The sequence below is a fragment of the Hirundo rustica genome, chromosome 3 (assembly GCF_015227805.2).
Source record: "Hirundo rustica isolate bHirRus1 chromosome 3, bHirRus1.pri.v3, whole genome shotgun sequence".
Lineage (NCBI taxonomy): Eukaryota > Metazoa > Chordata > Aves > Passeriformes > Hirundinidae > Hirundo > Hirundo rustica.
Window position 1 is genome coordinate 29592485 of NC_053452.1, and position 141541 is coordinate 29734025.

At 45.7% G+C, this 141541-nt stretch overlaps 3 protein-coding genes and 1 long non-coding RNA gene across 9 annotated transcripts; 3 read left to right on the plus strand and 1 right to left on the minus strand.

Annotated features, from left to right (window-relative positions):
• The first annotated feature begins 1469 nt into the window (after positions 1–1469).
• LOC120751090 (uncharacterized) lies at positions 1470–61601 on the plus strand. 4 transcript variants are annotated; one of them, XM_040060438.1, is made up of 6 exons: positions 1470–1623; positions 1741–2049; positions 20747–20822; positions 22081–22571; positions 44950–45003; positions 59209–61601. In XM_040060438.1, the coding sequence occupies exons 2-6, from the start codon at positions 1945–1947 to the stop codon at positions 59335–59337; spliced, it is 855 nt and encodes a 284-aa protein (XP_039916372.1). In that variant the 5' UTR covers positions 1470–1623; positions 1741–1944; the 3' UTR covers positions 59338–61601. The 4 variants fall into 4 exon arrangements, with proteins under 4 accessions (XP_039916372.1, XP_039916373.1, XP_039916375.1 ...); XM_040060439.1 differs by having other exon boundaries at positions 44953–45003; XM_040060441.1 differs by lacking the exon at positions 44950–45003.
• A 28615-nt stretch (positions 61602–90216) lies between these two features.
• Positions 90217–95126, plus strand: LOC120749854 (uncharacterized). The gene is made up of 2 exons (XR_005699796.1): positions 90217–90289; positions 93755–95126. It is a non-coding gene; the product is annotated as an uncharacterized LOC120749854 (long non-coding RNA).
• Positions 95127–95405: 279 nt separating this feature from the next.
• SLC4A1AP (solute carrier family 4 member 1 adaptor protein) lies at positions 95406–111759 on the minus strand. The gene is made up of 14 exons (XM_040057532.2): positions 111220–111759; positions 110328–110511; positions 109530–109652; positions 108628–108688; positions 107627–107766; positions 107341–107501; positions 106729–106798; positions 102870–103059; positions 101940–102051; positions 101101–101353; positions 100256–100330; positions 99184–99254; positions 97005–97077; positions 95406–95835 (listed from the first exon to the last, which is right to left on the minus strand). Exons 1-14 carry the CDS (start codon positions 111751–111753, stop codon positions 95786–95788), a joined length of 2097 nt encoding a protein of 698 aa, XP_039913466.1. The 5' UTR covers positions 111754–111759; the 3' UTR covers positions 95406–95785.
• On the plus strand, positions 111378–130479 carry SUPT7L (SPT7 like, STAGA complex subunit gamma). 3 transcript variants are annotated; one of them, XM_040057731.2, is made up of 5 exons: positions 111378–111396; positions 112266–112927; positions 120409–120733; positions 122174–122411; positions 125275–130479. In XM_040057731.2, the coding sequence occupies exons 2-5, from the start codon at positions 112515–112517 to the stop codon at positions 125535–125537; spliced, it is 1239 nt and encodes a 412-aa protein (XP_039913665.1). In that variant the 5' UTR covers positions 111378–111396; positions 112266–112514; the 3' UTR covers positions 125538–130479. The 3 variants fall into 3 exon arrangements, with proteins under 3 accessions (XP_039913665.1, XP_039913662.1, XP_039913663.1); XM_040057728.1 differs by lacking the exon at positions 111378–111396 and adding an exon at positions 111996–112042; XM_040057729.1 differs by lacking the exon at positions 111378–111396 and having other exon boundaries at positions 112114–112927.
• The last annotated feature ends 11062 nt before the right edge of the window (positions 130480–141541 follow it).

Consider the following 141541-nt stretch of genomic DNA (forward strand, 5'->3'; position numbering starts at 1 on the left):
TAAGGAATTAATAATGTCTTGGGGAATTTCACTTTTTTTAAAAAAAAAAAAAAAAAAAAAAAAAAGGAAAAAATTATAAGAGAGTCTCAGTTGTTGGACTTTGGGATGCACATTGGTTATTGGTTAGGTCCCAGGAATCATTCTTATCAAGCATTGAATATATTATTGTGTATCTCTATGGAGGATTTCTGGTTTCAGTTGACATTTTACTCCCTCCTGTTGGATGCAGGATGCCAGACTGGTAATCTGCTCATGTGCACTATTCCCCATTTTTTTTTTTTAATTCATGCAATGAGAAAAGCAGAAGTACCTGTAGCGATAGGTGGTGGCTTAGAGTCATAACGTTGGATTGTAATTTCAATTTGTTGTGAACCGGGGGAAAAATAGGTGAAAACAAGTCCACGGTGTGAATGCAGAGCTCACCGAACAGGTATGCTTTGACAGCTGAGACAGTTTCCTACTGCAGACATCTTCTAAGAAGGCGCTATCTGAAAAGCAAAAAAATTGTTTTCTGGCTCAGACTCTGTGCTTGTTGTACTCCTTCAGGAAAAAATACTTTGCTAAGTGGAGCTGAACCGAGGCCCTTTCCCCTGCAGCAAAAATGTGCTCTCTCTTTTCCACAGTCAGCACTTTAGGAGTGCTCTTTCCTTATCTTGTTACAGGCTTGCTGGTTGAGAACTGGGAACTAGTTAACCAGCCGGCGCTCCAATGGGGTTTGTACACAAGCAGAGAGACCTCTGCAACGCTCCCTAGCTTGTCCCGGGAGGAAGGCTGGGACGAAAGGCTCTGCTGGCCCCAAGGGACTGGTAATGGGCAAAAGGGACCTTTCGCCTAGACACGGGGAGTTAGTTCATCGCTGGCACGGCGTTGGCAATGGGTGAAAGCCCTTTGTTGATACTGCTGGTAAACGTGTCGGCGGCTTCCTGTGGGTTCAAAGTGGCCGGGAGCCTATCAGTCAGTCCCTGATAACTTTCCTGACTGTTTTGCCAGGGAGGTGCTGGAGGACCGGCCGTGGAAATGGGGCACCTTCCTTGTGCCCGAGGATAGCTGGTGCAGCAGGAGCTGGTGCTGGCCCGGCCCCGCGCCTGCGTTTCTGCGGGGAAAGGCTGTGACGAGCTTCCCTGCTGCTGCAGGCTCCATCCAAGCTCCCTGGGTGCCTCCCTATGGACTTCGAGCCCTCCCTATGGATCTGTGCTCTCAGTCGGAGGAAAGCACAGACAGGTCACGGCATCCCGTTTTGGGATCCCCGGACTGAGAGGGCTGCGAGCAGCTCCAGCAGATCCCGCCCAGCTCGGGGACTCTCGGAACGCCGGCGGCCGGGAAGGGCCGGTGACCCTTTAAGCCGAGTCCCCGCCCCGTCCCGCCCCGTCCCGCCCCGTCGGGCCAATGTGCGCCGCGGCTGCCGCGCTCTCGGCACAAGTTTTCCGTGGCGGCGGTGCCGGAGGGAGCCTGGGGCGGCGGCGGCAGCAGCAGCGGGGCGCGATGCCCGATGCCCGCCCGGGGCTGAGCGGGTGGGAGCGCTGCCATGAGCGGAGCCCGGCGCCTCGCCCAGGGAGCTCCGCTGTCCCGCAGTGAGCGCTCTGCGCCGAGTGTCTCTTGTCCCCTGCAGCACGCTGCCAGCTGGTACCTCCCTCCCTTCTGAAGCGTAACTGGGGAGGGGGTGGAAGGCAGAGGAAGTTTGGTGTTCAGGTTTTTTTGGTTTTTTTTTTTTTTTTTTTTTCTTTTTTTTTTCCCCTGTAGGCTTTGGAGAGGGATTCCCTTTGCCTGCCAGCGCGGAGGGCTGTAGGACAGGCTGCGCTGGCGGAGGGCAGGGGGCACAGCTGGGAGCGGCTGTGCGGAGCCGTGCCCCGCCGCCGTGTACCTGGGGTGCTGGATGCGAGCTCCGCGCAGCTCCGCCGAGCGTAGCGGCAGCGGCGCGGCAGATGCAGATGCGTGCGTGTGTGTATGCTTAACCCTTTCTTGGCTCCTCGGATTTGTACCATGCTGAAGATCCTCACCAAAAAGCTCAGGAACCAGAGTTTGAACGAAATTCAACCTTTCCAGCTAAAGGTAAGAAGAGCCGGTTTGGTATCGGTTGTTTTTGTCCCCTTCAGGTAACTACTAAGAGGGCCTTGAGTAGCTGGAAACTTACAGTGTTTATTATGCTGGGTCAGTTTCCTCTCAAGCCAGTGTGCTCAGGAGGAACTGGCCTAGGCTGTATTCCTGTTACTTAAAGCCCCGTTCCTTTGCACTCAGAATTACCCTGAGCAATTCAGATAATACAGAAAGGTGTATGAAGACAGATGTATCTGTCTGTTCTTAAGAATGTTTTCCTTTTGATGGGATTCACGTTTAACTGTGTAGGCATTTGCCTAGATACCTTGGCACGTGTGCAATCCATACCCCCCAAGCCTTTCCAGGCTAGAACCCCACTGTGCTAGGTACTGTACAAACATGATTTTCCTAAAATGCCTTTCAGGTTGTTATTTGCATTTTTCTCTTTTGGTCCTGGGGGCCAGAATCTGAGCTGAAGTTTGCAGGCTGGATCATTGCATTGACCCATGGCTTTACAGATTCTTTTTACATCGTTTTTAATGTTCAAAATAAAACTGAGGACCACGTATTCAGGATAAGAACTGTCTAAACCCTTCCTGCCAAATATAAAGAGGAATTTTTGAGCCATATACCACGAGATAAAAATGGAGCCATGACAAAATGAGAAAAAAATACAAGATCCCGATTTGGCAAAATTGTTGCCAAAGGGGGCAAATTGTGAACCAAGGGATACCCCCTGAAATCAGCAGAGTTACTCTGGATTGGCACCAGTACTGCGGGAAGTGTAGCACCTGGCCCCAAATAAAAGAAGGGATCTGGGAAAAGTAGCAGCCCTCGTTGCCTGGGTTGGGGGCTGGGGATCCGTAAACCAGACTCTAGTGGAGTCTTTTGTATGTGTTACACAGAGGCTCATTGCCGTGTGGCTGCACTTCTGCGCAGTCACTCTGGACAGGCTGATGGCAACTTTGATGAAACATCAGCGCTGTTTCTAACAAAGTTTGTTGTACTGCTTCCTCCGGGGATTGCACATTCTGTGGCTCTCAGGGGAGGCAGGGTTAGATTTTATTTTTGGAAGTAAAATAAAGGCAGTGCTTTAGGTTGTAGTGAATTGATTCAGTACAGAGTATCTGCAGAGGCAGTGTGGGTTTTTTAACGCTGTGTTTCTGGGCCTTATGGCTGCAATATCTTGCTTTAGCTTTGTTGTTTGTCTCTTGGAGCCTCAGGTTGTGAAACTGTGAGAATGTTTGGAAGGAGCTCTGAGAGGTGTATATATAGCCTTCAGGGATGCTTGGAGGCATGCAGGAAAATGTGCATGAGTGGGCATCTGCAGCCATTTTGTTCATGTTAGTGCCAAGGTTTTGTGCTGCAGACAGGTGGTCTGCATTTTTGCAGGCTCAGAGGAGAAAGTTAAGCTTGCACTGTGCCTTGCTTGCAAGGCTCACGCATAGCCCATCAGAGCTGTCTTTGCAGCCTGCGGTGGGGAGTGCTACAATGACTGGTACACATGTGTATGGGCAGAAAGCCAGACTTGCAAACTCTTGGTTTAAATCTGTTTTGTAGGCCTTTGGGGACCATGCGCAGCTGCCTGGTCTTGGTTGAGCCTTGCAGCAGCATACTAATTGCTTAATGGAGTGTGCAGTGCTCTGTCTTGCGTGTTGGACCAAAGCTCCTTGCGGGTATGGACCCTGGGTAGGTGTCACAGGGGGTGAGCAGTGAGAAAACTTCTAGTGGCTGTGCTGGCATGGACCCTGTGTCAAGGCGAAGTGTCCTGTACCATTTTCTCTACTGCCCTCATGGTGTGGGGCTGCCAGGCACCGACCAGGCTTTGGCCTTCTTGCCCTTGGTCTGTGTCTGTGCTGGTCTGTATGTATCCTGGTTTGTATGGTATATGCATTATTTAAAAGATCCAGTGTGCTGTCATTGAAACCTAGTGAAAAGTTAGGTGAGAGCACAGAATCAGGTCTGTAGCCCTGTAAGTGGAGAGTGAGCATCATGTTTGGATAGAGTAAGGACTGATCTACATTCACCACCCAAACCAAGTACTCAGAGAGAGCTTTAGTGTGCTTAGCTGTTCTTCTCCTTCATTGCCCACTCACTTTAGCACTTTATGACCTTTTTGGGAAGCTCCAAATTCAAGGAAAAGCAAGCTGCTGTTGTGCTTCTATCTTACAACTATATTGAAATTAGGTAAAGTCCCAGGATACTGTCCTTGGGCAAGTTGTCAACTCATTTTTACAAGTGTGGAAGATTTGACCAACCTTGGATCTTGGATTGGCATCCAAGCTTTGGGTATCTTTTCAGGATGAAATTTCTCCCCAGTGCAAAGGGGTTTTTTTTTTTTTATGATGTGTCCCAAATTGGTTTAGTGTGACTGCGATAGGTCCTCCTAGTCTTTCCCCACCAGGAGATGCTGAGAGGATGCCATGGCTTTCTGAGGGTGAAACCACAAAATATGCAAGCTTTGGGTGTTGATGTAATGGACATCTCTTTTTCCATTCTAAAGCTGGTCTTCAGGCAGTTGACAACTAGGGCTGCTCAGAGGGCTTTGACTCAAGAGATGTGCTGGTGTCTCTCAGAAAGTGTCCCTTTATTCCCCTTTCACCAGAAGTCACCATGGTGGGAAGGGAGGGACCGACTGACCTGATGTTGGGTTAGTCTGCTCAGCCAGCAGTTTCTGATAAGGGTGGCTGGGCTGTCAAGTGTGCTGGTTAGGGCTCAAATTTGAGTACCTTGCCTTGGAAGACAGCTGGCCTTGCTTCAAAGAATCCCAGAATGGGTAAGGTTGGAAGGGATCACAGTGGATCATCTGTTCCAGGTTCCCTGCTCAAGCAGGGTCATGCTAGAGTACATGGCACAGGATTGTGTCCAGGTAGTTCTTAAATATCTCCAGTGAAGGAGACTCCACACCCTCTCTGGGCTTGGTCACCCATACAGTAAAGAAGTTCTTCCTTGTGTTCAGGTGGAACTCCCTGTGCATCTGTTCCTGACGGTTGCCCCTTGTCCTACTGCTCGACACCACTGAGTAGAGCCTTGCTCCATCTTCTTGACACCCCCTCTTTAGGTATTTATATACATCGATGATATTCCCTCTCAGTTGTCTCTCCTGGAGGCTGACCAGTCCCAGCTCCCTCAGCCTTTCCTGGTTAGAGAGATGTTCCAGTCCCTCAATCATCTTCGTTACCCTCCACTGGACCCACTCAGGAGCTCCATGTCTCTCTTGTACTGAGGAGCCCTGAGCAGGACACAGCACTCCAGATGTGGCCTCACCAAGGCTGAGCAGAGGGGCGGGATCACCTCCCTCAGCCTGCTGGCAGTGCTCTTCCAGGACGGCACTGCCCTTCTTGGCCACAGGGCACACTGCTGGCTCTCAGACAGCTTGTTGTCCACCGGGACCCCCAGGTGGTTCCCCACAGAGCTCCCTTCCAGCACAGAGCCTGTGCTGGTCCGTGGGGTTATTCTTCCGCAGGTGCAAGGCCCTGCTCTTACTTTTGTTGAATTTCAGAGGGTTCCTCTGTGCCCATCTCTCCAGCCTGTCCTTCTGAAGAGCTCCACAACCCTCTAGGGTATCAGCCACTCCTCCCAGATTTGTGTCATCAGTGAACTTGCTGAGAAGGCATCTGCCTCTTCATTCATGTCATCGACGAGTGAGTTAATATTGGCCGCAGTATTGAACCTTGGGGGATACCAAGGTTCAGCCAGACCGTGTGCCACTGCTTATGGCCATCAGCCAGTTCTCAATCCACCTCACTGTCCACTCATCCAGTCCACACTTCCTGAGTTTGCCTATGAGGACGTTGTTGAGACAGTGTTGAAAGTCTTGCTGAAGTCAGTGTAGACAATACCAGGTAGTTGTTTCATTGTAGAAGGCAATTGTGTTTGTCAGGCATATCATTGGTAAATTCATGCTGACTGTTCCTTGTCTATCCATGCAGATAGACATAGCCTCCAGAATGAGGCATTCCATCACGTTTCTAGAGACTGAGATGAGGCAGACTGGCTGGTAGTTCCCTGACTCCTAATTCTTGCCTTTTTTTGGAGACTGGGATAACATTTGCCTTTTTCCAGTTCTTAGGCACCTCTCCTGATTGCCACGACCTTTCAAAGATGATTGTGAATGGCCAGCTATGGTATTTGCCAGCTTTCTCAGCATTTGTAGAAGCATCTTATCAGAGGCTGTGGACTGGTGGATGTCAAGGTTTCCTAGGTGTCTTTCCATTGGATACTTGTGCCCCTGTAGCAGGGACAGCACGTCTTCTCCTGAGCTCTTGTAGTTCATAGCACAACCTAGCTAAGAGCTTAGCTTAAGAGCTTCAGCTCTTCAACCTTCACGTTCTTGTGGCTACATCCAACAAAGGAAAGGGCATTGCCTGGTGCCTCAGGCTTTGGTCTACCTCTTGCTTCAATGGTCTGGTGTTATTTGCTAGAGATTAGGCCAAATTCAGGAGCCTCTTTGGCTGCTTTTGAGCCAGAAGTGGATCAGACTTTATGGGTTAGGGATCATCTTTGATAACGGCTGGTAACTGGGTCTGTTCCAGAGCAGCTGAGACAGGAGAAAGAAGTGAGATCAGGGGAGTGTCTCACATCGTAGTGAAATGCTTCAAACCAGGAAAGTGAGAGGGGCCTGTAACTGGTTTTATTTATTTATTTTTGGTATTAGTTGTTCACTGTTACAGTCTAGTATAGTTTTTTATTATTTTCTTTTGTAGTTTTAGATTTGTAGCCCTGAGAAGCACTTCCTGAACTATTAAGTCAGGCTGATCAAGGAGCTTTTAAAATGCATATCTTAGGCTTGCATGTGGATTTGTGATGGAGTTCTGGCATTGAGCCCTTAGAAGTGCTCTCTAACCAACTCTGTGAGCTTTCTGCAAATAAGGTGTCTAATTCATCCCCACAATTTGGGGTAGGGGTTTCTCATACAATTGTTTCTTCCAACTTTCTCTTTAACTCTTGGGGCCTTGCTGTTTATGTAGTGGCTAAAATGTGGGTGTCTTGTTTTCTGAGCTTTGCTTGCAAGCAAGCTCCTTCGGGCAGGGAGCATCTGGCTGGAACAAGTCTGTGCATTGCCAGTCAAACTAAGCCCTTAATTAGTGGCCCTAGGTGTTATCAGAATGAAACAGTTGGATTGTGGTGTGTTAAAAAATTAACTGGCTGAAACATGCAGCTAAAGAAAACAGAGCACTTTAAAGGCTGCGATTTCATTCCAACTTTGCTGTTGACACAAACAACTTTGGAGGTGATACAACTGATGTTCTAATCCACAAAAAGTTGTTAAATTACTTATGTACTTGGCATATTCACTTTGGTCTTGGGAAGAGATAATACAGACATGTTTGTCACTTCCTTAATGTTGATCAGTGTTAGAAAGTCATATGTGAGTGTTCTGGTGACAGAGAACTGCCTTTCTCTTCTACGTAACTTTAGCCTTATACTTGCTTAAAGGGAATTTTGTGCTGGATGCTATCAAAGCCGCTGTGCCAGTTCTCTTCATGTAACCTTGCAGTTTATATGTGTGCGTGCACAGCACTGGGGACCAGAAAGTGATCTCAGTTATCTTCTACTGGCATCTGTATGTGGAATCAGCTATGAGACCCTAGTCTGGCTGCCCAGCCCTGACAGGCAACTGGGAATCATCTTCATCCTCCCTGTATGAAGGGGATTCAGCTGGCCATGCAAAGTGAACCTCAAGCTTACAGGCAGTGACTCCTGCAGTCAGTGTCCCTGTAGCAGCTTGTTACTCTGTAGAGCTGGGAGCGTTAGGTTTTTTTTTTTTTTTTTCTCCTTAGACCAAAAAAGAGTGGAGTAGCATTGTTATTGATGCAGAGTGGGTATGCTTTCAAAGATCTACATAAGTGGTCAGGCTTGTTTTGAATGATGACAGACTGATTTCTGCCTCTCTTTGGGCGATTGCTTGTCATATGTCACAGGTCTTCAGCTTGACACAGGGGAAATTTAGCTTTGCCTGTTGTGGTCTATGCAGATTTTTCTCTTCTTCCTGGGTTTTTCAGCAGATGCCACCAAACAGGTTCATTCCTCTAGAGCTGGAGGACTCTGGTTTACGTTGAAACTTTGCTTTTCTTCCTCTTATATCAGCTGGTTACGTTAGGTACTTCTGGTTTGTTGTAATCACAGGAAAGACACAAACGCGTGAATCTAAGTGTGTAAGTACAAATTTGATTTTTGGAGTATCTATGAATATGCCTGAAGTTAGGCTTGTGGTAATTTGGACTGAAAATATGTATGTTAGTGGGCTAGAAATGCTGTGGTTGATATTTAGCTAAGGCAAAGACTATAACAGGCAATCCCAGCCACTTTAAGCCTTAGGTTTTGGAGACTTCTGCCTGAGGCATTGTAAAATAATAGGGTTGTGATTCTTTCTACTTGGCTTCAAAGGTCTGAATCTTTAAAGGTTGTCTTCTTTTCTGTGCAGACATTCAGCACCGATAATCTCGTGTAGTGACTTAATTCCAAAGAGTGGTGCTTCAGACAAGTTGTAGATACTGCAAATACAGCATGTTGGGGCATTCATTGATTTTGGGGTAGTTTGTTGAGACATTCTCTCAGCTGGTCTTTAGGACTGATAGGAAAGAAGTCCACTTCCCAAAGGCACAAAGAAATCTCTTTACTTTTCCTTGTATTTCCCAGTTCTTGATTTTTATCTGAATGAGAAACTAAATTCTGCAAAGTCAGTGCTATGTATTTAACTTTGGGTTTTCCGTGAAAACTGATTATTTTTCTTTGCTGGATAGTACAGTTCTTCACTTCCTGCCGTCGTGCATTGTTCTACGCGTTCCAAATTTGTTGCACTGTTTGGGATGCTAAATGTTTTCTTGAGCACGAAAAGAGCTCATATTTCAGGTGAAAATAGGAAGCAGAACCGAGTAATTCTTTATTTTAATTATATGGCTTTCACAAAAAAGTGGGTTCACGATTTTTTTAATAGTAAAAATCAAGGCTAGCGTCTGCTTAGGAGAGTTCTGTGGAGTGGTGGGTGGGCAGGGCACCACTCTGCTCTAATGTGTCAGCCTGGCCAGCTTCCCTGGCTGTTCCTGGAGCATGCCTGGGGTCACAGCAGTGTTGTTGGGATTCTTCAGAGTTGGAACCAAGGGCTGTATTCCCTTTTCAGTGGCAAATAACACTCCCACACACATTGTAGGCAGCGCCAACCCCTCCCACCCCCGTGCCTTTATCTGTAGCCCCGGTTCTCCTGTTGAGTGGGATTCGGGTTGCCGGGTGATCCAGCGCTTCCTAGCAACCAGCATCACAGGTATGTGCGTGCTGGGCCGTGTTCTGCCGCAGGAGCTGCTGTACGTGGCCGTGGGCAGCGCCTGCTTGTCCTCCTGCCGCCGGTGACCAGCAGTCAGCCAGCTGAGCTGTTTGTGAATAGGCACCAGCACCACCCACAAGTACTCAGCGTGAACACCCAGGCAAGGACTTAGAGAAAAGCCAATTAGCTGTGACCTTTATCCGCACTGAAAGCGTTCCCTGTGCAGCGAGCTCTGCTGTGACCCAGGCCTGAGAGTCGATGTAAAGGACATATGGCCCAGAGTGATCTGTGCAGAGGGGTCTCCGTGCCAGTCTGGGCACAGGGCTGCCCAAGCTGTGGGGATGCAGCAGGCAGGTGAAGCACAGTGCAAAGAAGGTTTCTTCTGGATCGGCATGGTCACTCCTTGGAGGTGGTTGGTTCAGGGTGTGTCTAGGCATTTCTTCCCTCCCTTGCTGTGTTCTTGCTTTTTGTGCTCATTATAACCTCCTCTCTGCCATGGGCTAGTTTGTTTGGACGCAGACCTGGCATCCATGTGTCACGCTGAATTGTTCTGTTCTTGTAGGACAGGCATTTTTAGGCTGGGGCATCTCAGGGGCAGGCTGAGGCAGAGGGAGCAGATCTTACATGGCAAGTTGGGTGGTTTTTCTTTTGGTTTCTTTTTTTTTTTTTAATCTCCTTTGTAATCACTGCAGCACACCAAATGCTCAGCCAGGTGAACTTTTGCTGTTGTCCCGTTGAGAAGCTCTAGCAGGATGGGAATTCTGCCACAATGGAGAACCCTTGTGAAGAGCTCACATGATAGTTCTGTGGTCCATCCGTAATGGCTTCATGGAGAGTGAAATACCATGGATGCTTATGGAAACTTCCTGTTAGACTTGTATATAAAAAAGTATCTTACTTGGTAGGTTTGCACCGAAGCTGCTGCATGGCTGCTGTGCAGTAATCCAAATCCTGGTTCTTTCTAGTTATTCTGTGTTAGTGCAGCAGAATGTCCCCTAAGGGTGGCAGGGGCTAAAAGCACAAAGATTCTGTGAATGCTTTACAAAGCAGCTGGCGTGGACCAGCCCCTTGTTTCTTTGTCTCCAGCCCTCTCCTCCCCAGGCACTTTTTTCCAGGCAGCTCATCATCCATGTACAGCTTGCTGCGGAGAACTTCAGTTTGCCAAGGCCTGAGCTGTGGGGCTGGGAGCAGATCAGTGTCTGTGCTTGGCTGGCATGCACCCTTGAGATGGGTGTTGTGAGCGAGGAGATGCCGTGAAACCTGGGGAGGTATCCCTAAGGCATGGTAGGCTGTAGGTTGCCTTCCTCACACAGCATGATTGGGTTGGTTGCTCTTTGTACCGAGCAAACACACCTGAGAAAAGGTCTCTGTGGCTTTGCCTGCATTCACGTCCCCATCCCAGCTCCAGCATCAGGCCATATGAGAAAAACTATGAGTTTACGGCTTGAAACACTTTCTGAGGAGGAAAAGGAAACCAATGCCTGAGTTTAGGTCTCCAGAGGAGGCTTTTATTAGTCATGTTTCCCATTTCATGGATAGGTTCACCTGAGGTTTGTTGTCTGACTTCAAGGTAGACGGTCCTTATCTAAATTTAGATTTATGAAAGGATGGGAGATGACTGGTATTTGCGAGATGTCCAAATGAGATATTTGGAGTATTCATAAATGTCCACAATGAGAATTGGTGCGCCTTGGTTTCTGATTTATCTAGGGACCAAACCATTGCTTGGTAGCTGATTAATTGATTTGTCTGGGATACAAACCTGGTTTTGAGCCAGGATTTCTAGGAGATCACACAATTTGAGTTGCTGATAGCACAAAGATCCTATCCCTTCGTGCCTATTTTATTCAGCAATCTGTCTCATCTTACTCCCTCCTAGCAGGGTCACATTGTTTCCATGATGCATGATGGTTTTTATTTAACTGATGCCCTTACTTCTTGGCATGACACAGTCTGCCAAGCTCTATATGGGCATAAGATGAGAATAAAATTTCCTTTGGTTGAATGGGGAATTTCCCATCTTAAGGAAAGGTGCCAGACAGGCAGCTAGGTTCTCCAGTTTGCTGAGAGTGTGTCTGGATGTAAGCTGGAAAAATATAAAATAATCCTTCCATATCCTGTCACCCAGTTATTCCACACAAAGCCAAGTGGTTGTTCCAGACAGTTGTCTGCAGCCAGGCTATTCTTGTGTATGATTCTCTTTTTTTAATATAATTTTTTCTTTATTCCTATGAGTTGGTTATTCCAAGGGAATAAAGTTCTATGGCCAAAGGCTATTTAAGAGGGAAGAACAGAAGTATTTGTTGTGAAGCGTATAAACTGAAATAATTTAGAGGCTTGAAAAATCAGCAGCTTCCATGTATAGATTTTTGTCCTCAGAGACCCCTTTTTGTTGTGGCTTGCACAGAACCATTCACTTCTGGGAACCCCTCAATGGTATTTTGCAGAGGGCTGCAGTGCAATGCAGCTTTTCCCATCTTGCTCCTGAACTGATACGTGGGGATGCTAATTTAGTATTTGGTGCTTGGACACTGTCTCAGCAGCACTCTGTGGAGGGGTGGGTTGGACCTGAAGGAACACTGTCACACTTAGTTCTGTGCATCCCCCTTATGATGGGACATTGCAAGTAAATGCGTGGTGCTCTGCATCCCGCTTGCACGCGTGGGGTTTAGGAGCATCCATCCCATGTTACACCTACAGTTTCCCCCAGTATCCTGTCCTCCTGTTTTAGTAACCCAGTAAGTTTCTTTTACCTAAACCTGTTCATTCTACACCACCAAATCTGTGTAGGGTATTTACATCTAGACCATCCTGTGGCAAGATATTTCACATCTTAACTACATGCTGCCAAATGATCACCTGTTATTTGTTTAGGACCTGCCTCATACTAATTTAATTTTGTGCCTTCTGTGTTGTATATTGGAGAAGAGAGTGAATATTCAAATTCTGTCTTCGTGCACTTTTTTTTAGGCCATCCCTCCATGTGTGGGATGATCTGACAACCCATTTGTCATATTTTCCCAACTAGGAACCACTTGGAATCACAAAATATTTACCAGGAAAAGATCTGGTGCAGTGAGAGACATTGCAAGTTTTATGACATGTTCCTAACTCTTACTTTGAAGGTGCCTGACCAGATGGATCAAAGACCTGGTCTGAAAGGGTTATCCTGCTGGTTTGCTCTCTGATAAAACACGGGAAGTTTGGTGTCAATGCATAGAGGTGAAACAGCTCTCATCTGCTTGCACTCAGAAGGGTTAATGTGAGACTTTGAGGGGAGGAGAAGCCTGAAATGTCTCATGTGCTCCAAATGCATTTTCCAGCCTGACTGTAAGGCATTGTTCCTTGTATTTGCAAATGTGGCTAATGTAGTTCCTTATGGCTGAGCGGAGGTGAGTGTCGAGTGAGGTCTCCCAACGCAAGCAGCTTCTCCTCAGCTAAGGAAGTATCTCAGGGCAAAGGCAGTTGCCCTCTGAGTCTTTTGAGTAGGGAATGGAAAAACTGTTACCAGATGTGTTGTTTATGCCAGCTGCTGTCAGCCGTGCTTCCCTGGTTGAGGAGACTCATGGAATGCTGAGGAGTTGCTGTAAGCTGCCTGAGAAGCTGGCCTGAGCAAAGAAACTTTTTCCCATCGCAGCAATATAGTAACTGAGCTTGGCCGGCGAGGGTGAGGTATGAGTCGGGAGGGGTGTATTTAAATCCCTGTGGCCAAGGCAGGGATGGTTGGCACTGGTGTGAGCAGTCAGCTCCCACAGTAAATGCATTACAGACAAGATCAGCTATTATAGGTGCCTCTCCAGTTCTAGATGTCCCTTGCACTGTCTTCCTCTTAATGTCTGAGAGGGCTTTCAGCCTCTGATAAATAGTGTTTCTTTTAAGCTGACTATTTGGAGCTGAGATTTAGCAGCAAATGGGCTGTAAATTACACATGGATCTAAGTCACTGTATCTTAGTGCAGTGTGGATGGGGCCCTGTAAAGAAGGCCTTTAGTCCTTTGGGGTCCTTTTTATTTTTCTGGATTGCTAAACTCTGTGCTGTCAACACTTGTGAGTAACACTGCTCCTGCCGGGTGTGAGCCAGGCGAGTGCCAGGGCTCCAAGCTGAGAGCAGTCGGGGGACCTGACCTCCTTTGCAAAGGGATCTCTGTGCATCACAACTGTGTTGCAGCTTCTCTCTGATACATGCTTTCCAACACATCTCCGCCTTTTTCTTTGTTAATTCTTATCTGAGGGGTGTTGTCTCCCCTCATAGGATGAGAAAGCTTACAGGTGAACACCAGCCTCCATGAGAATCCTTGAAACTTGGGTAGGAATTAGCCATAGCTCTCTTTATTGCAGCAGCTCAGCTATGAGTAACAGAGCTGTTGAGAAACTCATAGTGTGCTTCCATCAGGTGTAGGTGACGGCCACCTGAGGCCAGGCTGTGCTGGGTATCTGTAGGGAGCAGTGGCTGAGTGTGGGAGGAATGTAGAAATTTGTGGGACGCTTACTGGGATGCGGCAGACTTGTGAGTTTTATGTGCAGTAGAAGTGGAGTTGGAAGAGTGGATGGTTTCTGTCATTTGTAGTAAGAGCTATAAACCTTACCTAGCCTTTTAAGCTAACAGTATAAGAATAGCTTGAGAATTTTGTAAAAATTCCTGCTACCAGAAAGAGTGGTATGTATCACAGCATGGACCTGCACCATTCCCTCAGCTCCCATGCTGCTGAAACGGTCTTACTTTGGAAGACAGTGGTCTGGGAAGTCAAGAAGGAAGTGGAAGGATTAAAGACTCTCTTTCTGTGGTAACACTTTTGTTACCAGACCCCATCACCTGCTGACTGAGGGCTGTAGTGACTTTATTTTACCTGTATTTTTAACAAGTGAAATTTATAATATTCAAACCACGGCTCCAAACATGACTGCAGCTATGTTTAATCAGAGAGATTCGTGTTCTTATAGTGGCTTTGAGGATAAATAAAACTTAATGGCGTTCTCTCAGATTTGGAGCATTTTGGGTGGTAAGGAACAGAGTCTGGGTGTTTTTGCCTAGGAGACCTTTTAAAGACTAATTCTTTAATTGATAGCATTCCTTTTGTGTCTTTTGTCACAGAAATGTGATGCCTGATAAGAGGAGTGTGTGCCTCTACATGGTTGCCTATACCATTGGTAGAACTGAGTCTGTTCTAGTCTGTTTGCAAATACTTATTTCTATTTTGGGTGGTATTTAAAAGCATGGTCTTGGTTTTACTCTTGTACCGATATTTACCCAGAGTTTCTGAGAACACACCCGGGGTGGAGAGGAGTTTCAATAGGCATCAGCTGTATTCACTTCCCTGGGACTGAGGAACATGGAATATCTAGTTCTGATGCCTGTGGACTCTGGATGTTCAAGCACCATAGGTTCACTGGTGGTGTATACATACTTTACTGGATTAATAGTGAAGCATTGGAACTTGATGGGTTTCTTGTTGTTGTGTGTGGGTTTTTTTTTTTTTTTTTTTTTTTTTTTTTTTTTTTTTGTATGATTAGTTTTTATTTTGTAAACCCCCTGGTGTTTTTATCTTTAGTCTCCTCCTGCAAAAACATCTCAGCTTAGCCCTGGGAAGAGCAGGGGAAGAATTTGAAAAAGAGGTTTGCACTCTTTGACTCTCTGCAACTCTGCAAAGAGAGTTGGTGTGGGGCAGATGAGAGTGCAGTGTCAGCTGTGTTGGCCTGAACCATGTTTTGACCAGTCAAAACAATGACCCTTTTTCAGGGCTGAAGCCAGCCCCACTGTGCTTGTTTGGCTAGAGTCCTCTGGTTTACTCCACTTGGAGATGAGAATCCCCAGGATGAGGGTAGGGTATCTCTGCTTTAGTTCTAGTCAGATTTGTCCACAGGTGTAAATTCTTTCCAGAAGCTGTAGACAGTATGGTCAAAACAGACATTCGTATTTATGAAAGTGCAGGTGGATGAGGGAGAGGATTTAAAATGGTAAGAAGACCAAGCATGTGCCTCCTCACACCCATGCATCACTCATATCCTCACTGTTCTGTGTAAGCCTTGTGCCTTCTTTTCAAGATCTAGGTAACCCAGTTTAAACCCATGCTTCTGGAAATGCAGCTCAGCCATTGCTTCCAGGAATAGAATCTTAGTTTCCGTGTTCTTTGGCTAATGACTGCCACCACTTGCATCCTTAGAGTTGCCAGTCACCATGTCTGGCAGTGTATGAGGATGGTAAGCACTGAACAGAAATAATAACTGTACTGTTAAAACATTGCAGATTTGGCTATGTGGAGTGAGTCTCTGCTTCCCTCACATCTGTGAAACCACTGATAATTAATACACTCTAGGCTCATGGAGAAGATGGCATTCCTGCAACAGGAATTTTGCTGTTCTTGACACAGGTGGGGCTTAGAAAACAAGGTCCTCAGGGAGTGCAGTGTCCCACTGCCCCATCCCTGCTTTCCTTTACCCAGACAGCTGCTCTGTCAAGCAGGACCATGTTCAAGGGTTATGAGCCCTGGGTTTGAGCTGTAGCCATTTGCGAGGAAATGGGGAATAGAGTTTGAGGGTAGACCTACTGTGAAAATTAAAAAGGAACATAGTAACATTGAAAAAATACTCCAGAAAAGCTTTTCCAAACCAGAATGGTTCTTGCTTAGAGTTTAGCTGTTGAAGGACTCCAGCTCTTAGCTCCGGATATAGCCTGGGCACTCACATGTCACATCTGGATGTCTGAAGGTTGAACTGAACTTTAACTCAGCAATTTTTCTTGAGGAGAGAACCAGCCTGTTGTACTAGCATAAATTCTCCCTGTAATACTGAATATCTCTCAGAATTAGAGATCTTGGGAAGGAGTTACATGTTAATTTGAAGGTCTCTTTGACTCATTCCTTCCTTCTTCCTAATGTTCCATGGCTCAAAACTGCCTTTCAGTGTCTCATCAGCTACCTTGTTTTCCAACTCCCTCTAATTCCAAGTTTCTTATAACTGGCAAGATGGCACCTCCCTCATTCAAGATCAGGCAGTGTCCCATGGCAACTGCACCAGTTGTTGACCTGGAAAAGTAACACTAGGGAAATTTGTTGAAATGTTTTTGCTAAAGCCAAGCAATGGAACTGGAGAAGAGCCAGCAGCAGAGCCCTGTGCTGTAGGTTGCCTGTGTCTGTAGCAGCTGCTCTGTAGGCAGTGTGGCAGGGGGAAGGTGAGTGAATACTGGTTTCATTTCTCCAGTCTAAAGAAGTGGAGCTCAGTTCCCCATCACAGAGATACCTGTAGTCATTGTTGAGCTCATGTATTGCTTTATGGTTTTGTGCCAGGAACCAGGGTGTGAGACCAACTCAGCAAAGTCTCTTTCTGGGGCTCTTGGAAGGGACTTCACTTAGTTGCAGAGATTCCCTGGAGCGGTCAGCCGGAAGTGAACAAGCCTGTGTCACAAACAGCCTTAAGTGTGCAGCACAGGCAGTATTGGCCTCTGCCAGGGAAACCACCTCCTGGAGGTAAAATCCCTCCTTCCCTCCCTCCCTTGCTCCCAGAGGGAGATTGGGAATGATGCCCTCCAGCCTGTGTGCATTCTTCATTCAAGCTGGGAACAAGGAGTTGCCTGTGGTCACTGGTATCTTTGTATTGTCTCTTCCTCATACCTCCACTGAACCAAACCACGCTGTTGGTGTTTTGGGTTTTTAGGACAATGCAGTGTCCTAAAGTGAAGCTTGTTGGGAGAGTTTTATTCTGCCTTAGAAGTGAGATTTCTTATCCTTTGTAAGCTCACAGGTGATTCCTAATGTCATTGCTTTTGATTGTATGGTAGCAGGATAATTTCTCTTCTGGAAGCCAAATCAAGAGGAGCTGCACTTTAGCCTAATGGGAATTTTTTTATTGCCTGATGTATTTCAGAGCTTTAGACTTTGAAGGTGATGGGACCCTTTAGGACCTGGGCAGTTTCAGCTGCAGTTTATTACTGAGTTGACAAGCAGCAGTGTGATGAGAGACACATTTTTCTGTCTCTAGTTTTCTCTTGTATCTCCTAGTTTGTCTTTCATGTTCCCTCAAAAGTGTAAGCTTTACTTCTAAGTTTTCCTTAAATACCATCTGGTTATTTCACACCAACCCATATTTCCTTACTAGAGATGGATGAAAAATGAAATGCATGGGGAAGTTAGTTTATGTTTGTCTGGCACAGAAGGATTCCTTATCCTCACCAAAGGCATGTCAGGTGCCAGAGCTGCAGGACCCAGGTGTAACACTGAGATCCTCATCAACAGGAGGCTGCTTTGTGATGCATTTACTGAAGAAAGACTGAAGGGTGGATGGCCATCTGACCTTTGGTTTTTGGCTTCTTTTGTGCCATAGCTTGTAAACATTCACACATCTATATGAATTGAAGATCTTATTTTATTCTCTTCAATTTCGCATGTTAAGACACAGAGTGTGTTGGGTGCAGTCCTGGCAACTTTTCTAGTTGTTCCAGCTTGAGCAAGAGCTTGGACTATTGTGATACCAAGAGGTGTCTTTCAGTCTAAACAGTTCTGCAATTGATGTGCCGTGAATGAAGCCATGATCTGGTGAGACTTTTGACATGGAGATTTCAAATTTTCTGCTACAGCAGTGCCACAGTTCTGAATTTCTGAGGAAAATGGGGCTGTACTGCCTTGGACAAAAGTAAATCTGTGGCTAATATATGACAGGGACTATACAAGGGAGGCTGGAAGTCTGAAGACAGTTCTGCTGTGTTTAGTGAAATGTTTTTGAATATTTAGGAAAAGGTTACTGTTAAAGCTTGGGAAGAGTCAAGGGAGAGAATAGTTATCTCCAACTAGTCAGAGCTTTAGTCTTTGATTCCACAGATTGTTAGTTTTTGCAAAGTCTTGTTATCCAGACAGAGAATCCTTATTTTGATCTTCCATTAATCTTTGCCTGTGTGGGGTGTTGTGGCAAGGAATTTCAGCTATTGTGGCAAAAAAATTCAGCTCTGCAATATTACTGGTTAGCCTACTATGAATGATGGTTCTGTGTTGGGGGGCATGAAAGCTAGAGTCTCTTGTTTGAAAGATTTTTCTTTCAGGTGCTCTGAAGAAAGCCTCTGGCAAAGTGTTTAGCACAACTCACAGGTGCATTGGTGTTTGGTTGCCTGAGGGACTATGGAGGGCTCAGTAGAGGAGAGTTACCCATATGAGGCCAAGGGCTGGCAAAATCGCACTTGCACAGGGAAGAGTGAATATTTTGGAGGACTGTTAGACACAAAGACCTTCAAACGTCAGTCATTGACTCAAATCCATCTCCTGTCTTAAGCGTCTCAAGCCAGTGACATTGTGCAGTAGCTGTTTGACCTGCGTGTGCTAGATGTCGTTGGCTTTTTTGGGGAAGCGGTGTCACGCCATGTATTGGTGTTCCTGTTGTACAGAAACTGAATCTGCTAGGTTTCCCACGCAGAGCTGCTAAACCTCACTGAAAACCCTGCCGTGTCCAAATGAAAGGTTTTTATGTGGGAATGAGCCACAGACTAAGGTCAGTACCTCTCGAGTTAGAATGGGAGCCTTAGCCTTTGTAACAGAGACAGGACCTCTGTCTGTCCATACAGCAGCTACACAATGGCACCTCAGTGTCAGCTGTCCCCTCTGTGAACTACCATGGTACAAACAAGGTATTATACCTGCTCTGGGGACAACTGGAAGTCTGTGTTTGGCAGTGTTCCTCAGTGCCAGCTGCCTTTATTAAATGATGCATGTGTGTGAACGCATACAAGAAAACTGTAGTTGTAGAAGGAAAAACAACGTCCTGCGTTTACTTCAGGAATATCTGCAGTGGGGATAAATCTGAAATCTGACTTGCTGGATTCATCTTTTGGCAGTTGAGAATGTAGTTTAAAGACTAGCAAGGAAGGAAAATATATTTTAATTTCTCAAAGGGCAGTGTAGATATAGAAGGGCAAAAGGTAGCTTTAAAGAAGTAGGGGGAAAAAAGCGTCAACATGCTTTTGGGGGGAACAAAACACCCCAAACACAATCCTGGAGGAAGGTCACAAAATAGGTGTGTTGATTTAATAGCTGTCAAATTCAGTATCAATCAGAATTTCTCAACTATTATTGTTTCTCAGTATCAGCAAGTGTGTCTTTATAGGCACCTAGTTCAGTGTAGCCACTCTTTCGATGTCTCTGGGCAGCTGAAACACTACAAAGGCATCTCCCCTGGGTGGTGGAGGTAAAATGGGTCCAAATCAGTGTAATGGCTGCATGCTTGCATCCTCTTCCATAGAAGTCAGGCAGAGCACATCAAATGTGTAAAATGGAAACACAGCACACAATGTTTTGAAATGTATTGCCACTGGATTCTGTTGTGAGCAAGTATTTTGAGGCAGCGAAGAATGATGGCCATGTTTGTTATTCTGAATAAAAAGGTGTAAGGAATAATGAAGTTCATCTTGCTGTGATCGTGTTATTCCAGAACCCTTTCTTATAAAGGTTTCTTTTAAGTATTGCATTTTCCTTCGACTCGTTTGGTTTTGGCTGCTGCCAGAGACACATACTAAGCTGTGTAGCTCAGGTTTGATCTAATAATTTCCAGGTAGGCTCTATGCAGCTGAACAAAAGTCACTTTAGTAACAAGGCAGGTAGGTTTTCCTCTGTGTAGGAAACTCAGAAGCAGTGTGATCTGTCTGACCTATAAAAGCTTGGTTTCAGATCTCTCAGTCCTCTCAAAAGGCAGCTACCAGGTTTGTTCAGCATTAGACGTGTTTTGAGTAAGTGACTTGAAGTCCATTGGCTGACACAGAGCAAATGTTCCTGAAAAATCTTGATATTGACAAAATATGTGAATTGGTGTTACTCTTGGAGCATTCAAAGATGTTCAGTGGTACTGAAAATCATCTCCTGGAGGGGACAGCATAACAGTGTTGTCAGTGTTTCTGTGAAATCATGTTTCTTCTATTTTTGTTAAATACTTCAGGGTTGTCCTGTAGGAAGGTAAGGTGAGTCTGTTCTGTGGTGGATTGTGTGTGAACTTCAAAGGGGAAGTGTGGGTACATACACAGGATGGCTAAAGCTAACGTGCCACTTCCATTTGTGGGTGCCTTGCAAGATGAGAGTGCTGTTGACAGGATGTGTCTTTATCTCAGCAGTGGGGATTTTGGAGATTCGGTTGTCCACGTGATGTGGATGTGGTAGGCCATGATGGTTGTAGGCTACATGCCTGGGAAGTGAAAGGCAGGATATGTTCATTGTATTTGAAAAAGAGTTGGCAGTGCAGTGTGGTGGTAAGAGCAGTAGGCCGTGTGTTCTGTGTTGCTGAGAGCAGGAGGATACACTGGGAGATTGGGTTGGGAGATGAGGATGTGTATACAGGAAGGTGCCATGGCTGGGCGTGTGCGGTTAGGTGGGGTGGATGCCTGCAGGATATGAGAGGAGGAGGGTGGGGGAAGTGGCTTGGGCAGCAGCAGGGCAATGTTCAGTGTTCACAATGAAGTCTTTTCTTTCTCCTTGTCCCATAGATCTCCTATCCCCCAAGTGATGAGGACAGCGATGACTCTGAGGGAGAGAATCAGGAACTTGCTCAGATCGACAGAGGTAAAGGGATGAAGATAGAAGGATCCCGGGATACTACGGCTGAAGTCAGTTTTTCTTTTCACTTGTGCTCTTGCAAGTACCTCCTTCTAAGTCCCCAATGTACCACAATCAGATGCATTAAATCAGTCCCCTTTGAAGCATTTGGGACCTCACAGGGAGAGGCTGGTGCTATCAGATGCTGTGGTTGCATTTTTACTACCAGAAATAGACACTGCTAACCATGTGTTAAAGTCCCAGTGCTGCAGACATGGGGCAGAGATGGTCCACAACTGTGCCAGCAGGAGAGCTGGGACTAAAAATTTATCTTCTATTCCATGCTTTTGCTCTCGTGTCATCTTTGTTCTGGGTTTCTTCATCCGTGCTATTTTCAGTTTTAACCTTCAGTTTCTTTGTTCCCCTGGACTCATTACTTGATTATCTCTCTCCCTTCCTCCTAGACTGCTATTGTGCAGCCCTATTCTTGCATCTAGTGAGAGTCTTTGATAGGGAAGATACAGGTGCTCTGCTGTTGTTTTTGGACTTGATATGAAGTAGCTTAGAGCTGCAGGTGAAATCTGTAGTAAATGCTTCTCTTAAGTTATGCTAAGTTTGCTGTGAGTGTCCTGTGCCCAAGTTCAAGTGGATTCTTATGCAGGGACAGCAGAAGTTCAATTCCTGACCCAGAGGACATGTCCTGTTAGAATTCAAATCCCTGCTCCATATGCTTAGCATAAAATGAGCTCAGCAGAAGAGATAAAGCATGCCTAGCTTGTGGCTGAGGACAGGCTCTCTTGTGTGACAAGTCTTGTAATAGAGGACTTTTATTTCCAGAGACCAAATCTCATTTAGTTGAGCCGTAGAGGTGATGCTTAGAACAGCATAACTTACTTGGGTCTTCTGCCCTGAGAACTGGTCACTAGAAGTAAATTTTTTGGCCAGAGACAGGTGCCTAGCAACACATTTGTAAGCCCGTGTTTTCTACACCTTGAGGAGGTGAGGTGGGTGACAGATCTATGTCCTTTCTCTGGAAACAGGCTTCCAGGTGATGGTTTGAAAGGGGATAACGTCTAGCAGCCTGGTCCGAACAAAGGTCTGGAAACTTCCAAAGGGAAGCTTTCATCTGGGAGGTGTTTCATCTGGGGAAGGAAAGGTGGGGAAGCAGCCCCAATGTTTATTTGGGAGGAGATACAAACAACATGTCAGGAGAAAACAGGCCCATTTTATTAGGCTGTGGGAAACAGATCTGCTCTGCCACTTCTCAATCTCCTCCTCCCACTAGAGAGAAGACGGAATTGTACCCTGACTCCTCTGGCCACCAACCAGCTCCAGAACCAGGAGAACCAATGCTGCAAGGTCCGGGCCCTCTTCCACGCCAGCCTTGACCGCCACAGCTCGGAGGAGGAGCTGGAGCGCATCAACCGAGAGTTTGCCGCGGAGAAGCGGAAGTGGTCCCAGGTCAGCCGGCTCACCTGCTGCAGCGACGGCAGCAACGCGTCCTCCAGCGACGAGGAAGTGAAGAACTTGTGCTCCATGTCCTTCCGGCCTGTGGCGGAGCAGGGCGATGGCCTCCAGGCCAGCCCGAGCCCCGTGCTGTTCAGTGCCTCCCCTCCCAAGAGACTCCAGCCCCTGGTGCGCAGCCCGGCCTCCGGACCTTTAATCTTCACAAGCGTTGGGGCAGGCCTTGAGCAAGTCATGCCTTGTAAGAGACATCGGCAAGGATATGGGGATAAGGTCAGCAGGCCCAGCCTCGACCTGGAAAAAATGCAGCAGGTAAGGCAGAACTTCACGTGAGGAAAGCAGCGTTGCTCGCAAAGGAGGCGTGGTAAGCAGAGACAGAAAAGGGCTATTGTGACAAGGATCGGTAAATTCATATGGCTGCTTCCTGTGGTCGTATCTTCAGGGGCGTACCTTCAGGGTACTTCTGCTGTCTGTCTAGGATAAATTGGGGTAGGTGTAAATACCCCTCCTGAGAGGTAAAGGCACTGCTTCTTGGGTGGCTCCTGCTACAGCTGGGCTGTTCTCTTGCTACCCCATGAGGAAGGCAGAACTTGTACTGCCCAGTTCATTGCGTGGCACAGGACCAAAATTGTTGGCATTTGCTTTCATGAAGTTACCACTGCTTCCATAATCTGACTTATATTGCTTACTCCAAAAAAAATTAATTGCTTAGGATGTTTAAAAAGAGCCTTTGGCGAAAGTAGTTGTCGACTTGATGATGATAGGAATTTCCACACTTGTTGACCTCCTTGGGCCTAGATCTGTTTCTGTCTCCCAGGAGTTTTATAGCAATGTAAAAGAGTGCTTTTTACCTTCTTAACATTTTACAAACTGCTTACAGTTTGCTCTAGATGCAGTTACTCCTGATTTTGCAGGACTTTAGTTTGGCTTGGGACTGAGGTGTGGAAATGCTAGAGGTCTGCCTCACTGCTGCAGAGCCTGGAAAATGGGACAGGCTGCCCTGTGCAGTTCCCATCTGGCGCCTCTCTTTCAAAAGGCCTTGCTGTAGAGTTAGTTTCTCACATCTCTTCATTATTTGTTTTTCTATTTGCACTGGTGTGTTGTCAGCTTAAAAGGATATCTGCAGACATCTGCTGGCCCTGGTACATTGCAGTAAGTTAAAAACAATTATTTTTCAGTTCTGAATTTCCTCTCGTTAGGAAAGAATTTCACTGCCTCTGGTTGGTTTGATGTACTAGTTTTAACCTTGCTTGAAACACTTCCTTTAAAGCCTACAAGATGAACCCGCTAAAAGAAAGGACTATGTATTTATTTTCTAAGATCCCTAAAAGTGAGATTTCTATTTCCCTATTACATTATTGGTTTTTCTCAGTCCTGCTGGCAGCATGCATCCCATGAATACATAATGCAGAGACTTGTGTTTTCAGTACAGTTTTCCTCACCCCCTTTTCAACCTTCCAGCCAACTTTCTGCTCACAGAACATTCAAAAGGCCCAGTCTTGCATTTCACATCACCCAAATGTACTGATATTGACAGACTTTAATTAGTCTCACATCCTTACCAGAGAAGAAGAAGAAAGCTGCTAAGCCTGTGCCCAGCCTTCTATTTTTTGAGTGCACATGAGTAAATGGGGAAGAGTTTCTTTTGGCCCAGGTGATTTCTCTGATTTGGATCCCAGGCATAGCATCTGCCTGCTCTCCCTTGAGCTCCTTTCAGCACTATGTTTAGGAGTGTATTGATGAAGGTTAGGGGCTAATTTAAACAAGCTTTCCAAACTGTTGTTTTTTTCTGGAGAAAGCTTGTGAGAATAATTGGCTTCCTTGTCCATTTGCTCTCTGCACTTCTGGATTAATTGTGGCAAAGATTTTTGCAAGAGAAGTTGAAATCTTGAGTGGAGGTGGCAGTGTGTTTTTTAAATAACATTTTTACTGTGGATGTCATTAACATTCTATGGTTGTGGAATCCATGTTAAAAAAGAAAGGATAGTCAGCTGGTGGATTTAATTTGGAACAAAGCGTACTGAGGGCACAACATTACATGACACACACACACACACGTAAAGTGAGATGCATCCTGAATATTGTATTGGGTCATTTGCATAATTTTTATAGTTTAAATTGGTTAACTTTCAGCCAGTAACATCTCGAAGCTTTGTGATGAGTCTTTGCTTGCTACCTGTACTTATTTCTCCTATGAAAATCATGCAGGACCTCCAGTCCCCACTTACAAAATGGGACCAGGGTGTTTGTGTTTTGATCTGTTTCCATTTTCTGGCAAAACTGGCTCTTATTTACTGCCTGGGTAGTGTGTGGCATCATGTGTTTCTTAGTCAGGTAAACAATGCATATAAGGAATGTTAATATTAAACAGGCTACTCTAAGGCTTCGTCTAGGCTCTGAACTTCAAGCTATTCTTGCTTTGTGATTCTTACCCTTGCTATCATGTTCTTGCCCATGAGAATGCAGCTGAAAAGTTTATCAACTAGACATGTTTTTTGAGCAGCAGATGTGGCTTTCACTCTTATCCCTGAGCCTTACTTCCCATTCCTGCAGCTCTGTGCAGCTGACAGATGACAAAGAGTATCAGGCAAGATGAATTTGAGCCTGAAGCGAATGTGTTATGAGATAAAACACTTCGGGGGGTGTGATGTGGTATGGGTAGCTCAAGGGTGGATGAAGAGATGCCAAGTGCTTTGCATGAAATTCTGTTTATGTTGGATAGTGATGGAATGTTGGTCCAGAGAGTTGTGGAATAGAGTGGCTCTGTGTTGGGATGTTCAAGAAAATTTTGCTTCCTCCCATGGGTCAGTGGCAGGTGGTGTCCAAATGTCTCCCTATATTCCAGTGATTTGGTGCCCTTTGGTAAAAAAGAGGAGCAAATTTGGGAGACGTGAGTTGGGGGCAATCAGAGTGCTCTTAAGAAGTTAGGGAATAGCTTTCCTTTCTTGGCCTGTGAATAAATGGAAATCTCCGTCATCCCTGCCTTCCAGTTCAGCCTCCTACAGCAGGGAAGGCTGTCCCAGGAGCAGGTTTAAAAAACCCTGTTTTGGTTAGATGCCAGGCTGTGCCTTTCCAGCTTCACTGGGTACATTAATTCAGCCTTTTTGTGTTCCAGACATGAGTTTGGACTGTTGGCAGATGTATTTCCCACCTTGGCTGGTCAGCTGGCCACCCAATGTCTCCCTGCTGAGGCTGAGTGAGGATATTTCAAAGCACACTTTTCTTCACTTCTCCAAAGGACGAGGAAATTAGCTCAGAAGGCTTCTCTTCTTTCCCTTAATTGGGCAGAAATGCCCTGGCCTGTGCAGACACTCCCATTGCTGCAGTCAGTGCCCTCTCCCAGCACCCCTTGATCATGGTCCCTGCACAGACACATTGTTTCATGCAGGCCCTGCTGCCAACCAGTTGCTGTTTAATGAAGCCTGCTGCCACCCTGCATGGCTGCTGCTACTTTTTTGGCAATGCTGAGAGCCCAAGGTCAAGGAGAGCAGGGACATCCTTTGGTTCAAGGTGAAGGCATCAGGTTCACCTGAGGCATAAGGAAGTCTTACAAAGATGTTTTGGAGCTGCTGAGCTCTTTCCCGGGTACTAATTGGTCTTGGCATGTTGTGTAAACAGAGAGGAAATAAAGGATCCTCCTGTGCTATTCAGTGGAACTGCCAGGAACACCTTTGAAATGTGCTTATAGAAGCTTGTGAAGTCAGAGTGTAGCATTTGCAGAGAGAGGGATCTCTCGGAGGGAGAGCAGCTTTCGAGTGGTTCAACAAGCAGTGCAAATTCTTTGTGTGGGTAGGGGGCTGATATGGAAAACATAATTTTGAAGTACAAGGCAGAGAGTCTGGTTACATGGGTATATTTCCAGGTATGCTGCAAAGTGATTAGATAGGTTTCATTACTTGCTCAGAGCTTTCTGCTGTGGTTTGCCTGTCTGTATGAATAGACAGAATCAGAAATTCATAGAACACCTTGAGTTGGAAAGGACCCAGAAGTCTAACTCCTGGCCCTGCACAGGACAGCTCCAAGAATCATACCATGTGCTTGAGAGCATTGTCCAAATGCTTTTTGAACATCAGCAGGGTTGCTGCCATGACCACTAACCTGGGGAGCCTCTTACAGTGCCCAGCTACCCCCTGGGTGAAGAACCTTTTCTTATATCCAACCCAAACCTCCCCTGACACAGCTTCAGGCCATTTCCTTGGCTCCTGTCACTGGCCCCCACAGAGAAGAGAGCAGTGCCTGCCCCTCTGCTTCCCTTCATAAGGAAGCTCTAGACTGCAATGAAATCTTTCAGTCTCCTCTTCTTCAGGCTGACCAAGCCAAGTGATCTCAGATGCTCTTTATTTGGCTTCCCCTACAGAGTGTCAATACTATTTTCTTTTGGAGGCTTAGTGCATTCTTTGAAATGCATTGAGGTGCTAGGACGAAAAAGGCTATCAGAGAAGAGGAAAATGCTTCCTGTGCTAACACTTGGATTGTTCATTGCAGGCTCTGCACCCCCTTTGGTGGGTGACGAGTTTCGGTGCAAGACAGATGAGTGGATCTTCATCTTGACTTCACACTTGAATGGCCTGCTATATAGTGCCTAGTGAGAGTCCTGGTTTGGGCTTAGCTGGGTAATACCAAACCATCTTTCTTCTGCTGTATGTTTCAATACTGGCATTTTGGTTGGACTGAGCACTGGTGGGGTGATCAGCGCCAAAAACTTCTTTTGAGTCAATACTTGTTGCACAGAGGCTGCAAAACAGCGCTCACCGCACGTGACTGAGGACCCAGTGTGTGACCCTGGTGCACTGGGGTCGGGGCTTTGGGCTGCTAATGGCTCCAGGCTGAGATTTCCATATCCTTAGCACAGCTGGGTTTTGCCCTTGCCTGTCTCTCCAGGACTTGACAAATAACTTCCAGATAGCTTCCACGTGTGAGCTTGTGAGTACTTTTCACCTCTTGGCCTCCCATTTGAATCCAGCCCTTTTCAGTTCCTGAGAATTGTTACCATCTGTTTGCCCATCTGAGCTTCTCTCTGTGGCGAGAGGGTGCCGGCAAATCTACTGCTGGTGCTGATGGTAGTTTCAGCACAGTCTCTGCCCTGGGCCTCCCTCTCCAGAGTGACTGAGTGGAGTTCAGGGACCTGTGCTGAGCGTAATGGCTAACACCAATTCTTAAGGGGCCCAGTACCAGAACTGGTCTCTCAGGTGTGGGAAGTTGGGCCATAACAGTTCTTTGTCCATGGGCTTGTTGAAGCAACATAGTGAAGAAAGTGTTGCAGAAACTGATTGCATCAGTACAGAACGAAAAATTCTGCTTCTGGTAACCTCCTGCAATTTTGCTTTAATTTTTCACCCCCAGAAATATGCTGCAGCAGCTGTTCTTCCAGCACAGAAGTGCCTGTCTATCTCAACCCGTTCAGTGTTTGGCACTGAAATGGGCAGCAAATGAATGCTACGTGTGGCTGCTGCAAGGCAGTCCTGGCATGAGGACATTTGGGGCTGAACATGACCGATGACATTGTGTGGTCTGCCTGCCTGCAAGGATGCAGTTCCATGGTGGGAAGCTCTGGGACTCTAGACATGTGCCCTATGAGTGGGAGATGGGACATGACACAGGTTTCTTGTTCTTTGCATCTTTCTAGGAGCTAAGGAGATGTTCTCCTGTGGTTTGATCTCTGTTGTAAAGACTGGCTCAGTGCCAGCCAGCTGATGTCCAATTTGCTGACATCAGACATTGATAGTCTGACAGTGGTGGGGAGAGGGAAGGTGGGGAGAAAATGTGCTGTCTGGGAGGTGGAGAGAGATCAATAGCAGGGGAAAGCATGAGGAACTCCACCTAGCCCCAAGGAGGTGATTATGACTCTGCCAGGCAGCAGATACCTCACTCTCTGTGTCTCATAAGTGTTCCCTGGATGGTTATCTAATTCATGCAAAAACATTAGGAAGTGCCTGTGTGCAGCTGCAGCTGGATGAATCGGAATGTAGGAGAGCAGTAATCCATGTAGAACTTGGCCTAGCTGCTTCTTAGAAAGCATAATGATTTCTTCCTGAAGAGGAGGAAGAGGCAAGTAAGTTGACTGTCTTTTTCTCACTGATGGTAAAGGGTAAAGTCCATCTTGCTGCCAGCTTGTAAATGCCGAAGGCAAGGCAGGCAGGATAATCTAGTCCTATTCCTAAACTCTCAGCATCAACCAGTGTACCAGAGATTAGAGCATTCTCACAGAATGGTTGAGGTTGCAAAGGCCCTCTGGAAGTTAGACAGCCTGTATGTCAACAGCTTCATCACAAGGATCTGTGTTCTCTGTGTGTTACTGAAATACAGAATTAATTTTAGTGCAAGTCCACTCCAGTTCTGCCTTGCCCCATGGCATCTGTACATACTGTGTTCACCTTTCAGGTGTGCTGCTAGCAGACTTTCATTCTGAGCACACCCCTCTCTTTGCACCTCTTCCTCTTGTGTGAGCGCTGGCACAGAATGTGTTGTCCATTCCTTGAGCCAAATGCTTCTGTTCTTCTCTCTTTATGCTTTCCTTCCTTGTTTTGTTTCAGTGCCTTTTTTATTCTGGTTTTGTAACATGTGCAAAGGGACAACAGCTCAAGAGAGAGATGGACAAATAAGCTTCTGTCTGGATAATCTTATCGGTCTCTTTTTCCTGGGGTATGTGGCTGTGTAATGTTGCTGTCTTTTCTTGGAAGCTTGGATGCTGGTGAATATATCCATCTGGACTACCAAGGGAGTCTGTGCCAGTAGTTAGAATATATGTTGAGACATCTGAAATGTGGCTCCTTGAGATGCTGCTGTGAATCAAGAAAGAGAGCAGGAATTACTTTAGTCAGGGTCATTTGGAAAACACCAGAGAGCTTGGTTGAGCAAAAGGAAGATGAGGGAAAGAAATATGATGTGGCTGAAGTTTGAGAGGCAGTAGAGATCCGTGGAATAGGAAGGCTAAGAATGGTGGAGACAGAGTTAGAGAGAGTATTTTTGTTGTGTTAAGATTCCCAGAGGGACAGTAATAGCACCTGGCACCAGTGGCAGAAAATTAAGAGCCTGAGCTTAATGCCAAGGGCTTATCATTTAGATTGGCAGGCTTGCTGGCTGCCTTCCCAACCCTGCTGTCTTTCTTTTTTTTCCTCAAAGCTCTAAAGCCTGGTGAGACGGTATTAGACTGGAGCTGAGTCCTTGGCTGCAGTCCAAAGAGAGGAGATCAAATGGGCATATGAGCACCCCTGGCATGTGGCCTTGGGATGCGACTCAGGGAGAAGTCCTGAGTGATGCTGGTGGTGCTGTGTAGGGCTTGAACTCTTGGTCTGACTCTGAGGGTTAGGTAGGCCTGGGAGGAGCAAATCAGGAAGGAGGTGTAAAGCACTTCCACCTGAAAGCATCTGCCAGAAGCTCTGCAATGTGAATGGACAAGGCTGGGGTTTTAACCTCTAGCATTTTGCTCTCAAAGCACCACATAGAAGGATTCCTACTGAACTAATAGAAGGAAAAGCCCAGTCTCCCTTATCTATTGGCAGTGTTTTATGGTGGGCTGCCAGCTGGCCACAGGAAACATCACTCAGCAAAACTGAGATCTCCTTACTGCAGCAACAACACAGGTGGTTAAAATGTGTGATTAAATGTGGGGTGAGCAGCAGTCACAGAGTGGGTGCTGGATTGGATCCCCAAGGGTGTCCATCCTGCAACATGTCAGTGTTCTGTCTCTTGTGTGTTGACTTCTGCAGGTCCTTTTCAAGTAAGGTATTTGGAAGGATATTTTCTTTCTTGTTTTGACACAGTACTGTGCAGGAGGATAATGTTGGCATGTTGTTTCCCAGTCCCTGAGTTCAGCCCAAGCAATCTGAAGAGCCTGACAGATAAGAAGCTCTGCTGCAACCTGTGTATATTTTTCATAAACACTAGCTTGGAGATGCTGCTTGGAAGAGAAGGTCAAAACTTTCTCTACAGTGCTCTCCAGTTCTGCATTAGGGCTGGACTGTCCTCACCTCCCCCAGCCTTGATGCATCTGGACCAGAGGGGCTGCCTGGGTTGGGTCCCAGTGTGGCTGTTGAATTGGCTAGATACCTCTCCCTGCCCACTCCTCCCTCAGCATGTGGCTCATTGTGATACAAATATCTCGTCCTTGCCTGCGGGAGAAGGAGTCTGCAGTCGGTTCCACCATATGCTGTCACTGCCCAAGTTGTGTTCGGTCTGCAGATGAATGAATCTCACTTCAGGCATAATGAGTTGCATCTTTTGATTGTGGTAGCAACCTCTGAAAAGGAGAGAGCCTTAGAGTTTAGTTCTTTGGAGGGCCAGGGAAGTGGCTTGAGGAAACTGGAGAGGGTGAATGGCTATTTAGAACCAATCTGGTTATTTGTCGTATAGTCCAGAGGGCATCTGATGGTGGTGGCAGATTTCTGCTTGCTTTTCTGACCGTGTTGTATAGGTTAAGAAACTGAAATAAGCAGTAGAAATAGATTAGGTTTTGGCGTTTTTTTTCCCCCCCTCTTTGTTCCTACTTTACCACCACTAAGCACTGAATTCCCTTAGAATTCAGCAGCCACAAGATAACAGGGGCTGCTGTTGCTTGCACTTTAGATGGTTAAAGGCTTGTTCAAAGCACTGTGCAGAAGAGATGGTAGCAAGGAATGGAAAATAAGAGCTTGGTTTTCCTTAGCTTTTCCCGGGCATTGCTTAGCTCTGTCTGTGAAGCAGAACACCTTCCTTGCCCGGCATGGCTTGGCGCTGGAGTCTGAGAGGTGACATAGGTGTGCTTTGCACCCTGCCCCATGAGTGAGAAGGAAGGAGGGAAGCAGTAGTGTGAGTGTGGTAACAGCAGGAACAGGGCAGTCATGATGGTGCTGGTTAACTACTAATGCCGGGCATTTGTGCTCCAGCTCATCACCACACGTGGAGAGCAAGCCGTTTGTCCAGGGCCTGCCTGAGTCTTGAAAACGCAGCAGCCATTGCTGCTCAATAGGCAGAAGCTGGCTGAGCTTTTAAGGCCAAGCCTGTGACTATAGTAAACACTTTAGGAAATGCTGTATTTGACATAAGCTTTGGAGTGGTAGAATAGCCGGCCTGGCTGTCAACAGCACAGCTGTCCTTGGCCTGGGCTGGGGTTTAGCTCTGATTTTCTGCCTTAGCTCTGAATAACCTCTCCATTGTTGGATCACATGAGAACTGCACTGCTGGGCTCTGCTCGTGCTTTCTTTCAGCCTGTTGATGTCAATGGGAGTTTTGGGCATTGGTCCACAGCTCATCTCTCAGGAGGAGGCACTCAATAGAGGCATCTCCTTCTCATGTAGATGGAGACTGAGTTAAATCAGAGCAGATTCCCTTGTAAAACTCCCTGCCCTTTTCCAGAGCTGTGAGCCCAGATACACTTCCTGTTGAGCTGCAATTTGCTTTGAAGAAATGATGACCAATAAGAGAGACAAACCCTCCCTCTTCAAGCCAAAAAACCATGTAGCAATGCTTTTTCTAAATTAAAGATTTCAAAAATATAGGTATCCTGGGGGCCACAGGTAAACTGAAAATAAAACACAAATGAAGACATTTAAGAGAAACTCTATGAAACTTGCTAGTTTTCCTTACTGCAAACAATCTTTTTGGTTTCCTGCTGGACTTCAGCTGCTTATGCAAAGTAGTTTTCATAGGAATGAATTTGCAAAACTGAGCTTTGTCTAGAGAGTTAGGAACTTACTGTATAAGTCTGTGGTCATGTCTATACTAGAAAAAGCTGTGTTTTTACTTAAAAAACGTGCTTTAAAATCCTGGCATATGCTTGCAAGCTGTAATTTCACCTTCACATGTTTGATTGTGGAAAAAAGAGGTTGATCTGCTGTACAAAGGATAAAACCCTAAAATGCTTCACAAGTTACTTTGCAATCTTATTGTAAGCATGCTCTTTTTGACGGCATAAACAAAATATTTGGCTACCTCTGAAGGCTTTAGAAATTCCTTATGTTGCCTGTGACTTCAAAGGCTCATCAAACAATCCTGTAGGCTCTGCCATGATGAACATACTATGATTAAGAAACAAGGAACAGTTTTTAAAAAAAATCTTTTTCCAAATTTCAGACCTAGTGGATGTGTGTAATTCCTAGTATAGGCAGAAATATCTTGAAAATAGAGCTAGTCCGATGTCTGATTTTTCTCACTTCTACAAACCTGTTCCTTGTTATGTTTCAGGTGATGTGGTTTGCAGCTGGGAGAACCACCCTAGGTCAGGGAATACTCAGAGTTTGTTCAGGAAAGTTTGTTACTGCTACTGTGTACTGTATGTGCTGAAAAGGCAGGCAAACCTCGTACAAGAACATGGTGTACCTGACTGGATGATAAGACTGTATATTGATCATACTTTAAAGTGAATCTCAATTTAAGCTGCAGTGTTTTGTTCAGAGCTCTGGTGGAAACAGCACAGCGAGTTCACGGTATGTTTATTTTCATTGTAGTACTGTATTTGATGTGCTATCCAATCAAGCTCCTAAATAATTTTCAACTTAATATGATTCCTTGTCACCCTCTGAATAATGTAACCAACTCTGTTAGTTTCTAATTATTGTTAGCGGAATGAGTACAATTATGAGCACTGAAAGTGGTGCTCTTGGAAATATTTTCTAAGCAGGAAGACTTATAGAACAACTATTTTAGCGTTCTTGTCTCTTTCCTTTCATAGTACACTAATGTTCCATTCAAGCCTGACTGCTATAAAAAGTGTGAAAGGCATTTTTTCTGTGCTAGTGCATCCCGTTTGTATTTTGCTCACTCTTACTAAGGGCAGTTGTGCTGAAGAGCCTATGGACTGTCTCAAGAGTTGAGTGAAACAGTAAACCACAAGAAGCTGAAAAAAAGCCAGATTGCTGTCTCATGATAGGGCTGCTGGTAGAGTTAGAGGTAAAAAGCAGCTGTAACTACTGCTGCAACTGTGAGACTTGCCTATGTTGCTCAGTCCACCGTATAGAACTCTCTACTGAGCTGAGGCACTGGTTCATTTGTTTTCCAAATGCAAGCATCCAAATAATTCAAACACCCTCGAAACTATTCATATAAATGAGTGTAAACTTTTGCTTTTGTTATCAGCTTTTCTCCGCACAGAGGGTTCTAATGAACTTAGCCTCGAGACATTCTGGTCTTTTTAATGAGTTAATCTGAACTTTTGCCCTTCTGCAGTGTGGTGAGTGAAGGAGCCTTCTTGGTCCTAGGGCATGATGGTTTCATAAGCATGAGATGGGCCAAAATCCTGGGCTGAAAGAAGGAAACACTGATATGATTTGTGCATTAAAACTGGTGCATGTGTTATACAGACTCTGATATGGATCTTGCAAACTACTGAGTTGATGGTTTATTTCCAACTATTTGGATCGTGAATCTTGATGCAGACAATGGAGTGGCATGCTTGAGGGCAGCAGTTCTCCAACAAATACTTCATGCACAGCTCTGAGGGTTGCTGTGCTTTGCTAACAGCTGTTTAGAAGGGCAGTGATCTGCTTCTGGCTCCAATGGTGCCTCAGTGTCCTCACATAGGGGAGTTTCAAAAAGCTGGCAGGAGTAATGTGCATCCTGTGCTGGTTCCCATGGACAAGTAGAGATGCTGAAGCTCACTCAGTTCATTGGAGTGTCCAGGGAGAAACTGATTGCTGAATTGGTTGTTTTGCTTCTTGCACTGGGGATGGTTCCCTGGATCAGCTTTACACCATCTCAAGCCATGTGCATCTGTGAGGATGTGAACGAAGGGATGCAAAATGGTATCAGAATCTGCAAGTGCTGATCAGCACTGCCGAAGGGAACCGTGTGGCTGCTTGAGAGGAAGGACAGTGCACCAGGCAGGAGATACTGGCTCCTCTGAAATATTTGCAAGCTGTTCACATGGGTACAGGCCTAGGCCAGCCCTTTCAAAGGTGGTAGGTCGAACTCTGTCACAAGTTCTGAGTTTCAACACTCAAGCACCACCTGAGCAAGACCCTGTGTGCTGTGCAGCATTGTGCTGCAAGGCACGTGTGGGCAGGCCCTGCAGCATGTGGGCATGGGAGAGCAATCTCTAAGTGCAGTCATTAGTTGTGTTCTGCATAAATGGATTAGCTCCCTGGAGTAAGAGGCCTTTATCCTGTTAGCTGGCTAGCTGCTTCAGCATGTTCCTTTGTCACTGACGTGTAAGTGAGGTTCAGTGGGGAAGAAGAGCAGGGGGACAAGTGGGCCATTGCCTGGGGAATGTGGGAACGGTTGGCTTATGTCATCATTTCTCTTTGTGGTGATCGGTGTTTTACTACTCCCACTTCATGGACATCTATTAGTAGGCAAAAATGGTGTCTCAGGTTTGTTAGTCATCTGATCTCCAGTTTCTAATGTAGTATTTGTTTCTTTTCATGTGCTTGTGCAAGCAGACGAGATTTCCCGAACAGGCATAGTCATGTGAAAGGAGAATATGCTCAAATGTTTTGCAGGGCAGTGCGGACATGATACATATGTGTGTCTTGGGAGGAGGAGAGGGACTCTGTTGCCCTGTGTTCAGAGCCTAAGCAAGCCCCATGGCTTTGGACGTTTGCTTCTTTAAGACAGGCTTGTTTTGGCTTTCCAAAGCTGTTTATGTAGTCAGTCTGTATTTGGCTTTTTCAGAGTTTCCCCGCTGTCCATGAATCCAAGTTCTCATCTGAAGATGTGACCTTTTGTGTTTTCTGCTTGAAGTTCCACTTGTGAGCGCTCCCAGCAGCACCGTATGAACCCAAGGCAAGGGTTCCCACAGGCTAATGTCCTTTGCACTCAGCTGGAGAGCGTGGGAGGCAATTCAGAGCCACCTTTTGAGGTTCCTATTGTGAAGCTCCAGGTCACTGACAGATCCTTTCTTCATTTAGTGCAATGAGTATATCTCATGTTGCCCTATTTTTGAGAAGCTCCACCAAGACCAGTCCTCTGGCTAAAAATCTGATGCAAAGGTACATATTCCAAGTTCTCCTCAGAGAAACCCACTGATCTCCACTGGATATTTTCTCTGGTGGATTACACAGATTTTGTGTGTGTTTTATACCTCCTGAAAAGTTCCTTGTGTTAACTTTAGGGCAGGGTTTTGGACTAACAAACAAGCATTTAAGTCCAAGAATTTTTACTTTTAAACATAAATACTTCATATGAACATCTAAAATGTTCTAGTTGTGTCAAAACCAGGAAGAAAAGGGCTTAAAAATCTAGACTTGAAACAGTTTTGAGCTGGTTGTTTTGGCCTATTTTTTCTTTTTGCCCTCCACACACACATCTTTTCCTTTCATGTGGCAAACCTGTGTGAGCATGCAGTCTCTTCTGGAAATCTGGTGTTCCACATGCTTGGCTGTTCACTTTGTGGCTGGTGTGCATGAGGCCCTGTGGCATGCACAGAGCATTTGGAATGTCTTGTAGTGTTTTTAGTTATCCAAGGATAGTGTAAAGGCACGCATTTTTATCCCTGTGTCCTCTAGGTTTGGAGCAGCCATCTGTGGATTCTCTTTCTCTCCATATTCCTGTAATGTCACAGCTGACAAGAGTTAGTACCTTTCAGTGATTTTAGTGTTTTTCTTCTTCTTCCTCAGGGTATACAGCTGTGTGATTTTCAGAGCTCTCTCTGTATCTCCCTGCTTAAAGAGGAACTGTGTTTACTCTATTGCCTGACTTGTGTTGGTGTCTTAATATCTTCTGGGGGCACTGGGGGACAAGATTTAAACACCAAAAGGTGGAAGAGTCTGGGGCTGCTTGTTTCAAGCCCCCAGCACTGCTATGTCCCATGTGCTGCAATAGCAGTGGAGGGGAACGGGATGAAGCTGCAGGAGGCAGTGTGCCTTCTGCCATAGCTCTGTCTGAAGCAAAACTCTGTGGAGGGGGAGGGCTTTGGAGTCATGTCCAAGCCAAGGCCTCAGTAAGAAGTGAGATAAACTATAGAGACATCAGATGATATGTTAGACTAGACTGGACATTCCCTGTGGACAACTTTGGAGCCAAGGCCAGGAAGGAAGGGAGGAAGCAGTCACGTTGGCTGCCCTGAATTAAAAGCTTTGTAAGCTTTTTCTCAGGAGCTGCTACCATGCCTGCCAGCTGTGAAACTAGACCCCCCCAGTCCCCTCCTCCTTTCACAGACTCTAACGGGGAGGAGGGGCAAGCCCAACATTTGAACTTTGGTAGCTTTGGCATGGCAGATGAGTGATGGGGAATTAATGAATCCTGCCCTTTCTTTACATTTTTGTTACTCCACAGGTGTTGGAGTTTTTGGTCAGGTCTGTTTCCTGCACAAATGGATCTTTGCGTTTTTTTCCAGGCCTCAGAGGAAACTCAGTAAGGGATTTGGGGTTGGCATGGAGTGAATAGATGAAGCATCTGATGTACCCTGCAGATCAGCAGACTCAGAGTCTGCCAGACCAGCAGGGAAAGTGGCTGCTGAGCTAGAGATGCTCCACAAAGAGTGTTTACTTCTTCCATCCCCAAATTCCAATCAAAGGGCTGGTGGTAAAAGTACCAGGGCAAATACGGCCCATTTTATGTGTTCCTGAAGGGACAGGGCTCCTGTACAGGTCCAGAGTATATCTGGGAACTGTGTGCCACAAGGGAGACAGAGGAGCAGTGGAAAACCGAACTCACCTACAGACAGGCAGACAGTCTGTTTGCTTAGACCACAGCTGTGGGAGTAGGTAGCTGTGTTTATGTTAGCTGTGGCTCTAGTGTGATATGCAGGGAAAACTTCAAAAAGCAGTCTGTAATTTGAATAATTCAATCTGTTCTCTGGGCCTTGGGAATACTGGGAATTCAGATGTTCTGCCAGGTGGCAGACCTTGCTGGCCAGACTTCAGCTCACTCTCTTCTGTAGCAGGCATTGATCAGGCCCAGGAGCCTGGTGCCACTCTGCACCAGGTGATCTCTTGCCCATCACCTCTCTGGACTGTGGTGCAGCTGGGCTTTGCTTGTTTAGAGAGCAGTTACTCCTGGGACTGACTTGCTGTTCTCCTTGTTTGCATTTGCTCTAGGCTCTCACCCATTTCTCTTCAGCAGTGATAGTTGTGCCCTTCCCAGTAGTGCCCAAAACGAGGTGATTAATGATACCATGTTGGAAAGGATTTTGGTGACCGCAGGAATGATTTTGTTTTGGTTTTCATGGTCCGCTGCTTGCTGAGTGCAAGTCCTTGCAGTACATTTTTTTTTTTTTAGGGCTTTGCCTGGCTTTTTAAATTTGAATTTGTTCTCAACGATCACTTAATAATCAGCATTTCTTCTGCTGCCTTGTCCAGATGCACTAAGCTGTCAGTGTTTGCACTGTTTGGAGACTCTGGATTTTTGGCCCTTGCTGGCAGAAGTGCTGCCTGGATAACTGGGACTACCATCTTGGTAGAGATGGGAGCCCTTTATGACAATGTTAAGAGATGAAATGTGTTGATGTTTTGAAGAAACTTCAGCTGGAGTGAGGATGAACATGGCCAAAAAAGCATGAATAACTAATTCAACTGAATATTTACTAGAAATAACTTTCAAAAGAGTTCAGAGGTTTTTCAGGAGGTCCCACAGTATTGCCACAGCTAAGTGTTTGGTTGCTGGGGTTTGTTTTTGTAGGAGAGGACTCTTGTCCAAACCATTTGAGTTGGCCTGTATTTTAAAATGCTGTGAGGCTGTTAAACTTCTGATGAAGAAGTCTGGAGACTGTGACTGATGATAATTGTAATTTAAAGCTATGGCTGAACTACGGCCTTCCAGTTGCTGTGATGCTTCAGGGCCTGGGCAGGGAGGTTGTGTGTGTGTCTGCTACATGGATGTGCTGGATAGTGGCTTTGCACCCCTGGGCCCAGACAGTGGGTGATCCCCTGGCACAGGGCATCCCTGGTGGTGCAAATGCAGAGTGTCCTCAGGTGCCTGCTAGGAAAGCTTGGCCCCCTGGTTTGTCTGACAATTTAAGTCATGTGTGCCTGGGAGCCTGAGCCTGGATGGAGGCTGGAGTAAGGAGGAGCCTGTGACTTTGTTTTCTGTACGATTTTTGTGCCGCAGGGCTAAGAGGTGATGCCCATGTCCTAACTGCACTTCTCAGTGCCAAGGCATTAAAAAACCCAGTCCAAAATCAACCTACAAATTAGCTTTAATTTTTTTTTTTTTCTTGTTATTCTCCTAAGCTCGTTGGGATGGCAGACCTGGCTTTGCTCCTTGTAGAAAACTCATCACTGTGCTGGCAGAAGGACAGGAACCACGGCCCTGCTCCCATGTGGGCATGAAGCACTGTTCTCCTGAGTGGAGGATTTCTCTAAAGTAGGGGGCACTGGGCTGTGATGTTTAAGCCTGAAGGTGCACGGAGCTGTTGGATTGGGAAAACGCTGCAAGGGTCAGCCTTGCTACTGAGCTATGTCTGGGGCTGTGCTGGGGTTTCACATCTGGCCTGTGTAAGTACTGCCTTTGGGGGCAGCCGATCCCCCTCCTTTAATTCAGCCTGTGCTCTAAAAAGGACCTTGCTGGATCTCTCCGCATCATCAGGAGCGTGAGGCTGCTGCGGGTGCCTCTCCGCTCCGGTGGGTAGCAGCTGTGGGCCTCCCGCCCCTGCGGCCCCTGTGCTGTCACGGTGCCACGCCGTGGGACAGAGGTGGGACCGGTCAAGCAGAAGCCTGCAGCCACAGTGTGCTGCACAATGGCCACTTTGTGCAATACCCTGACCTCATCTGCCCACTGTGCTGCAGCTGTACCCCTGCCCTGCTCCTTAACCCTCTGCAGCTCTCCCCGCCCCAGCAGTGCTGGGCTAGAGGACAGGCTTTCATCCACAACTGGCTGCTGGGGAAAGCTGTTCCTCCTGGCCCAAACCTGTCTCTGGGGGCTGTTAGGAAAGGAGATGGGGCAGGCTCTTTGCTCTGAAATGCCTTCCCGGAGGAGGAGGGTCATAGGGTTGTGCTTCCCTGGCTGGCTCACTGTGTGTAATGGGATTGGCATCAGACTGGAGCTCACGTGTGCATTGCCTCTGCACCAGCATCTGCTTCACCTCACTGTCCCAAGATGTGTCTTACTGAGGCCCCTTCAATCCTCTGCTTAATGGACCACGCAGCTGCCTCCCTGCCTTGCTGTGAGGCAATTTTCTCTGTGCACATTGCATCACTGGGCATGGCTTTTCCCTTTTCATCAGCCCTCTGCTGTGACTTAAAGTGCAGTTTCTCCTCACAATGTACTGTTTCTTCTTTCAGTTCTTTTTTTTTTTTTTTTTTTTTTTTTTTTTTTTTTTTTTTAAACAAAGTGAGCAACATCTTCTGTCTGTTTCTCTGTTTCTGTGCTAGACATTGAAGCTTGGTCTGCTTCTTGTTCCTGGAAGACTCTGGACAACTAGGAATCTGGTTTGTAGGGTTAACAGCAACAGTTACTTTTAGAAGTAAAACAGGGGTTATGGAGCTGAGGAAGCTTTTTCTGAAAATTTGGACTGTTTAAACATTGTATGCTGTCAAGAGCCTTAAGATGTCAACGAGAAACAGAAATATCCATATCTTTAAAGTGCACTTGTCAGGTGGAGTGTCATGAGCAAAACTAAAGAAAGGCAGACTTCGGGCCTGCTTGATGTTCTTTGGAAGGTCTGATCTTTGAGTAAAATTAAAGCACAGTAACTGAATACAGATGTTTTTAAAATTTTGACATCTCTTTCATTAAGCAAGTGAAAATGCCTGCAACATCCTTAAATTGTAACAAGCTGATTGTGTGTGTGTGTATATATATACACACATACTGATGTATATAGCATTTGATGAAGTGTCATTAGATGATGAGTTATGTTGAGAAATTGAGGCTGCCTGTGCTCTCTTGCTTGAAATAGGCTAAACTGGTCTGAGAACCATTAGTAGTTAAACTGCATCCAACTCTGGATAGGCCTCTAAGTTTAAAACTGCGACCAGATAATAAAATTAAATAAATAATAGCAATTACCACCCCCCAGCCCCCATCTCCTGCAACACTGATGGACAAAAGAGTTGCTTTGTCTTGTGGAGGCAGTGAAAATGAAACTATTCTAAAACCAGAAATGTGTATATAAAAAGCAGACATAAGATGAAAAGTGATTATTAATATCTTAATGTTAAATATTTTGCACTATATGCTGGTTTAAGAGTTTGTTCCGGCTCTTAAGCATTTCAAAATTAAGTTGTGTTGCCTGTCTTTAAACTGCATTGGCGGAGTTTTGAACTGTTGCAGCAGTGTGACATAAATTGATTGATCTTGGGGATATCACTATTCCTAGAGTGATCTTGTGTTAAGAATGCCTGTATTTTGATTGTTAATATATTATTACAGTCATCTGGATGGCGTGGTTTGTATAGAATACTTCTGTGGTAGCTTTTGTGCATGAGCAAATACAAGCATTCACCATTTCCTCCTGGGTTAGTTCAGAGCTGCTCAAGTTAGTGTTGGAGGACTTGGAACACTACTGCTTAAGCAGTTGGAGGTATTTCCTGAAGCAAGGCTGGACAGGAGAGCTGTGCTCCAAGAGAAACAGGGCTGGTGGCTCATCTCTTTCCTAATGGGTGTGTTTTGATATGGCATTGATGTTCAGCAAAGCCACACGCGGGGCAGATTGGGGTTCATTACCACATTTCATTTGGTGAATATGTGACACTGTTATTTCCAGTCCCTGCAACTTTCTGTTGAATCCAGGCTCAGGACTGAGAGAGTCGCTGGGTTATGAACAGGAGGTGAGATTGGTGGGTGGGTTCATGGGCTGAACTGAATCTGCTGCTTTCTGGAGAGTTAACCCTTAAAGTGTTTCAATTCAGCTTTACTTTTAGAGTGAGGTGTAACTCTTGTGTCCTCAAAAAGGCTTTAACATTTCCTTTAGTCATGTCATTTCCTCCTTTTAGTAGAAGTCACAGTAGATAGCAAAATAAACTTCCCTTCATGCAAATAATAGCGTTCCCAAACTGTATTTTTCAGCTCTGATGTCAGCAGTTCTGTCAAAGACCAGCAGGAAAGACTTTTTAATTGAAATAGGGATACTGCCTCTTTTTCTTCCATTTCATTTTCTGCAGGTGGAAGAAAGTTTTGGAAACCATACCCTATGGTTTTATTCTCAGCTCTGCTACTAATATCCTCCGTGACCTTTGACAAACCTCTGCTCTGCTCATTGTCATAACTCCCAGAAAATAGCTTGAGGAAATAAAACTGCACTTTCACATTGGCGTAGTAGTTAGGAATGATTCCAGGGTAACTAAACTGACTGTGTCGCCTTTCCTATAGGCCGTTTCCCCTGCTTTAGGCTACTGCGAGTGATGTAGCCAAATAAATGTTATTTCAGCTCTGCCTTGTATCTGTGTAAATAGGAGTTAATGAGTTGCTGCATCTCATGGTTGGCTTGTGACGCGGAAGTCTCCAGAGGGAGGATGAGGAGAGGCTGCCGTGGAAAGTCCCTGGCTGTTGCTAGGCAGCACTGCATTTTAGCTTCCCTGTCCGAAAGTCTGCGCTCAGGTTTGGCAAGAAAAGGGAAGACTGAGGGATGGAAAACCATTCAAAGATGGCTTGACTTACTTTTTGTAAAGCTCTACTGTGGCTCTACTGTGCTGGGCACAGCAGAAAGCGTGTGGCTGCAAGTGAGGTGGAAGCAATTTGATGAAATAGAATTAACATTCGATAGCTTGCCTTCTGTGTATTCATTCTCAGCTTCAGGATCATATGGCTGGCTTGCTGGCTTGCTCTCTTTCTCTCCCTCTCCCTGTTTGGGATCTTACTATGATGTGGGATCTGGAAGCTGTAAGAGTTCAGCACAAGTGGTCTTGCTCTGCTTTCAGTCTAAGTGGAAATAAGAGAACCTAGCAGTTCCAGGGAGCTTTGTATGCTGAGGTTTCTGCTCCAGTTGAACAGCCTGTGGATGAGGGCATGTCATATTTTTATTTTTCTACTAAGTCCATCAAGAGGAATGCCAGTAACAAAGAGGAAACTCAAGAGGAACAAAAATTGTTATGTAGGGTATCTTGGTCTTGCTGCACAATGAAACCTTTGCAAACTGTAGCAGTAGTATAACTAGTGGTAAGATTCTCATATAAGTAAAGCTTATTACAACAGCAACACTAAAACAATTTGAGATACAGCTGAGCACTTGAATTTCTTATGGAAGAGTCTGGCTGGTTGTCCATCTACCTACAGTCTTCAAACCTTTCATTCACCCTTTGGTGTCATCTTGTAATTTCTGTCTCTGTTGGTCCTTCCTATATGTTTTAATATAAGGCCAGGATAGGTAAATATCTTGCTGCCTCTGCTGATTTTAGTTGGGAAATTATGTCTTTTGTTGTACCCTGATGACCTGTGGGTGTGACCATGCTAGGCATTTCATCCCACTGGACTGTAATGGAAGGTGTTGTACTTGCTCCTTGGCCAACAGAGTGCTGTTTTCCCCCTTTCAGCAGAGGATTCGGTGGTGCTGCTGAGGCAATATAGAATTTTGTGTCACAGCCTCACTTCATCCTGGGGGTTCAGCCAAGTACCACTATAAAGCTCAGCTTTACAGTAGCCTGGGGAAGCTGAGGGTCTCACCCAAAGTCAAAGCTTGTAGTCTTATGGGATTCAGCAGAGTGTGTTCTGCTCTAACAGTATTCTTCCCCTAAAGGATGGGGCTCAAAATCACGCGTCCTGTTTCTCACTTTCATTGCTCAACCCGACTTTGTCTTGCACATTGTGTCCCACCAGTGGGCTTGTGGCTTGAGCTGTCTAACCTACCCTTCCTCATCCCACCAGCCAACATTTCACAGCAGCTGGAAGAAAAACTTGGGGCGAGACCAAAACTTTGCAAGACCTCACAGCTCCTCTCTTTGCCCTTCCTTGCACCCTGGGTTTCGTCAGTCCTACCAAGTTCTTCTTCCTTCTCCCTTTTTCACTGTGTGGTTATGGGGGTCTTAAGAAAGACAGTGACCTCCAAGTAAACCCCAGCCTTACTGCAGCTGCCTTGCAGCCTGGCTGGGAGCTGAGTCCTGTGATATTTCATAGGAATTCCCAGGATTACTCGTTTAGTTGGACAGCTGTGGGCTGGGCTAGTTCAGTTCAGCAGTTCCCTTTGTCTCCTGCCTGGTTTGTGCAAAGACCTGTTGGGTCCTTTTAGGTTAGAAACCTTGGAGCTGTGCTGCCAGGTCAGACCTGGGACTAGAGCAGTCAGGCGTGGCTACTGTTGGGTCCTTTGAATAATGAGATAGCAGTGAGATTCACCTGCTGAAGGATTAACAGAAAAAGCTCAAATCCTTGCAGCACCTCTCTTCTCCCCGTGTATGCTTGGATAGTGAAATACACTGTCCTTGAGCCCCAAACTGTTTGTGTGGAAGTTTCAAAGTGGGATGTGACTGTGCCAAGTTCTGGATTTTAGATCAAAGAGGCTGATGTGCATAGAAATGCTGGGTGGATCTCTTAACTCCCTCTCCAAGTTTTGGGCAGTAATGTGGATTGGGACTGCAAAGACGTACTTACGGGATGTAGAGTGACAGAGGGCGGTAGAGGAATGGGACTTCTTCCCACCTCCCAGCAGTACTTTCTACTGGAAAAGTAATAAATACTTTCACCTAAGCACTGGCTTAAATTTTGGGGTGGCGCTTTTCCTTCTGAATTTTTTTTGGAGGTTGTTTGTATGTTTTGGATTTTTTAAGCTTTTTGAGTTTCCAAGCCTCCCTGTACTGTGTTGCTTTTATCTTGTGTTGTGCTAGAGAAAGTACAAGGATAACAAACAAAGAGAAAAAATAGAAAAGTCTCACTGTTTACCACTCTTATTGGTAAAATGGTGGAATGTCTTTCTACAGCCTTTAAGAACTTCATCTGAAAAACACTTCATTTGCTTTTTAAAAGCATATGAGTGTGGGGAGTGTTCTCCCGTACTTCACACAGCTTTCCAACTGGAGAATTGTTAAAAACAGAAGCTAGGAAAATAATTTATTTCTTCCAAAAGGTGATGGAGAAGATTCTTCCTGACCTGCCTCCCTCACCAGGTTTTTCAGTATGAAAAGTGTAGTTGAAGTATTTTTTTAAAATGAAATAACTGTTCTCTTGGAGCCTTGTGTTTCCACTTGGGAGTTGTTTTGTGACAATTTTTTAAGGGGAAAGAATGATTTTATTCACTTTCCAGCTTTCAAAACACTGTCTCAAAACTGGGATAGGACTTCGACTCACTCATTTATTTCTGTAATTTCCCAGAATAATTGCTGGTTCAGGTATATCCTGTTTGCTAAGTTGTGTAGTTCATGTTATGACAACTTTAATGACTCTTGCAATATATGGCAGAGATTTAGAATTGCAGGCAGGTGCCTTTACCTTGATTTTTTTTTTTTTTTTTAAATAAATCTAAATAAATAAGCATAATGAAATCATCTGTTAAATAATGGGAGCATCCACATTTGCATGAAATAGACCATTTTTTCCTTTGGAAAATTCACCTGCTTCAGGGCAAAGTCTAACCGCAAATTGACGGAACTTAAGAAGAAACTTCCTTTCAGGCAGTTCTATCAGCGCTATCTTTCAGTTCGATCTCTTTCCTTGTGAAATTTCTTGTTTGTATGTTCTTTCAAAACTCAGAGTATCAGCCACTGCCAGAGGACTCTGTGCAGGCTGCGTGAGACAGTCTCAAATTAAGTTGATTACTTGCTGGCCACCTTTGGTAATTCGTAATCTTTCATATCTCAACCATCCATCCATCTTGTTTTAATGAAATGTTGATCAAAAGGGACTCCTTACAATATCCCTCTTTCTGTTCTTTCATGCTATTTCTACTAATTGCTGGATTCTACTTCTCTTTCAGAAGATGCTGCTCAAGAAGAATTGTGGAGCGAAGACTAGAGTAATTAAAATTCGTGTAAGTTGTCCTTTTCTGGTGCAGTTCCTTCATCTTTCCACATATACCTAATGTGGTGGTTCTCACTGAACATCTGTGTCCAGAAGATGATTTCTGGAGACTTCCTGTGGCTTGATCAGCTTCATAACAAAAATTGCTAGTGTGAAGTATAGAATGTAGTTGCACTTTAGGTTAGGTGCTGACAAGGCTAATAATACATTGTCTTTTCCATTTTGGAGGCTGTGGTTCCAAAGCTTCCTTGGTGTAAAAGTCTCCATCCCCTGCTATGAGCTCACACAGCGTAGCTGTCTGGTAGGGTATCATTTGGATCCTTCTTGGCCAAGTGGTGTCTGGTTGGGGTGAGAGGTCTGGTAGGTCGCTGGGGAAAGGCACTGTGGCTGCATAGTGTACTGGTGTTTGCAGAACCCGATGGGATATGGGGCTGGGTGATGACCAATGAGAGCTACATTGCTTGGATGACTTTTTAGATAGGATGAAGCTGCACTGTCTTGAGCTCTCCATGCTTGACAGCCTGCATCTCCTATCAGGTGTGCTTGAGTCTTGTCCCTGCAGATTTTGTTGCCTGCACCTCAGAGTTTTGTCTTTAGCAGGGCATTCCTGGTCTCATCAGCCAACCCCTGCTTCCTTTGTGGGTACCTTGTCTTTCTCTTGGTCAGTGCTGTATGTATCCTGGGCTGAATCACAGGGAAATGTGACAAGTAGGCTGAGGGAGGTGATTCTCCCCCTCTGCTCTGCTCTGGTGAGACCCCACCTGGAGTGCTGCATCCAGCCCTGGAGTCCCTGACAGAAGAAAGACATGTAACTGTTGGAGCAAGTCCAGAGGAAGGCTGTGAAGTTGTTAAGAGGACTGGAGCACCCTCCCCACAAAGACAGGCTGAGAAAGCAGGGGTTGCTCTGCCTGGAGAAGAAAAGGAGACCTTATGTTGCCTTCCAGTACCTAAAGGGCACCATAAGGGAGCTGGAGAGGGACTTTTCATAGGGGTGTGTAGTGATAGAACAAGAGAGAACAACTTTAAGCTGAAGGATGATAGATTTAGATTAGATTTTGTGAAGAAATTCTTTACAGTGAGGGTGATGGTTGCGCTGGAACAGATTTCCCAGAGAAGCTGTGGCTGCCCTGTCCCTGGAAGAATTGTGGTCAGGTTTGATGGGGTTCTGAGCAACTAGTAGAAGATGTCCTTGTGATGGTAGAGGCATTTGAACTAGATGATCCTGAAGTTCCTTTCCAACCCAAAACACTCTAGGATTCTGTTTGTTTGTGACCTTGCATGTTGTCTCCAAGGCAGGTATACCTCAGTCCACATATCATCCATGTTTGTGATGCATAAGCAAAAACAGATTTGTTTTCACTGCAGTGTTTTTTGTAGCTTTGCAAGAGGGATGAATGACAGACCAGGGTCCTTTCAAGGTTTTTACCTTGCCCAGCAGGCAATAGGAATGATGCCTTTGTGTACCCAGAAGTGTTGCCGTTGATAAGCATGCTGTTGGATGTCCTTGCCCATCACTGCTCTGGAAATGAGTTTGGTATCTGAGAGGAGGAGGAGAATGCAGAGCTGGCTAGAGCCTTGTGTAGAGCTGGGGGTGATATTTTTCTGACTTCTCAAATGCCTTCTGTCAGGGCTCTTTAGTCCTGTCTTCCAGCAGCCCCACAGTGACCCAGTACATCTGATTGCACAATTACTCTTGATCTCTTATATGCTTTCATGTGCTTCTGCCTGGACCGTTTTAAATATTTGTCTCCTTCTGTGCCCCACGAGCTCTCCCCAGAGTGTGCCTGTCCTTCAGACCTGGAAGCTATCTAATCCTGCTGCAATGTTTTAGCACATCTTGTTTATCACCTTCCTTTATGCCTGCCCCATGCTCTTTCACTGGGATTCTTCTGGATGTCTGTCCCTGGACACCAGCTGTTTGCAGTGGTGCTTGCTGATGGTTCTCTAGTCCCTTGGGTTTCAGTGATGCCTCAGTGAGATGGTTTCCTGACACTTTAAGCTCATTATTGTGGCTTACTATTGTGCCCCTGGAGAATCTGAAAGGAGAATTATCCCTTTGCTCCTTAAGCCCATGTCAGCTTGCAGTAAAATAAAAAGCAGAAACTGAGAGCACACTTTTCTGACAGATGGCACAAAATCCACTCTTCTCTGGCCAGCCTTGCCAAGCTGGGACAGTGCCCCTCCACCTGAGGCACTTGTGGCTTCCATAATAGCATGTGATACTTCACAGCCTCTTGCTGGCCTGGCGTGGTGGCAGAGCCGTTAAGTAAAGGTGCATTTTTGCCTCCATTTTTCAAGTGATTGTGAATGTCCACTTCTGTGTACCAAGCTGAGAAATGAAGCAGCAGGTTCCTGGCAGAACTCTTTGCTGAATTGCCTCAGCTCTGGAAACAGCTGAGAGGTCAATGCTTCTGAAAGACAGTGCCGTGCTCTCATCATATAAAGGGAAACCTCAGTCCAGCCAGCAGGGCATGCTTGGCATGGTATTCCTTCTCAGTGTTGCCCAGCAGCAGAACAATAGGTAATGGGCACAAGTTGAAGTGTAAGATATTCAGGTTGCCCAGAGAAATTGTGGAATCTCTGTCCATGTAAAGAGTCATGGTGTGCCAGGATGCAGTCCTGGGCAACAGGCTTCTGCTGACGCTGCTTGGAGGAGAGGGTTTGAACTCAGCTCTCTCTAGAACTGCCTGCCAACCTCAGACCTTCTGTGATTTCTGGGTCTTGTCCAACATTCAGCAATGGAGTCAGAGCACACTAGGGACCTAAGTTCTATTGGAAGGGCTATTCTGAGGCCCTACTGAATGTGGCATTTTGCAAAGAGTGATAGCAGGAGGCAAGGTGAGGGGCTTGGCTCTGTGTTGCTGGGCGTCTGGTGGCACTGGTTCATTGTTGGACCTGTCCATTGTGGTCAGGGTAGAAGAAATGAGGACAGATCTCATGGTGAGATTTCCTTGCTGAGCTGTTACAGGAGGAACCAGGCAGCTCTCTGTGTGTCTGACAGGAAACATCACCATGTGAACCACTTTGCTTGTGTCACTGTAGCACTGATGCACAAGTGTTCCTGTTTAAGTTCAGGTAGAGTCTCTTTCTGAACTGAGATGGTCACAGATATCCAGACAGTGTACAGCTGGATGAAGATGCAGTGAGTGAACTGATCTAAGGAGCAGGAGGGTATCTAATGGCTTGGGCCAGGGATTTGAAGCAAGGATCCTTTCTTTCTCCCTTCTGTTTTCCTGCTGCTGAATAATTTCTGGGAGAAAGGATCGTGCTTATTTGATCTTGTTGAGGACAATGATGACAGTCACCTTCTAATATCATTAGTGAAGCATTTTCATCGTGTTCCTGCTGAGATCAGTGTCTCCTGTGGCTGTGAGATGATGACTGCTTTTAAAAATACCCTCCTCCTGGCTGATTCTTTGGTTGCCTTGGCATCTTGGGCCTTTGCTGGTGTGCCAGGATGCAAGGTGTTGTTTTCTCATGCATCATTATGGCTATTCCTTCCTGTCTTCTGCCAGAAGAGTCTCCCATGGGAAGGTGAGACAGAGGGACAGTGTCTTTGCCCTCTGGCATGGAAACACAGCTACAGCATTTGGAAATGTTTGCAGTCCTTGGGAGTCTTTCTTAAGCAGGTGACCTGGGCTGGGTTTTGCTGCTGTTTTAACACTAAGGTGTCACCTTGCTGTTGTTTCCCAAGGGCCAGCTCTGGTGGTGATCAGCTACAGCCTTTCCACTCACTCAGCAGTTCTTAATTGGGATGATGGGATAGTGATAGTCTAAGAACCTAGACAGATTCTGGAAGAGAGATTGATAACCTTTTCTCACAGCAGCTCAGTTTGAAATGTTTTCAGGAATAGCAGCTGTGAGAGGTGGCAGCCTACAGTGAAGAGCAAATAATGTTAAAAAGAAAAAAATTGCTTCTGTTCCTACCCAGTGAAGGAAAATGGAACAGAAGAATCATCCCCTGTGGGCAGGTGAGCAGAGATAAATCAGAGGTGACAGCATGAACTATGGATTTGTACACAAGAGGTGAATGTAGCATAGCACATGCCACTGCAAACTTAGGGGCAGGTGTTGGCCTGTATGGGTGTTGCACACGAACTGCGCAGTGTGAGCGTGCAGAGCTGGTCCCTGGTGCCCCAAAGTGTCAGCCAGTGCCAAGTCCGTAACTGGCAGTAAGGCACTGGAGAGGGGCACAGGCACGTTTTGGGTATTTTAGCATCCAGAGTGTGTTTTGCAGTGGAGGTGCTTCCTTGGCGCTGGAAGGAGGATGACTTGTGTGACTGTGTGCTCGTAGGGTCTAGCTGCCTCTGCCCTAGGCCAGGCTTGGCCAGCTCTGAATGCAGAGACCTGTCTTCCAGTGTATCTATAATACCACCAGTCTTCAGTTCTTCAGGCTGTCTTGGGATGAGGGTTAAAAGTCTGTCATTTAGTCCTGTTTTTCTTCTTCCTTGACAAACTTCTACATGCAGTCTCTGAATGGGATTAGTGGAGCTGAGCTTATCTAACAGGAGTAGGTGGCTAGAAGACACCCAAGGGCTTACAAGTTGTGTCTCAAGGGTCTTGTTGGGGCTGGCAGAAAGGAAGGAAGGATTTCAAGGCCAATCTGATAACTTGGCTGATCAGAGAGATGTTTTCTGCTATGTAGAAATAAGAATTTTAAATCGGAACATAAACCTCTTGTGCTTTTGCCTTGATCTTATCAATGTTGAGAACGCCCTCTGCTTGGACAGGGGCCAGGTCCCTTGAATGACTTCCCTGTATCTTATCTCTTACTCTGCATCCTAAAAGGCCACTGCAGAAACATGCTGGCTTTTCTTCTCCTAAAACAAGGGACCTTTTCAGCTTGGAGTTGAGCAGGAGATACACTGGCCAGAGCCTTCTGGGCAGATGCCTGAGCTATTCACAAGTGCAAGGCATACCAGGTGACAGAGCAGTATTGGTGCAAACCTCTGGTTCTAAAAAATCAGAAGGTTCAGTGTGTGTATGTATAAATATATTTTTATATATATTTTTATATATATATAAAACCACAGATGTTGCTCCTTCCATCACAGCTCCCAAGGAGCTATGCAAGCATTTAGCATTGGATGCATATAAAAAGGCAGATAAATACCATGATTGCAATTTCAGTGTGAGTTACACTGAGAAACTAGCAGAAAGTGTGACTCACCTGAAGAGACATAGGATGAGGAGAACTTTAAGCCATGGTTCTAGAGCTGTGTCCTTATTCAGACTGTATCATGAGTATAAACAGCTTGGGCATCTCAGGCAGCAGAAATCCCAAACTGCAGCTTGCTAACAGTTTCCCAAACCTTCCTGGTTGTTTCTAGTATGTGACTTAAGTGTCTAAAGCTGAACCTGATCGTAGAATCAACAATGACCTCCCTGGCCTGTCACAACCTTGGATTACTTTATGGTCATAAGGCCCTCATGGAGATTTTGGTCTCCTAGTTTCCCCAGTGGCGTCTTGTCTCCAGTTGATGGGCATGCTTCTGCTGAGCAAAATGGAGAAAGCCCTCTGCTAAGTGGGAGCATGAATATCCCTTTGGGTATTCTACACTTCTCTCAGCCCAGCCACTGAACTGCCTGATGAAGATATTTGTTCCTGGAGAACCCCAGCCCTTGTTCTGAATAATTCCTGACAAAAGGCTTGGTCCAGTTTCCTTAGTGTGGGGCAGGATCCAGTGTAGCCGGGGGGGGAATGCCTCTGTCTGTTAAAAACTACTCCAAATATCTGGCCTTTACTGTATTTCACAGCAAAGGCTAACCAGCCTTTAGCCTGCCCATAGCAGGTAGAAGTGGGACTGTCATGTCTCTCTTCTGTTTCCTTAGGGATAAGAACTTTATTGCTCCCTGCTTTTCATAAATTCCTGCCACATATGCCCTTGCACCTCTTGAACCGTGTAAGTGCCCACAGAATAGACTTTGAGGAATAACCAAGCGCTCTGTAATCCACACAGCACCATGAAAGCAGCAAGTGGCTGGTGAGTGAGGAGGCTGACTTCCTATTTTCAGCACTGTTCCTGCTTTGTGGTCTGATGTGGGTTGTGGGTCTGGTTTAAGAACAGGAGGAGGTGGGGAGTGGTAGAAACAAGGTGCAGCCCAGTTGCTTCTGGGAGAGCCTTGTGTGTCAGTGGTGGCTATGGCTGGTGGTGGCACCGTGTGGTTCAAGGGAATGGAAAGTGGCAAGGCATGTTTCACAGAGAGAGGGTCAGATTTAATGACATCTGGGTGATGGAGCGGAGAGAGGGAGACGTAGGGGATGGCACAGGGTCACAGAGAGCCACTATTTTCTGTCAGAGCTTCAAGTCCAAGATGGCTGATCAGGCACATCTACTCACTGCATCCAGGCCCACTGCAGTTGTTCCTGCACCCTTTTTGTTCGCGTGGCTGTGGGAACCTGGCACCCGTTGCCTCTCCCGCTCCCTAGAGCTGTGATCCTCTTTTCCCACACACCTCTCCCATAATACACCCACTCCTTGCGCTTGGCTTCCACAGCTGGGGTGGTTTGTCCAGAGGCAAGTGCACTATGTCAGCATGTGTTTGCAGCCTGCTCATGCCAGGCTAATTAATCCTCACTTTGCAGGTTTAATTTGTGTACCCTTCAAGTTGAAAGCAGCGTGCTGCTCTGTGCCAGCCTGCCTGGCCAGAGGGAATCTGCTTGCCCTGGCCTCATGCAAACTGGAAGCTGCGCACGCCCAAGTGCGCACCACGCGCGGGCTCTGTGGGAAGCAGGGGACCTAGGGTTCCTGGCCCCAAGGGAGGAGGACTGTGAGGCAGCTGCTGTGATCTCTCTGAGAGGAGGGTGTTCCTGCTACACAGCAAGGGCTGGGACAGGGAGGGTGGAGAGGAAGGAGAGGGTGAGGTAGTGTCACTTGTGTACAAACCAAAACCAAGGGCTCTACTCAGATGCACTTGAAGCTTTAGTGCTAGATTGTGCCTTGCCTGTGTCTGTGTGTTCGGAGCTACTCTTGTGCCTGCCTCTTCTCCTGCTCAGGCACATGCAGACCCTGTAGTTTTTGCAGGAGCTGCTGCAGGTATACAGGAAGCCCAGGCAGTTTTTTACCAGAAGGAAAAAAAGTGGGTGCAAGAGACAGCTCACTAGTAGGGAAATAGGGGCTCATTCACTTGTTCCTAAGAGATTTGTTTTGCCTTCAGAGCAGATCTGAGACCCTGGAGTGGTGAGCCCCCCAGCTTGGCCAGGGAGCAATGACAGACTGCCCCTCTGAATGACCCATCTGTCCCTTCTCTTTGTGCAGCCTCTTCCCTTCAGGTTGTCAGGCAGGCAAAATCAAAGCTTGCAGTCAGCTTTGTCAAAGACATATCTAAAGATGTGTGAGAGGGGAGAAGAAAGGCTTATCATGCTGGTGCCAGCAAGGACCCAGAGCTGAAGCTGGCTATTTCTGCTTTTGGGCAAATGACCAACAAGCATCTGCTAGGCCCTTTGAAGTACCTTCCAAAAAGGTTCAGTGTTGTCTGTCTGGTGGCACCTCTGTAAATCTGGTAGTTGCCACCTGACAACTCTGCACGCACATTTGCAAATGTTTGATTTTTTTACAATTTTTTTTTAACCTTTCTAAGAGGAACAGTGATGTGTTTGTCAACCCTTGAACTGTGCTTTGCAATGTGGGGGTATGGAAAGAAATAGGTGTTGCCTTATGTTGGTGATGGCAGACAGGTCTTTCAGTCTTTTAAGGAAGGGTGATGAAAAACATAAGAAAACAGTGCTCACTGCAAAGTTTTGAGTTCCTTGTCATAACAGCATTTGGAGATGACCTTTTTTATTTCTTGGAAGAGAAAGGGAAAGAGTTGTCATAAAATGAAGCTCTAGCATGGTCTATTTTTTAACTATTCCTTGGAATAAAGTTCTGTATGAACCTGGGAGTGGAGGACAGACTTTCAGGAGGGGAGGAATTTGCCTGTGAAAAGTTCCTCCTTGAGCTGCTCCAGGTCTGTGACTGGAATAAATTGTAGGAGGCCCTATCGGAGTTAATGAATAAGCAGTTAAATGTGAATTGTTGCTCCACTAGAGGAGCTGGTCCTGTTTGCCAGCGACTGTTTCTTGAAAACTGCCTGAAGCAAGACTGTAATTGAAAAGAAATCACCTCTCATCAGAAGGTTGAAACACCTAGAAGTTAATTAATTCATCCCAGCTGCCTGGCCATGGTGTACTGTTGTGGCTTAAACCCCACGATGAAGTTGCTAACTTGCTACCCCTGTGGGATGGGGGAGAGAATTGGGAGGGTAAATGTGAGATGGCTCGTAGGGTGAGATAAAGACAATTTAACGGAGAAAGCAAAAACTGTGCATGCAAGCAAAGCAAGGAATCAATTCACTGCTTCCCATGGGCAGGCAGATGTTCAGCCAGCTCCAGGAAAGTAGGGCTGCATTCTGGTTACTTGGGGAGGCAAAACACCAGCTTGTGCCATTATATGCCATGGTCCTCTGTCCAGTTTGGGTCAGATGTCCTGGCTGTTTCCTTCCCAGCTTCTCATAACCTTCCAATCCTTCTTGCTGTCAGGGCATGAGAAGCTGAGAAGTTCTTAACTTAGTGCAAACACTGCTTCACAGACTGATATTTTTAGTTATTGCTGTCACCGGTATTCTCATCCTAAATCTAGGCCACAGGACACACCAGCTACTAGGCAGAAAATTAATTTTATCCCAGCAGAAGCCAGGACATGTATGTATTACGCATTGGAGAAACTGAGGCAGAGATGTTGGGAAGTGGCCTGGTCAGAATCACGGTTGGAATTACAGATGTAACTGGGAGCAGGCATGCGGGTCCCCTTCCCTTGCTCACAGCTGATGGCTTCACACATCAAAGCTGAAGAGTGAAGAAGTTTGTTTTCTAACACTTAACAGGGGTGAGAGGAAGGAGGACAAAGTGGAGTTAAACCTGTAAATGTTCATCTGTGGAGCTGGATAGTCTTTACGCTTTCTGTGCCCTGCCTGAATATTGGTGCTACCTCTGCCCATTCCTGGGCAAGGCAGCTGTCTCACTAACAGGCAGCATCCCAGGCAGGCATCTGTCCTTGCCAAAACTATCCTGGGGATTTATTCCTTTCCACACAGGGTGGTGGTGGGAATCGGATGCGCCTTTACAACTTGCAATTACATGGTGCCTTTCGTCCCAAAGGACTTTAACAAGTGAGTCTGCAGACTGCAGAGGGATCATTTGCAGCATCATCCTGGAAGGCAGCATTCTTTAAAGGGAGCTCAGCAGCATTTCCCAACCACTGGAGCCCAAGAGTAGGAAAGAAGGGACTCCTGTGCTGGATTGGCCTTGAGTAGAGATGGGTTGGCAGAGTGTGCAAGCTGATCTGGTTTTGAATCCCACCAGGATACTAGAGCTCTTAAGAAAGAGGACCAAAGAGTCCTCTTAGTTTTCCATCACCCCTAGCACACCACTCCCTTCAAAGGCATTGTTGTGTTGGGTAACTGCATTCCCCACCTCCTGTGGGAATTGTCATTCCCACAGCTGAAAGCTCACTTGGACCTGTGCTCACTTTGGCTTTGTCCAAAGAGGAGAACTATGATTCTGTGGAATCATGAGACCAAAGTCATGTTACTGTCTGCATTTGGGTATTTTCCCAGACTTCATTTGAAATAAGGAACCTGTTTCTAGGAGGAATATGGCTTCATATTAATAGATCTAGCTTTACATGTTTGTCTTCTTCCTATATACACTTTCCTTCCTGAAATGTATGACTGTGTTACAGATGGGTTTATGGAACAGTTGTGCATTTTTCTGTTTTCTCAGAGCTGCTAATAGTATTGAAATCGGCATTTCTTCTGTGATGTTTAATCTTACTGGCCTTCTTTGAGGCACCTCCCTCCAGTCAGTTTAGGAGTGCTTCTTTGTTAATACACTTCATATGTCTTTCAAACCTAGCTGTTTTTTTGCCCCCCTGTATTTAAAGGTGATCATGCTTTTGGTGAGAGCAGTTCATGTTGGCAGGAGTGTACATGTAGGCACATGTACATGAGGGAAGAGGCATCCTTCACCAAGGTGGTCTATGCAAAGTTGCTTGAAACATGTGTAAGACAAGTTTACCTCCCTTAGGAGCTCATCTGACTCAAATAAGCTGTGCAGTGAGGCAGTGTGGGTATCTTAGGTGCTGGAGTTACCTTGTGTTCTGGGCAGCCGTACGAGCCAGTGATGAGCTGTGGTGCCTTTGACCATCCCCTGTGCTGATGCTGTGGAGTTCTGCCCCTGCATGGCTTGAACTACTTTACAACCAGGCAAGATTTGTATGAGTGGAGCAGCCCTTCTTGTGATTTCCAAGTCAGGAGGAGTCTGTGTGTGCACAGAGGGATGTGGACAAGCGACCAGGGAAGAGCCTGTGTTCTGAGGAGAACCTGAGGCATGTGAGGGCAGGTGAGTGTGTGCAAGTGAGCACGTGTGTTTGACAGAGTATATGTCTGAGCCTGTGTGCTCTCCTGTGGCAGCCCAGTGAGTCTGACTCGGGCCATTCTCCAGCTGTGTAAATACACTGCTTAGCAAATTGAGGGCTCTGGTTAATGATTTCCATTAGCACAGGGCCCATATTAGGCTCCGTTTTGTGAGCGGTACCCAGCTGTCCGAATGCCATTAGAGTGAAAACATGAGCCTTTAATGTCAAGTGCGTATTGTTTGTGCTCTGAGGAGCCTCTGCAAGAGCTGGCCTGGGGTTGCTCACCAGGGGCTGTCAGGCAGGTTTATGGCACGCTCCCTGGGGACCTGCTGTGGCAGCAACAACTCTGAACACCCTTCCCTAGTCAAAGCAAAGTCCCGAGCATGGTGTGCCCAAGGAGAAGGGCATGCTGGCTAGGATGCTTGCCCAGACTACAGGGAGGCAGCTAGCCCAAGCAACAGGGTGGCAGGAGCCTGTTCCCCTCTCTGGCAGCTGGCTCTATCCGTTTTGTTCTGGAAATACACCTACAGAGCTTTGCCTTGTGCTACTCATCAGAACCAGACCACCACATGCTGTGATCCCAAATGTTGTCTTGGACTAAGCCAGATCAAGCCTGGTCATCCCTAGAGCTGGATATGAGCTCCAATCTAAAAATGCTCCTCTGCAAGAGGAGAGTTGAGGGATTTGGAGATTTCTTAGCTCCAGCAAGGGCGGTACAGAGGTGCTTCCCTGTTAGTCAGGGAGCAGGTGCACGAGGATGCTGTATTGCTCAGGGTTATAAAGGAGTGCACATTGGTCAGGGTATTGCTATGGATGAGGGCAGTCAGGTTATTGCCTCTTCTGTTACTGCCTGCAGATGGGCACAGGCCCTTTCTCACTCTGCCCTTGTCTGCTGTTGAAAGCCAGGGGTCATTTTGTGGCTGCTTCAGAGGTGCCATGATGAAGAGGCTGTATTGGCTGCATTTTGAGCCTCACTTGCAGCTGCCTGACTGCCAGTGAATCTAGGCATCTTCCCATGTCTTCTCACATCCCTGACCTTCAACCTCAACCCTTGTTCTGTGCCCATCATCCTGGCAGTGTCCTGGGAAGGCTCTCTGCCCCACGCATTGGCCACAGAAGAAGACCCAGAGAGAAACCATAGCACAGCTTTCCACCCAAAGCCTGGTGAGTTTTGTAGGTGACATTTGTCTGTCCTTTGGACCTGTCTTTCCCCAGCCTCTTCATCTGCCGTCTGCCAGAAATGAACGGATTCAGCTGCCTTCCCTAATCCTGTCTGGCATTTCAAAATGGAGGGGACTGCCAGGTTCTTTGTTCCCATTCCCTCTTGGCACTGGCAGGGGACCTTCTCTGCTCTGGAGTAGGACAAATGTGCTGATTTATTCTGCCCCTTAGCTTTGAATAGGGGTTGCTATGTTACCTTCCAGCTCTGAGGCCTGCCAGAGCATACACCATATATAACCCCACAGCAGGTGGCTATTGAGTAAAGGCCCTTAAATCTGCCTCTCTTGTTTCTTATGCTGCTGGCCAAGGTGTCAGGGGGATGTAGCAGGGCATGATTTGCTGGCTGAAACTCCAGGCACAGCTGATGCCAGGCACCATGTTGGCATTTTCCATTCTCAAGTGCCCGTCTTAATTTGCAGAAGAGAGACCGACTAGGCAGGAACACGCTGCCCACACTGGCTTTTAGAGGTTTTTCCTGATGTGAAGGCTGCTGCCCCATGGGGCTGAGCTGTGACCAAGAGCCTGGAGACAAGAGGCTTCCAGATCCTGCTGCAGTTACTGCAGCACTCAGGGCCTGGTTTGGGCACTTCCTTAGCTCACTCTGATTTGCTGTGTGTGTTTGGGTCGGACAAACCATCTGAGCGGCTTTTTGGGGATATTTGTGTGTTGTTGTCTTGTAATGACAGGTTAAAACCCAGGCAGAGGAGGGGTGAAGGCATCAAAACATCACCTTGCCATGCTGTTAGGTGGTTGCAGCTATGTGATAGACCTGAATCTGAAGTGCTAAATGAACCTCTGTCTTCTGTGAAACAGTAGAGTTGGTAATTGTTCCTTAAAAGCCCAATTCTTTGAGAAGCAGTCCCACAGTGCAGGCTAAGCAAAGCAGACCATGGTTCTAGTTAGGAAAGGCCTAGAAAAAGGAGCAGGGAGTCACATAATACCGCAGCCCAGTCTGAATCACATAGAATGTTAAGAGCTCAGCCTATCAGACCAGGCTACTCAAGGCCTTATCCAGCCTCACCTTGAACGCTGCCAGGGTTGGAGAATTCACAGCCTCCCTGGGCAACCTGTTCCAGTGTCTCACCACCCTCACAGGAAAGAATTTCTTCCTAATATCTAGACTAAATTTCCCCTCTTCCAATTTGTACCCATAACTCCTTATCCTGTCACTACAGTTCTTGAAGAAGGGTCTCTCTCTGGCTTCCCTGTAGTCCCTTTCCAGATACTGGAAGGTTTCTGTGAGGTCTCAATGCTACCTTTTTTCCCTCCAGGCTGAACAGCTCCAACTTTCTCAGCCTATCTTCATCGGGGAGGTGCTCCCGTCCTCTTAACAACTTCATGTCTTCCTCTGGACTTGCTTCAACAATTTCATATCCTTCTTCTGTTTGGGACTCCACAGCTGCATACAGTACAGGTGGGGTCTCACCAAGAGCAGAGTAGAGGGGGAGAATCACTTCCTTTAACCTGCTGACCGTTCTGCTTTTGATGCAGCCCAGGATTCCACTGGCTTTCTGAGCTGTGAGTGCACAGTGCTGGCTCACGTTGAGTGTTTCGTCAACCACCACCCCCAAGTTCTTTTCTGCAGGGCTGCTTTCAATCACTTCTCTCCTCAACCTGTAGGTTTTTGGGTTTTTTCTAATCTGTATCTCATTGAGTTTTTTCCTAACCTCTGTGAAAATAGTGGTAAAACCCTTCCCAAGAATGATGGAAGTGAGATGAGTGTAGGGGACATTTGCATGAGTTTCTGAGCTGCTGAACTTCCTACATATTCCTTGGGAATGAACTCTGCAGAATCATGATTAAACACTCTCCTGGACCACAGAGCAGCAAGACCAGCATTTCTGTCCTGTCACACAGTGCAGGGAGTACATGGCTATTTCTGGCCTCCTTACTCTGGACCTGTTCTGACCATGCTCTGAACACTGGGAGCAAAAGAGGAGAGCATGATCTTTAATGGCCACGGTAGAAACCAGTCTGTAAGGCCTTGGGAGTGGGATCCTTTTCCTCCGAGCATGTCTCAACCATTCCTCATCAAAATGTAGAGTCTGGAACCAAAAACCCTGGAGAGTTTCAGCATGCCTGGGACTTTAAGAAAGAGAGTGGTTTGTAAATCTTTATTGGAGAACTGTTGAAAAATGGGGCTGAAGAATGAATTTCAAGAGATGACTTAGTTTGTCTCCATGCTCTAAAATTGTATTAGATCTTATTTCAAGGCCAAGTGAATTTAGCTCTTCCATGTGGTACCTTTTGGTAATGATGCTTTCCTGATTCCGGTACTCTAAATGCATCAGGGATATCCTGTTTCACTTAGTGGCTAGAGGTGCCATGGGCCCTAGTCATGTGGATCCTAAGGACCTCAGTCCTGGAGGAAGGGAGGTGTGTCTGCTTTTTATCTTAAGGGTAAGAGCAAGGATGTGAGCAGAGTGCTTCCAGTGCTTATGTTAGTGCCATTTGCTGCAAGTGCAAGCACGACCACCCATTCAAGGAGGTGTAAGCATTTGTACCAGAGAGGAGGATGCAAAGCTCTCAAGGCAGGAACTTCACTGTTGGCAGCTGATATGAGCACTGACTTCATTCTTCTTCTTATTCCCCTGCAGAGCATCAACGGAGGCCGCCCGCCACCCCACTTTATGTATGATCCCTCCACTTTTGCCTTCCGTTCCCTCAGCACCTTGAAGCCGCTGAGCCCGATAGCTCCAGTGGAAGAACCGTCATGTGCCTACTGAAGGAGTTGCTCCAAAAAACCTCAGGAACTATCAACCAGTGTCCTGCCTGGCAGGGAGAAGGGGAGGTGGTGATACTCAAGGGGAGGGGTGGGAGAAGAAGGGGCAATGGCACATCTTTGCAATGCAGCTGCTCTGGCAGGAGGAAGCAAATGGCTCGGTAGCAGTGCCTGTTCTCATACCACTGATGGATCCAAGCAGTGGCAGATGTAGTGAGTTTTGTCTTTCAGGGCAAAGCAAACCACTCAGGTCCACAAATGGCCAGAGCTACCCCCAAGGCAGAGTCAAACATGAGGGTGGTGGTGAATGAAGATATCCAGAAGGTGTTCAGGGGTTAGTATGACCTGCATGGCAGCAGGGATGAGTGATGAAGCTGTGAAACCAAATCCAGTCAGTTTCCCAAGGATACCTAGGTCTGCAGTGCTTTGCTATAGACCTGACACTTCTCCCTCTCAAAAGTGAGCTCAGGGTCGGAGACAGAGGCTATACAGAGCTGCTTGCAAAACAAGAAGATCCCTCTCTGAGACTGTTACAATTGCATTCACATCAAGCTCTCTTAAGTGGAAAACCCTAGGACAGGGAGGTGTGTGGAGGAGTAACTGGCTCATTTAGCTGTGCATTCCAGATTATCTACTGGCAGCTCAGTGATACTGTCCAAAAAGAGACTGAAATAGGTGAGTGAGATATCCATATGTAGATCTGGGGTTAGAATAAAATTCTAGAATTGGAAGGTCTGTGTTGAGCCATCCAGGAAAACTCAGCACCCACCTTCAGTCCTCTCAGCATCATCAAAGAGAAGAACTTGAGGGGGTGACTGTGTGCTCATGGATCTCCTCTCTGCTGAGGCAGTGTGTGTTCTGGGGTATGTAACACCTCTCCATGGTATTGTCCCACTGCATGATGATGGAGGTAACTGGTACTACCAAACTCAAACCAATTTAATTTCTCCAGCAAGCTTTCCACAGCCCTTGTTTAGGCTAGCTGTTAAATTCAGGTACACTCTTCTGGTATCAGTGGAACAATATTCCCAGATGAAGCAAGGAATGGGAAAAAGCAGTCCATTTTGTGGCTGTTGGTGGAAGAAACAGGAGGGGAGTTTGAGTGAAGGTGGGGGACATTTCCTCACAGTTCTGAGGCTGTTGGAACCATGCTAAGCCTTGCTACCACGGGTGTTTGACTGGGATCTGTCCTTGAGGCATGTGTGTGTTTTGTGCCACAAGGCAGGAGTTAATTGCTCTTGCCTCTCCTGTTGAGTCAGAGGAACAAGGCCTTTCCTCTTGCTGCACCTGGTGGAGAGAGTAAGCTCTTTGTGCAGGTATTCCCCACCATGAGCCTGTATCTGAGTGCGAGGGGAAGCAACTAGTTTAGTGTTTATCCAGATCAAGAGGAACAACTGTGAGTAATACAAAATATTTTTTTGTTTTTTAAATCTGCCTCAGTGTAGAGTCTTTGATGCTGCTCTTTGATTGAGACCAATGGTCAGTCCAGCTGCCAGTAGGAGGCTACCCAGTGAACTGGTCTGGGCCCTTCACTGACGCCCCTGGGGGAAGTCCAGAGGCTGTAGGCTTGGGGACCTGAATCCCCCACCCCACCCTCTTCTCCCTAACTCCTGTCATTCAGGCAGGCAGAGCAGCTGGGCAAGGTGGTGAGGGGACATGTGTCCTGATATTGTCCCAGCTCTGCCTGCTCTTTGGTTCCAGGCTGTTACAGCTGGGCCACCCCTTGCACCAGCACCACCTCCAAGAGGACACTTGTATTTACTGGTGAGGGACCTCTGGCAGACCCTCATGGTTCCCTGTAAGTCTCTGTTGCCAAGAGAGCGCAATTCCTCTGCTGATTCCTCCTGCCCCCTGTAGAAATTCTGCTTATCTTGTTTTGATGGCACACCTCAGCTTTTTAACTGCTGCCAGACTGAGCTGACCAGTGCAGGACAGGAAGCATTTCTCCTTTGGACCAAATCCCTGTGCTCAGGAGATGGGACAGCAATAGCCTGGTCACTATCTGAGAGGCACATTCCTTGTGCAGAGGGCTGGGGTGGCAGCCCCTGCACGGCCCTGCAGCCTCAAGCTTTGCCCAGCAAGAGCTGCCGAGGCACTGGGGCCCAGAGGTGCGTTCCTGCCAGCCAGCAGGTGGGGCAGGCTGCCTTGCCCCGGGTGGGAGCAGGGAACAGGGATGTCCTGCCCGATATCATTGCCTTTTACTACTTTTGTAACTTTTCTGTCTTTTTCAGTCAGAAGAAAAAATAATAATAATAAAAAAATTTAAAAACTCCACAATGAAATGAAGTGTAACAGCTGCTATATTCACACCTCTTGAATATAGAGTGGGTCTTGTGGGTTTGGCATCTTCTGGGTGTTTGTGGGCAGGGCTATGGGGGGGGGTGGAGTAGAGTCAGCTATGACACAGTGCAGCCAGTCCTAAGCACTCCACAATGCAAGGAGGCCGCCTCTGCAAGTGAATGGCTTTGAAAATGGAGAGCTTTTCCAAAATGAGTGGCAGGTTCTTTGTATATGCAGCTGCTCCATTTGAGGTGCGGTGTACCGGTATGGTGTGTTGTCCCGCACTGGTGCTTTGCCTTTGGAGTGAGTTGCCTATTGCTTGGGCAGGTCAAATGTAGCCTGACTGGAGCTTTCCAGCCCCGCCCAAAACAGAAGGGTGGGAACTACCCAAATAGCCTTTGGCTTGTAATTTTAACTTCAGGAAGTCTTGCATATCCGTCCTGAGATTCTCCACAGCCCTTTTGTTTACAGCCAGAGCAGTTTTCTTTCTCCATAATTTGGCTATAGTTCACTCCTTCCTCTGGATTTTGCTTTAAATACACCATCTTTGGTACTTGAAATGTGCATTCCCCACCCCTTGCTATCTACTTGAGCTAATTCCTGTCTCTCCCCACCTCTCCTAACTCTGTATCTTCACCAGCATCTCACAAGACTGTTACCTTTGTCCCCTCTTCCAAGGCCTCCTGAGAGATATTAGCATAAATTCCCCTAGCAGTCCTGCTTAGATTCATTCCCAGGAGGCCTTTTCCATTCTTCCATACAAGCTCTGATCTCCTCTAGGCTTCTTGCCATCCCTCTTATCTTGAAATCCTCCCCTCAGTCAGCTGCAGCTTGTTAATTGTCCTTGGCCAATTTTGCAAGGGTTGTACGGTGACTTGCTGGCTCCCCCGCGTCCCTGCTCTTGTATGTCCCTTTCAGAATGCTTTTCTCTGGGATGTTTCTTCCAGCACAGCCTGATCCCTCAGCACAGCCACCCTTGGGGCTCCAGGTGCCGTTCAAAACCGTGGTGGTGGCTATGACTCCACAAACCCTGATCATCTCTAGGCCTCTGCCAGGTCGAGCCTGTTGTAAGTCTATTTTGTTTATTCAGAGGGAGGTATGGACACCTAGCGCTCCGAAGCCAGGGTATAGCTGGTGAAGGGCTGGCATACACCTTGGCATTGCACAGCCAGCCCACTGGCCAGGGTGAGCTGGGGGTAGAGCTGCTGCTGCTGCCCCTGGGGCTGTTGTCTGGGTCCCCAGCATGTGTTTGGATTTGGTTTAGTCGTGCCCACCCATCATCTCTCCCTGCAAGCTGGGCCTCTGGGTTTACAACACAAGAGGGCAGTTTTTGTGGTGAAACATGGTGATAAACTGCAATGGGGCAACAACTCTGAAGCTCAAAGAAGGCAGTTTAGGGGTATTCATGAAGATCTTACAAGGTACTTTTTAGCTGTAGTTACCAATGTTACTGACAAAGGAGAATGAGGTTGTTGGCCTCCTTTGGATGCCAGACCCTGGCCTGTGGGAACGGTTTCCCAAAGCCCACTGCAGGAGATAACAGCAGAAACCGGGGAAATGAGAGCTGAGCTGTGGTTTTTGAGCCACGGTCCTTGCTGCAGCCACTGCCCCCTGTTGCTGCCCAGGCATCCATCAGTGCAGGGCTGTTCACCTCTGTGGCTTCCAAACCACCTTGTGCAAACACTTCCTCCACTGCCAGAGTGGGCAGGGATGCTGGCTGAGGTCTGAGCAAAGCACTGTGAGCGCTCTCAACTTGGCATGGGTTCCTCAGGACTTCTACTTTGCTGGAGCTCCTGGCTTCCTGCCAGGTTTGGGTCCTGGTTCAGCAGAGGAGGCTGTAACTTCTAAGCAGAGTCCCTTCTCTGCTCTGAGCCGTCTTGCTTGGAGATGTGCAGGTGTTTCCCTTCAGAGCAGAAAACACCCTGTGAAGAGAGCAGGGCTGTTGTGCTGAAGTGCAGCTCAGCTGTGTTAACCATCTGCAGGAGGGTGAATGGGGACAAGCGGCTGTTTGACGAGCTTGGCTACAGCTTCTCCACGATTTAAGCAGGACCATTTAAGCTAATGCTGTTCTCCAATTAAAGTAAATTAATTAGGTTAATGCTATGGCCTTTTAAAGATAACAGAGGAACCAGGATCACAGCAGTGGCAAAATGGATTGCTACATGTATACCCTGAGCCGTAGCGCATCCCTTTGCAGCCAGCACACGGGATCACCTCTTCTTTGTGTTGTCCAAACATTTTCTGACATATACATGTGTACATGCATGCAGGTACACATTATGCATATGTATGTGCATTTCTGTCTCACTGTGTTTCATTTGTGCAGAGATCTCTGTCCTCTGCCAGTCACCCCCGAGCAGGGTGCCCTCTGCTCACCTGGGTCAGTCTGACAGGGCTCTGTGCAAAGCCCGTTTGTGGCATGCTCACCACCTCTGTGCTGCGAAGTGCAGTGGTGCTTGAAAGACCCACCCACCACCCTGTTTCCAGCTGCATGCTGAGTGTTAGCCCATCTGCCTACCTCTGGGATTGACCAGGAAAATGGGCAGAACTGGCAATGCTGCTGGGGCCATGGTTCTCACCCCAGGCTCGATGGAGACCACTGAAACACGGCTTGGCACAGGAAAAACTGAGAAGCAGAATTTCCAGTTGGACAGAGCATCTCATTCAAACAACTTTGGGCTTTCCCTCGCTCTTCCTGAAGCTGCATAGCATGTTGTGGCAAAGTGTGGGGTGGAAGAATGCATTCAAGGGTGTGTGTCAAGTTAGGATTTAATGGGGTATGTGCTGATACATAGGTGGGTGTATAGACGCAGTGCATTTACAGTGGCATTTATGTGCCGGTGGTGTTTGTATTTATGGCATATTAGTTATAGCTTAATCAGAAGGACATATTGGAGGAGTAAAGATAAAGGGGCATGCATGTGTGGTTCTGGATAAAGGGGCATGCATGCATGTGGTTCTGGAAGGATGGATGCTGATGGATGTGCATCTGGAGCATGGGCAGAAGAGCCCGTGCAGGGGAGGGGCGTGAATGAGGCTGTGTGTTCACAGGTGTCTGCAGGCAAGGGTGCATGGAGGACATACAGATGGGTTATGTATGCCAAGGCAAGGGTGGTATTTCTCTCCTGTTTCTGCAATCTCATCTATTATGCTAATAACTGGCAGACTTTTGCAGTGCATCACACCAGTAATGACTGGAAAAGTGAAGAAAAATTTACAAATGCCTGATCTGTGCCCTTGAGGCACTTGTGAGCTTTCACCATTGAATTAAAAAGAGGCAGGCACCTGGATACCAGTGACTCAAGACAAAGTGATCTCAGTACAAATTAAGGTGATTGTATTCTGTTGCTTCTCAGACAAGAACTGCGGGGACATCAGATAAAAGTAGCAGGTGGCAGGTTCAAAGCAAACAACCACAGGCAAATCTGCACGGAGTGTGGGGTTGCACTGGGGAACCCTGTGCCACAAGATGCTGTGGCTGTTTGGTATTTACACAGCTACAGACTTGAAAAGAAAGACGAAAAAATAAAAATACTCCCTAGGAAACTACATGCACTAATGCCGCCTCTGGTTGAGGAGGTGGTGACAGAGTGGCGTTTTCTAGGGTGCGTTACTGTGTGCCATTCCCATCTCTGCCCCCTCCTCAGTGGCCAGGGTTCCTGGTGGGCCAGTAGCTCCAAACAGGCACATGTACCAACCCTGGCATGCCAGCACTGCCTTGTATGCATGTTCCCTGCCTTTACAATTGCAAGAATTTCTCCATGGGGAGGTCTCAGTGATGACTCGGCCCTCATGTGTTTGATGGTGAGGGTGGGGGCCTGCTACTGCTTGGGGAGTGCTTGAAACCTGAGCCACTCACTGATCTATCTGCATGGCTGCAAATGGGCATCCTGCAGATCCTCCCTGCCCTCAGTGTGTGGGTCCTGTGAGAACCCTGGCTCACCAGGGCTGTCTGGCATCCATCATGTCCCTTGGCCCAAGCCAGGCTGAGCCTGAATCACCCATGGTGGCTGTGTGCAGAGGTTGGTCACAAAGGCATAGCTCAGGCTCAGGTTTCTGAAGTGTGTGAGGTCCTGGGTGGCAGGCCAGTGTTTATGTGTCAGAGGAACAAACTGAGTTTGGTTTGAGCACTGCTGCAGGCTTATGATGGGTATGTTATGCATGGAATTACCTTTTGAAATTTAGGAACATGTTAGGAAAGCAAGGACAAGCATCTTCCAGTGATGGGTAGCCCTCACATGGTAAACCTCAACCCAGCAAGCCAAAGAGGATGCAGCTGAAGCAGAAAGGCTCTGCAGAAGTAACATCGGTGATGATGAGAACATTTAAGCTTGTTGGTATCGCACCATTTCCTGAGCTAGATTTCAGTGGGCTTTTTCAAGCCAAAGGCATGAGGAAACAGAAGTTGTGGATGCTTTGAGAGATCACTCTGGCTGAAGCTGCATGCCAAGCCTGGCAGGACCTGACCACGTTTTCAGTAAACGTGGGGCAGGATGTGGAGGCAGCTTCAGACACATGAGGAGCCCAAAGATCTGTTTGCTTTTGTGGCTGCTCACATCAGTGCCTGCTGTAATAACAGCTGGGTCTGTTAGGAGGTTGGCCAGAGCTGATTGCATGTTTCCATCTGACACGCTCACAGCGGAGTAGCTCCGAGGTTGGGTGAGTGGAGGAACTGAAAGTGCCGTGGGAGCTGGATGCAAAGCAGAGAGGTGAATGGAGACAACAAAGCCCCTTTGAAAGGAGCGTGGTTGCCATCTGCAATGGGAGGAAAGTTGCTTTCTCCCAAAGGGTCCCCTAGGATCAATGCCTGCCTTGCCCTGGCATGTCCTGCAGACACTCCAAGGCAGGCTGGTCAGCATCTGTCCTTGGTCTAGTGGCCTGGGAGCATGCTGGCAGGCTATGGCACGGGGTGTCACAGGCCTCTGCTCCCCACTGGGGGATAGTGGGTATTGCTGATGTGAGATCTGTCCTGATGTGCCTACAGCTCTCCTGTTTGTGCGCTCCTGCAAGTGTTTGAAGAATCTTTGCTAAGATTTTCCAAAATGGGTTGCCAAAATGTTCTACCCTGGGTGGTTTCTTTGCCAGTGGGTGACACTTGGCAATATGTTGGTCAGGGCCTTGCCCAAGGGCAGGCTGCTCAGCAAACCTGGCCTTGGCAGTGCCACCAAGCCAAACACAAACCTCAATCATATACAGCTCTTGTGAAGCCTGAAGGCCTTTTTCAGATCTTTGCCACAGAGCCTCCACAGGCCCTGTTTTGAACAGAGATGTTTCATCCTTTCTTGGCTTTAAGCAGTTCCCAAAATAAACCCTCTGCTATTTACCAGCATTGTTTTCTTTCTGGTGTTGAATGCTGATAAATAATCAGACCCATTATATTGTATTCATATCTACCATGGTAGCAAATAATTACTACAATTACTACCAAATCAAAATGCTTCTGTTTTTCCTGGTGTCATTAGCACGTCCCAAACATTTTGTTCTTGTGGTTTAAGGTGCAGTAATAACATAGTCCAAGTGCAACACCCGGATGAGCGGAGCTTCCCAGCACAGCAAGCTTCCCAGCCGTGATTGCCTCTGAGATGCTGCTAATTTTCAATCACAGTGTCAGATCCTCTTCTACCACAGGGAGAGCAACTGCTTAGCCTGTGATTTACCCAATTTATTCTGGTAATAACTGGGCTGGCTGTGTAGCCATCTGTCTGCTTTCTGTGCTCCTCCTGCCCCCACCACCACGCAGACTGAGCCGTGCCTCTGCCCTTGCGGCAGCAGAGGGAAGGCACCGCTTTGCCCAGGCCATGAAGCAGGTCCGTGTCCATCGAGTAGGGAACAAATGTTCCTCCCTCTCTCTGCTGACCTCTAGATGCCTGGGTTGCCAGCAGTGAGGCCTGCTGCAGTTATTTCCACCAGGCAGGGCAGGAAAGATCCCTTTTCAGATAGGGCAAGGTGGATTATCAAGGTTTTGGTGGCACTTCGGCCCAAGCGAGGGGAGCTATGACCAGTTTGTGAGGGGGAAACCGAGGTAGGGAGCAGCGGAGGCAAGGACCCAACACAAAGACAGGGGAAAGATACACATTAGCCTGAAACTAAGTGCACACATATGAAAACAATCGTGGTCACATGGCTCTGTCTGTGAAGAAAAGCATTGTATTGACTGGATCATTATAAAGCCTCTACTTGAATAGCAGAGGCCTCTCTGCCTTGTGGAGTGTTACTCAAACCTGCACACAGCTCCTTCAAAGCAGACGTCAGCCAGGTTACAGCCCTAGATCAACAGTCATTCAGGATCAGTATTGCTTGAAACCACTGGGTAAAATCAAATATAAATAGAGCAGAGAGCATTTGAAGCAATTAGGGTCTCGGGGGAGATTCAGTCCCCCTAATGAAGCCAAGGAAAGGGGAGATGATGCATCATGTCTGTAATGCAGCGAGGACATGCAGAAGCTGGATTACTCAGAAAACATGGAGCAGCACGCATGGTTCCTATTAAATCACCTGACCTTTCCATCTCCAGTGGTATTTCTGGGGCTTTCATTACTGCAGTGCTCTACAAAGGTAGCCTTCTGATTGCCCCTGCGAGACAGCACAATATTTGAAGTAAATAGGCTTTTACTTGTGCACACCAAAATACCGAATTTTCTGGCTATTTTTGAACCCCACTAGTAATGCACAGGAAAGATCCTCCCTTTGGAGCTGAAATGCAGAACAGAGAATGCAGAAAGAGTTTAGGTCCTTAGAGAAATTGTTGGTTGCACAAAGATTTTCAGCTGTGGCTGAAATGGAACGGGAAGCAGGTGGCAGAAGTGTCGGCACTAGCTGGCGTGCTTGAGGTAGATACTGCAGAGCGGTTAACCACCGCAATTGATCCCACGTGACTGGGATCATCTGAAGCACCAGTTAAAAGAAGAACATGTGCTATAATTTGTGGCCATGGGAATCTAATCTCTTTGGGCCTTGGCCCACAGGCAGTGCTGTCTAAACACCACGAACAAGATATTCAGAGAGGCTTCACACTTCGCATTGCTCCTTCAGTGAGCTTTGTCCATGTGCCAAAGGACGTGACAGCTGTTCTTCAGGGGAGTGGGGAGCTGGGGCTGCTGAGAGGCTTTGCCCCGTGCTGGGTTGGGCTGTAGGAACCAGGACTACAGCCCTGGTGCAGGATGAGACCTGCGAGTCCCTCTGTACTTCTCCAGCCCCACTCATGAGGGAACTCTGCCCCATCAATCTCCTACATTCCGGACCAGGACTTCAGGGTAGCTCACCCAAGGCACCTCCTGGTGCTGAGCTGGGGATGCTGCCAAGGGCTTCCTGTATGACCAAGCCTTTGTTCTGTGAGTGATGCTGCTGCTCTGTGGAGGTGAGGCTGGCTTGTTGCAGTGTGTTTGGAAATGCTCTGGACAGGAACCAGAGACTTTGGGCTTCTCATCTGGGGTCATCTGCTGTGTGGTTTCTTTCCACTGTAAGAGGCTGGGTACCATAGACTGGGTAAGTACTCCTCATCTCACCTTCCCATGGTATCTTGCAGCTGCCTGGCAAAGGTTTAGCCCTTTCCTTACAATAGCCACTCAGAAATTAATCTTCTAAGACCTGTGCAGTTTGGAACCCCCCATCAGGCTTTAGAGATGCCAGCATTGCCTCTGCCTGATGGCTGAGCTCATGGGTGGCCCGGCCTTGACAATCCTACATCAACCAGGAGAGCAACACATTTTATCCTGGTGCTGGCACTGCCAAACAATTCACTTACTGCGAAGGAGCAGTATTCATCTTCCTTGTGAGAAATGAAAAGTTTCTTGATCTCTGAATCAAATTTGTCGCTTCCCTTTGTGTCAGGTAAATAATTTTGGCTTCCTGGCCTTGTGACAGAAAGAGCAGGGATGGAAATAAACAGTGCAGCTCAAGTCATCCTTTCATGTCACAATCTTGCCTGGGCCAGGCTGTTGGGGATGTGCAGCTTTGGTGGGGACTCCCTTCATGGTGAGGTCAGAGGGAAGGCTCCATTCCTCTTTGATGCTGTGTCCAGGTGTCCCATCACAGCTGCCAGCACAGACTTGCCCCTCTATCTATGAACAGCAGAAAGACCCTGAGACCAATGTCAGGCAAATGGGGGTGTGCCTGAGCTGATGTGACCCTGAACCCAAGATGTCCCTTGAAGATGGTGGAACATGTGGAGCTGCTTTCCTGTCAGCAGATGCTCATAGGGCCTGCAGGCAACACGAGCCTCCTGCTTCTCAGGGACTTACCTGCAGCAGCCACTTTGCTGATTCTGGGGCAAATAGGGGTGGGCAGGAGGATGGCACTCGCCAGGCTGACAGGCTGCTCTTCTCATTGTGTAATTATGTCCTGAAGAGGAAAAGCAACAGCAAGGATCTGCTTGATTTATCTTTTCTTTTTTTTCCTTTGATAAGCCAAGAGAAAGTGGAAGGAGAGACCCATTTGCAGCTCAGGGGCATGCACCAAAGAAGTGCCTGCAGCCAAAAGTAGGACTGGGAGTGGCCAAGAGGAAGAGGAGGTTATTCTCCCTGTGGGTTTATAAAATCTTGGCTCACAAAACAGGAGGACAAAGTGCATGGCCAAAACAGCATCATGCTTAATGTTTGGGTCAGAGAAGCTCCAGCTGAGCCCAGGCAGCCCCTTCCACTTCCCCACCACCCCCTGAGAGGCAGCCAGCAGCCGGGGGCCAGGCCGGCACCTCACCCCCGGCACTGATGGGAAGATGAAGGAACTGTGGGAAAACCCGGCTCTGGCTGCTGCTGTCAGCCTGGCAGCAGTTGCAGTACAGAGAATATTTCTGTGCCCACGTGTCCTCCCCACCCTGCCATGGCCTGCCTCAGCTGGATGAAGGCAGCAGCAACCAGCTGTCCTGATGGTCCGGGAACGATGGATGAAGCAGCCACCCCAAGTGCCTGACTGCTGGACATGAGGGCCAGCTCCAGAGCAGCTGGTGGGAATTGCAGCTGGGTAATCTCAATACCGTGCTAACCCCATGGAGCATGGCACATGCCCGTTGCATGGGCACACAGAGCCCACCCTCTGCCCAGGCAGTGCCTGGCACTGCTCGGGCTGTCCCCAGGAGTGATAAATGCAAAGCCACCCCTCACCTTCTCCCTTGTCCGGGGCACTGTGCACCCTGCCATAAAAGCAGCCTTTCCCCATGTGCCCCTGCACCTTGCCATTTATTACACTGCAAGGGTCAAAGGTGGGCCTGGCACTTTCAGGGATTTTGGGATATGATGCTGTGTAGTCAGTGGGGTGGGCTCAGAGAACAGCAGCACTAGGGAGACTGCAAATCTCCCATGGTACAGTGGCCTATGTGTAATAAAAACCTAGCAGTCCCTTTTGATCAAAGCAAACAGAGCCCTTTGGAAAAGCCTGCCTTAAGAGGACGTGCTGTTCCCAGAGCATCCTACAGCCCCCTGATGATGCTGCAGTTGGTGTCAGTGCACACAGTTAACTGCTACAGTATTAGCAGCCCCAGAGAATACAAAACCTCAAAGAAGGCCTCAAATCTCACAGCACTGGCTTTAAAAATAGACTTAAAACTGTACAGTTTGAACTCTGGTTACTCTGGGTTTTGAAAACTTTTGGGTTTAGTTGGTATGCATTTTCAGGTACCCTTTGCATTGCAATGGCAAGGTCACAATAATTACAGCAGAGAAGGGAGTTTATTTCTTGAAGGATATTGAGATTATCAAATATTTATATTTAGAGGGAAGGGGCTTTAACAATTCTCTAGGCTCTGAGTCTGTTAAAAATTGCAACAGCCCCTGACAGGATAATAGATTAACCTCAGACCAATTTATCTCTTTGGTTACTGATCTCCTGCTCTAAATGAGCAAGTAGTGGACTTGCCTTTTCAAGGAGGTCTACTTGTTTGCAGATGTGATAGCATCATTTGCACTGGAAACATAGGCAAGGAGGAGGGGGAAAGTGAAGTTAAATCTCAATGCCCAGGAAAGCATGAAGGCAGGCTGATAAATAATCAGGTGGTGAAACAGCTACTTGGCAATAAGTGGCAGTAACTGGTGAGGCAATTGCAGTGCAGTAAAGGCCAGTAAGAAAATATGATGTCATGCATGGCTCTGCTTGGCCAAAATGTGCCACTCCCTGCAGAAAATAGCAAAGGACTAGTAAAGAAATAGTAAAGAACTAGTAAAGTAAAAGCAAAATATGTTCGTGTTTCAGCCGGAAACCAAGGCAATCATCACTACGGTGAAGTAGCAACCAAGCTTTTGGTGGGACATTTAATTTCTTCTCCCGAGGAAGACTCTGCCACACATCAGCTGGGGAGGCTGGAAGCTGGGACACAGAGTGAGCATTGGCTGCCTCTTTATGTGCTCCAGCCTCTGGGGCTGGAGCAGTCTTGGAGGGAAGCCCTGGGGGTGTGTTCCAGAGGACCCACAGCCTTGTGTGTTATGATCCTTTCTCCTCTCCCAGCTCCTCCATATCAAACTGGAAAGTGAGCCATCAGGACGTGGAAAAATATAAATATACAGGGTTTAGAGCCCCATGTAATGGTTGTGTGTGGGGAGGAACAGTGCAGCTGAAGACAGAGAAATCTCCCCAAAATCCTTGCAGGAACATCAGAAGGCCAGACTCACCATGAAAGTGAAAGCCAGGGAGCGAGGCTTGCAAGTCCCTGGTGCCGTGGTTTTGCTCCTGATTTTGCAGGTACCTATTGCTGCACAGTAATCCCTGTGCCAATGGTGTTTCTTGCTGGGCATCCTCAAAAGCAAAGCCCCTACAATTGCCAGCCTCTAGCAGTACTTCCACTCGTCCCAAATTTCTGCTGAGCGACCCATGGAAGCTGCCGTGGCTCCACCCCAGAGACGGCCACCCTTCATAGGGAAGATGGGGTCAGGTTCCATCAATACTTGTGGAACAGTTTGGGGTGAATTATAGAAACATAATGATTCCTTTGATTCTGGGGAAGATTTCCCAAACCTCCTCTCTGATGCAGTCTAACTTCAACTCCACTTCTGCCTGTCAATCAGCACCAGGCTGCTGCTGACAGTGGGGTGACAGGGCTTGCCCACCGTCGCCACTCCGGTTAAAAAAGAAAATCATACCCTTTAAAAAGAAAAATATCCAAAGAAGAAGACAAACAAAGCACACAGCAGCCCATGTTGGAGAAGCTATGAATTGCTTTTGAAGGTGCTTGTTTGCCTGCATAAGGATAGAAGTACCTACCTCTAACAATGCTGCGGAAAAAAACCACTGTCCCCCAGGTTTGGGGTGCTCTGGAGGGCAGCCACGCTGGAATTGTGATTAAGTGTTTTGGGCCATGCCTTTCACTGCAGACTGCCAGATAAATATTTACAGCTGACCACGGAGAAGCGGCGGGGGGCGGGGGGGAGGAAGGAGAGGAGAGACATCTGTAAATTCTTTGGAGCCTTGCTGAGTTTTAATTTTAATTTAGTTCTTTTTTTTTGTTGTTTTTCCATCCACACATTATTGTCTTTTTCTCTCAACCCACAGACAGCTAAAGAAAAGAGTTTTGAGAGAAAGAGGTTATTTCTAAAACCTCAGGGGACAGATCCTGCTTGCAGTGACCGTGGCATAAAATCTGGAGCTGTGATAAACCAGTGCTGCAGAGAGCAGACCACAACCTTTGGTTTACTAACTGGCATAAATCTAATGAAACATTATTGATCTCTGTGGATTTACTCTCAGCCTCATTGCCTCCTCCCTTGTTTTCTTCACAGCTCGCCTTATCCATGGGAAGTCACTGCCTCTGTGGCTGCAATATGCCAGTAAATTGCAGTGTTACACCCACTTCTCAATGGTGTAAATGATTCCCTCCGTTTGGCCTCTGTTCTCAAAAGAAAGCAATTCCCTGTGCCCAGTGGGAAAGCATCAGCCACAGCATCGGCCAGAGCATCTCCTCCCACTGCCCCCAGCCTGCCAAAGTGTCCATAGCTGAGCCCTCCAAAGAAGGGGTAACCGAGGATGACTTATATAAATGAGGGCCCTCAGCCCTGGGGGCTCTGTGCATCTTGATCTAGGAGCATATATGTCCTGCTCAGACACATATGCAGGAATCTGTAGCTGTAAAAGCCACTGCACCACCCTGTAATCCAGCCCAGATGTGCCTCTCCGTTCACTCAAGGGACCCCTCCAAGCTGAGGCAGGCAGGGATGGAAAGCATCGCTGAGGTTCCCTCACCCCAATGAAAAGTGACCCTTGCAGAGGTCCAGAGCAAGAAGGCTGGTGGGGATGATTGATTTTGGGATGGGGATTGGAGCACGAGTCAACTGCTGCTGGTCCTGATGCACCAGCCGGGAGGCTGGCGAGCTCCAGGCCTCTCTGAGAGTCAAACACGGACGTGTGCAGCGCAAACCCTGCTCTCCTTTGAGCTCTTAAAGCTTGGTGCAGAGATCGTGCAGGCAGCTGAGCCTCCAGCGATAATGTGGTGGGACTACTCACCTCCTTAAAGGCTTCACACTTGAGAAACAGAGGCCAAGTAATGAGACTCTGGGGGAGGAATTTAATGCTGATCCGTCTGGGAGAGTAGGGGAAAGAGTTTATGCTTTGTTGGGGGTCATGTTTGCAAGCGAGCTACCAGGATCTCCTCATCCCCATGTGGTAGCAGCTTGGGCTTGAGGCTTATCCCTGCTCTCATCAGTGACCTTATGAGCAGCCGAAAAAGTAGCATTCCAAAAAAACTCCTGTGATGGCTGCAAAGTCATCTGGGAAGTTACTCTTTCTGTTAGTGTCAAAAAGCTGCGTGGCCCTAAATAGAAAGTGTGGAGGCAAAGGTCTTGTCCCCAGGGCTTTGCAGTCTCAGCACAAAGAGTGCGGTTATAAAGCAAGTCACGGAGTCCAGGAAGGGAATTTATGGCTCTGGAGATGGATAAATAATACGCCAAGATCAACAGCAGTGGTAATGTTGAATTGTACCGAGTGGAGTTGCTCTGCTATTACAGGGCTGTAACAGGCTTGGAACCTCGCACTACAGTGAGCCAACTGCTGGGGAGCTGCTGCAGCAGTGAGGCCCTGGGATGGGCACCACCAGCTCCTGACAACCTGGAGAGGCTTCTTGGATGGAAGAAAGCAGTGCCGCTTTCCAGGGATATGTCCTCCCCAGCACGATCTCAGCGCTGGCGTCAGCGCTGGCTTGTGATGAAGATGAGGGTTACAGTCGCGATCTCACGCATCACCTCCCAGCAGTGACGTGACCTCATGGGGTGCTGACGTGGCTCTGACTCTTCTTTTGTCAACCATCTGGAAGCCTTTTGGGCCCCCAGATGTGATGAGAGGAGGATTGGGCTTTGTGTAGCTCTTGGAGGGTGGAAGGAGACAAAATTCCAAATTTTGGCAGTCTTTTGTGGCTCTTCTCAGCTTTCCCATCTACCTCCTTATTTCTGTTTCACTTCTCTCCTCTCATCCTGGAAAGTGAAGCCACTCCAGTGTTTACTTTCTCTGTTCCCTGCCTAAGTTGTTAAACATGTCCTAAACATACTAAACATCCCCTGCTAATGGATAAAAGAGTGGTGGAAATCCATTGGTGGATGTGTCTCAAAGGAGAGGTTGGAAAAGCATGTCAGAAGCACTGCAGAGATAGCTGATGCACTCTTGGGACTGGTGATGGACTGAACAACCTCCTGTAGTCTTTTCCAGCCCTGATTTCTGAGCTCCTCTGACCCCTAAATTCTATGCTGTACATCACATGTAGCCAGTGTTTAGTCCCGTACTTATTCTCCATGTGCACTGTCTGAAAGCAGAATGAGTTATTTGGGGGAACATCCCAGCTGCCCCCAGCCACTCCCAGGCACTCTACAACCAGCCCCTGTGCATGACCTGAGACACCAGAGACGAACTTACCCCCCCTCTCCTCGGGATTTGCTCCTGGAGTGCTGTGCTTACATGCGGCTCTCATCTCTCACATCCTCAAAGCATTGACAACAGGGCTCCTGAGGGGAGAGGAAAGCTCGTGTGTAGCCTTCACAGCAAGAAAGCAAACAGAAGACCTCAATCCTTTAAAAAGGAATCTTACATTTTAAGAAGGGTCCTCTGATTTTGGTTGGAAGTATTGCCTGAAGCTTGGCTTTGACAAGCCTCATGGTTAGAAGACCTAGTGTGAGAGGGGCCTGAGAAGCAGCTGGAGAACAAGCCCTTCTAAGATGGCTAAAAGGAGCCTGGAAAATGGCAATGGAGGGATCCACAGTGGGCAGCAGAAGATCAGCGTTTTTGCTCATCCCTTCTGCCTATGACACAGACTTGCGCCTGTGCAAGCACTGGCGCTCCCCTCTGCTTGCTGACTCAAACCAGTGAGGAGCAGCACGGTTCGCATCCGTCTCCCGCAGGGATGGAGAGCTTCCCGCTTCCCCCCGTGTCGGGCTGGCTCGCTGCAGCTTGCGCCGGGTCAGGTTTCAGGCTCTGCGCTCTGCGTGTGTGCACTCGCATGTGCTTTTAACTCACTCTGAAGCCTTTGCAGGAAATTAATTTGTGTCAAACGATTGGGTTTTGTCCTCCCTTTGGTTTCTGGAGGGCAGGTGCTGGAGGGTGCTGTTGATTCAAAATGCTGCAGCTACTGCCCTGCTCTTCTGGCCCCACAGCTGTGTGTGCCTGGTGCAGCTCTTCCCCAGAATCAGCTAAGTGAGCAGAAATCTCCTGGTGACAGATCAACCATTTTCGGCATTTTGGGCTCAGGAATGAGCCCAAAAAAGGAGTAGAAGTTGGTGTTTTGGCGTTTGAATTGGTGCTTGCACAATGGCAGGGTAGCAAGTGGCTGGATTATCCAGAAAATGAGTAGGAATGACAGGCAGCAACCTTCTGTCTGTTCCTCAGAATCTCCAACATCTCCAACACACGCATCACACAGCAAGTGCTGTAGCTAACCAGTTTGCAGTGTGGGTGACACGCCCATGGATCTCCTCAATCCTACCATGATCCTGTCAGTTCATGTAAGTCAAAGAGCTTTGATCCAGGTTGGCCCTTGGCTGAGAGTCCAAGAGAAGACTCCAGAGGCCAAGAGAGGGAAGAGAAGAGGCCAGGGTGTCTCCAGACAAGGAGCTTTTCTGGCTCAGTAGGATTGATCTCTGTAGCCTACTGTGGCAGAGCTCTGTGAGTATTGACACCTGGAGACCGAGCTGATGGAACAGAGCCTTCAATTTCTGTGACCAGGAAATATGATCCTGGGCCACGCATGCCTCTCACAGCCAGTTTTCACTCTCTTTCTTTGAGCTGTGGATTTTTAATTTTTTTTTTTTTTTTTTTTTTAATTTCTTGCCCCGAATTGCTATACTTAGAGATCTTGTTTGCTTGCTAATCTACAGCAATTTTGCTGGCCCAGGGGAGCTGTATTTGGTAATTAAGTGGATGATGCACTGGTGAGTAACGTGGAGTCCATAAATGCTCTGCATCCTTTCAGCTCGGTGGCTGTGGGAGGCCGTAGTGAACTCAGCTATACAGACACTATGAGTGGTGAAGTGATCAGTGCCTCATTATTTTTCCACTGTCAACAATTGTCTGTGAACCCCACAGGCGAAGTGTCCAGAGCAGGCTTACACAAAGGATGACAAATAGCTATTGCCCTCGCTTACTCTGCTAGTTCAGGGCTGAAGGCTGCATAGTAGGTCTCATGGACGTGACCCTGCTGAGGCTCCTGCGGGTACAAGGAAGATATCATGCAATAAAGTTCCTTTCCTCTGCTCTCACTATGCTTTAAAAATAAACAAACCCTATTGCTTATAACCACTTCCTGCCCCTACCACTGAACAATTAATTCTGCCACCGTGACCTCAAGTTCTGCTGTTTACTGGTGTTGGAGTGGTCACATCTCTGACGGTGTCCTTTTACCAAAAGAGCTTTGCTCACATGCGCATCCCTGAGTGGGTGCACGTTGCGTGTTACAGCCACCCGTGACCTCTCTCGTGTCCATCACCAGTGGTGGGGAACAACCTCCCACGGCATGGTGGGCTCAGCGGGACGTGTGAGCGCGTCGGGGCGTGCACAAGCGTGCAGTGGGGGTACCGTGCTGCAGATCAAAGGGAAGACGAATCTCTAAAATGTTTAGTTTATGAAGTGCATTGTTGTTGCACTGCCGCCCAAGGTCTTCAAAGGGCCCCAGATTTATTGTCTCAGCACAGTTCAGAGATATTTGCTGTAGATTAAAAATGGAAGAAATAGGAAGGGGGCCAGGCATGTAGATTACTGAGTAAAAATAGAAGCTCTCACATTCATTTGCTGTATGAATTTGGGTTTTGTTGCTTTCTTCCCTTGCTAATTTTTTTCTCCCCTCCCCCTTACATTTGTTCCTAAAAGCCAAGGGGTCACGTCTGTGTTTTCTTGTGTGGCCGCACGCAGTATGTCCTGACAGCTCTGCTATCTCTTAGGTAGAAACTGAGATTATCCAGGCATGGCTTTTGGAAAGGAAAACTCAGTACAGGCAAATCTGCTTCGCTTTTAGTAGTGGAGGTACCGTTTAATCTCAGCCCCTGACTGTTTCTCTTCCCACAGCTCCTCTGCTTGGAGGAAAGTCATCAACTCAACACATGACAAACAAATTAACTCTCCTTTGTGGCCGTGGATTTAGAAGAGAAGAGCAGTCATTTGGCTCCTGCTCAGCTGGTCATGTAATGCCCCCCAGACAGCCTGGGCCGTGGTGTCCAGCTTACTGGCGTGGCAAGGTTGGCATGTCCCTGGCAGGATCTGACCAGGCACCTGCTGTGATGGTGCTGTGGGCAGGCACAGAATGCACCTACACGGCCTGGGCCCATGCAGGGGCTTGTCCAGAGCTTCTGCCCTCACTTACTACTTACAGACTGACCTTCCCCACCAAACCAGTCTCCAGTCACTCCTTTCTGTTCTGTGGCTGGGGTGATGGTAGGAGGTGTCAGGGAAAAGCATGTGCTGTGAGGTGGAGAGATGAAAAGCATAAAAACACAACTTCTTTACTTGCCTGCACTGAGCTCTTCCAGTTCCAGTAGGCTGAGGGAGGTTTGTTCACACTATCATGATCTGACTTTGACATGGGATGGGGCAGGGTTGTCCACATTCACAGCATCTCTGATACTTCTCCTCACCACCTCTTATTGATTGTCTCCTGGGCTTAATGTGCTGGATATGTCCTCACTGAGGCACTGGCTGTTGCCTGTTAGGCAGAATCTCTGGGTATCAAGCATTCAGTACCGACAGAACACCGTTCTCCAAAAGCTTACACTACAGGTTGAGAAGACAGCCACAAAGGAGGGAGATACAAATCCAGAGAGAGAAAGTGCTGGAGGCTTTGGAGCTAGAGATGGTATCGAGTACCTTGTGTTTGATTTATGGTTCTGGTTCTCCAGAAAGCTTTACTCCAAATGGTAAAAATTCCCCTGTGCAACTCTCAGCCCCACCTAGCAGGCCTGGAAGAGCTAAGATTTGGGATCCTACATCCTATCACTTGGGAGGAGCATTATCTTCATGCTAAGTGTGAGCCCACACCCTAGCCGTGTGAATCTTACACCACAGCTATGAGGAGAAATACTTCAACCATCTTGTGACCCTGTTGGGAGACAGAGTCCACTGCTAATGCCTATCTCTCCGAGATTCCAGCTAGCCATCCAGTAGCTTTCAGCAAAAGAGCTGGAAGCTGTGGCCGTCTTCTGGATGCCAGGAACCCCACCAAGTTTGTTTGTGGTGTTGGGTAATATTATGAATGCTCACCCCGCATCCGTCTTGTCACCTTTTACCTCTGCATCATGCTGTCCATTGCAAAGGCTGCCATACATTAAAAAATCTCTGTCTCCAGTGAGGTTTAGGTATAGATTTTAATATAATTACAGCATGTAAACAAAATACCACTCGATTATTGAAGCCATATTCAGTGAAGCTTAGCTCCCATGCGAGAGATACATATGAATTTAATTGCTGTTAAACCTCAGCAAATGTTCTTTCAGTGAGGCACTGGTATTATTTAACACACAGATCAAAACAACTACTGAAATCTAGAGCCAATGTTGGAGATTAATCAGTGGGCTTTGGCCATTTCACTGCACAAGAGGTTATTTGTGGGACGCTTCCTGCATTTTGGCAGCTGGTAGGACGATGTCACACCCATGACATCCAGCTCCAGCCATTGCTCAGGCCCATCCAGGGGTTTCCCTTGAGCTGTCCTCCTCAGGGAGAGCAGCTGGGACATGGCTGCTCTTGACAACTGTGGCCAGGCTGTCTTTCATAGCAGCAGGATCAGCACTGGGGACAGGCTTGTGAATGCCAGCAGAGCTGGGTGCTGCTGCAGGGACAGGAGGGCAATGCCACCTTTGCCGGGGTGGCCCCTGGCTGGGCAGTGTGTCCATGACATCCCTCTCCCGAGGCTGCTCTGTCGCCTGCAGCTTGGCTGCTCCCTTCTGCTGCTGACATCTGGAGCAACAACGTACACAAAAGTCTTTACAAAGCAAAAACATACACAGAGGAACGAGATTAGGTTCTTTTGAGCCTCTTCCAGGCCCAGCCTCCCCCAGCTCCCTTTGCTATGTTTTGCTTTGTACATTGGGAGGAGAAAAGCTTGGGTAGAGAAAAAAAGGACATTTTACAGGTTAATGATGCCTAGATTTGATCCAGGTATTGCTTCCCGGATCTTTTTCAAACTCTGGTGATAATTGAAGATGTTTTGCAGAGCGCAGAGGGTGGTGGGGAAGCTTGGGACAGCTTACAGATGTGTGCTTTCCCTGGCCTTTGCAGCCTGCCAACCCGGCGATGGCTCTCTTTGGCTCATTGCATCAGGACCTCTGCAGAAGCAGCGAGCTCCCCGGGGCAGAGGTCTCGTGGCTGTGAGCACCGACAGAAGCGCTCTGGGTGGCACGGCAGCAGCAGTGGTGGCACAGAGTCCCCTGGCTGGTGAAGGAGAGCAGTGCCCCTCCCTGTCTGCCAGCGCTGCCCACCTCACCGGGAAGAGCTTCTGTCTCCTCAGAAATACCACCCACAAAAGCTGTGGTGTTGTTATTCCCATTTTACATACAGATCCTCAAAAGTGTTTAGATATCCAATTTCCTGTTAAATTGAGAACTCAGTACCTAAATGTCTACTTGGATCTAGGCGATTTGCTGATAACGTTGTAAATGGAATGTTGACCTTCCAAACTGGTTGCTGGTGGCTTTACCCAGAGACATCTGTTTCTGCCAGAGTACAGGTCCCTGCTCCCACACGAGGCAGCCAAAGATCTTGTGGCTTCTTGGTGGGACTCACCTCTGCCCCCAGCCCCGTTGGTGTTCTCCTGTGGCACCGGGAGGGCCGGAGATGCTGTGGGGATGGGCTTGTGCTCAGAGGAGATAGGACATCAAAGTCCTGGCCGCACACAGCAGGAGATACTCTGCAGCTTCTCCCCCCAGCTCCTCTGCCCCCCCTCCTCCCCCAGCAATGGGGTGCCACCCTGTTGTTTTTGGCAGCTCCCAGTGGGAATAATTACAATGTGCATGCTTTAAATTCCCTCTTTTGCAATGACAACTGGATGCAATTTCCTTCGGATTCTCACAAAGCTTGTGAAGCTCTCACATTGTTGGAAGCCATTCAGTGAGTGCTGCAATATGTTCAGAGGTGGCTGCTTCTCAGCAGGACCCCAAGTGATTCCTAGAAACCTTTCCATAGCCTGTTGTGCACCTCGGGACCCTCTCAGCAGGTGATACAGGGGAGCAGGGTCTTTCAGCTGAATGCAAGCTTGTTATTGCCACGCTGCGGAGTACCAAGATAGCCTGGCTGGAGGCACACACTCACACGAGAGAGACTGTGCAATGCAGACCTGAAGGTTTAAAGATTTCATATGTTGTTGGGATTTTGCTCAGGAAATGCCAAACCAGAACTGAAACCTGTGCTTGATGTTTGATTCTCATTCATGCTTAACATAAATATTACTCTTGCTAACCAAACATCCCCCGGAACAGCTCCATGGAGATGAGTCTTTGCAGAGGACATTATGGACAAGTTTTGGCTTTTGCCTGTGACAGCAAAGGACCAGATACAGCCCAGGTCTCTTCTGTTCTCGTTGCCCTGTGATGAAAGAGAGAGACTCACCAGAGCAGGCTGCTGAGAGAAGTGACTTTTGAGACCACATGTGTGTGCATTGAGATGGTCTGTTCGGCTGGAGGGGAAATAGTCCTTTTGATCTGGAGACGCTGAGGAAACAAAAACTACTTCCTCCAGCTAAAGGCTGGAGAACATGGAGGAAAACACTCTTCTGACAATGGGGAGTACCACATCTCTCCTTCCTACAGGACGTGCTGTGCTGAAGATGGCCAGTTTCAGGCCATCAGGCTCAGCACCAAGTCAGGCTCTGAGCAACCTGAGCTAGTTGGAGATGTCCCTGCTCGCTGCAGGGGGTGGACTGGGTGATCTTTAAAGGTCCCTGCCAACCCAAACCTTCTATGATTTGGTGCTGCTCTCAGACTTCTCCTGTTGACTTGTGGAGGCATTCATACCAACACCCCACCAAACCACTGGACCACTGAAGGACAGCCTACAGTGCCCTTCCAGAACATTCTCCAGGCAGCTCATGGAAGAGCACGATAACTTCAGAGGCCTGATGAAACCCAGCTCCTGCCTGTGTGGGCAAATTATCTGTGCAATGTTCATCAGGAGAGGAGAGGAGAGGAGAGGAGAGGAGAGGAGAGGAGAGGAGAGGAGAGGAGAGGAGAGGAGAGGAGAGGAGAGGAGAGGAGAGGAGAGGAGAGGAGAGGAGAGGAGAGGAGAGGAGAGGAGAGGAGAGGAGAGGAGAGGAGAGGAGAGGAGAGGAGAGGAGAGGAGAATGCCACTAGGACTTGAAAAAAACAAAGTCCAAGGAGGAGCAATATGTATTATGATTGGAGGGAAGGGGTAAAAGAAAGACCGTGCTTCTGTCTTTTGTAATTTGGGAGGGAGGTCTTGCACAGATAGTTTATTCCAAGTGCCTGATCTTTGCCCTGTCTGGGGAACATAGGAATTAACTCAGATATTAAGCAAATGCTATGGTCTCACTGGAAAGCAGCTTGCACTTATCCGGAGCAAATGAGACCTTGGGCAAAAGCTCATGTCAAACAGCACCTGGAGGAAACTGTGCACATTGTTCTGGATAAAGAAATGCCCTCTCAGTCTTCGAGCATGGCGGGAAAGAAGCTGCCTTGATGGCTGAGTATGGAGGAAACCAGCATAGTCCAGTGGAGCAGTGAGGACATTTTGGGAGCTCTGGTGGGCTGTGATCACCCGAGAGGGTCTGCTGTCCCGCAGTGCTTGATGAGCAGAGCTGCCCTTCCCACAGAAGTGCTGTGCAGGTACTGTTGTATTGGTGTCGCTATTTTTCCCCATTTCCTGACAGTGATAGCACCTCAGATGTCCTAAAGGCAGGGCAGCCATCTCTCTGTGGCTGCCACAGCACAGTCCTTGCCAGCCTGCAGTCCATGCAGTTCCCAGGCATCCAACAGTGCTCAGCAAATGTACAAAGTGCCATACAAACCATAACCTTCCTGCATTCGCAGTCCAGTGCGTGCAATCAAACCTGGGGAACGTAAAGGAATAATCAGGCACTCACAGCTGAGGTTCACTTTTACCTGGGCCTAAGTACAAATCACTGTGGTCACTGTGCCTTGGGATGCCTCCGGTTTATCCAGGAAAAGCTTAGCAGACCTTTGAGTAAAGCACATACAAGATGCTGGTATAACATTTTCCAGAGAAACCTGGAGAGCAAGATGGGAGCACAGTAAGCACATGGTCCTGAGGTGTTCCAGGGGCTCAGAGTCAAACTCTGCTCTGCCATTCAAGACTCAATGGGACCTGCGGACTGTCCTTTGGGGAGTTCATCAAGGCTGTGCTCCTTTCTGTGGGCACTGCAAGATTGTGTTCTCCACAGCATTGCAGGCTGATGCCCTGGGACACTGCTGAGTAGGGGCTTATGGAGCACTGGGGACAAGAGAAAAATGTCTCAACTTCAATAGATTCGATAGGAAAAAAATACCTTTCTGCACACAGGGTGGAATATGACGGTGCAGGCCACACTCTAACCCAAGAGCAGCTACAGGTTACAATGGCTTTCCAATACCTGCCCTAATTTCTTTCTGGTTTCACAGCTTACTTGTTTTAGGAAGAGGGAATTTGCCCCAAAAGAAGGGAGCCAGGGCATTTTTTTTATTTATACTTCATTTCCCTCAGTGATTGTTTATTCCTGGGGAACATCACTACCCATCCCATCATCAAAGCTTGAGGTTCTCATAGTCAACGTCCTGGCCTTGGACTGTAACCACAAAAAAATGGAGGAGTTCACTTTGCTGTGAACCTTTTGGGTGCTGGCAATATTTGGAGATGCAGTCCCATGCTGGTGGTGCCTGTGTGGTCTAATTAGCCTTTATTGCTACTCTCGCCTGCCCGCTTACTTCCATGTTAATTTATGTGTCCCAAGATGTGCCTGCTCATCTGTTCCTTATTTCCTGGGCATGAATTTATTTTCTTGCTGAGTACTGAAAGGGAAGGAGATGAAATGCATTGAAGATCTTGATTTACAACTTCAGCATTTCCCTAAATCTGTTAAGAACTGAGTTTTCATGTCCCCCTCCTCTCTACCCTCTATGATGGCAGGGAGACACCCAGCATGGCAAGCTGGAACATGGGCACCAAAGCAGAGACAGACCTCTGTCACTTCACTGACCACAGCTGACAGTGGGCACTGTCTGCCCTACACCCAGTCCTGAGTGCACTTTTTGTGATATCTTGACCCTCTAGTGCAGCATTGTACACTCACCATTTGGTTCTTCCACCAACTCTCCTGTGTTGTTTTGAAGCTGATGATGTAGTTGGTGGTGGTGATGCACAGGGTCTAGTTTGGGATGTAGCTTGTCTAAGGCAAGGAGGAAAACATGGGAGCAGGTCAGAGCAACTTCAGCTCAAACAGCCACCACCCTGCCTGGCCCTGTGGCTGCCCAGCTGCCTCTTCCTTGTGATGCTTTGCTACAGGGAAGAAACTTCCTATCCACTAAGCCTTCATGCTTGGTTTACAGTACCCAGTCAGGATCACAGGGAAAGCAGCTGCTGGTTGATCCAAAATATTGATGTCAGTGGTTGATTAGGAAAAATCTATCAGCGTGCAACTGCATCTCAATAACTAGAGAAGGGACTTCTTCTGGTGGTGGATCCTTCCTGGTTCCCCAGGAGCCAGGTACATACTTGCCAATCGTGCTGCTGTGGTGAGAGGGGTTTGAGTCAGCAGGGATAGCGCATCCAAGAGAGGTCACTGAGACAGGTCATCCCTTCCTGCTGCGTCTGGGGTCCTGTCTGACAAGTAGCAAACTTTCCCAAGCAGGAATTAGGCCACTCTGGAGTTTACTCCATTTCTCCTGTGCTTTCCCAGGCCTCTCCTCTCAACTACATTAAAATCTCCAAAGTCATGGGGAGAGCATTTCTCAGCTTCTGGAAAAGCCTTTGTTTAGGTTTATGAAACAGCTTGTTTGAGCAGGTTGTGTCCAACCATTCTCCTCACTTCACCCTTGCCTGGGCACATACGAGGAAAGGAAAAAGAGAGACCAGCCTGGCTGTTTTGGGGAATCCTGCCACTACATGGGTCAAACCCATGTGCTTGGACCTCTGGGGATCAGCGGAGTTAGAAGAGGTCTGGAGAACCTCTGGAAGACCTCTGGATGAGGCAGCAGGACTTGCACTCCTGACCAGGATAATTCCTGTTGGGAGACTGAAGAGAAAATATCCATTAGCTTTAATTTTAATGGCAAAGGAGGGTGACAGGCACCAGGGAGAAGCTTCCTCCTCACCTGTGGCCCATGAAAATCCCCTACCAGGCTGGCAGTCACACTTGGGTTGGAGGAGGGAGCCCATGCATCCCTGGTGGACTCCCTGGCAAAGCTGGCATGAGCCATTCATGGTGGTAAACAAGCCAAAGACCACTGCAGAGCACCCCAGTGTCATCCCCCTGCCGTGGCTGGCCTGAGGAGTCTGTACCAGTTGAACCCAGCCTGCTGCTTGGAAAACCCCTGGCTGTGCCGTGGGACGAAGTGAAATATCGTTTCCCAGCCTAATGGATAGGTTGTTAAATATACAATGATTTACCATCACTTTCACTGCAATAACTGTTCGCACATTGTCTCTTTGCCCGTTTTTATGATTCATGCTATTTGGTTGCCCAATTGACATTACCAAAATAAGGTTTCTATGCCTCAGCCTTTCCTTCCTCCTCTCTCCCCTTTTTCTTTGACAGTTTATAGGCCTGAGAGGAGTTTTTCCAATCATGGTAATATCTTCATGTTTTGTTGACAAAAGGTCAACCTAGGAATAAGCCAAACTGGTTTTATGAAAAATATTTGCTTATTTAGTAAGGGGATGTGTGTAGGAGATCAAATTTATGAGGGCGAAATTGAATCTGGTTATTTGAAGGATTCTGAAATAAAAGCTTCCCACCCACTCACAAGGGGAAGAACAATACTTATAAATTACTTTAGGTTGAAGCAGAATGTAAAAATAAACTAAGTTTCTGTGCAAAAGGTAATGAGATCCGGAGGAAGAGCTAAAACCAGAGCTTAAGACACAACAGCCCATTCACTCCCTCATGCACAGTGTTCATTTCACACTATTATTCCTTACAGACGAAAAGTCATAATCAGGTTCCCCAGTATCTGACCTTCCAGTTCCACAGCACCCATCCTTATCCACTGGTAAAGAAAGATCCAGTATCTTAACTGGTCACCTAGCCAGGAAATCTCTTCTGTAGCATGATTTCTCTGGTTTGATTTTAAATTATAATTCTAAAACTGGTCTCTCACACCTTTTCATGAGAATGGCCCATGCCAGGAACCCTACTCAGCTCAGGAGTAATTTGCATGAATAGCACTGCTGAACACGTGTGCTTGGAGGGTCCTGTCCCTCAGATCTTCTCTCTTTTCTCTGAAAAGAATAGCCAACAGTGCAACTAGCCAACAGGTTAAGTCACACTTTTCCATAGAGAATATGAAGAGGGAATGTACCATATATATGCATATATGTATCTCCATATATTTTAAAACTCTATATGTGAATGTGCATGTGTATGTATATACATGTGTACGAATTAGAATAATTCAGACCAGGAAACCCCTCTGGAGGTGATCATGTTTAATTGCTGGAAAGACAGCCCAGCCTGACTGTTCAGGCCCTTGTCCAGTTAAGTGCCGAGCCCTTCCAGATGTGAAGAAATTCTCCTGATATGGAACTGGAATTTTCTTTCCTGCACCTTGTGACTGCTGCCTCTGTCCCACCACCGTGCACCTCTGAGGACAGTCTGATGTGCACACAAAGGAGTATATCTGGGCACACACACACAAGGTTTCTTTTGTCCTTCCTCTGTGCATCTGAGAGATAACAAGCACGTGGAGCCTTGCTCTGGCCCAGTGCAGCTATTCCTATTTCTAGTAAACTCGGAGAGACTGTGGGGAGGATCTGGCATTTCCTTCCTTCTCCTGCTGGTGCACAGCTCCAGTTCCTTTGTATTATTTAGACGCATGCCCCTCTCATGGCTCGGGACATGACATTTCTTTCCTCTTTAAGCATGATTATTACAAAACATGAACTGGAGCAAGAACTACGGCAAAAAACCCCTCTTTAATGAAGTCTCATTGACACTGGATGCTTGTTAAAAAGCACAACAGAACGTCAAGCAGGTCTTTGCAGCTATTAGAGAAAAAGATGAGCCATTATTGAAAGAGTTCAACTGGTTTGGGTTAGCACTACTGTCATACATATTTTGGCAGTTTCTAGATATTCTAGGAGGCGGGATACAAAAATGAAATCCAATTTGCTGGAGATTTTATATAATTTTTAAACAAGATAACAATATTGTTTTTAGATACTCGGTATTGTTTGTAGATATTCTGCCTCTCTTTCTGTATGTAGCCACCACAGATCATCACTATAGGACTGGACATGAGCTATCATTAAATCCTGCTGGACACAGGACTTGGCTTGAGCACAGCTGCATGTGTCTTGGGCTTAGAGCCATAAGAAGAATGAGGCCAAACTCTCCCAGCATAGAGGCAAAAATGATGAAGCTTCTTGATTGTGAAACAATCTTCTCGCTGGGAAAGCTGCTCAGGATTTTGTAGTTTTTCTGTCCCCAAACACACGACAGCTGGTGTGACCTAGCCTGTGAAAGGATGATTAGAGAGAAATACATGGCTGGTGTTCATGGGCACGGAATCTATTTCTGATAGAGGTAAATGGAGATTAATCTATCTGTACCTGTGGACCTCCCAGCCAATTTTCTCCCTAATGGATGGTAGATGTTTTTTCATTCATGCTTTTCTCGCTTTATAACATGAGAGCAATCATACTGTCAGAGCTGTGACCTCTCACCATTACTCTAAGAAGAGCACATCTTCACATTTGTCTTTGGGGAACAGACAGGGCCTGTTCCAAGAGGATTTTAGTTACTCCAGTGCCACAACAGCTAACCAGCATAATTTTTTTTGCATAATAAAATTGTATTTTCTGCCCATTTGCTCTCAGTGACCCATCAAAGGATATAGAAAGCTTTTTCATAGTAATTTCAAACATAGCTCAGATTCTGCCCTTTTCTACACAGGAGAGATCCTGTCATCCACCCCTCTCTCCCTCCCACTCCAAACACCAACCCCATCCCCAGGGGGAGGAGACACTTGTTGCGCCCGGCTGACGAAGCTCTTCACAAAGGCCCCACACGTAGTGCCAGTGTCTTTCAGAGAGATCACACTCACTGAGTACAGCTGCATTGCTGTACAATTAGCCACATTTCTGCTGGATGTGTTGGGTAGCAAGAGGTAAATGCCATAGGGAAGCCAGAAGCTGGGAGTGGGTCAGGGTGCAATCTCAGTAGCTGATTCTGCTTGGGCCAGAGCCAAAACTGTTTAATACTTGTCTGTGTGTTTTGAGCAGTCGAGGAGAACGTGCGGAGCATCAGTGCTTCACAACGTGCCTCCTTGTCTGACTGCTTTGCAAGAGCAGATGACAGTTCTCAGGCAAATCTGCTAATTTGGAGGCAGAAAATGGTTTCGTCTGTCTTGCGGCGAGACACCTGAGAAGCCAAGGGAGCTGTTTCAGGAGAAAGCACAGAGAAGGTCTGTGTACTTACAGCTGTGCTTTCAACACTGGAAAATAAATCATCTTTCCACCACAGAACCCATTATAGTTACCCTCACATGTAAGAGCAATTAGGATGTTACTGCCTTGCTGTCATGGAGCAGCCTGAATTGCTGCTTGAAGAGGTGTAATGGGAGTGGAGTTATTATCTGTGGTTTGGGGAATAAGGGTATGAATGAATGAGTTACGACATTTCAGATAAATAATCCTCTGACTTTTTGCAAAGAAGTGTCGTCCCACCCTGTTGCAAGCCGATAACTCTGCCATTTCCTGCCCGAAGAAATTCATAAGAGCAAATCTCAGCTCTCCCCTGACTCCTCTCCGATGAGGGAGAACAAGAAGGGAGAAATTTGGCTGTGGCTGTTTGGTGTTGTGCCACTTCATCCTGCTGGCTCAGAAGCCAGCAGCCTGCTCAGCTCTGCCCGAGTGGCAAACACACCTCCTGCCCAGGACAGCTGCCATGGCACAAGCCAGCCCTCCCTGGCAGAAGTAAGGGCACAGCATGGAGTTAAACCCCCTTTAGCCACAGATACTGCCCACTTTGTTCTGTGCTCGATGGACCCTCCCCCCCAAAAAAAAGAAAGATGTGACAGATCCAAAGAAAAGGAGCAGCTAGGAGACAGGTGTGTGTGTCCCCCAGTCTACTTTCCCAAAAGAAAACAACCCCCAGAAATTGGTTCAGGTTCCACTGGGATTGGAGGCTCCCCTCAAATCTTTGAAATACAAATACAGATTCTGTTTCTGCTCAATGGATGGGAAAAAAATCATGGTTCAGGCTGGTTTCTGGTTAAGTTCAACTCCAGAACCCCTTGTGCAACTCAGGAGCAGGACGAAAGTATGAAGAGGGTGTTTTGCCATTTGGGTAAGTAGAGTTGGGCTCGAGAATGAAGTTGAATAAAGGAAGAGGCTCAGCACAACGAGCCTCATGTCCTGTCCCATGGGAAACAATAAAGCTTGAACTGACTTCAATATACAGGAAAAGCAACAGTGGAACAGAGGAGCAGCAGCAGCAAAACAGTCTAGTGTGAGAAAAGATACAAAATCAAATTAAATCAGGAAAGCTATTGTCAAGGGATGGCTTCAAGAGGTGTCTGCTAGTCCCTGGCCTCTGTGTGAAGAGAAAATGATCACTTGCCAAACAGAAGAAACTCAAAGGAGCCACTGGATAAATCTTTCCCTTTAGGAACTGCCTTTTTGGAGCAACCTCTACTCTGCTTGTATTACACATGCCAGCTCTTAAAACCTTCAATTTTTGTCAGAGTCCATGTGCTGCATTTATACCCAAGTACTGTAAACGCTGCCTGTTGGCCATATGGTCAAGGCTTCAGCAAGAATATCTTTGTATACAGGGGTATAAACATGATCCATACAGCAAGAGAAACTCTCTGGGGGGAGCTGGTGAGCCTTCTAGTTGTAGGAAAAGGGAATACAGGTGACCTTACCCCTCATAAATAGCAGCTGTGTTAATTAACCAATACAGCCTCGCTCCTGATGAATAACAGCTGTAGCCAATAAGGGTGAGTGAGATAAAAGAGGGGGTTAAGCCGTAAGAGGGGATCATCATGGAGGAGGAACTTTGAGGATCATGAAGGAGAGAATCATGAAGAAGAAGGTTCCTGTGGAGAGAGGGTCGCTGCTGTAAGGTCAGTCTGGCTCTGCAGTTAGAGCCTGTTGTTGGAACCTGCGGTCACAGTCTAGCCAGGTAAAAGCCTGCAGTCAGAGTCTGCAAACTAGTGCCTGCAGTCACAGTTTAGCGGGAAATAACCAGCAGTCAGAGGCTGCAAGGGAAACCTACAGTAGGAGTTTGCTGCAGCCGGAGTCAGTGAATAGTTGAAGTTAAGATGACTAAGCTCTGAAGTGGAATAAGCCAGGACCCTTTTAATGCTGTGTTTAACAATAAGTCTGTGCCTTGGTTCATTTTTACTCTCTAATAAGAGGGCTGCTGTAACATCTAGTGTGCATCCAAGCACCCTCATTGCTTGGGCCAGCACAGATGAGTTTTGATTTGCTGTTCCAGGAGCCTAATTGCTATTAGACTTCCCTTGAGCAGTCACTTGCAAGTGGAATCATATCATGTTATTCTTAGCTAACATATCTCTTTCTGGGTGTTACAAGAAACTGGATTAGAAACAGGTACTTGGCATAAACAGGCAAGCTGCTCGAAATGCTCTAAGACTGCCGTTTCAGCAGACTGCATCCAGCAAAAGAATAAACCTGAGTTTTAAGTGGTTTAACGGGGCAAAGCAGAGGAACACAGTAATATATTCATGGTTGCAAGTGTGCATACACCTGCATATACAGCCACACAGCTGCACAATCAACAAAACACTTCCACAATTTAAAAGCATAATTAAGCAAATTAGGCTGAGATATAGGGGTTTTTTTGGCTTAACATTTTTAACATCTTACCTCACATTCACTTTGCTGAAAATGAAACAGAGAGCTCTGAAGACAGCATTTCATTTTCAAAATATAAACCTAAAAATGTTCCCCCCCATCAAATCTACAGCTATGCTGAGTGTATTCTGTACTTCAGAAGAGCAGAATGTGATGCTACACAGATATCAAAAGTATATTCTTTATGCACAGAACCGCAGCCAGCTGCCCAAACATTAGGTGCTCAAGGGCCTTAAGGCATTGATGCCTCATAAATTTGAGAACATATATTAGGTGAGTACAGAACTGGAAGTTTTGTAGCAGTGGAAAGTAAGTATGATAATGAGGTAAACACATGTTCTAAAGAAAATACGAGCTAATCATGCCCTCTGAGCAGGAGAGAGCAGCTTTAAACAATCACTTGGGGAATGCTGGAGCAAGGCTTGTGGGCTGCTACAGGATGGGCTGCTCGTTAATGACATCTCTCTGTGTCCTGTAGCTTTTTAATGTTGTAAACACAGTATGACAATGAGGTAACCAAATAGGTGCTCTGCTCCTGTGGGTGCTTTGAAGAACCTTTTGAATGCTCTTTCCATTCCAAAAAGTGGAGTGTTACATGTAGCCTCAGTTTTCCTTAGGTAAGAAAGAGGAAGCATCCTTCAGGGGCCATAACCACAGGTACAGCCGGGATTCCTCCTTGGGTCACAGCACACCTCAGGTGTTGTGAGGTCTGTGCATCGTGGGCTCCATCTGGAGGTTGTTTGCTCTAATCTGTGCTTTCGGAAGAAAGGGAGAGAAAATGCAGCAGTGCTGGGTCAAAGTCACGGAGTCATCCGGAAAGAAATGACCCTGCGGACTGATGTGTTGATGTGGCGGTGTCACACAGAGATTGCGGGTGGTGGGATGAGCTCTACTTGCCCTGGGTAAGGGGAACCTTACAGCTATGCCTGCGATGAAGCCTTCGCTGTAAGTTTCCTTATCTTTGGTCCATGGAGCAAACATGAGACAGGAGACCCAGCACACAGCCAAGACTGTCCTGTTAGACTGCTTACGGTGGAAGCAGCTGCCCTCACAAAGTCCCCAGGGTGCGTATTTGAAAGTCTGTCCCTACCCTCACCTTCAAATGTGAAGAGGATGGTAGAGGAGACATCAGCCTGATCTATGGCTTCCACAGAGCAAAGAGCACTGGGAATGGTCATTCCAGAGGTTCGGGGTGAGGTAGCACGTGAAAAAGGAGAGGTTTGGTAACTTGAATGAGGTGCTGATGCATGAAGCTCACAAAGTGCTTCTTTGAGACTAAACAGAGCAAGTTTCTGATGACTTATTCCAAATGTCTGATCCTAGTGGTGTTGCTCAGGTCTTTCCCACAGCTTTCACTGCAGTCTTCCACTGTTACCTTAAGCAATAGGAATTCTGAAAAAAGTTTCAGACTGAGTCATTATGCTTATGCAAAGTAAGAGAGAACTGAAGTGTGACCAGGCTTTCTGCCCACTACTCTGACAGTAAAAGCTGCTGGGAGTGGGGTACGCAGGACCCCACAGCCTACCTCTGTTCTAATGTTAGTAAAAATCAGTGCTGAGTGGTTAAAACCCACCAGTGATGGCTCTTTCTGTTTTGCCAGAGGTCTCAGAGTGCTTGTAGCAGTGAGGGGTTGGAGTGGTGCAGAACTGACGAGCAGAGCAAGAGAGCTCCATGAAACACCAGAGTGTTCTGTGCATAGGAAGGTCATGCTGAGTGGGATCTCTTTGTTCGAGGACCTGCTGCATGTTAATGTACTCATCATCCTCCTATCTGAAGGGAAAAAAATGCTGAGGGTTCTTAAGCCAAGGAACAGTTCTAGATATCCCAGGGGCCCTTTTCTCTTCTGATGCAGTGAAGATCATTGTGGGGTTACGGAGGTCAGGAAAAGTACTTGGGGTGAGAAATGTGAGATTTGCCGTACACCATATAATCACACCCATGGCTGTAGACATTATCGCCAGCCCTGCTTGCTGTGTGACCGTGTGCTTCCACAAGAAGGAGATGCCCCAGCTGCTGGCTGCTGCATGGGCCTGGGGAACCCAGCTTGTTGGGCTCTGATTTTATGTGGAAAAAGCACCACAAAGGTAGAGGCTGGAAGTGCAGTCTGTGCCACGAACAGGCCTGTAACACAAGCCAGCAGCAGCGCTCCGTGTCTGGGATCAAAACCCCACGAGCAGGGCAGGGCTCTCCTCTCGAGATGGGACGTGCAGGAAACCACGCATGGCCCAAATTACATTTTTGCCATGGAGTGCCAGATGCCCCATGGGATGAAGGAGTGCAAAGGAAAATTGAAGGAGAATGGGAGCTTTAGGGGACACGTGGACTTTAGTCAGCAGCTTAACAACACAAGTTTCAGGGCTATGCTTCCCTAATGCCAGAGGCTATGAGGGCTGCTCCATTGTCAGGCAGCTTCTGAAAGAAAAAAACATGTCTGCAATTAATTACCCAGGGCGTTAAACTGACGTGCAAGCAGAGTTTTCATTTTCATAGGCTATTCTACGTTTTTTAGCCATGAAACTAAGCAGTCTTCCCTAAGTTGTGGATATCAAGGGCTGCAAAATTATTTCCTCCATTTTTTCAATGCTGCTTAAAATCAGTTACATAGGCCCTCTTCCACAAGATTATTATAGGCTGCACAGGGTGATGCTTAAGGAAAAAAAAAAGTAATTCTTGACATGTACAGAGACCATCAGGAGATCTTTGATTTGCAGAGGAGCCGAGTTACCGTTGCCAGCAAGATGTAAAAATTTGGAGGGAAGCCTGCAGATCATACAGAGATTATGGTGATGGCCTGTCACACAGGGGATGAGAAAGAAATTGATGAAAAGGTGAAGCCTCATTGCTGTGTAGATCCCTTTCTGTGTAATATGGTGACCTCTACTTCCATGCCCACATACTGCTTTATAGCTCTTACTGGAGGAAAAAGATGTTTGATGAATGACATCCATACCTGACCCAAAAGGAGAACATTCAAACCTGTCATGCTGTTGAGTATCAAGTGAGAAACTGCTTCGGGGGCGGTAAAGTGATCATTGATGGGATGACAATAACTTTCAAATATAATGGGTGCTTTTTCCATGGTTTTATCGGATGCCACCATGAAAATGACTGGGACCATCCACTGGGGATGAAGCAAAAGATGGATGGCTTAATGAAAGCAGGGTTTACCATCAGATTCAGATGGGAGCACAAGTGAGCTGCTGTGAAGAGAAACATATAGGGAGCTCATGGTCTTAGCCAGGACCAAACTCTCCAGGCCCTTACCCCCAGAAATGTTTTCTGGTAGCAGGAAAATGCCACTTGTTTGTACTACAAAGCAGCCCCTGATGAAAAGATACACTGAGCACCTACTTTAGGATGGTAACAATAAAGGTGTTCTTAACATGGCTCTTTGCCCTAGGGCTTCTCATGGGCATGAATGGCAAATTATTACTATTTTCCCTATCTGAAACCTGCCAGGCCTGCTGCTGATGAATGGAACTCCCTTGCAGTTGCCTGGTACACCCTGGAACTGAACAAGACTCTGGGGCAGGGTTACAGCTGTGAAACCTGTGAGGTCTGGCATTTTGAATAGAGAGGCAGCAGCCTTTCCTTGGATTACATAAGGATATGCCTCTGCCAGAAGCAGGAAGCTTTAGGCTGCCCAGCCTGGTGTGCAGATGCAGACAAACCCTGCTACATATGCTACAGATTACAAGCAGAAAGATGCTGTTTTGTAGCTTGAGCCTGTTAAGTAAGGAGTTGCATGGTTATTACTTCACCCCAGCTTCTGATGTGCCCTCCTGTGACTTGTCCATGAGGATGCACCCCAAAGGATGTGTGTCCCTGATTTCCAAGACTGTCATTTCAAGTTTTCTTGCCCCTGCATGCTTGTGCCTACAGCTATTTAAACCCTCACACATCCTGCATGACTTTGCCTTTACCACAGCATACAGGCTCTGGGACAATCCTGAGTCACCCAGGGGATTCCTCCAGACAAAAACTATTTTCCAGGCATGCCCTGAACCACTTTGGCAGAGATGGCACTTTGCTAATGTTATGACAGAAGAAGAAAAGGCTCCATTATAGATTTTTCCAGGCTATCTTTCCATCAGTTTCTTCTGTTACCCCTGGACTCAACCAGGGCCAGACTCTTCATTTCTTTTATTTCTGGACCTTTATAACACTGTACACTCATCATTTCCTGTCCACTCCATACCAGGTATTCCAACAACTGTGCAAGGGAGAAATGAAAACAATTTTCTTTTCAAAATGTAAACTGTGCTTTTTTTCCATAGGAAAGGAAAAACAAAAGAACCCTCAAATTTTAGGTTGTGTTTATCACAATAGTATTTTCAAACACCAGCCACAGAAACAAACCAGTAGTATTTCTTATTTTAATTGCATAAACCCAATATGAATAAATTTTATCAAGCCTGTAAGTATACAGAGGTGTATTCTTTTAATATTTTTGGCTACTTTTATTTACAAAAGGAAAAATGAGCTTACAGTTTCAAGACAAAAAAAACACCAAACAAGGCTAAAAGTGAAAGAAGAGGCAGAAGAATGTGTGGACTTTTACTTTAAAAAAAGTATCTGGAAGAGAAACAGGGAGAGCTAAGAGCCAGAGCAGCTGCTGATGTCCTTGAATTTAAACAGCATCTGAAAAATCCAAGTCTCTTGTCTGTCACTTAAAGTGTAATAAAAGAATCCGAAACAGAGCAGTCCTTCAAGCCTCAGATGTACTCTGGGGCACTGGAAGCTTAGTAGCCATATTTTTCATTAAGATGAGTCTTGCCATCACCACTTTGACCTAATGGACAAAGAGAAAGTGTTGCATTATTCCTTTTATCCCTCACCTAAGAGGAATATGTATAGCTGTATGAAATAGTCTCTAGGCAGCACCAACCATACAAGCGCAGAGGATAAAAAGTCAGACTGCATATTGCAATGAATCTTTTGATTTACACTTACAATTCATTTCAATTTTACTAGAGTAAAACTGAACAGTGTTAAGATTACATCAGGTACTCCTGGTTTTTGTTTTTCCTGGAGTCCTCATAGTGCCAGCTTACAAGGAAAGTTTGATTATTTATTGTCAGGCAGAGCCAAAAACAGCTCCCTCTTATGGACACAGCTTGCTTAACTATCCCAGATCAGACTTTGGAGTTACTGAATCCAGTATTCTGTTCATGTCAGAGATGTGCAGTCTTTTCATTGATGGATGATTCACCAGATTACAGTTTTCTTCAGTGAAATTTATTCTTATTTAAATAACCTTGCAACAGCCTTACAGAAATTATAGTAATGAATCTATCAAGTGAAGGCTAAGCTTTGAACTTACTCTGAAAACCTCAATGCACTGAGTTTTCTATTTTAGAAGAACTGAACATTCATTACCCTGTTTAAAAATAACTTCACCTCGCTAAAATCACCCTGGGACTAAAGATAGAAAATTATTCAAGTTTAACATATGTTGCATCAATTATTCAGTGCCTTCACCAAACCATCTTTGGAGAAGACTTTTCTCTGAAACAGCTGACCCAGTGTTAGAATTCCAATGATTTTTGCAAAAAACAGTAAAGAAGCATTTTTGTATTTCACAAACTTCTGTGGAAACTGAGAATACTAACATTGCTGGAGCATTTATCCCTAGGGAAGGTTTGAGCTCGTCTTTCAACTAGGTTATCATACCACCATGTGTGAACGCAGTTTCATCTCTCAGCTGTTACAAAACTGAAAAATAAACTTCAGGTGTATCTCTCCATTGCCACGAAGCTACTCCAGATATGGTTGGTATTTCACTGCAAGACTTGCACGGCCATACAACAAACATGGGGCATAGCATGCCACAAAACATCAGGTTCTGGGTAAAGTATTCCTCAATTAGCTTTTTCTCAAGGACTGACAAGGACATCCTTGTGAATTATGAGGAAGATTCCTGCATTGTGAGACTAAAACCAGTAAGGAAATGGTTAATACCTGCAGGAGGAATCCATATGCAGTAGTCTGGATCATCATCTGGGTACTGTGAGGAAAAAAAAGGTTGTTGGACCTGCAAAGAGAGGGGAGATTTTTTAAGGTGTTGTACCCCTCCACCAATGTGTCACAGCCACTAAAACCCTCACTAATTCAGAGACAGATAATGAGAGCTGAGGGTTATTTCTACAAGAGTCAGGGATGAAAACAGTAATACAGAAGAAAGACCAAACCCTCAGATAGATCTGGTTCATTTCCATCAGAGTCACAGACTAATAAAAATGCTGTTTAGAGGGGACCTCTGGAGGTCATCCAGTCCAATTTCAACCTGAAAACACAATCTGTCCACTTCTGGACAGTTTAATCCTAATGTTTGGTGATGTCATTTGATAGAGGATTTCTTTACACAGGGAAAAGCTTTAGAGTAGGATTTTCAATAGGTGCTTTACTGATTTCAATGCACAGTACCACTGAAAACTTTGGGTTTAAGGTGACTTTTAAACAAAAGTCCAGGTGTTATATAAGGGCAACTTAGTTTTCAAAAAACAAACACCACATTGTTTTCAGGGCTTGCTGGCATCTTGCAATCTTAAAGCAAATCACAACAGGACACTTGCAGTGCAGTTGTTGGCACAGCAGGATCTTTTTGTCCCTAGATTTTTAAGTTTTGCCATATCAGTATCATTTTCTCAACAACTTCTGTTTTCAACAACTGGGAGTAAAAAAAAAAATCATACAGCTACAGAGTGCAAGACTTAAGAGCTCAAAATAATGCCAAGTTACTCAGCACTGATTTGCATTACTCTGTAGCATTATTACAGTCTCAAGTTATGCAGTTGAAACAAATTTTCATTCCCTCAGTTACTTTCCTTCCTCAAATTAATATCTAAACCAGCTTTTTTAGAAGACTCATGTTTTCCAAAACGTTAGACTGCAGAGTTGTACTGCTTTTAAATATGGCTTGTGAACAATCACTTGAAAATTGTTTTTCCAGTTTTACGATTCAAAGTTATTGAAATATTAAAAAAAAAAAAAAGAAAAAAAAAAAAAAGAGCTGACTTCTGATTGATACTTTCCATGCAAGATCTGAGCCCAAAGGCAGAGACAGCATGTGGAAAAAGTGATTTGTGATGGGAGAAAGAATACATTTAAGCCATCTGGCATTTGGAGAATGCTCAGTGTTAGAGCAAACTCTGTGCTGGTGAGAGGTGCTGACTTGACTGCCTCAGCATGAAAAACTGCCTTGTCCTGCCGTATTCATAAAAATGGTCAAACTTGGGCGTTACCAGTATAAATAAACTCTCGATATCTTTAGCAAGGCCAGCAACAAAAGACAGTTCTGAGGACTGTGCCTACCCAATCCCTGGGTCCTCTGCCAGGACTAACAAAGCAGCAGTCAGCACATACAGGATGCAGGGATCTGAGGTTCAGTAAGTGCTGCAGGGCTAAATTAGATGGTCCCCACAAAGGAACTGTCCCAGTGGTCAGAACTCATGGTCTACCAAGTACAATCATCTCTGATGGCAGTCAGCAGATGGGTGGGATGCCCCTCTAAAGGGAAGAGCCTCACAATAATCATTAGGCTGTCAGAGAAGGCAACAATTGACTGAGTCCCAAAATGTGCAAAGCTCATATACTTTACATTTTAATACAAATCTTATGCACAGGAGAAGCACTGCCTGGTACAACCGCTCAAATTTCATGACAACTCGGTTGCAAAAGATGATAATCTCTCAAACTCAAATCTCTTTCCCATCTTACAGAGAAGGATGAGGTTTGACACAGACAAACTGCAGCTGTAGTACAGCGTGTTCTGTGTCAGCCAATTTGTATTTCTCAGACTACTCTCCAAGAAAAGCTTTGCACTGGCATTCCAAAGCCTGGAGAGCACTTATGTTCTACACCACTTGTGATACAGCAGAAGCAGCAATTACTAACTGCCAAGGGAAAAGGTGAAAAAAACCCCATTTGTGATTGAACAGAGAGCCTGTGCTTTACCTTTTTATTGGAGACTCCAAAATCTGTGTTCAATGGCAGTGAACAGTTCTACATTTGAGTCTTAGCCAGCAGAGAAGCACAACTATGACCAAGTTAGACTCCATCAACTTGTTGCTATTTCACTAAAAAAGGGCCTAGAAATGACTTCCTCTTAAGCTGCAGGAGTCATGGTGTTGTAACTGACCTTGCTTGAGCCACTGATTTTCTTAACTTTCTCAGATGTCTCTTCAGGTTCCTTATTTACTACCTTGGATGCTGGGAAGAAAGCAGAAGTGTTTTATGACACAGCACAAATGACCAGTTCTACAGATACAAACTTACAGGAAGTTCACATAAAAATTAATACATCCATAGGGAAATCCAAGATATCTCACTGCACCACAATTCATACTTGAGAATAATACTGCTGAATGTCTTTTTGTTTTTCCTAGATTTAACTTATGTTAAATATACTGTCAGTCATGTAACTGAATGCAGTTTAATAAGACCTCTATTAGTGATTCTGTATTATTAACTTTAGTTAATGGCAGATGTTTATTTTCTAAAGGACACTTACTATCTGTAATCACTGCAGTGACTGATTTAGAAAGGAAGGAGTAGGAAATGTGCAGGACCAATTTGCTTTTTAAAAAACAAACACCAAACTTTAGAGCTGATGGGTGAAAAGAATTCCTTGGTTTTCTGCTACTTAGTACTTGAAATATTGATCCTCTCATGGCTTTCTATGGGCGAGATGACGAGGACAGATTCTAAGGAGTCTGAGTTACTAAAAGAAAGGCCATTAATATCTCCTTCATGTACACCCCACATTCTTCATTTTGGAGATCAGATTTTTTTGTACATACATACATTATCTAGGTCACCAGCAGATTATTAAAGTTATGTAGCATTTGTCACTTTATAAAAGAAAGTTTTGTCCATCTGTAGTATTAAGAGCTAGTGCAAGAGAATAATGGAGGAAAAAGCATCATCGTATTCCCCTAAATTAATTCTTCTTACATTGATTTTTTGAAACAAAAGATCTCTAAACAGTTAATGACTAAGAAAAGCAAAGACACCTCTAATACAGTGGAAATGCCCAGTCTTTACCATACACTTACCACTTCCCAAGCAAAACACAATCTTTCATTCCAATTCTAGATTCTTTAGGCTCTAGATTAGGCTCAGTTTCCTTTGACCCACATAAGATAAGAAGTCCTTTAGTCAGTTTCTAAATCCACATGCTATTACAAAATAGTCTGTATTGTACTGTTCACCTTGGGATTTCTCTTGTGAGGGTCCCATTTGAGATTCATTCCTCAGTACCTTTGGCTCAGGCAGAAAATCACCCCCTGTAACACAAAAAAGGAAGAGCTTAGTGGGCACTGCAGTAACTCTCATGAGCAGAGTGCATCCCTGAGACCCAACACAAAAGGGAACTCTTTGCCACATTTGTCTTGGGAAGAACTCTTCTCTCAAAAGTCTTCCAAATTATTTCATCTACCAAGCCCATTGCAATACAATAAAGAAAATTATGTGATCTGTTAAAACACTTTTCAACAGCATCATGTCCAGCATTAAGCCAAAAAGCCAGAACTAGCTTTCTGTTATCAAACATAATTCTTCACTGAGAAACATCATTACCGAGTTTTCAAATGCATTGGGCTGATACAGAAAAGGAGGGACTGGAGATACCTCAAAGGTACCTTTCCATTACCACTTCTGAAATTGTTTTTCCTCCTTACAAATGGATCTGAAGTTTTGCACAGACATTTGTTTACTTATTTTGCCACTTTTACTGCCAACAAAACATTGCAGTTGTGTTCATTCGGACAATCAATTTAATGGAAACAGGGCTTATCAAAGTAGGATTTCCTTATATCCAGGAGATTTATTCTATTTCACCAAAAGGTGTGAAAAACGGACTGCCAAGCAGAGTTTCAGCTAGAATCATCTGAAACTCAGCTGCTGCCACACAGGCTCTGGAATTATGGCAAAAAAACTACAGAAAATAAATAGGCTGGAGAACATGTGACTCAAACATTTGATTCACATAGCTCTTAAAAGTTCAGCACTAACAGACTCATCTTCATTACTGGAAAAATCAGAAACAACAGTTTACCATCCTGAAGGGAGTCTAGATTTTTGTTATTGCAAGGAGAGCCATCAGGAGCATGAGTTTCTTTCCCTGTTTCTTTCTCTATTGTCATTTTCATTTCCAGGTTTGACACTCTGCTGTTTACTGCATCTGATTCTTGCTGCTCTTCCATTTTTTCTTCCTCCTCCTCCTCCTCCTCTTCCTCCTCCTCCTCTGGCCCATCATCTTTAGTTTTTAACAAGTTTTCAGGGATGTCTGGACGCTTAACAGGCAACTTCTGCAAGACAAAGACCTGGGCATCAGCTCCAAGAGAGAGGCAGATGTCACAGACACTCATTACAGCAGAAAGCACACGCACTCCTGGCAGAGACAGCTGGTAAGGAAACACTCTCAGTGACAAATAAGGCTTAAGGAAAAGCTATTGGTAGAGATGGAAGATGAAAAAACATGTCCAGTCCATAAACAAGGAGTGCAGTCTTTTCCTAAAAGGGACTCTGGAAACTGAATCAATCATGGATATGATCCTGGCTATGAAGATGGAGAAAAACAAGAAAAGGACTGGCTGCTGAGGCAGAGCACTAGTTCTGCCTCATGTCCCCAGACTGCCTCTCTTGATCCACTGCCTTTTGACCACAGCTGTGCCCCTGGAAACTGGCTGTACAAAGACAGAGTGGCAACTGCTGGCAGTGAACAACATCCAACAGCCCCTGCTCGTTGCCCATGCACCTTCCACGGCCCCAGGCTGCACTTCCAGGCTGTTTCCATGCATGTGAGAAGACACAGTTGCCACCCCAGCCTCGACAGCCTGAGATGGTGGTCCCACCAACAGCCACTGATGTGCAACGCTTCCAAGTCCAACTTACCCCTAGGCTTCCAGTTTTCAGTTTGAATTTGCTCCCCCCTTTCATTGCACCAAAGAGAGGCAGGTTCATCTTTTTAGGCTTGTTCTCTGCATTCAGACTGTAACTCCCACCCCTGATAAAAATCAGACACAAAGGAAAACAGTATACAAAGTATCAAACAAATCTTATATAGAGAAATAAAATATATACAAAAAAAAAGAGGTCTGCCTATGAGAAGTGGATATATAAAAATCCTTTTATTTCTCTCCCACTTGCAGCATGCAAAGAGGACGCTGCAGGAGATGACTCCTCCATCCTACATATATGTTGTGGGATTCAGACACATGCCATAACAGGAAGCAAAAAATAAACAAACAAAGAAAAATTCCTCAGTATCACACAGACTTCCTTAAATTCAAGTGCATACATATACACATATTTATATATAAAAACACAATTGGAGGCCAAACCTTAATTAAAATGAATTAGGTAATTAACCTCTAATCAAGCTGCCACTAATAAAAGATGAACCCGGCACACACCCTCTCAGACTGCAGTGGTGCTGCTAGGCAGTAGTTGAGCAGCCACTAATGTGACTTCCAAATACATTTCACAGAGTAAAAGTGGGTATCATCTTGTACATAACATCTGTAAAATTCTTCAGCTCCTTTTGGATGCACATGGGAAAAAAATGAAAGAAGCTAACACTCTGCTCCCAGTGCCTTACTCGTGTGATCCTGCCAGCTTGGGCTGGTCTCACTCCATGCTGTGCATTTCCCTCAGCCACAGATGCTGCAATAGCCCAGAGGCACAGCAGCTCCTTAAAGAGGCGAGCCAGGTAGTCTGGAAGGCTGTCCTGCTTTTGTGATTGGAAAGCTGCCTATTTACTGGGCTTGCACAACTGCCCATGGATAAGAATAAAGGGAAAAGTACGTTTTCACCAAGACTTACTGGGGCTTCAGTTCAGGCAGTTCTGCAGGCTTGACAAGCTTTATTAACCCTTTCAGTCTCTGCTGCTCTTTCTTCAGTTCAAACGACCGCAAGTGAAGCTTCTTTCGTGCCACGCTGTCTAACGTGCATCCTGATTTCATTTCGGTCATGAATTCATCCAGAGAATCTTGAGCTGCTGGATGGGACTGGACTAGGCAAGATAAAGGGAAGATATATAATGTTATGGTGGGGAGATAACTGTAATCATCAGGTTCTGCCTTCAGAGAATATGGTACATAGGAATGACAATCTGCTTTGTGAGTTTTTGTTGGATTGTGAAATAATGGAGGTTGTTGGCCCTGGAAAGATGAAAGCATTTCTCCTAACAAAAGCCGGAAAGTAAACTTTAATTCACTTACCTAAAAAAACCTCTCTTAAAACTGAATGTTTCTTTGCACATGCTATTTCTGGTTGCTCATCTCACTTCTAGATCTGCTCTCCCTAAAAAAGTGGCTTAGGGATTTTTTTTGTAGTCGTAAACTAAAATAACCCCAGCCACACGAAAACCTACACCACTGCATAGGGAATCTGATTTTGACTTTCCTGGAATGTTTATGTCATAACATTTGCAAAGCTCAAAATCAACCAATGCTGCCTTCTACCCCTGAGAGAGTGCATACAAACCAAATTTCATGCATTAGGCCAATCACACAGAACTTACCTTTGACCTGATTTTATGCAAGAAAACTGCTCTGAACTTGAAAAAGAGTAATGACAGTCTTTCTACTCCACCTAATTTCAAAATATTAACAATATTATGCATATTTGGCTAATTAAAATAAATCTCAGGAAGTAAAGCTAAATCTCCAACTAAATCTCTAATTTTTTTCAAAGAAAAATAAATACAGACTTCTAATATCTGGATTTAAATTAACTAAATAACAAGATCCAGAAAAATGCCTTTCTTTGGCTGGAACAGTGTTTCAGAAGTTGTTATATGGTATTCAAAAATAACCTGGAGGCAAACAAAGAAAAATGTTCTTGCCAGAATTTTAACAAGTCTTTTGGCAGACAATTTTCTGCCTTTTAATATTAAATGAAAAGTGGCAAATCCAGTATGCATTTTCTGCCTTGTGTTTTTGTATATATGCAAAAGCGTAATTATTTGATCAATGAGTTATTTTCAGTCCAGCTTGAGCTAATTAAGTAGCACTTGAAATTTTAAATGAAAATAAAACAGACTAAGTTTTCTAAAGAGTACATATTTGAGCAGTTTTACAAGACATAAATAATTAGAGGAAATTCTAATAAGACTCATGCTTAAAAATGCATTCAGTTGAAAAGGATATTTCCTACCTAAAACAAAACAGAGTTTACCATTTGAAAATACATGAAAGCTGTAAGAGTAACTGTTCAAAGATATACAGAATTAATAGGCTTCAAAAGATAAGAAACAGTTGTAGCATCCACCTCCATGCAAGCATAAATGATGACAAAACATGTCATAAAAGAAATTCTGTCGGAAATACTCTTTTCTTTTCATCACAACTATTTGTATGAACCAAGATAAAAACAAGCAATGAAAAGGTATTGTTAACAACGTCCGAACCTCCTAGCAGGTAGGAGCTGAGCAGTATGATAATTTGATTTAAACATCAAATTACAAAGAGGTGGTTTAGTGAACAGTCATATTCTTCAGAACAATTAAAGCTCCCCAACTAAATGCAGAGCTTGCTGCTGTACTGCAGAGCAGTGTAAATGCTTCAGTCAGTGAGTGATGCTGAGGGAGTCCCTTCCTGCAAATTGGATTCCCTGCTTGATTCCATCAACAGTGCCTAATTCCAGCGAGTTCACCTTGCAGGGTTACAGTCAGCATTCCTGATCTGTTGCAGCAGTTTTCTACACTACTGAAGTAAAATCTGACATTACTAGGAGGCAAATCAATCATGTCTATTATACTTTATATCCCAGTGACAAAAAGCTACAGGGCTATTTACTGCACCATCAACTTATTGATATTTTTACTGAACAAGCGACCAAAGATGAGACTGAAGAGCTCCATACATTTGATCTGCATTCAGCAGCATTGCTGAATGAGAGATAGCAAGTCAGTCCACCAGTAATTAGCTCTGAAGAACCCCAGGGAACAATTTGTGAACTTCTACTGAGACTTTTTTAGACAACTACTTAATTTCTCCACGTGCTTGGTAAGAGGTGTAGCAATTTAGCTTGTCATTCACTCACTGGTGTCTCTATGCTCTTGTCTTTAGGCTCCAAATTATCATCTAGAGCAAACAAGAGTGCATTAAGGTTTTAGAACTGTATGTAATGCAGCAGTTTTGCTGGACAGCTCGTGACATTGCTGAGAATGTTCCAAGGTCAATAACCCTGCCCCTGGCTTTCTCAACATCTGTGATTAACCTAAAGCACTCAAATAAGAGAAAACCCAAGGAACTAAAATCCACCCAAACAAACCAGCTGATTGATGCAGCATTTGCTATGTGTGTTTTACTCAGGCCTACTCCTAGGGAATTCCCATCCAATACCGAGTGATTCTGTACTTCACTAAGTGCCAAGACTGCACTTTTTTCCAAGGCTCTAAACTAGCTGTGTAACCACCTGCAATTTACAGAAATGTGCATTGGGATTGCATGACCAGGTTTTGGCGGGGAAGGGGCCTACAGCATTACATGGTGCTAGTTGAAGTATAAAAACAAACTGACTCTCCCTTCACCCAGTCTCTACTACAAATTAATTCAACAGTCTTGCTGAGAAACAGTATCAGTAGAAACAAAAGTATCAGAACATACGAAAGCTTGGAATTACACCTCTCACACAATCTAAGCATTAGCTTCTTTTGCTGGTCAACTGCTAATTGCTTACCAAAAGTATAAGGCTGAAAACAATTCCTTCAAACACACTGAACATCAGTTCAGATGCTTAGTGGAGTGGTACTGCTTTTTGAACAGGGATCTGGTATAATCAATCACCAACACAAATGTTGATCTAAGTGAGTTTAACTAGAAAGAAACACATGTGCCATGTAATGCACAGAAGACAGCCCAGCTGTCACACTGCTGCTAGGCTTCTTGGAGAGAAACTTCTGACAAACTAACGCTGCAGCCTTTATTAATGCCAACTCTGTTAAAGAGGTTTTTGTGTGAACAAACAGCCTCAACACATTTCCTTCCTGCCTTCCTTTTACTCCATGAGACATCATCAGTAACAGAAAGCAAATTGCAGCCACTGGTACAGTTTGCTTTTAAACATAACTCACTAACAGGTACCATCACTGTCTGGAAGGACTCCGCCTTCAGAAACAAACTTCTCATGGACTGGCATGTTCACTGAACATATGGGTTAAGTGTCAACTGCTTTGTCTCCACATTTTCTCTTCCCACCTTTCTTTTATATAGTGTGTTTACAACAAGAGATGTGAAATAAAATATATTACCTGTTTCTGTGAGTTTTTTCCTCCTCACTTATAAATGTTTTTTAAGGGAGTGGAAAAAACAGTGTTCCTCAAACTGAGTCACTGTCAGCAATATGGGCAGGTAAACAGTAATAATACTCACCCTCTCAGAACTCCAGGAGCTTGTGCACTTGCCACCTTAATTCAACTTAGATGTTGCTTGCTTTGGAAAAAGCTGCATTCATTAGCAAGTGACTACAAACAGAGTACATAAACTACTGGATGAAGACTAAGAATTCTCTTGAGCTAACGCAGTGACCTGCAAACCCTCCTACCCCTTTGTGAAAAGTGGACACAAAAAAAACCCCCAAACCCCAAACCTATGAAAAGAGAAATCCCTAAGATAATTTTCAGCTCTGTATTTTTCTTCATGGAAAGCACTGTGATCAAATAAACTTCATGCCTTACCTTTCCCTGAAACCTTCAGCTTCTCTGTTATCTCAGAAAGCTCATTTTCTGCTTCTTTGAGCTTTGTGACCTATGAGAGAACAACATGCTTAGAAGACTTTATCTTGTTAAAATCTCACTTTAACAGTTACTCAACTATCCTATCAAATTACTTCCACTTTTCTACTTCTGTGCTTTGACCACGACTTCCTGTGCTGAAACAAATTAGAAGTCTACATTGTTCCTGAACAACTTATTCATTTCTTGACATAGAAAATTATTTAAACTGTTTCTGAAACATGACAGTATGCATAATTCTTCTGCAGCAGTGTTACACCACCACTGAACCCTCCAACCCCTCACACCCTATTGTCTTTGTAGGACTTATTACTGTCATATGCCTATCAATCCAGGATTCTTATTCTTTGAAGCAGAATGACACATTTCTCTGGGATGTGTCCTGTGGACTTAAAAGCTTGGAATTATTTTCCAATGATTTGAGACCAATTTAAAAGTATCCTGTTCTGGCATTTCCTTCATTCACTGCCACTAATCCACTAAGTTTTCTTCTTAGACATAATATAATACAGGCATGAGAGAGTAACCTTGATATGTCATAATAATTATTCTTACCAGGGAGTCGTAAGTCTCTGTTTTTTCTTCAATTTTACCAGCTTTCTTCATTCTGTTCAGTCTTTTCTTTTCCACAGCACCAGTTCGATCAAGGAAGGTGTCATCATCACTGTCATAAAAATCCTCATCTTCCCAGTTCTTTGATTTCCTTTTTCGGGATACTGAAAAAGGCACAGGAGAAGGCAAGAAACAACATGATTTGCATACCACTCAACAATAGAGCAAATACAGGATAGCAATCTCAAATCCCTAATTCAGGGCATTTAGAATGATCACCGTTATTCACCTGCTTCTTGCCTCAGTACTCCTCGAGCATCGAGCAGCCTGCAAGCTTCCAGTGCACACTGTATCATTGCTTCCTTCTTTTTTCCTGAATGGAGAACCTCTGCCACCAGCTGCTTCCCTGATGCATCATCCACAGGCAACCTGTTCAGTTTGAAGGATCAGAGAACAGCTCAGATACAAACAGCTTTTCAGGGATGCTACTTAGATATTTTACAATGGCATTGCCATTTCATTTTAATCCTTATTTGTGTTAAGTATTTCCACTTTTCATTTCATACAGACCCAATCAAAACGTAAGTGTGATTTCATATTCATACAAGTCAATTTGTATTTCACTGGTCCAAACAGTACTTTTTCCTCTATTTATTCCATTGGAAATATAAGAAGTTAAAATGTTAAATGTCAATCCCTGAATCATTTTAAGTATGGGTATCTTGTATCCATACAACATGAGTAACAAATAGTTTCCATGATGAAGCAAAGGATTTTTAAGCAGTACAATCATTACCATGTTGAGAATTCTTGACTTAATTTCCACCTCACCTTCTCCTGTCTTAGTCTTACAAAAGAATCACATTAGTGGCCTTTAGCAGGAACCCCTCAAAAACTGTCTTATACCATACAGGAACTGAAATCGGGCACACAGTAGAATCAAGTTTGGGGTTGCTTTGCCCTTTCTCATTAGGAATTGAAAGAGATTGTTTCCTAGTTTCTCCTCTTGTATTTCAGTTTCACATATTGCTCAAAACAAGGGGAGCTGAAAGAACCTAGACTCCTGTTTTCCTGATTTTCATCCCCTAGGAAAACCAAATCCTGTCAGAACAAAAAAGGAGCACGGACACTGAAGTAGGCACTGATCCTTGAATTTCCATCTCAGTATCTGGGCTTATGTCTAAATCTAGCTGGCTTCCCTGCCAAGTGTGACACAAGTAATTCCTTCAGTCTTTGTCAGTAAACTCAACAGTCAGCTTCCATGTGTCAGAGGGATGGAGATGTACATACTTGATCCTGCAGAGCCAGCTGTTGTGCCCACGATCATCATACTCGTATTCTAACTCTTCTCCTAGAGGAAAAAAGAAAGTTGATGTAGTAACCAAAACGGAAATAAGCAGGAATAATCTTTACAGCAGAGAAGAATGTCATGGGACACTCTTCTAAACAAAAGGGTAACAAGCCCTTGTTACACACCATGATTTTACCTTACTTTTTAAAAATTATTATTATTATTATTTTTTTTAAATCAAGGCTTTTTCAGACCAAAAATATCTCTTAAGTGGCCTGTTTAGGAACATGTAGTTCAAAGAAAAAAGCAATCTTGTCTCTGTATGTATTAAAGTAAATGATGGGGAAGCAACAATAGTTTGCAATCTGAATTCACAGATACTGTTGGTCTTGAAGATTGCTTTTTGACTTTAACAAGTAAGTGAATATTCTTTAAGTTTCACTATCAGCCACTGAAACTTTAGACCAGTTAATTATTGCCTTTTGTCTTCTTTAGATTTTCCCATTTTACAGTTATGCACAATTACAGCCATCTCCAGAGCAAACAGTCTGTGAATTGAGGGGTTTTGATTTCTCTGCATAGCTTCCAAGCATGGGGGAAGTTTGAGTCTCACTCCAGAGGAATACAAGCTGCTCACTGCAGTTAGGAATCAGTAACTAAGTCTCAGATATGCAATGGTGATACAAGTTTTAATTAAAAAAAAAAAGAAAAAAACCTGAAACAAACCACTACAAATCCCCACCAAAACTTAATGAAACAAAAAAATATTACCCACAATGTAACAGAAAAGTTTTGCTCCCACATGACACCTTAAATCCCCCTGGAAAAATAAACAACAAAATAAAACTTTGCTAAGTAAAAAAAAAAAAAAATCTCATTTAATAACAAAAAGGAAACTTACCTTCTCTGTCAAAAAAGCCCTGTAAGGCCTTCCTAGGATCTTTCACATAAAAAGCATCTTGAACATCCTGAAAATCAACAGCAATAGGGTTTTCTTCAACCTCATCCTCCTCAGCATCCTCACCTAGAACACATACAAAGTCCAAAAAAACTCCATGACACATCAGAAAGAGAACACCAGTATATTTCAATTTTCATTAGTTTGAAAGTAGCAGCTATGTCATAAAATTACTTCCCTTAACTTTTATTATTCCTGTACCCAACTCAAAAGTAGGGTTTTTTGCTGTTAGTTATTCCAACATATGACTCAGTTTTGCAGATCAATGTCAGTTTCAGTACTTTCAAAGGTTTATGAGCTTACATGTTTTCACTCAAAAAAACCCAACTCTGTTGCAAAAAGCTCAGTAATTATAATTTATCTAGCTCTAATATGTGGAGTTCCAGTTTAAATGTAAAGACAGCTATACTGCATAGAAGTCCCAAGCAGTCAAGTTTCACTTCTTAGGCAAAAGTGTGGACATCATCACAGGAGCAAACCAAAGAGCATTAACTAAGCTCTAAGTTTCATGGTCTTTTATAGGCATAATCAAATTACCTCCTCCTGTCTAAAAGGAGCTCTCCAGATGTTAGCTTGTCACATACCCTTCCTTTTTAACAGCAAAAGGATTAATTTGTACTCCAGAAGTTTGACTGGATTGTGACTCTTGGCAGCCAGTTGGAACATGAACTCTAATATTCAGTGAAAACAGGCTTACAGACCTTCTAATGCACATCAGTCAATTGACACAGCATCACTTACCCATTCCCCACGAGCAGCTCATATCACTATTCTGACTCCTTTCACTCCTCTCCTCTTTCTCATCTTCCTCATCAGAATCCTCTCCCAACATTGTCTTTTCTAATTTTGCTTGCTGCTGCTTGCGTAGTGCCTTCAGTTCAGTCACAGTTAGTTCTGACTCAGACTCCTGGTCCTCTTTGGGTCCCTAAGTCAAAACAGAAAATTAGCAGAACTGTTTTAAAAAACCCCAAGCAAATATTTCTAACACACATGGAGATTACACATAATAACAAGCACACCATTACACTGCTCTTCAAAAAGTGGAATTATTTGACCATAGCTTATGGTTTGCCTTCCATAATATATTAGTTTCATCAGCATTTTCAAAAGCAGGGCAGGGAGAAATAAGCATTACTGTGTACCTGCAGTCAGATGCATCTCACGTATAACTGTAATTAAAATGCTAAAGGCAAAACTTCCCGTCAGAACCACACGGGTGAATCTGAGGAAGGAGCGGCTTCTGAAGTGCGTGTACAGCACACGATGTGCTGCCCAAGACCCTACGAGTACACACTCCCCTTGTTCATAAAGAAATACTAGCTCTTTATTTACTGGGACGTCATACCGTCAGAAAGACATTCCTAATGCACCGCACTGTTGGAGAGAAATACCTTTTGCACTCACTGCACACCAGCAGAACCCGCAGCCTCACACCTCACTGCAGAGCCCGCAGCAGATACCCACAGCTTTTCTCCCAGTAAAACAACGCCGGCAGCGCTGGGCTGCTTCCAAACAGCCTCGCACCTCAGGCAGTCACCCTACGGAGCCGGGAAGACTCCCGAGCCTGGTCCGGGCCAGCCTTTACCGCCCCGCACACGCTCCGGAGCCGCCCCGAGCCCGAACCCCGACGCACCTGCAGGAGGAAGAGGCGGGAGCTGCCGCCGAAGCGCAGCCCGTGGCCCACCCGCACCCGGCAGTAGGTGCGGGGCGGCACCCGCGCCTTGTTGAGGAAGGTGCCGTGGGTGCTGCCCAGGTCGTACACGTAGAACCCGGCGGCATCGGCGCCGCCGGGGGAGCCGCTGGCGCCGCGGTACTGCAGCACGGCGTGGTGCCGCGACACCGACGGGTGCTCCAGGGAGAGGGCGCAGCCGGGCAGCCGCCCCACCAAGAACCAGCTGCTGTCCTCCAGCCGCACCGAGCCCAGCACCACGCCGCCCTTCAGCACCTCCAGCCCGTACCCGGAGCCGGCGGGCGGGCGGCCGCCCCACGGCGGCTCCTCGTAGCGCGGCGCGGGCGGCGCGGCGGCGGCTGCGCGGGCGGCTCCCGGCGCGCCGGGCCCCGGGTCGCCGGGCCCGGGGGCTGCGGGCAGCGGGCGGCTCGGGCGCTTGAAGGCGGCGGGTTCGGCGGGCTCGGCGAGCTCGGCCGCCGCCGCCTCCTCCTCCGCCATCTTACCCGGTCCGTTCCCAAACGGAGTCCTCCGGGCACGAGCGCCGCGGCGCTACAGTGCCAGGGGTAGGACGCAGCGCCGGGGGTCGCTCCGCCGCCGCCCAGCGCAGCCCGGGGCAGCGTGAAGGGCGAGTCAGGGAGGGCGGCGGCGGCGGCGGGCGAGGCGGCTGCGGCGGCGGCGGGCGCTTCCCGCCTCCGGGCTGGAGGAGCGCGGGTGGCGGGGGAGCCGCTCTCGGTGGCGGACCGGGACGCAGTTCCGGCTGGGCGGCCGGAGGGAGCGCGGCCGAGGGGTAGGCGGGGGGCGGGCGAGCCGCGGCCTTGGGGTGCGGGGCAGCCGCGGGCCCGGGGAGGGAAGGAGGGCGAGTGGCGGGCGAATCGAGTGCGGCCCCCGGAATTTCTCCGCGCCGCGGGTCCCGTTCAGCGAGGCCCGGGTGGGCCCGCAGCAGCCCTTGTTACACACAGAAACAATTTCCGTCTCACGAGTGCGTTTGTTTGTGTCCCCTCTCCCCTCAGGAAAAGCCGCGATGCGATCTGTAAACTGCCGGAGTGGCAGCCTGATGCCGTCGAGGACGCTGCGCTGCCCAGCGAGGCGCTAAGCGACAGCCTGCTCGGCCGCCGTGACTCGAGGTGGTCGGAGCGTCATCCCAGCTCCAGTGTCTGGTGCTGCCCAGAGTGCTTTTCCCTGCAACGAGGCTCCTGTGTAGCCGCGGCACTCGGTAGCCTTCTTCTGGGCTCTGAGCACCACAGGTGACCTATGTAAAAATGCTGCGATACTGGGGCGAGATCCCGGTCTCCTCCAACCAGGCCAACCGCAGCTCCTTTGACCTGCTGCAGCGCGAGTTTCGTACTGTGGAAGTCCAGGACCCACCCCTGCACCAGCCGTCTGCGAACAAACCCCGTCCCACCACCATGCTGGACATCCCCTCCGAGCCCTGCAGCCTCACCATTCACACCATCCAGCTCATCCAGCACAACCGGCGCCTGCGCAGCCTCATCGCCGCGGCTCAGGCTCAAAGCCAGCAGCAAGCAGAGGGCATAAAAACTGAAGAGAATGAACCCCTGCCATCTTGTCCGGCCTCCCCACCTCTCCCTGATGATCTGCTTCCTTTGGATAGCAAAACCCCCAAAATGCCATTTCAGCTGAGGCACAGTGACCCAGAGAGTGATTTCTACAGGTGTGTTGGTATTTCTTTAGGTTAGTTCTTGGCTGAAGGAAGGATGAGCGTTTTAAAAGATATATGTCATTGTGTTGATTCCCTTAGGCTGAAGGGTCAAGCAGCTGTATGTAAAGTATTAAACAGGCTTTAGGAAGGAAATACTTGGATTTTTCCTGTGTGAATAACATGCACATTGCTCTCCTTTGCTTCCTGTCTGTAAAATGTGGATGTGTGGTGCTGTTTTCTGTCTTGTTAGTGCTACGCTAAATGCGTGTGCATGGTCTTGTCTGTGGTATTTCAACACTTTTAGTTTAGGACATAAAGGCTCTTCTGTTCAGACCACTTAGAACTAAAATTGTGTTACTGTAGTTGAAAATCCAGAAAACACATGACTAGGTTTTGGCTGTTCAGCTGTAGGTTCTGAAAAGATGTATTTGATAATGTATTTGTAAGATTTCGGTGGCTGAGGACCTGTGGCACAGTGACTGTCACATTCCACTCAGTTTGGCGGCCTTCCAGTCAGAGTTGGAAATGAATACAAGTGAAGGGAATTCTTGTCTCTGCTACTGGCTCCACCAGCTGGAGAAAGTGTAAAGAAAATTTTACACTGCTTCTACCTCTGCTGCCAGCCTTTGATTAAATAGTATTGCCACCACTGCCTGTCTGTCCCCGTGACGGCACTAATTTCACAAGGAGGTTTTGCATTTCTTGCAAGATCTTACAGTACTTCGTAGGTTATGTGTGTTTAAATTAAGGGATTAATCCTTGCTGCTATGTGCACTAACGAACATTTTGAGGGAGAGGATAATACATTTTAGTTTTTAAAATGGGTAAATGTGCATCGATGGAATATAATTTACTGGTTAAATGCCACTGAGATCTTTAATGGCCTGAGGTTGTATAAAATGAATTTTATTGAAAGATGTTGCATTTGGTAACAGAGACTCTCTGAACAGTAGAGTGATTCTGGAGGAACATTGTCATTCTTCTCAGAAGATTCAAAGTAATTGGCAGAGAGGGGTGAAGGGAAATGCAGTTGTGTGAGTAGTCAGGCCTTGTGTCTCCTGCACCGTGGCCCTGTGGTTTCTGGAACTGAGAAGTGTCCTGTTCTGTCCTCCTCAGTGGCTTCAGCTCGAAGTTCAGTTTTCTATGGCTCTGGCCATGTTTTGAGGGCTGCTTTGTCTTTTTGTTGTTCCTTTGGAGTTTCTGGGGTCCGGGTAAAGAAATGTTATTTAGTGGTCAGCCACGTGGGGGAGTGTAAGGACTACGTTGTGGAAAGTAGAGAGACAGTTTTGAAATGAAATGTTTTGCGGCTGACAGGGTGGATTTATAATGAGCTGCAGCGTATTCTAGAATTTAATTGCGCGCTTGCTAACCCAAACACATTTATGCTTTTCCAGGGGCAAGGCTTTGAGTTTATTGTTGCATGTTTGTTCTTAACTGTTTTGAGACAAATGACTTAAGAATAGCAGCTGTTCCATAGGTGCTGTTCTAGTAGCAAAAATGAAGTTCTGTGATTTGCTGATGCCTCTGAGTGTGCAAAATCAAATTAAAGGAAGAACATTCTTCCCCTGATATAACATGGTAGTGCTTAAATCTATGCTGCCTTCTGAAGTACAGTTGTCAGAATTACAGCATTTAGATAAATCTATATTCTAATTCTGTTTTTCTTGGTCAGTAGCCTGGGTCTGAGAAGTATTGTATAGGTACATGTAGATACGGAAAGAAAAGAGGATAAGAGTAGCCAGCCTGAATCAGATCACAGGTTTAGTTACTGTTTCCCTGTTACTCATTTTCATGCTTTGACACTTTGTCCCCATGTCTTTTAGTTTGTTATCCCCTGAATCGGTTTTTTTTTTCCCCTGTCGGCCCGGTTTGTGTAACCCCTACCTCCTCATATGATGAGGGAGAGGCAGAGCTTAATTTATAGCTGTTTGTGAGTTGGTTTGGTTTTATCAACCCCCCAAAGTCTGTACTAACAATAGTTTATAATCACTACACTATTCCTCTCCTACAGTTTACAGACTGTTTCTAAATATGTTAAGAAAACATGATGAAAAATATGTTGATTCTGGCACAGATCCCCCAGGGAAGACCTGGACTCCATAGTGGAGATCTCTGGACTCCATAGTGGAGATCTCTGATCTACTTGCTTGTTGATAGATTTGGAGAACTCTGGTAGGTTTGTGAAGCAGGTTTTACAGTTAAAAAAGCTCTCTGGGTTCTTTCTGAGTGTAACATATTTACTTGTGTGTCCTCTAGTTCTTCGAATTTCCCCGATGCTCCAAAATATATCCATGCCTGCAGTTTTCCACATCTCTTCTGAACGTATTAAAATAAATTGTTTTCACATTTTCTCTCTTCTGGTCCTCATGAGCCGAGGCAGTTTAAAGCAAGAGGTGACTCACCACAGCTATTCAGCTGTTTCATCCTTGCATTCCTTTAGTATTCTTGAATGAGGTACCATCTGCTCCTGATGATGTTACAGTTCTTGGGATGCACAATAAGGGATTAAAGTTTGGTTTTGCTTGGTGGAGAAATAGAAAAGAAGCTTTAAGTGTAATTGATGGAGAATGGGTACGAAACTGTGGACTTGAAAGTACCATTTTGACAGGAGACCCTTACCATATAACAGCTGCTAGCTTTTCCATCTTCTCTGCTCAGCTTCCTCAGATTAGCATGCATCCATCTTCAAAGGAAGCCTGACCTGCTCACGTGGCTCTTCTTGTGTGTGCGTGGTTGGGTTCTCTTAAAAGATTTCTCACTCATTTGGTCATTTGCATTCCTGGCCACATTGGATTGCATTGAAAGGTAGTCTGTAAACAAAACTGGGAGTTTGCAATGGGAAGACAGCTCTTGGCAGAAAGGACTTGCAGTGAAGAAATGTCTGTATAGAAGTAGAGGAGTACGTGTCAGTGGGATAGCAGTTTTAATGCAGGGAAGGATTTGGAGCAGTGTGATTAAAGTGGGCAGAGGAGACTTCCCCTGATGGTCTAAGTGCTTTGGCTTCGCCCATTTCAAAGCTGGTCTGAGTTACGCCACTGGGACCCAATTTATTTTTGCCATTATCTAATGAGCATTTTCTTTTCATAACTGTGCAGCCTTCTGTAGATGTAGCAAAGGTATTTAAAAAGGCTCTTTTCTGAAAGAAAACAACTTTCTGGTTTGAGTTAGTGTGCTGTGTTCTTCGGTGTTCTCTCTGACTAGAGTATCTTGTTTCTGCAATGTTCTCCTTTATTTTACTGCTTTGGGAAAATGGCTCTAAAGCAGCCTTGTTGCAGCTCATTTGGTAGAAATTCAACTTCACAGCATAATGTTTCATCAAATTGTCCTGTTCATAAAGAAAACAGTCCCTCCCTCCATCTGCTGCTGGCTTATGCTCACCTGGGAGGAAGCAGGGCACTTCAATCCATTCCTGCAGCTGATTGAACCTCAGCTGCTGATCCTTGTGCTGACTTAGCCTGTCCCCTGAAGACACTTACATGAGAAAGGAACCATGAGCTCCCCTTCCCTCTAAGGAAAACAGCCTTACAGGAGAGGAGCTTGGAGGAATGGATTGTGCTGCCTTTGTGGGGTGGCTCGTTGTCACTTAACTGACTGACACAGAAAGTGGGTCTTTTGAGAGTTCTGAAAACTGGCTAAATCACCAAATAAATCTGGTTGGTATAAATGGACACTGTTTTCTTGTCTTCTGTTGTGAAGTTCTGCCTGTTTTTGGTAGCGGTGGGAGAAAGCTGGCCTTTGAGTCTAATGAATTTGTAGCTTCACAGGTAGATTTCTGTCTGGAACATCATCTAGTGTTGGTGACCCGTATATAAAATATATAGCACTCTGTTAGAAATACAAATTTGAAGAGCAGCAAGTTGGCCAGTATTTGTGATATACTATATATTCTGTAGAGGAGATCACCTCCAAGTCACAGACTTAATTCCCTATCCTGCTAAACTCTGGTGACAAAATTTCAGGGATTAAGGATCTCTTGTTTACCTGTAGATGTATGACCAAGCCTTTCAGGAAAAGAACAAAGTTCTGCAGGGGTGGCATTCTGTGTAATGATAATGTCTGGATGGGTGCTTTTTTGTGCTGAGTATCTGGATGAAATCTAAGTCCAACACTCTTTAGCTGTGATCATCAGGGAAAAGAGGAAGTTTGCTTGTCCTTTTTGGGAAGGCTTGACATTAGATAACTGCTTTCAGCATAAATGTGTCTATATGACGGTTTTTCTTCATGTGCATTCTTACCAGAGGGTACCTGGAAATTAAAGGAGATGAAGAAAAATTATTTTCTTTGTTGGTTTCTATTAACATCTACAACAACATTTCAATTTTTGCTCTCTGTTCTGGCTTTTAATCATATTTCTCTGTTGTTTATTATGAGATGTATGACCAAGCCTTTCAGGAAAAGAACAAAGTTCTGCAGGGGTGGCATTCTGTGTAATGATAATGTCTGGATGGGTGCTTTTTTGTGCTGAGTATCTGGATGAAATCTAAGTCCAACACTCTTTAGCTGTGATCATCAGGGAAAAGAGGAAGTTTGCTTGTCCTTTTTGGGAAGGCTTGACATTAGATAACTGCTTTCAGCATAAATGTGTCTATATGACGGTTTTTCTTCATGTGCATTCTTACCAGAGGGTACCTGGAAATTAAAGGAGATGAAGAAAAATTATTTTCTTTGTTGGTTTCTATTAACATCTACAACAACATTTCAATTTTTGCTCTCTGTTCTGGCTTTTAATCATATTTCTCTGTTGTTTATTATGAGATGTATGACCAAGCCTTTCAGGAAAAGAACAAAGTTCTGCAGGGGTGGCATTCTGTGTAATGATAATGTCTGGATGGGTGCTTTTTTGTGCTGAGTATCTGGATGAAATCTAAGTCCAACACTCTTTAGCTGTGATCATCAGGGAAAAGAGGAAGTTTGCTTGTCCTTTTTGGGAAGGCTTGACATTAGATAACTGCTTTCAGCATAAATGTGTCTATATGACGGTTTTTCTTCATGTGCATTCTTACCAGAGGGTACCTGGAAATTAAAGGAGATGAAGAAAAATTATTTTCTTTGTTGGTTTCTATTAACATCTACAACAACATTTCAATTTTTGCTCTCTGTTCTGGCTTTTAATCATATTTCTCTGTTGTTTATTATGAGAAACAGGAAAACAAGAGAAGAAGACATAAGAAAAACAAAACCAAATTGATTTGCCTTACCAAGAGCAAGAGATGGAGATTTTGATTTGAATACAGTATCTGAAATATCTTTCCTCTCTGCCTTTAATTGATTAGATTTCAAGTTGATTATATGCCTTCCAGCATAGTGACCTAGCTGCATTTTAATGCTCACAATTAGTTTCTTTTCTTCTATGAGTTTAAAAGACATACAATATTCTCTGCTGCTTCTGAACAGTGATATGCATTACTGAATCACTGTTTTACACTGCTTTGCAGGTGGCTGAGTATCCTGCTTGGGATTGCCAAAAATCTGTGTAATTTAAGTTTATCCACGCTATTTTTGGTGAATGTTTCTGTATTAATAGTAGCATGGCATTCAGTTTTGATAGTATAAGATGATCTCCACTGCTGGCTGCTGGACAGCTAGGTGTCCTTTATATAAAAAAAGAGATTATTTTTTATTGACATGAATTTTAAGGATTGTTTTCTGGTTGATTTTCTTTGATGGTGGTTTATTTCTGTTGTAAACTCTTGGTCCTGGTGTTGTGTGAGACATATGGCTGTTTGTGAGCTTCAGAATTCTGCTGCTGAGGTGGAGAGGGGAGTGAGGGAGATGTAAAAATAGTATGGGTTATAAACTTGGTTTATAAAGAAGCTGATGATCTTTTAATTCATCCTGTCAGGGTGCCTGCTGTCTTCTTTGCAAAGTAGTTACATAATTAAGTGGAAATTGGGATGCTAGTCATTTTCCATCAATTAATGACTGGGATGAATCCATGACCTAAGATTCACATACTGTTCTTAATATCTACTTAGAAATGTGATCATATGCCACTCTTAATATAGTGTGATTCCCTCTTTATTTGAATAATCAGGAAGTGTTGCGCTGGCGTTCTTAAAACTGAATAATTTTCATCCTGGTAGCTCTAAGTTTCACCTTTCTTTTCACTCCTCTTCACTTTTTTACTGCTGTGTTTCAGTGGTTTTACTGCTGTGTTTTCTGTGTCAGCTCTGAGGATCAGAGGGAGCTGAGGCTCTGTGGCCCAACTTCTCAGTGAGACTGAAGGGAACCTCATGAGTTGTTGGAGAGACAGAGTAGTAAGGATTTTATCAAGCCATCAATACTGTCTGTGTGCTGTTAAATCAGGTCCTTCTACTGGAAAGAGTGTATGTGATATGCCGTTATCTAGGGTTAACAGCGAGGAGAATCTCCGGGTGCCATGCGGAAGATGTTGGGAGAAATTGATCAGAAACAAATGAAGAGTGAAATTGTTCCCTTAATTCTGCCCCCGGTGCTGAATGGAGTGTAAAAAAATGTATCATACTTAGCAGTAATGGAATTTCATTTTTTGACATCAGTGTTTGAAGTCCATGTTACTGACACGGGCAAATAGATTACATGCACTTAATTGTAAGTTGAGAAATCTGGTAGATACACGTTTCCCTACCGGAGGCCTTGCCTTGACTCCTCTGGGGAATATCTATTTGTTAACTCATGTGATGAAAAATTCGGTTGGCTGACTGTAAGTGAATGATGTTTGAAGTGCTCATGTCAGTTGTTCTCCATCTCCTCCATCCTGTGTAGTCATTCCTTCCTGCTTAGCAACAGAGGAGGGAGGTCTTAAACCCGAGACCAGGGAATGGTGCTTTATGACCAAACTTTTCCAGGCCTCCTCCCAGGGCCTGGTGTTCACATCTTAGGTTGCATGTGGGGGTACTTCTTTCAGTGTCATGCTTAGTGACTGTCTGCTGGAAATGAGGGCAGAGAAACATGTCTTTTTGGCTACAGCGTACCTCTATGAAATGTGTGTGTGTCCCATTTCTTGCTTTTTTTATGTGTGTCTTTTGCTTTAGAAATTCCAGTCTTGTCTATCCCAGAAGCCTTTGTCTCTGACTATTAGGCCTGTGACATCAGAGATAATAAGGCAGAGCAATGTGATTAACTGAGAGGGGAAGTTATTTGCATTCATGTTGTTTAAAATGCCTTTTTTTGTTTGTGTCAAGGACCCATTTAATTCACATCTCCAGGAGAAAAGCTCTTGGATGGGAAGGGAGATGCGTAAGGGTTCAGAGGATTTGCCTCCCACATTCATGAATCACCCAAAGAATCTTGTGGCATTAGAAGGGAAAATGAAACTTGGAAGTGCTGATTTGGAGGGAGGGAGAGGAGGAAAAGCAGATAAACACTTACTAGGTAGATATGTAACCGAGAAGCTGTAGACAACCCAAAGCCCCTGCTTTCCCTTTGTACATCACCTTATTACTGACAATGTCTCTTCAACTGATCCAGTCCTTCAGTTTTTGTGTGCTGTTTTTGTCTTTTCTATATTTTAGAGGAAAAGGAGAGCCAGTGACAGAGCTGAGTTGGTCCTCCTGCCGGCAGCTTCTGTACCAGTCGATGGCCACCATCCTGGCGCACACGGGCTTTGAGTGCGCCAACGAGAGCGTCCTGGAGACGCTGACGGACATCGCCCACGAGTACTGCCTCAAGTTCACCAAGCTGCTGCGCTTCGCTGTGGATCGAGAGGCTCGGCTCGGGCACACCCCTTTCCCTGACGTCATGGAGCAGGTCTTCCACGAGGTGGGCATTGGCAGCGTGCTCTCACTGCAGAAGTTCTGGCAGCACCGCATTAAGGATTATCACAGCTACATGCTTCAGGTGAGAAGGGCTTTAGGGGTTTGGCGGCACCAAGAAATGTTGTACCCCCAGTACAGTTGCTTATTCCTGGGGCAAGTCCTGAGTCTTACTGAGGGGAAATCTGACTGGGTTTGGGGAGGAGTCATCAAAGGAAAGAGAAGGGGAACTTTTTGGCTGGAAGACAGAACCCCTTATCTGTCTTCCTAGTGAGACCAAGGATGCTCTACTGATGGCTTGCCTGAATTTAAGAAGAGTCCTCCAGCTCTTGAAATACCCAGTCAAAATTACCAAGTAGAGGTAAAATCAGAACTGTCTGATGAGCTGAATTTTCTCGTTTAGTGCGATATTTGGCTGGTTAACATGTTGGAAAATGTGTAAGCAGACATAAATTTCTAGGCTGTAGAGTGGTTTGTGTTCACTTTAGCAAGGAGTGACTTCCATAAGCTTTAGGAATGTAGGGTAGTATTTTACTGATCTGAGTTGTCACACAGGTGCTACCTTCTTCTTATATAAAAATAACAACCTAAAGAGTTGTCTTTGTTAGAAACATTCCTGGTCAAAATGCCAGTACTGTTCATTTTTGTTCGAATGTTTTTGTTCAGACATTGTGTCCTTTTGGAATCTGGGTTTTCTGCATCATCCTGCTGCTGCAGTTCACGCTCACCCTGCAGCTGATCAATGTCTTAACAATCATTGTTCTTTATGCAGGACTGAGGTCCACAGTGGCACCTTTATTTGGAAGTATATCTAGAAAGGGGAAATAGGCTTTGCTCTTCTTTTTCCTCCTTTCTTCTGCTGTTTGAAAGTCTTGCAATTTCCCTGAGCACAGATCACTGACTGTTGGGTTTTAGTGGTATAAACAAGTATTTGTTAGAAGCAGATGAAATCTGAAATGTTTAAATTTAATTGTTTACTGTTGTTAAGTTTCTGGAAGTACAGGGTAGTTCTAAATCTCATTCCTGTATTTGTTTCACTTCTCTAACTGGAGAAAACTTCTATGTTTTTTGCTGTAAATGTAACAGAATATACTCAAGCTTTGCCCAGTGGTGACTACAGGGCTGTTGAAGATCTGAGGTGCTTGGTTTCTAATGCTTGGGCAAATTTGCTACTGTAGGATGGGGACAGTCTTATAGGTAAAACCAGTGAGACACTGCTTTTGTTTCATGCTCTGTTTAAATTTCTGAGCCTCATCATCTCTATTTATAAAATGGAGGTGTTCATGTTTATCAGTCAGATGTTAGTGGATTAAACCTCTTATTAAAGTCCCTTATTACAGCACAGAAGGTGCACTTAAAGGGGGAAAAAAATCTCTTGTGTAGCTGCTAAGTTGTTTACTTGCTCATTCAGGTCAGATGTTAATAATGTTCAGGGAACAGAGTGCACTACAACGTAATTGCCATCAGATCCTCTGAAGTCACTCTCACCTTTCTGGCCTCTTTCTCACCTGCTGATCTTTAACAGGTTAGCAAGCAGCTCTCTGAAGAATATGAGAAGATTGTCAACCCTGAAAAGGCAGCAGAAGACACAAAACCTGTGAAGATTAAGGAGGAACCTGTTAGTGATATTACTTTCCCCATAAGTGAAGAGCTGGAGGGAGATCTGGCTTCTGGTGACCAGTCTTTGCCTGTTGGAGTTCTTGGAGCTCAAAGCGAGCGCTTCTCTGCCAACTTGGAAGTAGAAGCTTCCCCACAGACTTCAGGTAAGGGTTTCTTGCTTCTCCTGGAAACAGTCCTTCAGCAGTTTCATGTGATCTTGTTTCCCCTGGTTAGGTTTGGATTTGTGTCCAGAAATTCATATTCCTGCAAACTTGAAAGCCACGTTCCTTACACAGTTTAGGCACTGAATGAATTCTGGAGATAGGAATGGTACTTGGTGCTGTCCTCCATATTCAGAAGTTACCCTGGTAATGACAGTCCCTGTTTTATGAAAGCTTGTCAGTGACTTATGTGGAATGGGGTCCTGGAAATCCCTCCTAGCATCTCTACCCCAAAGCCTGCTGTACTTGGCTGAGGCCATGGAAAGTGAAATGGGGAGTGAATTAGTGGGGTTATGGAGACTGAACTCTCTTCCTCAAAGTGCCATCCCTTGACGGCATTGAAGCACACTGGTGGCAAGCATGGGAGAATCTGCTGTGGCCGTGCCTGCTCTGTATCTACACAGAAGTTTCATTTTTTTCACTGTTTGGTGAAGCTGAACATCTTGGAATGAAAAAGAGGCAGTTTTGATTTTGCACAGAACCGTCTGAACTCTGCAAGTCCCTGCTATGATAACTGTTTCACTTAAAAATCTGGTTAAAAAACAATGAAGCTTGTCCTCCTATTAACCCTAAGCTAAGTAGCATATATAGTGAGGTTAGAGTGTCCCTCTGAGTCCATTAGTTTTTTTGCCTTGTGATGACTTTTAAAAAACGTAAATCCATCTAATGTTTTTCTGAAAGCTCATATTGCTTTCCATATCACCTCTGAAATGTGAAGTGTTTGCAGTTTTGTGGGAGAAGGAACAGCAGATTCCTCTGGCCCGTCCAGGGTTGTGAGTGATTCATCTGGAATCATCTTTGTATTAGCATCTGCCACTTGAGACCCAGAGGTTAGCACACTAGCTGTATATTAAATGCCTCTTGCTTCTCTCATACAGAATTGATGTTTTCTAATTAAGAATACAAGTGCTCTGTTCCTCCCTGAAAATCCCTCTTCACTTTACAAGAGCCTTTGGAAATCTCATCTGTGAGAAGTTCCAGTCTAGACCTGGGCAGGCTGGAGAGTTGTAATATCCTAAGGAGCAAGAAAAAGCTGCTGCAATTAGAACACCGTCATCTCGAAATGCAGGTGTGAGGACTGCAGAGAGGGCAGCAAGGCTTCAGTATCTGAGGGCAAAACTCTCATTACAGCCTTCCATGTTCTTCCTGTGTTTTTGTGGATGCCTGACATTGCAGTTGTGAGCTGGCTGCTTACTTTCATTGCAGCTGGAGAAATGGAGGCAAACTTGTTCCCGTTCCTCTGCCTCTCAGGATAACATAAAGATTAGCTTATTTGTGAAGTACTTTGAAGTTAAAGTGCTTTGAAGATGAAACATCCTGTGTTGATGCTTAAGTACTTTTAGTCATTAGTGACTCTCTTAGTGACAGGTGACAGAGCTGCAAGGAGTAAGGCTGAGCACGAAGAGCAATTGATGAAGGAAAGACAGAGTTTAGTTTAGTGAGCACCTCGGATTATTATGTAGACTGGAGCTGTAACTCTGGAACCGATAGCATTTTAATGATGTGTCCATTGTTGACAGGGATGCATTTACTTTTGATTAACATAGGAAGGACTTCCCTTAAGGTGACTGAGCTAATGTAAGCTGTATTATCAAAAAGGTCTCATAAACCTTGGTTTTGGCTAAGCTGATCTGGAAAGGATTCCTGACTTCTTCATATAGGAGAATTCTTGGCACAGACACGTGTTGGAACATTTGTTCTCTTTGTCATTTCTACCAATAACGGCATATTGTTACTAGTATGTTGATAACAGGGAATGGCCATAAGTACAAGAGCTTTGGTTGTGCCTTCAAACTGTAGCCATGCTCTATGAGACATGAAGTTCGGACAAGTTACCAAAAATGGTTGTTTATTATATTTATTTATTTATTTATTTATTTTAATTTTCGATGCGAACTTAAACGCCGCACAAGGGAGAGAAGATTTCACAGTTTATTCAGTTTTGGTCTGTTTATGCCCATCTCAGCAAAGAGACCAATTAGTGTATTTTTAATAGGATTTTTGTCTCACTTTAAACTTAAACAGAAATAATGCAATCTGTAATTACTTCTCTCGGGGAGAAAACATTTGCTGTTTTCAAGGAATATGGTTTGGTAATTTGTACAGAAAATCCTCAGTCATTGCTCAGATTGCACACTAGTCCAGAAGCGTTTTATAAAATAGTGGGGTGGGGGGAGCTATTTCTCAGCAGGGCATCTGTGAGGTTGAGCCAAAAGGATTTCTTTCCATTCTGCTGAAGGACGGGATGAGACCTATGGGTGTTGAGTAGAAGGAGGCAGGAGGGCAGGTGGCTGACTGCAGCTCTGATGTCTCTGCATTTCAGTGCTAACAGTGGTATTTGGGACTGTTCATCTACCTACTCCTCTGCCTGCTCACTTCACCTGCCCTGCAGAAGCCCAGGATGTCCGATGGTTGCAAGGACCTCATAATGACTTCTGGACTTCCTCAAAGTCCTGCTTCTGCAGGGTCTAGTCCATGTGCTCTTGGTGTACTCCTTGCCCCTGGGACACTCCTTCTGGAGAGTGATGTGAAGTTGCTTCTCATGGAGAAAATCACATGGAGGCTAACAGTGAAAAGATACCATCATATTTTCTGGAGTGGCAGTTGCTGGGCAATTAAATATAAGTCAACAGATATTTTTATTGATCACAGTGCTTGGTGTGCTTTGTTGGTTTTCCACCAGCATAGTTAACCTGTGGCTTTGCTTTTGCTCCACCTTTGCCTTTGCTGCTGTCCTTTGTATCTGCATGCTGTTTGTGATTTATCTTTTTCCTCGGTTACTACTGTGTGCTTTTTCCTTCTCTAGGGGCCGAGGTGAATGCTTCCCCACTGTGGAACTTGGCACAGGTGAAAATGGAGCCACAGGAGAATGAGGAGGCTAATGTACATGGCCACGGGGTCCTAGGCAGTGATGTCTTTGAGGAGCCAATGTCAGGCATGAGCGAAGCTGGGATGCCACAAAGCCCCAACGGCTCTGAGAGCAGCTACGGTTCTCATTCTGCTGACAGCCTGATGGGATCCTCACCTGTCTTCAACCAGCGCTGCAAGAAAAAGATGAAGAAGATGTGAAAAGGAACAGTCCTTTTATTTAGTCCTGATAGTGTGCAACAGACACTTGAAAGGAACTAGTAGAGTACTGTGATGATTCCAACACAGGGCTGGCCCTGGTGTGTGAGGGACCTACATAAAATTACTATGAGAGGTTTGATGTGTAGCTCCCCTCTTTGCTGGCTTCTGTACTCTGTCCTGATTCACAAGACTGAAGATCAACCTTTACATTTGGTGGTGGCATGGCTTGCTTTGGCCGATTAAGGAGGAACGTGCCGGTGAAAAGTAGTTGTGAGGAGATGTTCTAAGTTACAGAACCACTGAATAGTTTGGTTTGAGGGGACCCTGTGGGATTTCTACTCCAATCTCCTGCTCAGATCTCAGCCAGTTAGAGCAGTTTGCTAAGGGCTTTGTCCGTTTTGAGTATCTACGAGGATGATGATGCCAAATCTCTCTGGGCAGCATTTTCCCATATTTAGGAACTCTCACAGTAAGGAAAAGAATATATTTGCATCTAGCTGGAATTGCTCATGTTCCAGCTTGTGTTCTCTGCCTCTTGTTCTGTCATTGTTCATCTCTGAGAACAGTCTGACTGCCTTCTCTACTCCAGTTATCAAGGGATTATATACAATGACATCTCTTTTTAGCCTTTTCTCAAGTGTGGAGAAACCCCGTTCGCTGAGCTCTCCTTGCTCGTCCTGTGCTCCATCCCCCAAACCATCTCTGTGACCTTCCACTGTAATTGCTGCAGTGCCCTTGTAAGGGGGAGCACAAAAATGGATGCCATCCTCCAAACGTTATCTCGTGATCGTTAAATAAAGAGGAGTAATAATTTCCCTCAGGGTGCTGGCTACCTGCTCATTGACTGCTGTGGGCAGCAAGAGAGTCCTAAGTCAGGGTATTTGAGCTGGAGAGGCGTCGCTGAAGATGATGGTGATGTAGCGAAGATGCTGTAGCATGGTCTCAGTGCCATTAGCCAGCTCCCTCAGTGCCTTCACGTTCAGCCTGCTGGTTTCCATGGGCCTGTGTTCTCACCCGCTCAGCCTTCCTCTGCTGTAGGCAATGCTTTATGCCTGCATGCTGCTGGAAGGCTCGAGGACCTGGCAGGACTTAAAACAGAGCTTATCAGTGGAAACAGGTGAAAAAGATGTTTAGTACATGAACCCGAAAGTACAAAAAGCATCCTTTGTTACCATATTTCTTGCACTGTTGAACAGTAAATCATATTTTCTTTACTTTAACCTTCCTTTTGCTTCCAGTGTACTTAAAGAAGCCCTTCTTATTTCTTACCAGTTTCAATTCCAGCTGAGCTTTGGCTTTCCTAATTGTTTCTGCCTACTTGGACTGTGTCTCTCTATCTCTGCTGGCCAGCCCATCCTGTCTTCCACTTCTCTGCACCTTTCTGTTTGTGTTTGAGATCAGTCAGGAGTTCGTCAGTCATCTGTGCTGGCCTTCAGTCATGTAATTTCTGCTTGTCAGAAAGGACTTATTTTTTACTTTGAGAAGGCTGTCTTTGAGGATAAAGCAGCACACTTGGGTTCCTTTGGGCAGCCAGGACAGAATTTCCCTTGTGCAGTTCTGGAGACATTCCTTGGATAAACCCAAACCTGTTGACCTAAAGGTACAGGATTCTGTCTTGTACATGTTTCTCAGGATTTTAAATGCCACAATTCTATGTCCTCTGCAGCCAAGAGATTCATGTTCTCCACCAATTCTTCCTTGTTAGAAACAAGACCAGCAGAGCTTACTCCCTAGTTGATTACTTGATCATCTATTCAGGGAAGTTGATGTGGTGTTCTGGAGAGAATGAAACAGCTTTTACTAATGGTGTCAGCCTGTACTGGCAATGCAAACTTTTCCTTTGCCGTCATTGGATTGAGTGCAGCAACTTCAGGCTGGCTGAGCTTTCATATTCAAGGTTGTTATCTTGACAACTTAGTCTGAAACAGAATCTATTTTGCTCCTTGCTTCTATGGCTCAGCTGACTGATGGCATTTTTTTTGTTCTGCACAATCCTCAGTTGATCAACTCGGTCTTTAACTTGATTCAGTGTGTCTCTCTCTCAGAAGAGCTAGAATGAACATGAATCAAGAATGAACAGCCACTTAAACTGGCTTTATACCTGTAACCCCTTGGGATGGTTGAGGGAAATTTACCAAACCTACCATTTATCTTTACAATTGCAGGTTTATCTTTTGAAAGAATGAGCTTCAGGCATAGTATTTTTGTTTCTGTATAACATGCCTGGCCTTAATTCTTTTTTCCTAACTGTATTTCTCTTCCACTTTATAGAAGTGAAATCCAAACATAAAATTCCTCAATGTCTAATAAGAATGTGTGACCATAGGCTTTTATGGACAATGGAGTTAAAATTGTTCATCACGGTTTTAAAGGTCTCTCCTGGGGGGTAAATTCTCACTATTTTAAGCCTAGTCAGTAGTGGAAGAGCATACCAGGAAATCTTTATTTTGATTCCCCCTGAGTCACCATTAGCCAAGCTGCAATGTCCCTGTTTTCTCAGCTGTAAAAAAAGACTAGTAATATTTGCCTTTCAGAAGTGTGTTTGAGATTTAGTTACTCTGCAAGAAAAAGGTACAGTAATGATTCTGAGAGTTTCGTGAGAGCTGCAAGCTTTTACTCCACTTCAGTTGGACTGTTCCTGGCTGGAGAATGCTTAGATGGTCACTGAAATGTTCTATATGATGCAGATTTTAAGTAAAATGGCTGATCACAAAGAAGTACAGCACAACTCTGCTCTTCAACTGCCAGGTACAAGGAAGGCATTGGGCTGGTACGTTCTCACTCAGCTTTAGGTGTCTGCATCTAAACTTGTTCCTTTGGGCCACACTTGCAGCTGAAGAGAAATAATCATTCTTAGGTCACTGTCCTTTTGGCCTTGAGGTAGAAGTATAAAGCAGGTTGATTGAATGGCATTTTTAGAAATGTCTGTTTTTCCTTTGTGTGCCCTAAAGTGATTTCAACTTGACTACCTTAGCTGAAGACATCCACACTGTCAGTGTATGAGTTCAGTGACATGATTTAAGCCTTTCCTGGATGGGAATCAGAGATTTCCTCCTGCTGGGGCCAGTGCTTTTTCTTTTCTGCACATTTACTAGAGCTTGCTGTTCAAACGGTAGTAGAGGGCTAAGAGCAGGCTGCCCATCTCAGTTAAACCAGCAGATCCAGCATTCCCCACAACACACAGAATGTGCCAGGATGGGGCCCTGAGGCTCAGCCTGATTTGCCCCTTGTGTCTTTGGCACTGTTTGTGAACACCTGTCATGGGGCCTTTCTCTGTAGGTGCTTTGCAAACTGGTTCTTCTAGTACTGTTCTTGCAGCCAGGGCACTTACGCCAAGTCCATTGGACTATTTTCGGGAGCCAAATGACAGAGTGAGTGCTGCCAGCATTGCTTGCTCATTTGCAAGGTTTCAAGTGGGCTAAAAATGAAAATTTAGTGTTCTCCAGGGCTTTGGTTAAACCTCCCAAGTGTTAATCTTAAGTGCTTTCTCTGTATTGTTCACGTGCAGATGTTCTGTCTTAACTTTTGTGATTTTTTTTTTTTCACATCCCTTTTCCACACTATTTCCAACCCATTTTACCCTGTAACACACACTCTGCAACAAACCAAGCCTGAGTGCTTCAAGTGTGATTAAATATAGTGCATATTCACTGTCTTTTGAGTCAGCTGTGTTGCAGTGTCAGGGAGAAGTGCTGTTGATTCTCTTTGGGATGCATGTTCATGCAGAGGTGAGAAACCCACCAGCGTCATTTAAAAATGAAGGCAGAGTAATAGCTGCACCTCCTGTTCCCCCACTGTGCTAAGGGTTGCAGCTGACTTTTGTGTGCTTGATGTTTCCTTTTATGCATGTGGAAGTTTTACCTTCTGGGTGAACCCTCTGCCTCTGAAGGCTTTTGGTTCTTAGAGTTACAGTGGTGTTCATCATGCATGAAATAGTGAAATTTAAAAACGAGCTCACAAAGTCAGACACAGACAATATGTTCTTTTGATGAATCAAAAAGGATTTTGCTAGGTGTTAATGCAGCCTTGGGCAACTAGTGAGGTCTGTTCATTGACCATGTAATCCCCAAATTTTCAACCACAGTGAGATTATGCAGTGGGTTGGAATGAAGCTCTGCTCTCTCAGTTGCTGTTTCTTGCTAGTGGCTGGTGAAGCACTCTGCTGACCCACCTGCTTCAACAGTCTGCAGTTTTTGCAGTTCTTTCATCTTTGTCCTTTCTCTTTCCAAAAGTGGGTGGATGAAAAATGGGAATATTGAATATTGACCATGTCCATATCCAGTAGCATCGATGTCTTACCGTGATTTATTTTGCCATGATTGAAATTGGTAGGAACTTTGATATCAATTTGGAGAGCAGGATCTGTAAATTACTTGGCTTTTGAAGTGTTTTGCATAGGAATCATACAGGATTGTAGTTGAGAGAGCACTGTGTATCATCTTCCTTTTCCCCTCTAGCAATTCGTTTTTATTTCTTTCAAGAGTTTTGCCTGGTACCCAGTAAAGTTCACTGCATAAATGGCAGTGTAACAACTTATGTGTACGGCTTTATGTCAGGCTATGCTACCCAGTGATTTAATTCCAAGGCCATCCATGCTAATTTGAATATGCATAATGCTGTGCAGAAAAAGAGATGTTTCCTGCATAGAAACGTACATTTTAAAAAGAAAACAGGAAAATAAGATTAGGTAGGGTAGGTGAGGCCAATCTGATTATGTGCTCAGTTCTGAGACTAATGCACATGTTATGTGTGAAGGATGTTTTACTTAAAATGTTTTTGTACATGCGTGTGAAAGATATATGTAACTTTGCTTTGTGTTTATATGGAACAAAATTACTTAGAAATATTTCAGGGTTGGGTTTTTTCCCTTGCTCTCCTGGAGAGAGTTGCTTTGTAATTTCTAAGAAAATAAATAAAAATATTTGGAAATAAAAATTCTAAAGGCCTTGTGTGTAGTTTTTGGTTTGTTTTGGAGAATGATGCTGTGAACACAGAAGTTGGTCTTGGGGTTCTGTTTACCCATATGTGGGATCTGGAGACCTTTTGCAGGCCTGAATAAGGTACTGGGATGATATATCAGTGTTAATGTCACAGCCAGGAAGACAAGAAATGCTATTCAAGGATGTGGCCCGGGAAAATGGAAATCTTATTTTGCACAGGTGCCAGTGTTAGTGAGCCCCTGAAGTAATATTAGAACCACAGTGCTACTATTGGTATTCATCCAGCATAAGCAAGTGCTGTTTCTGGGGAAACTACTTATATATACTTCTACTACTTGTATTAACAGACTACCTGGAAGCCCTGCTCCAAGACCTGTGCTTTGCTCTTTTATGTGCTGGTCTACTTATTTTACATTCTGCCTTTTTTTTTTTTTTTTTTTTTTTTTTCCTTCTTAACCCGGGGAACTGCTTTAGACTGCAGTGAATGAAGCACAGTGTGCTTTCTCATCTGCTCTGTCTGTCATGGTGGGGCTGAGGAAGGTTTGATGCTTGCTAGCCCTGCTGAGCAATTGCAAATAGCACAGCCTGGATTAGGATATTGGCCTGTGCCGCTTGCCGAGGCTTCCCATCACACTTGTGCTTGGGCGCAGTCCACCCGCACCGCCGGTCCTTGCGAGCCGATACAGCTGAATTGATTTCCCGGTCCCCAGTGCGGGGTTGTTCTTTCCCCTTCCCTGCCAGGACCTGGAGGCAGAGGATAGCAATCCCCCCTTCCCTTGGCTCCCCAGCAGGTTAAAGCCTGAGCGCTCGGATCGCTCTTCTCCGGCAGCCTCGGGAGCAGGTCAGCCGGGAGGGAGCCTGGATGGCGGAGGGCCTGAGGGCTGTGCCGGGTGTCGCCCGTGGCCGGGAGGGAGCCTGGATGGCGGAGGGCCTGAGGGCTGTGCCGGGGGTCGCCCGTGGCCGGGAGGGAGCCTGGATGGCGGAGGGCCTGAGGGCTGTGCCGGGTGTCGCCCGTGGCCGGGAGGGAGCCTGGAGGGCCTGAGGGCTGTGCCGGGGGTCGCCCGTGGCCGTGAGGTGGTGCTGGGCGCTCGGCGCTGCGGGGCCGCCGGCCGGGGGCTGCAGCCGCAGCCTCTGCGCGCCCCTAAAATCCCCCAACTCCGAACCGTGTCATTTTCCCTGCGTCTCTATACTGGAGATTAGAATCTCCTCCTTGTTGCTATGGAAACGCTGCGTGAGAGAAGTCGACCTCATAATGAGTTCGGATGAAAAGTCCTTAGGGGCGAGCCCGGCACCCGGCACCCCTGCAGCGGGGAGAACGGGGCTGCGGGATCTGCGGGATCTGCGGGATCTGCGGGATCTGTGGCAGGGGCGTCGCTGCTTTTGCAGGGATCTCAGTGGTTTGCAGAGCTTGTCGGTTTTTCGCTTCGGACTCATCAGGCCAGGAACAGCCCCTGCTGCTGGACCAGCCCTTTCCCCTGGGAATCGGCTCAAGAGTCGTGGCAGCACCAGCTGTGCACCTGGGCTGCCCTCGGTTCGGTGTGTGTGGAGGCTGCCATTGCAGCAGGCAGCGGGGCCGCAGCGCGAGCTGGGTGAAAGGCTTGGGTGTTGTGAGGGGTCTTTGCTTCTGGTGCCTGTCAGGGCCCGGCCATACGTACACTCTGTGCTTTTCCCTCAAATCTGGGCTGCCACCTCTGAGCCCAGACTCCCTGCAGGTGTGCCTCACTGTGCCCATGCAAACGTCCTGCTGCCTCTGCTCGTCCTTGCCAGCCAGGTTCGTCTCATCCCTCCCGACCTTCACTGCTCATTCTCCTCTTGAACTTCTGACAGCTTTTCTGTGCCCTCGCTGCCCAGCTTCTTGTGGTAATTGTTGCGGCCCATCTTGAGTTGCAAACAGGCTTAGGAGGCAATCTTTTTTCCCTGAGTAAAAAAAAAACCAAACAAAAAAACCCCAAAAACAAACAAACAACCCCCCCCCCCCCCCCCCCCCCCCCAAACTGTTAAGGTTATTTATCTGAGTTTTAGGCAAAATTTTCTTATCTCTTGGTGGTGGAAAGGAAGTTGGAACTTGCTGTAAATATAACAGTTGTAAAAGCAGATATATCTTCTCAGTTATTCCATCTTGTTGCTGTTGGACAAACTGCCCAGCATGGAGGGTGTGCTGGATTCCAGCTCTGGCGTAAACTCCTCCATCCCTGATGTTTTCAGGCTGCAGTGGGGGTACAGGCAGAATTTGTACAGCAGGAGAGGATGAGGCAGCGGGCTCTGCGGCAGCCAGGGCTGAGCGTGGCAGGTGCACTGGTGTCTGTGTTACCCAGCTGTGCCAAAGGTGGCATTTGTTAAAAGGTAACCCCAGGAAAGATTTTGTGAACTACAGTTTCTTAGCATTTCTGGATATCAGTTTCAGAATATTTGGAGAACGGCTGGAAAAATGATAGTATTTGCCAATACTAATACAAAAGGTCAATTTTTTCCTTGTTGGCAGGATTTTTCTTTTTCATTTTTTTCTTCTTCTTTTTCTTCTTCTTTTTCTTTTTTTCTTTTTTTTTTTTTTTTCTTCTTTTTCTTCTTTTTCCTTTTCCTTTCCCCCCTTTCATTACGCTTTCCAGTCATGGAGCAGCCACAATGTTGGTTTTGGTGATCCTGATTTTGCTGGAGGAACCTTAGTGTGCTTGAAGAATGTGACATTGGTACTGCTGCAGCAGCTCCTTTGAAGACAACGATGCTGACTGAATGTTTATCAAAACCATCCTTCTTCACCTACAATGAAAAAATTCAAAATTCACCCAGTAGTGAATAGACTTACATGAATGTAACCAGACCAGTTTGACACTCTCCATCTTTCCCTTTTGACAGTCTCTTGACTCCTGTAATACCATAATTTTGCTATTATTTGAGTGGATACAAACTCTTCTATTGCACAGCAGTCCTGGATTTCTCTAGGGAAGAAAGGAAACAAGGAAGCCAATTGCTGGTATGTCTGAATGCCTAAAGAAAATTACATGAACCAATTCTAATCTAAAAGGTTATAGTACATAAAAACCATCTGAATCTTCCACTTTTAGTCTAAAGAAACAAAACCACACCTCCACTTCCCAGCTTCTTTGATGGTCACATTGAAAGTAAATTAGCTGCATTTATATTGTGATATCTGAATTAAATTTGTCTGATATGGCTGAGATGTCACAGCCCTATTAACTACAGATGCTCTATGATAGTGTCTTTTTAAACAGGCAGGTAGGATAAAATAAAATACGATCCTTTGTCTACTGAATGGATTTTTCTACGGGAAACAGTGAGCAAACCAGCTACTTCTCAGTATAACCAAGTCTTTCACAATGACTTCAAAGGAAGCAGAGAAATTAAATAACTGAAGAGACACTGTCCTGCATGTATTCATCTCCTCTAGCCCAAAGCTCAGAGACCTTCCTACACTTATTTCTAGTCTTTAAAAAAAAAAATCAGCATTTCACAAAAAGATCAGCAGAGCTGTACAGCTCTCAGCAGTGATTTCTGTTGTGCTTTGGGTTTTGTCATTCTGTTTGCATGCTCAGTTCTGATAAATTATGTTCTTCTTGGGTTGGGTGCAAAATGTATTTCTGTAATGAATGAATGTAGTTCTCTCTACAGAGCATCGAATAAGATACCCTCTAAGATCCCTATCTTGTAAGATGTTTAATTATATAGAATCATCCTAGAAAATGTACTAACTGATGTCTGGGTCCTGAAGCAAGTGTGAGTGAAAGACGTCTGATCTTGAAATTGTGGGCTAGAAAGGAGTTTGTGGGCCAGCTTGTGGACTGGCCACAGACCCTTATGCAGAGACACTGCTTTTTCTTGATGAATCTTATAAATTCTTGATGAGTCTGACATCTTCCAGGGTTGTAAACTCAGGTTCAGAAACTACAGACGCAGACTCTGGTGCTGTTTGTGGGAGTTTCTAGGTTGTTTTAATGAGGCACGGAGGTAATTTTGCAGAGTCATGCTGCAGGTAGATGTACCTGTGAGCGCCAGTGTGGGACTGTGAAAGAACTGGTGTCTTTTTGGGGTGGCAGGTAGAAGAGAAAGTGATGGTCTGTGCAGAAAATCTGTGCGCAGCCTCCTCATGGGGAGAAAATATGAGCTCTTGGAGCATCTACTGAAAATTCATAGAGGGGTGAAGGATTTAAAAGTGAAAGGAAAGGCAGAAAAGAGAAAGATGAAACTGTTTTAGGATTTAATAGTGAAAGGAAAGGCAGAAAAGAGAAAGATGAAACTGTTTTAGGAAGTGCAAAAGTTAAAAATCGCAAGTCTTGATTCCTCCCCCTCCCTCTGCCTGGAATCTCTCTGCATCCATGAGATGTCAGTGATTGAGGCTGACATAGGGACAGCTGAAGAGATAGAGAGGGTAATGTATGTAGGCATGTATTTAGGATGTACTGAATTAGTTGCTATTTGTATATGCATTTATCAAGGCAGAGATACACAGAGCAGTTATATATGTGGCTGCACTGTTGCCATCATATCTTTTACAGTTCCCAAGGATTCTGAGTAGTTCCTGTGCCAGTTCTGTCATCATCTTGTGGGATGTGTGACCAGAGGAGTTTTGGGTGCTTCAGGTAACCACGTAGTGCTCCCAGTCTTTCATCTAGCAATTCAGATAAACACGCCTGTGATTTTAAGTGTATGAAGAACAGAGCGTGGATGTGCTTTGAATTATGCCTATACCTCAATGCTTTGCTGAATAAGGGCAGTACAGCAGAGTAATGAGCAAAATTAAAAAATAAAAAAACCCAAAACTGCTCATCAGGCTATATTTAGGTCATGAACTGCAGTTCATATCTCTGGACACCTGATGCCTCTAGCTAACTGGCATGACTGAGCTGCTCCAGGAATGATATTTTATTCCACTGATCTGACAACACCCATCGTTTTCTTATACACAAATGTCCATATCACTAAATCACCTCTGCCATCGTTAGTGCTAATTGGCTCCCTGGCTGTACCCTCAGAGGAGCTTGATAAGCCTGAATGGAAGCTAAAGACCTGTTTCCCCACAGAATGGCACTGGGACAACCTGTGAATATGTAACTACCTCTGCTTTCACATTATGCTCCCTGGTCTCAGTACAGAGAGGTTTTCAAAAGCCAGGGCTATCACTCTCACCATTTTCTGTCAGGACTGAGTTTGCCCACACAGAACTTAAAGCATACTAGCCACTGGTAAATGTTTGCTTTCCATCATATTTTTCTGCTAGTGGATGCCTGTGTGTGTGCAGTCGAGTGCGCTGGGCAGGCTCCAGCTCCTGGTAAACAAGAGAGACAAAATGGGGACGTGAGCAGAGTGGGAATGCAGATGGGTGCTGGCATGAGGTCAGACGCTTTTACAAAATACCACCCTTCATTTAAGCTGTGTCATGCTTTCTGATGTGCCATATCTTATGATGGATTAGACAAAGCCAACAATTTTTTGGCAGTCTGAACAAAACTTATGCAAGAGTAGATCTTTTTACTAAAATTCGGCTTTCAGAACCCTTCTGAGAAATTCTGAATTGTCCTGGAAGTTCTGCTCTACATGTAGATGTTCAGTGTATAATCCTGAATAGATCATAAGTTTTGAACAGCAGTTCCTTGAGGACTAATATAAATGTATTCTTTGTCTTGTAAAGAAATTTTTTTGTCCTTTTCCAAAAGGAGTGATGAGCTTCTATTAATGAGAACAAGAGAAAGGGAGTGGCAGAGCTGACATCTGTAGCTCCTGCATCTGAATTGTCTTCCATTATTTGTTTTATATAACCAGAAAATCTTCTTTTGAGGAAGGAGGAGGAGTGGGCTGCGGAGAATGGAAGAATCATGATTTTGTTCCAAGGAAAGTGAAGGAGGAAAACCAAAATTCTGCCAACAGAAAAACAGTGTTCTTTGTCCTCTGTAACTTTAATTGCCATCCCACCTACTATGGTGGAATCCCTAAGGGAAATAGAACTAACCAGAAGGTACAAAAGTATTTTCATATGTCTTCAAAGCATGTTGTCAGACAAAGCTGTTTATATTCTCTCTTTATCTTGTCAGTTGTAGGCCTTGAGGGTTTTCTTGTCCTTTTGCTTTCAGTGTGTGTGGGTGAATTGTGGCATGCTCTCTGCTCCCCTCCATCTTCTTTAAGGTCTCTGCTTGGTTTCCCTGTGAGATGCACATAGATTTTCTATTTGGCAAAATGTGGCATCACTATTCCACACTCCACTCTAAGTCTTATGTGTCAGTCTCCTTCCAGCTTTGCGGGTTTTGTTTGCATAAATGAGCGGATTGCAACAAAAAGAATCTGGATTGGCAGCTCTGAAGACTTTAATCCTCTTTTCATCCAAAGAGCAAAAATAATGGAACAGCAATGTGACTGGGATGACTGCTGTGCTGGCTAAGACCAGGGACCGAACTGGGGGAGCTCCAGAACTTAAAAGCATGACCCCTTTTATAACCTGAGCTGAGCAGAGAGGTCTGTATGGCACCTGTAAGCTCTAGAGAGTGGGAAGAGCTAGGCCACAGCTGGCTGCTCAGTGACATGAGTTTGCTCTGGAAATGAACTCTTTCCAAGTGTCTCAGCTTTACAGCACCGCAAATCCTGTGCAAGTCACTCCCTAAGTGATAACAGTATCTTACTGGCCGTACTAGAAACTGTGATTCAGTCCTAAGCCTGAGGAAGAGTAACCCTTAAGTCAAGTTAGTCTTAGATTCTCTGCGAATGCTTCTGGCAAATGTACCGGGCTTGTTCTATATTAAGGATTTTGTCATGGTTACAAGGTTAATGGTGCTCCTGGCTGTTCCTGATGTCAAGCTCTTGGATGAGCTGGGTAGTCATTCTCCTGTCCCCCATCTGGAATCCCCTGTGCAGAAACAGAGCTGTCCTGCAGGTCTGCTTCAGAGTTCTTTGGAAATACAGAGGTGGAAGAGGTGGCCTTGTAGTCCATTTTCTGATTCAGGATCACTGGTACAGAAATTATTAATGAATGACATTTGTCCACATCTCTCCTTGAAGATCTTGAGCGATGGGAGACTCGACAGAGTCTTGGTATGTGACCAAGCTGCTTCCCTTGCTTTTAAAATGTGTTTTCTAACGAGCAGCCTATATGTTCCTTGCTGCAGGTTAAGGTACCATGGGGTGTGTTGTTGATTTCCTGTAAAACTCCTATCTAATCCGTGCCTTTAAATCCTGATTTTGTGCTGGTGGTTATTTGGTTGTGTATAATCTCACACATACGCCTTCTCTAATGCTTTCCCTCCCCAGACCATTTCTACAGCCTGTTAAGGTCATGCTGAGTCCTGACCTTGTCCTCCACGGTATGTGCAGTCCCGTGCAGCTTAGTGCTAGCAAATTTAGTAAGCATAATCTCTCTTCCATCAGCCAGTCTGTAGTGAAAAAAATGGATAGAAGCAAGTCAAGGACAAGATGTACAGAACAGTTTTGGAAAAACAACAGGGGCAAATAACTGAAGGCAGGTCATATGATTCTCAAAGCTAATACTTTTTGGTTTTGCATTAAGTTCCAAGATCTATTCTTATTTGGAACTTCCTGTTTGAATTAAAGATGTTTTAAAATAATTTTTAATATTGTTTTCTCTAGCTGTTGTATCAGTTGGATCTCAATATTCAAGGTTACATTTCACCATTCTGAAATTATTTCACAGAACAGAGTGGCTCTGCTCATAGCCTTGATTCTCCCATGGGTCCAGACAGGTGGCTTATCTCTCACTCAGAGGGCTGCCCTGCACTGGCTCCAGGGCTGGCTGTGCCAGCCAGGCATCACACTGCCTCCTCCAGCTAAAACATGGGGAGCTGCTTTCAGACAGCCACAGTCAGTGGCAGAAAACACTGGATCTTCCCAATAAGGTGGGAAACATGCCACTGTGTAAACTTTGGCAGAGTTAAGCCCCAAGCTATCAAGTCTGATCTGGATAGGAAACTCCACTGTGAGGAGTTCTGGCATGTAAGTTTCACAGACCCAGTTGATACCTGTTCAATTAGAAAATAAATAAAACAGGATTGAAGAATTTTTTTTTTTTTTTTTTTTTTTTCCTCTGGATGGTGATGTCAAGGCCTTAAGAAAGGTATCTGATATAATTACTTGTAGAAAAGTACAGGCAGGTAAGCAGCTTCCTGGTTTGTTCATCTCTTCCTGCTCCCAACCTGGCATCTAAGAAGTGCATAGCTGGGGACCCTTGTGGGAGGTGCCACAAAGCAGGGGTCTGACCTTTTGCTTATATTCTACCTGGGCCATTTATTCACTCTGTAAGCAAAAGACTTGAGAGTCCTGAGCCACAGTAGTGAAATAGGGGTAAAGTTCCATCCGCTCCTCAATAAATTTCTCAAGAGACTGGGAGACCTTCAGTAACCTGACTGATCTCACAGTCTCCTGAGCAGGTCAGGGCCATTCCATAAGATCAACAGCTCAAGGAATCACAGAACTTGTGCAGAGCCAGTGGCCAAAGGTTCTGGCAGTTCTAAAAGTAACATTGGCCACTGGGCCCTTTAGGTGGTGAGAAGGAAACTGTGCCGATGATGCACATCTCAGCCCAGATACGTGTGAGTTGTTGTGCTTACCATCAGTGTTGTTCATTTGCTGCAAAGCAGGTGTTAGCTCAGGGAAAAAAAAAAAAAAAAACATAAAAGCTGCATTTTGCATTGTTTGTTCCTCGTTAAAATGATCTGGGCCCCCGTGGGCATGTGTTGTCTTAATATTCTGGTGCTGAGAAGTGCCGCATTTTCATAATGAAAGCTGTTGCAGGAAAGCAATTCCGACCTCAGATAAAGGGAGAAGATTACACTTGCCACTCGAGTTATGGTATTAGAACGACTGATTTTATTTGTTTTCATTTTCCCTGTCAGCTGCTGCCGAACCTCTATGCAATGTTCTTCAGAGATGTTAATTGTATTTTGTGTGTCTGGATCCCCCTAAGAAGTGACAAACATTTTCAGTCACAAATTGGATGTCCCTTTTCATTTAAACATCAACAAGGAAAACTAATTTAAGAATGGTGGAGCCGTTGTTCCAGCAAGGGCCCTAATGTGTGATAGAAGCTGACAGGTAGATTTAAGGACATAAAGCAACAGATTCTGTGTTGGGAATGTAAATCTATAAGATACTCATTTAATTTTTCCCTCAGGTGGTTCATGACTGAAGAAAAAGAGCTAGAGGTATGCAGTAGGACAAAATAATAAAGTAACTTTATTCAGTTTTCAGGAGTACAGTCACATAATTTAGGTCCAGCATTGAAGTGGACAGAACAATCTTTGGGCAAATCTATTTTTTTTTTTTTGTGGTTTTGTGCTCTCCTGCAAAATGTGCAACAATCCTTGACCAGAGTCAGTCACTGTGTTCTTCAATAAATGCTTGAAGGTGATTCCAAATGCATGTCTAAGTCACGTTTCTCTTGTCTCGGTGCTCAAGAGAAGCCATCCTGTAGTTGCTGGAGCAAGACTCTCAGCTGCTGTACATCCTATTGGACTGTGCCTCAATTTGTACATTGTGGAACGGGCTTTCTTGTCCCTAGGCTGGGCAAAGCAGATTTCCAGCCTCATAGTCCTTTGTTTTTCCCTGTGGCTCCCATAACTCATCAAGCAGGAAGTTCAAAGGAACTTACAAGCCACCTTGGTCCTCCTTTTCGATTGGTGCCAAGTACAGCCTAAACCCTTGTGGAGAACTGTCAGCTGTTAACATGGAAATGATTGCACCAGCCATCAGCAAGGAGGCTGAGGGGACAGGGACTGCCACAATGTAAAGTCTTTCTGGAGCAGCTGCATGTTCAGCCCATGACATGAAAGAGTCACTAAGAACTTCCTTATTTATTTTCTAATTATTTTCTCTTTCGGGCAATAGGCAGAACCGCAAGAAAGCTAATTCTGTGGGGAGATGGCTCTGCCTGCCTGTATCCCTCAGGGTGTAACTCATCAGGTACAAAAAAGCGCACAGCATCTCCCAGCACATCCTGCTGACTGTAAGTCAGGTCCTGGAAATTTCACCTGTGCTAAGTAGCATCTTCCTCCACAAGTGGTCCTCCTGCAATCAGTGCAGTAGGTTCCTACCTGAGTGAGGAAGTCAGGCAACAGCTGGTCCTCAAGAGCTGTGAGTTAAAAGTGTAGCAACCAAGCTGATTTCCATAAAAATGGAAATGAGTCAGAGAGGGGAGGACCATATTTGAGTGCAAATGCAAGCAATTAGCTCAAAGCCATTACTGTAATGGCTAGAAAGACTTTTTTTCATTATCATTACTGAAATGCATTAGCAATATCTTTTTTTAAAAAAGATGTAAATATACACAGTACAATCCCATCTATCTGCTGGAGCATGAAGTAACCCCATTTCAGTGGTACGTGCAGAGGAGTCTGTGGAGACTCTTAGCAACAAACAGAACTTTACACAGGAATATGAATGAAAGCAATACCAGGGAGAACTTGAGAAAGGCAGCTATGATTAGTACCAACACAAATATTTGCTCAAACGGGAAGCTGGACTTTCAGAGCAATTTCTAGGAATACCTGCCTGGCCACTACCTGTCTTCCTGGCCTTGACTTGTGCTGATGGCCCTCTTCCCCAGAGCACTGCTTTTCTCTCCTTCCCCAGCCGTGCCCCAGGAGGATGCCTGGCTCAGGTACAGAACCCACGGGTCCCATCACAGGACATGGCAGCACAGGGGACTTTCAGGGTCCTGGCGGTGTGGGGAATGTGTGCTGAATGCAACGGAATCTATCATTCTCAAGGCACTCTTGGACAGCCTTGGATTTTTGTTTAGGGAGAGTCTTAAGTCCTGCTTTGCCACTTCATCTATTCTGTAGATACATTTGCAACTGCATGGTTAAAATAGATGGTCAATGAATTAAAAATATTTTCTGTGAAATATGATGAAAGTGATATGCTTTCATTTAATTCAAGCTGGGAGTATGTGGAGGACTTCTCCCTGACTGTGGTGGAAGCGGGTTGATTATTTGGTTGCTTTTCTCTCCATCTTCTTTTTGCCTTTGGAACGAGGGAAAAAAAAAAAAAGAGAAAACTCACTGTTTCATACTATAACAGTTGTTTTGGCCAAATGCAGGGTTCAGCTGA

Coding starts and splice junctions, on each gene's coding strand:
- LOC120751090 (XM_040060438.1), top strand. CDS start 1,945: ATGCTTAACCCTTTCTTGGCTCCTCGGATTTGTACCATGCTGAAGATC. Junction 20,823..22,080: donor ACTTGCTCAGATCGACAGAG/GTAAAGGGATGA, acceptor TCCTCCCACTAG/AGAGAAGACGGAATTGTACC. Junction 22,572..44,949: donor ACCTGGAAAAAATGCAGCAG/GTAAGGCAGAAC, acceptor CTTCTCTTTCAG/AAGATGCTGCTCAAGAAGAA.
- SUPT7L (XM_040057731.2), top strand. CDS start 112,515: ATGCTGCGATACTGGGGCGAGATCCCGGTCTCCTCCAACCAGGCCAAC. Junction 120,734..122,173: donor ATCACAGCTACATGCTTCAG/GTGAGAAGGGCT, acceptor GATCTTTAACAG/GTTAGCAAGCAGCTCTCTGA. Junction 122,412..125,274: donor AGCTTCCCCACAGACTTCAG/GTAAGGGTTTCT, acceptor TTCCTTCTCTAG/GGGCCGAGGTGAATGCTTCC.
- SLC4A1AP (XM_040057532.2), bottom strand. CDS start 111,753: ATGGCGGAGGAGGAGGCGGCGGCGGCCGAGCTCGCCGAGCCCGCCGAA. Junction 110,512..111,219: donor CCCGCCTCTTCCTCCTGCAG/GTGCGTCGGGGT, acceptor GTTTTGACTTAG/GGACCCAAAGAGGACCAGGA. Junction 100,331..101,100: donor TCTAGACTCCCTTCAGGATG/GTAAACTGTTGT, acceptor TTTGTGTTACAG/GGGGTGATTTTCTGCCTGAG.